Genomic DNA, 144179 nt, shown 5'->3' on the forward strand with positions numbered 1-144179 from the left:
CATTGATAGTTCTACAGAAGGTGACGATCTTATCCTGAATTTATCACCTGCTGAACTGAATGCATATGCAAATGCTCCTGTTACATCTTGCGATGTTGAGCGTTCATTTTCATCATATAACACATATTGAGTGACAAACGCCGTAGTTTTGTTTTTACTAATCTGACACAACATGTCATATTGTTCTGCAATGATCTTTGAGACAAACGGCGCATTTGTTTGTAGCGATTTATAATTGTTCATTGTCATAAAAAGTTAATATGATCGATATAATCGTCTACGTTTATCAATTTTTATACCTATATTTATCCCTTTTTTCGTCTATACTACCTTTATTTATCCATATTTATCCATTTTATTCCATATTTGTCAACTTTTTCGTCCATATTTCTCTGTTTTTTCGTCCATAAATCCATACATATTTTTACGTTTTTAAGAACATAACTCTGTTAGCCCAGGTCATGATACACACATTAGTGTTAATACAGTTCGATTAATTGCAGCTGATCTGTTTAAAATTTTGTAACGGGACTTTTTCGTTTATGCTTTGCATATAACACTGTGCGACAAAAATTTGTTTAAGTTGATTTTTTCTTATTTTTCACTTCTACTACTAGTCAAAATAAGAATATAAGTTTTTGGATTTGTTAATATCAATAGCCAATCAGCTTCTACGCACACTCAAATGTCCCAAAAACGCGTGTTTTTGCATATTTCACAGCCTTATAATCACATATTGGGAAAATATTTTTTCACCGTTATAAGCGTTTTATGCAAGTTCAATATCTATTAATTAAAATGTATTAAGCAAATATACCGTTAGGCTTTTATAACAATGCTTTAAAAATTTTTTCTCCCAGCTCTATACTCTGGGCGACTTCGTATGGAACTTGTTACGCGAGGATACCTCTGAAAAAGCCAAAAAAAATCTGGAAATAAATTCGCTTTAAAAAAAAATAATAGTTTATTGGAAGTAAAAAAAATAATAATATTTTGTGTTAATTATTTTCATAATAATAATTTCATAAAATTTATCATAAAAAAAGAAATCCTATCACTTAGAAGGTGGCATAGATATTTTTGTGCATAATTTATGCATCTTAACCGAAAACAATCAAAAAAGTAACTTAAACAAACATTTCGTTAAATTTTGTCGCACAGTGTAATTCTTTCACTTGTGGTGAAATTCATTTAAAGTCATAGCGTAGTTTAAGTTGTGAAAATGCCTCGAAAGGAGCTTACTTTGGAAGAGCGAAGAATTATTTTGAATTTACACGTTAAAGGACAAAAGTCCTATTCAGAAATTTCAAAAATAGTTTCCAGACCCCGCTCAACAATTCAACATGTCATTGGGCGGCTCAAAAATGAAGGCCGCATTGAAAACAACAGCAGAAATGGCCGTCCACCAAAACTCACCGTTAGAGACAAGCGCCTAATTAAGCATATTATCGACAAGGATCCTTTCCAGAGCGCTGTTAAAATAAGTTCAGCTATTGCTACAACGCTTAAGAAGGAAGTTCACCCAGAAACCATTAGAAGAACCATTAAAGAGCTTGGATTCCTCTCATGTACACCAAGGAAAAAGCCTCATGTCTCAAAAAAAAAATCGACTTAAGCGTCTTGAGTTCGCTAAAGCTTACAGAAATCATTCTGAAGTGTTCTGAAAGCAGGTTATATTTTCAGACGAGTCTAAATATAACATTTTTCGGTCAGACGGGCGTTATAAAGTTTGGCGAAAACCTGGAGATGCCTATCGACCCAAAAACACAATTAAAACTGTGAAGCATAATGGCGGAGGACTCATGGTATGGGGCTGCATGGGCTTTGCTGGTGTCGGGAACCTAGAAATAATTGACGGTATAATGGATCATAAAAAGTATATCGAAATCCTGAAAAGAAATTTAAAACAAAGTGCTGATCATCTTGGTATTGGGTCATCTTTTCACTTTTACCAAGATAATGACCCAAAGCACACGGCCATAAATACACGTTTATAATGTTCCACATTTGCTGAAGCCGCCTCCACAAAGTCCGGATTTGAATCCCATTGAGCATTTGTGGAATAAACTAGAGGAGCATTTGAGGGGTCGAACAATAACGAGTAGGTCTGATCTCAAGGTAGCCTTGCTGGAGGAGTGGGCGAAAATTGACCACGCCTATATAACAACTTTAGTTTCTTCAATGCCTAGACGTTTTCAGGAAGTAATTAAAATGAAGGGATATCCGACGAAGTACTAAAAAGCTTAGAATAGTAAATTAATTTATATTTTTCCGATGTTAATACTAATGTATCATGACTTTTGTGGAAATTAAATGAGGGATAATTTTCGTTTTTTTTTTTTTTTTTTTGTATAGAAACTATTGGAGATTTCATTATTTTTGTTCTTAAATTCTATTCATAAATACATATTTTACTTGAAGTGATTTTTTGTTTTATTTAAATCCGTTGAATAATGAAGGAATTCACACATATAGTAAAAAATAGCTGCTGTATCATCACTTTTGTGACACACTGTATATGCACTGCCATAACGACTGGACAGCACCAATGGCTTTTCTATAACACGGTAGTCCAGCCGTTATGGTGACCTGTATATTTGTGGTAATTATGCATCTATCTCAAGGAAAAAACGTCTATTATTATTCTATTAATTATTATAGATAATTATCTATACTTTCAACAATTGTACTTTGCCAGCTATATGATCTACTCGACCAAAATTCATGTAATTTAAGTTAAAATTGAAAAACTCCATATTCCAAACATCATTCTCGCATAAAACTAAAATATTAAGAATTTTATTTTCAAACTATTAACTTTCTAAAGGTATTCGATCTTTTATAGCTATATGACAAAAAAGATCAGATTTTTATACAATTGCAATTTTGATTCAATTGTCGTTAAAACTCAATAATCCGAAAACGAATTGTGAGATAGAAAATCATCATTTGTATATTCTTGCAAAAATATTATCATTTCAGTCAGAAGTTTGCAGTGAAGCAGACACCTCAGACACCATAAAGTATATAGATTCTTGATCAGCACACGATCTAAATCGAATTACGCCTGTCTGTCTGTCTGTTTCTATGTAAACTAATCAGTTTTAAAGCTATTTTTTTGAAACTTTACCAAAAGTTGTGTAGTTATTGACTATATCGGACAGCTCCCATACGAGAGATTGCAATAAAATCAACACGCCGTTGTTATACCCTTGCAGAGGGTATTATAATTTCAGTCAGAAGTTTGCAACGCAGTGAAGGAGACACCTCAGACCCCATTAAGCCAATATATTCTTGATCACCATCACGATTTGAATCGAAATACATCTGTAAGCCTGTCCCTCTATCCGTTTATCCGTATGTCCTCCTGTCTGTCTCTTGTCCTCTTATCTTACTGAAACTTTACCAAAAGTTGTTTAGTTATTGCACGCAGTAGATAAATCGGAACGTTCCGGATCGGATCGAGAATGAAAAAAAATTCTCACGCTGCTGATTTTTATCATATCGACTTGGTTTCTGCCAGATGGCGTTTTTGACTACTATTGAATCTGAAATCTGCAAGGCTATAAAAGCTTCGGCTTGCCGAAGCTAGCTTCCTTTCTTGTTTGTTTTTAGATTTGCTTTATTTTGTGTTGGTCTAGTTATGTAATTTGGTGTTATCATTTATATTTTTTTGCAACTTTGTGACGTAATTAAAAAACTTTCTGAGTTGTACTAAAAAATACCGTCCGACAGATGCAGTGCCATCCGACCAAAGTTACTGAAACGTAACCGAAACACGTTGTGTGCATATATTGCTGTAACACCGGTCTTTCGGTGTCACGTTAAGCAAACCCAAAAAGCTAGCCCAACGTTCAGTTTGTTTCAGTTAACCCGCGGAGAAACTTCGTTAAGAGACGAGCTTAAGCTTCAAAGAAAAGTGAAAAGCAGTAGTGCTTTTGGTTTCTTTTGTTTTAACGGGCTCAGTGTCAATGTGCTAATAACGGCGTCGCGGCGATACCATTTTTTATCAAACTATGGATTCTCAAAAACTTTTTATTAGACAGTTTTTTTGGTTAGCCCTTTTTGGTTGAACCTGAGTTTTTTTATTGCTATAATATAATCTTATAAAGTAGAATATTAAATAATTTTTTTTGCATTGGAGAAAGTGTGTTAATATACGTCCAAATATTGTCGTGAACAAAAGTAGTTAAAGCGACAACGACAAAAGTCATGTCCATGCATATGCATAGTGTCGTAAAGTGCAGTACAATATAAAACAAAATTTACATGGGACTGTGAAAAGTATAATTTGAATAAATGGTTTATAGTTAAACGAATCTTATATCTGCAAGTTACATAATTGCCCCGTGCATAAGAATTTGGTATGAGTAAGTTTAGTTAAGGAAAAACAAGAAAGGAAGCTAGCTTCGGCAAGCCGAAGCTTATATACCCTTGCAGTCGAACAAAATACATAAAGGCTAAACAGCATCGAAGCTAAAACTTTTTTCTATTAATTTTTTATATTTTCGACTATTGTTTATATGGCAGCTATATGATATAGTCGTCCGATTTTGATGAAATTCAATTTCTTATTCAAGAGTCGTTAGAAAACTCTATATTCAAAAATCATGATTCTCTGATGAAAAACAACGATGTTATCATTTTATTTCCGTCAATTCTATATAGATTTTTTGATCTTTCCTATGGCAGCTATATGATATAGTTGTCCGATTTTTTTTTCTCGGTTCAAGGGTAGTTAAAAAAGTCGTTGTTGTAAAAATTATTCCCGTGGAATAAAAAACAACGACGTCATAATTTTTTTCCATTATTTATATATATAAATTTCGATCTTTCCTTTGGCAGCTATGTATATGATAGATTTATCGGATTTCGACAAAATTTAATCCGAAATTCAATAGTAGTTAGAAAACGCCATGTGGAAGAAATGAAGTCGATTTGATCAAAAACAACGGCGTGAAATTTTTTTATTCTGTCGTATGGGAGCTATCCGATATAGTTAGTCGATCGTGTATAACGTCGTTGTTTTTAATCCCACGAGCATGATTTTTAAAGAATTGAGTTTTTTAATAACCCGTGAATCGAGAAAAAACTTCATTAAAATCGGACAACGTTATTACTATATAAATTTCATCAAAATCGGACGACTTTATCATATAGCTGTCATATAACAAACTTGGAAAATATAGAAAATTAATAGAAAAATCGACAAAGCTCCGATGTTGTTTAGCCTCCAGCTTATCCAAGCTAGCATCTTTTCTTTGTTCGGTCTTATCTTTACCAATTATGTGGCATAGTCTTCATATATTTTATACCCCCACAGAGGATATTGTTATTTCAGTCAAAAGCTTGCAAAGAGATAAAGAACCCCATAAAGTACTTATATTCTTGATCAGCATCACCATCTGAATCTGAATTTATTTTTTATCAAACAAACATAATTTTTTGAATATACAGTTTTCTAACGACTCATGAAGTTTGAAATAAGCTTCATAATGATATCATAAAGCTGTCATAACAACATTCGGAGAAATAACTTGCATTTATAAACAAAACCTCATGGCTCTAATATTATTAGACATTCAAACATTTTACTCGACATTAAGCAAAATTCGTTACGATAGATATCGGACTATTATACTATATGGCACTATATACTAAGTGCCATACAAATTATAAAATCAATAAAAAAGGAAAAATGATAAAAAAAAGCCGAAGCTTATATACCCTTGCAGTCATTAAATATGTCTAAGAAAATACAAAATGGCTAAACAGCATCGAATCTATGACGATGTCCATATTGTTCATATGACAGCTATATGATATAGTCGTCCGATTTTGATGAAATTTAATTTGTAACTCAAGACTCATTGGAAAACTCTATATTCCAAAAATCATGATTTTCTGATGAAAAACAACGAGGTAATAATTTTATTTCCGTTATTTCTATATAGATTTTTCGATCTTTCCTATGGCAGCTATATGATATAGTTCTCCGATTTTTATGAAATTTTTTTCTCGATTTAAGAGTATTTAAAACTTGATGTTCCAAAAATCATGGCAGTGGGATTAAAAACAACGATGTTAGAATTTTTTTTTCATTATTTATATATATATTTTTTTATCTCTCCTATGGCAGCTATATGATGGAGTTATCCGATTTTGATAAAAGTTAATCCGAAATTCAATAGCAGTTAGAAAACGCCATCTGGAAGGAATCAAGTCGATCTGATCAAAAACAACGGAATAAGAATTTTTTATTTCAATTTCTCGTATGGGAGCTATCCTATATAGTCGCCCGATCCGGCCCGTTCCGACTTATATACTGCGTGCAACAACTACACAACTTTTGGGAAAGTTTCAACCAGATAGCTTTAAAACTTAGAGACTAGTTTACATAGAAACCGACAGGAGGACAGACAGACAGACGGACAGACGTACATACGTATTTGGATTCTGATCGTGATGCTGATCAAGAATATATATACTTTATGGGGTCTGAGGTGTCTCCTTCACTGCGTTGCAAACTTCTGACTGAAATTATAATACCTTGGCTCTGCAAGGGTATAAAAATAACGCGTAAACAATGATTTTATAATTTCCATTCATTTTATATACACTTGTCAATATTTCCTAGTGTTTAATTTTTATGAAATTTTTTTCTTAATTGATTAATATATTATATTTTGACTAGTTCGAGCTAAATTGCGAGAGGTTTTTGTCTGAAAAAATACAGATTACAAATGTTTGAGGTCAGGTCAAAAAATAAAAGTGTCAACCTAGCCAAAGGTTAATTGATAGGCTTAAATTTAATTAAAAATGGTTTAATTACGGCCAACCTATTTGTATTACTTAATTGTTTAAAGCCGAATATTAATCTGAATCTGTAAAATACTTCAAACCCGAAAAACGCCTCATGTTAGAAGTAAAATGAATTAATGGAAAGCTATTGCCGTATAAGTGCGGGCTTATACAATCGTGCACACTTGACAAAATATTCGTTATGCTTTGACTTTGGCACCTCTCACTGCGAAGACCTGCTTTCTCTAAGAAAATTTTATTCTCAGCCCAACCACTTTTCTGATTCCAGTCCAGTTTGCTGAGCTGAAACGTATGTATCTTTTGCATTAAAATTTTAGTCACAGGTGGAAAAACATCTCAAGGGGCACTGGAAACTTTTCGTTTGTTTTGGGGAACTTTTGACGTAATGCCTTGATTATGCCATTTTTGGCATGTTGTACTGCTAACCGGTATAGCTTGATAAACTGTGCCTCTACTGAGCCTGAACTTATACATACCTACATATTGACATAAACATTTACATTAGAATTGCAGCATTTTAGTAACTAGTTAACTTTTTTTCTAGCCGTTTTTCTAGTGGACTCGATCCTTTTAATGGTTATGTAAAATTATGTACCTAACAATATTTGAACAGCATATTTAAAGAATACCAGTAGAAAATATTTTAGTACTCACTTCATGACAAACGTTATTAAACTACCATACGCCTTCTGCGTTTTTTAACCGTTTTTCGGATTTGGCTATTGAATAAATATAGGTTCGTATGTAAATACTTAGATACACTGGTAAACGTTACAACATCATATAAAAGGCATGCACGAACTAGCTACATTCAAAAATAGTTAAATACATGTATCTTTACGTTAATACTGCACCATCGCAAATATAAACGCTAGGTTATGCTAGGTTATATACCCTTGCAAACATAAAAGAATTTAACTAAATACTTAAAGGCTAAACAACATCGAAGCTATGACGATTTTTCTATTAATTTTCCATATTTTCGACTATTGTTCATATGACAGCTATATGATTTAGTCGTCAATATTCAAAAATCATGCTTGTCTGATGAAAAACAACGATGTCATAATTTTATTTCCGTTATCTTATACATATGTATATCAAATTTTCGTGTCACATTTTTTGTTACCATACTCCTCCGAAACGGCTATACCGATTCTCAGGAAATTTTGTGAGCGTATTAAGTAGGTCTGAGAATCGGATAACATCTATTTTTCAACCTCTTAAATCCTGTTCGACATAGCAAAAATCGCATATAAAGCGAGTTACTACCACATCACTCTGACAAACACACGGTACCATAGCATTTTAACTCAATTTTTGTGAGTTTGGTGTATTGAAGTGAAGTCAAGTTTTTTGGGGTTTTGGTAATGGCTTCGTTTTATGTAACATTTCGGCAGCGTTCCCGCGTGAATACTGCGTGCAATAGCTACAAAACTTTTGGGAAAGTTTCAGCAAAATAGCTTTAAAACTGAGAGACAAGTTTACATAGTAACCGACAGGATGACAGACGAACAGACGTACATATGTACGTATTTCGATTCAGATCGTGATGCTGATCAAGAATATACATACAGTGGCTCACAGCTTAAAGTATGCAGTGCATACTTTTAACTTTAAACGCCCATAGCGGTAAAACTATAAGGAATATTGGAATAAACAAGGTGCCAAATGAAAGATTAACTTATTTAGAATAACGTAACAAAATCATTTATTTTCAAAAACGGCTTAAACACAAAAAAAAACTTTAAAAATGAAAAATACAGCTTATATTCAGCTCACAGCTTATTTTATGCAGTCTCAAAAATGTTCAAAAAATAAGGAAAAAACTCAAAAATATAACGTTTTTAATATTTGGTATGGTAACTATTGTTGTCAACGACATCTTTCAGCCTTTTCGGCATTGATTCAACCAATTTTTGGGTGACTTCTGACGAGATCTTTCCCCACTCCTTCATTAGGGCATCTTTTAAATCATTTTTGTTAGAAATATGGTAATTTCTAATATTATTATCCAAAATGGCCCATAAATTTTCAACAACGTTGAGGTCCGGTGACTGAGCCGGCGTATCCACAACGTGAGGGCAATTGTACAGCAACCACATCCGCACAATTCCAGCCTTGTGCTTTGGATCATTATCCTGATAAAAGCGGAAATTGTCTTTTATTCCAAGATCCTCGGCACTTTGGACCAAATTGTCCTTTAATATTTGAAGGTATGCTTTTTTATCCATTGTCGATTCAATAAAAGTCAGTTTTCCAGGGCCAGCAGCTGACATACAGGCCCAAACCATCACGCTGCCACCGCCGTGCTTTACCGTTGCCTTCAGGTTCTTTGGTTCAAGCTCTGTATTGGGCTTCCGCCATACATAAGCGTTCTGGAAAAGTGTGATATTTGCAGACGAATCCAAATTTAATATATTTGGATCAGACGGTAACGCTTTCACAACATGGTAAAATTCCTTTTTTTTTTGGTTTTTACCTTTAAAAAAAATTAAATTTGATCTTAAGAACTTTGTTTTGTCACTGAGTTAATTGTGAAATTGTAAGTTTCAGCAAGATATCCTTAAAAATGAGGGATAAGTTTACATAGAAACAGATTCAGATCGTGATGCTGATCAAAAATATATATGTATATACTTTATGGGGTCTGAAGTGTCTCCTTCACTGCGTTGCAAACTTCTGGCTGAAATTATAATACCCTTTTGTTCTGCAAGGGTATAAAAATTGTAAAACCTTAACCCCACCGACACATTTGATGATTGCAACGGTATATTAGCTTCGGCTTGCCGAAGCTAGCTTCCTTTCTTTTCAGATATTTATGTTTTTTATCATACAAACGACTTACTTAAAAATGAAATTGCTTAAAAATTGGTATACTCTATCATATAGGAAAAATCGGAGAAATTATAAAAATAAATACATACCTATATATACGTATACATATGTAAAAGAGTACCATATAGTTGTCCTTTTTAAAGCCATTAGCGCGAAGTAAGAATCTAACTATGTGAACTATACGGGGAGATTTTAGTTTATCCCCAAAATTTGGGGCCATATTGGTAATTGGCCCGAAATAAACACACCGAGATATCGAGCCTTATATGTCGGATTATAGTGCGAGCGGTAAGACTATTTGATTGTTCGACATTTTTGATTACTGCAAGGGTATATAAGCGTCGGCTTTCCGAAGTTAGATACCTTTCTTGTTCCAATCTGTTCTATGCCATTCTGATATATAACACTGTGCGACAAAATTTAACAAAATCTTTGCTTAATGTAATTTTTTGATTGTTTTTGGTTAAGGTGCACTTTTAAGTGATACGATTTCTTTTTTCATGGTAAATTTAATGAAATTATTATTATGAAAATAATTAACACAAAATATTATTATTTTTTTTTACTTTCAATAAACTATTATTTTTTTAAAAGTGAATTTTTTTCCTGATTTTTTTGGCTTTTTCAGACGTATCCTCGCGTAACAAGTTCCATACGTAGTCGCCCAGAGTATAGAGCTGGGAGAAAAAAAATTTAAAGCATTGTGATAAAAGCCTAACGGTATATTTGCTTAATACATTTTAATTAATAGATATTGAACTTGCATGAACGCTTATAACTGTGAAAAAATATTTTCCCAATATGTGATTATAAGGCTGTGAAATATGCAAAAACGCCCGTTTTTGGGACATTTGAGTGTGCGTAGAAGCTGATTGGCTATTGATATTAACAAATCCACAAACTTATATTCTTATTTTGATTAGTAGAAGTGAAAAATAAGAAAAAATCAACTTAAACATTTTTTTGTCGCACAGTGTAATATGTATATAAACCCTGTAATAGGAACAGATCTTTTTGTGATCATTCAGCGGGAAAGCTTTGAGACAGAGAGACTAATTTGCGTAGGAACAGTTCAACTCGATGGCTTTGCAAACTACTTTATAACTATTAAAAAAGCATTTGCACGGGTTAAAAGAGTACTACATGTACAATAGCATGGGTATATGTCACTACATTTTAGTTTATACTATAATGCTATTCCGGATGAATATTTTTTATTTGATTGGAGGTATAGGGGGAGAGTGGGGATAGGTGAACCATGGGGATAGATGAACCACTAGTAATATTTCACCTTCTATCAGGATTTTGTGCACCATCTTCATATGTATTGTTTATCCAGTCGGTATCTTAACATCACACGTACGCGTGATCGCGTCAAACAATTGCTGTCATTTCTATCACTAATCCCCACGGGTGGGGATACTTGGACCATTCGAGACAAAAATTTAAAATGCTCATAAAGTTAAAAAAACGTGACATATTATTTTCACAAAATACTTTAAATGCAAAGGAATGAATGCTCTTTTAGATTTCTATAAACAGCAGACCCTAGCGTCGAATTGTTCAGACATAATAATGTTTAACAAAAAAAGTGGTTCACCTATCCCCACTCTCCCCTAAGTCACATTCTCATGATTTTCTTCTCCTTGAATGAATTTGAAACAATTTTTTTTTTTAATTTATTGAAATCAGTAGAATTTTTGGAAAATTTATACGTGTATATACAAAGCTTGAGATTGTGTAAAAATATTTATAATATAAATTAAAAATATAAATATTTGCAATTTTAAAAGAAATTTTATTTTAGATACTCAATTTTGATGCATTTAAAAAAATGTTTAAAAAAATATGCAACCAATTATTGGGTTTTAAAGTTTTTAAACAGAAATGTTTAAAAAAATTTTTTTTTTTTTGTGTATATGTATACTTTAAAAAGGAAATCAATTTTCTTGCATACTAAATTGGCTGTAATTTCTTAAAAACCTGAGAGTAGAACCAATTGTATTAGTAGAGCACTGAAATGTCGAAAGTGGGGGTATTTAAAGGGTAATCGTCTTTGATCAACCTCTCTTTTGGCAGTAGTACTGCGTTGCCTGTACTTCAGTGGAATTTCATTTTAATGCCTGCTGACTTTTAACTGACACTGTGCGTATTAAAGTTAATTTTAACAGAATCTCAACAATTATATACACATTATATAATTTTGGGTCGAGTACTAAACGCTCGATTAAGAGACTTAAATAGCTCGCGCATAATGGTTAAGTATCCCATCTATAAAGCTAGTCGACATTTTCGGCTGTGGTCCAAATACTGATTTGACGTCGTGGCAAATGGTTCAAAATTGCTGTGCTGGTATAGTCTAGTCAAAAGCTAATTTACTAAAAATTTGTATATTTTTTAGCAACATGGTAAAAACAAAGGCTTTTTTCTTGCTTATTTGGAGTTGCAATGCACTCGCAGCGGACATCCTAATGGCTACCCAAGGTAAGCATTTTTTAAACAAAAAACACAAATAAAGTTGACTTTAAATACTCTCAGGCGGAACCAAATCACACAAGATACCATTCTGGGAGCTGGCTAAAGGGTTAATAACCAGGTATGTATGTACATACATACATACATATGTTGTATTTGTAATATTAAGGAACAGAAAAGAATGCTAGCGCGGGGGCTAGCCGAGTTGAGCAGAAAATTGAAAAAATTGTCCGAGTTGAGCAGAAACGATTTTTGGACATAAAAAATGAACGTCCGAGTTGAGCATAAAACCGATAACGGTAAAAAAAAAAAACATCCGAGTTGGGCAAAACCAATGTCAGAGATGCGTCAAAATCATTACTTATTCATATAATTATTACATATTTATTATTCATTTATTTGCAAATAATTATTACTTAATAATCATATATCATATATGATTATTAAGTAATTTTTCTAAAAAAAACTAAATTAAAAACTGAAAAAATAACCTTTTTTTTGAGAAAAATTACTTAATAATCATATAGCATATGTATCAATGCAGTAATTTTTCAATTAATTATCAATTAAGTAATTTTTCAAAAAAAAAAAAACTAAACTGAAAACTGAAAAAAGAACCATTTTTTTGAAAAATTAAATTATTTAATTAATAATGATTTTGTGGCATCTCTGACATTGGTTTTTTATGTGGAAAAGGCGTTCATGCGCAACTCGGATGTTTTTATTTTTTTTTACCGTAATCGGTTTTCTGCTCAACTCGGACGTTCATTTTTTATGTCCAAAAATCGTTTCTGCTCAACTCGGATTTTTTTTTACCGTAATCGGCTTTCTGCTCAACTCGGTATCGCCCTTTTCGTTTTATGGGCTTAAGTTTTAACTGCGAGAGCGCGCTAGGGGCGATACCGAGTTGAGCAGAAAGCCGATTACGGTAAAAAAAAATTCCGAGTTGAGCAGAAACGATTTTTGGACATAAAAAATGAACGTCCGAGTTGAGCAGAAAACCGATTACGGTAAAAAAAAATAAAAACATCCGAGTTGCGCATGAACGCCTTTTCCACATAAAAAACCAATGTCAGAGATGCCACAAAATCATTATTAATTAAATAATTTAATTTTTCAAAAAAATGGTTCTTTTTTCAGTTTTCAGTTTAGTTTTTTTTTTTTGAAAAATTACTTAATTGATAATTAATTGAAAAATTACTGCATTGATACATATGCTATATGATTATTAAGTAATTTTTCTCAAAAAAAAGGTTATTTTTTCAGTTTTTAATTTAGTTTTTTTAGAAAAATTACTTAATAATCATATATGATATATGATTATTAAGTAATAATTATTTGCAAATAAATGAATAATAAATATGTAATAATTATATGAATAAGTAATGATTTTGACGCATCTCTGACATTGGTTTTGCCCAACTCGGATGTTTTTTTTTTTTTACCGTTATCGGTTTTATGCTCAACTCGGACGTTCATTTTTTATGTCCAAAAATCGTTTCTGCTCAACTCGGACAATTTTTTCAATTTTCTGCTCAACTCGGCTAGCCCCAACGAAAATGTTAGCTACACATAAAAAAGTCAGCTTCTACGTGTACTGCTGATGACGTCTCCTAAAAATAACTTAACAGCATCGAAGCTATGACAGTTTTTCTAATAATTTTCTACAGATTCAACGATTGTTCCTATGACAGATATATGATCTAGTCGATAAACTTGTATGAAATTTAGTTCGTAGTTTACGAGTCGTTAGAATACTCTTTATTATAATCATTATGCAATATTATTATATTAATATAATATATTGAAAATATAACTGCGTTGCACAACACTTTGCAGTGCACTGCAGTGGTTAGTTAAAAGAAAAATCGTTATATCTTCGATGTAGTTATGTACAATCGATGTAGAATTCATGCATAATGCTCGAAAATTATATTTCTTTAAGGATAGAGCTTCAATATCGAATACTTGCCAAAGAAATAAGAAAAATTGATAGAAAATTCGATAAATCCAGTGAAGTAGCCTAGATTAGTCGTTTTCATAATGTATTAACTTTGGCTCGCTGAATATTTGCATTTATATTTAATCGATTGGAATGGTGAAGCTCAAGAATATGTATCCTTTCTGTGGGTTTTAAAATATATTTTATATGAATAAAAAACAAGAAACGAAGCTAGCTTCGGCACGCCGAAGCTTATATACCCTTGCAGTCCGCAAATATTTCGAACAGAATACACAAAGGCTAAACAACATCGAAGCTACTACGACTTTTCTATTAACTTTCCATATTTTTGACTATTGTTTATATGGCAGCTATATGATATAGTCCTCCGATTTTGATGAAATTTTATTTGTTATTCAAGAGTCGTTAGAAAACTCTATATTCCAAAAATCATTATTTCCGTTAATTCTGTATATATTTATACCCTTGCAGAGCAAAAGGTATTATAATTTCAGTCAGTAGTTTGCAACGCAGCGAAGAAGACACCTCAGACCCCATAAAGTATATATATTCTTGATCAGCATCACCATCTGAATCGAAATACGTATGTACGTCTGTCCGTCTGTCTGTTTCTATGTAAACTAGTCTCTCAGTTTTAAATTTATCTTCCTGAAACTATTCCAAAAGTTGTGTAGTTATTGCACGCAGTATATAAGTGGGATCGGGCCGGATCGGGCGACTATATCGGATAGCTCCCATACTAGAGATTTTAATTTTTTTTAAGATGGTGTTTTTTATTTACTATCGAATTTCATATTAAATTTTTTAAAATCGGATAACTCTATCATATAGCTGCTATAGGAAAGATCGAAAATATATAGATAAATAATAAAAAAAATTATAACGTCGTTGTTTTTTATCCCAAGACTGCTAGCTATTATAGGAAAGATCGAAAAATCTTATAGAATTAACGGAATTGGACGGAAAAAAAATGATAACATCGTTGTTTTTCATCTGAAAAGTATAATTTTGGAAATAAAGAAATTTGTAATGATACTAGAATTTTGAAAACAATTTCATAAAAATCGGACGACTTTAGCATATAGCTTTCATGTGAACAATCGTCGAAAATACAGAAACTTCATAGAAAATCGACAAAGCTTCGATGGTTTGGTTCGACATTACTGCAAGGGTATATAAGCTTCGGCTTTCCGAAGCTAGCTTCCTTTCATGTAATATTTAGTTTCTATATTTTCAACGATTTATGAAATTGAATTCGAAATTCAAGAGACATAAAAAACTTTATAAAACTTTATACATCGACGGTAGCATTTGTATACCTTTGCAGAGCAAAAGGGTATTATAATTTTAGTCAGAAGCTTGCTTGTTAGGTTAGACCTCCCTAGTGGGGCTAAGCAAGAAGTGTATCGCGAACAGGTCAGACATAGCCCTTCCTGCAGCTCCACACCCTAGCAGATTCGCACTCTCGTTCTAATTGGCGCCAGGTTGCCTTACACAGAACCTCACGCCAGGACCCCTCAAAATACTTCGTGCCTCAAGCAGGGCTGCCCCAGAGGCAGTAAATGGCAGTCAGTGAGAGTAGTCGTGTTTTTCTTTCCGTTCCGCTAGTGTGTTCGTCTTAGCGAAATGTCGCTGCCAGCAATGCCAAATAGCAAGTGTATTGATACCCTACCAATTTAACATCCAAAACAAATAAAACGAAATCTCAACTAATTCCGGCAACCAAGTCAATAATTGGTGCACCCGGTAAGCCGACATGTCAAAACCCCGAAAGACAACAACAAGACGAGCGCTGACTCCGCGTTGCACAGAATAACGTGTACTTTTTGTATGTCTAACCAGAGCCATAAAGTAATGGAATGCCCTCGACGCCCGAAGAAGTCCGCTTTCTAACGCCCCGAGATCTAAGGCCATACGGCGCTGCCGCTACTCAATCATGGAGCTCACAATGCCCTTCTCCCCTCTCTCCACTCGATACACTGACGTCAGCTTGGGCAATCTCTACTACTTCGGTAGTAGCCTTCGGTAGACGTTACTGCAATAACAACAACAAGCACAGCAACGTCGTGGTCGACACACCATGGTACAATCATGATACAATTATACAAGGTAGTCCACTCGGCAAATTAGGGGACTAATACGCAATACAACTATACAACAACAATACGACAAGCAGGCACGCACTGAAAATAAGGGACCAAACCCGAACGACTTCGGCTGCCGAGTGGACTACCTTGTATAATTGTATCATGGATACATCGTTGTTTTTCATCAGACAAGCATAATTTTTGAAGTATAGTGTTTTCTAATGACTCTTGAATTTCCAATTAAATTTCAAAAGAATCAGACGACTATATCATAAAGCTTTCATATGAACAATCGTCGAAAATATAGAAACTTAATAAAAAAAAATCGATATAGTTCAACATTGAAACTTTTAAGCCTTTATTGATTTTGTTCGACATGTTTGATGACTGCAAGGGATATAAGCTTTGGCTTGCCGAAGCTAGCTTCCTTTCTTGTTAGATAATAAAAGAGTGCTGTGATTTACATACAACAGCACTGCTGTGGGTTAACGGATATTAAATGAACGGATAAAAATTCATAAAATTAAGGGAAACATTTTAAACGAACTGAACAAATCAACATTTGACTTTAAGCCCTGGTCTCTTAAATCACGGCAAATGAATGTTTAATATCATAAATAAAAAAAAAAATGTAAAAAATTTATCACTCCACCCGGGAGCATTGAGCCTCTACAATTTTTGTAGAGGATTCACTCAGCCAGTAGCGACTTATCCTAGCGGTGGGGTTGCCACCTAGCGCCACCTAGGAGCGACGAAAGTTCTATTATTGTGTCCATAATGACGTGGGCGAGAGGATGTGCGAATCCGGGGAGCCAAAATTTGTGACTATTGTTAAGTGAGCGATAGAGCATAGAAATGGTGGAGATTTGGACCGTTTCTTTTTCTCGGCGAGCCTGGGATTTGAACCCGGGCCTTCCGGTTCGAAGACCAGCGCTTTACCTGCTGGTCCACTGACCCCCAATATCATAAATATACAAATATAAATAATCTTTCTCCAACAGTCTATTATATATAATTAAATGTTTGCACCATAAGTTTTCAATAACAAAAAAAAAAAAATTATATTTATTCTTATATTCAACTGGTTACAATTTTTGTGGAAGAACATCGACCTGTCACTTGCAAGTCTCAAACTGAACTCAACTCCTAACTCTGACTTCTTTTACGATCATACCTCGGTTGTGGAGCTTTCGAGCTTTACTTGAGTGTGCTTATTCTAACTGAGTGTGTTTTATTGTTTAGGCTAAGAACTTTCCCGATTGGACTTTGGATTCTTGGTTTTGAATTTGTTTATGACTTTAGTCCCGAAATTTGAGTTTACGATTTTGGTTTGGGGATCTGAATTAAGGGAACGTGCCGAATGCGCGATTCTATCTAATCTGTTTAGCCTGAGGATTAGTTTACAAGTACTTTTCCATCCTCAATTAGGTTTAGGCTTGATTTGGCTAGGGATCATATTCGGTGCATTTGCATATTTGAATCTAAGTCTCAAGGGTAAATTTTAGCAAGTATTGGGTTGGCAAGAAAGTCATGTCGTTTTTTTTAGTAATCGTTTTTAATCTAATTTATTTACGACTAATCGAGCACCAGGGTCACACATTTTAGTAACTTTTTAAAGCTTATTGTCTTAGGTACTATCGACGAAAATTTGGTAATTATTCGATAACATTTGTGGAAGCTATAGCAAATTAAACATGGAGGACCAAAGTGAGCATTTTCGGCATATTTTGCTATTTTACTTCCGAAAAGGAAAAAAAGCGGTCGAAGCTCGCGAAAAATTGTGCGAAGTGTATGGTAAAGATGCCATGAGTGATCGCCAATGTCAGCGCTGGTTTGCCAAATTCAGGCTTGGAGATTTTGGAGTTAAAGAAGCCCCACGTTCTGGTCGACCATCGGCCGTTTTTGACGAACAAATTCAGGCTTTGCTGGATGAAAACCGGCGTTATTCAACGCGGGAGATGTCAAAAAAGCTCAAAGTGTCGCATACAACGGTTGAAAACCATTTGAAGAAACTTGGCTACGTAAGCAAGCTCGATGTTTGGGTTCCGCAAACTTAAAGGAAATTCACCTAACTAAGCGTATCAACATCTGCTATTCTCTGCTGCAACGGATTAAAAACGATCCTTTTTTGAAGTAGACTGGCGACGAAAAGTGGGTTGTTTACAATAATGTCCAACGAAAAAGATCATGGAGCAAGAAAGATGAGCCAGCCCAAGCCACATGAAAGTCTGTCTGTTTGGTGGAATTGGAAGGGTGTAGTGCACTTTGAGCTGCTGGGACGGAATAAAACCATCAATTCAGATGTGTACTGTCGCCAGCTATTCAATTTGGCGGAAAAAACTAAAGAAAAGGAGCCGGCACTAGCTAATCGCAAGGGTATAGTCTTTCACCATGACAACGCTAGGCCCCACACATCTTTGGTCACTCGGCAAAAATTAACGGAGCTGAATTGGGAAGTGCTACCACATCCACCTTATAGTCCGGACTTAGCACCTTCAGATTACCATTTGTTTCGCTCTCTTCAAAACTCTTTGAATGGTAAAAACTTTGATTCAGATGAGGCTGTCGAAAACCACTTGTCTCGATTCTTTGCTGGAAAAGACCAAAAGTTCTTCGAGCGCGGAATTATGCAGCTGCCCGAAAGATGGTCATTAGTGGTCGAACAAAACGGCCAATACATAATTTATTAATTATAAGTCATGTTATAAATAAATCATCTTTGAAAATATTGAAAAAAAAACGACATGACTTTCTTGCCAACCCAATAAGTATGTGTGAGTGTGTGGGTGTGTAGTCATGTACATACCCTGCAGTTCCAAAAGCGGCTTTTCGTCGATGACATGGACGGCGACGCACCGACGACTAGGGAATCAGGCACTGGTGTCGATCCGATGCAATTTCATATAGACATTTGTATGGAGTCTCCGTTTTTTGTATGCGTGACGCTCTGGATGACCATTTTTTCCGTTTCATCGAACGAGTCATCAGTGGCTTATACCAATTTTGTATGGAGAAAATTCTTATAAGCTATTGATGACTTCGTTGGCGACGTGGGAGAGACAACTTCATCGATAGGAGGATACCCTTAGTGAAATCATTAATGTCAGTTTCTAAAAATGTCATCCCCAAATTCATATGAAAAACAATATATATATATTTATTTCTATTTTAATTTTATTAAAATATCTTATTTTATAACATAAAAGATAAGTTGATAAATAATATGAAATTCGAAAGTTTTTGTTTACCATTTATACATACGTGGTTACAACCTAAAATGGCTTCTGACGAATATTCGTAGGGCAGCGTCTGTTTTGCGTTCGTCTCCCTTGAAATGGTATAAAAATGTTTTTATTATTACATATTACACTGTGCGACAAAATTTAACAAAATCTTTTTTTAAGTTACTTTTTTGATTGTTTTCGGTTGAGGTCAGCGTTGCCAGACGTCCCGATTTTGGCGGGACGTCCCGATTTTTAAATTAAAATTAAATGTCCCGCGCGGGACAGGTTCAGTCCCGCTTTTTAATGATAATTCGAACGTGCGGGCTGATGAAGCGCTCAGGAGTAAGAGAGGCGCGTGCGACTGCGACTTCCTTTCTTTCTCTTCGCTCTTTCCTTATTTGCATTTGCTTATAATTTTCTGTGTCACGAAAACGTACGATTATCAACGAAAGAATAACGATTACCATTTGTTTTAGTGCAGTGAAGCAGTAAATATTTTAAAAACTTCTGGTTATATACGTTTTTTATTATGTCCCGCTTTCGACGTAAGAGTCCCGCTTTTTTCACTAAAAAAGTTCCTAAGTCCCGACTTGGCAAAAAAAAAAACTGGCAACGCTGGTTGAGGTGCATAAATTATGCACAAAAATATCTATGCCACCTTTTAAGTGATACGATTTCTTTTTTCATGGTAAATTTTATGAAATTATTATTATGAAAATAATTAACACAAAATATTATTTTTTTTTACTTTCAATAAACTATTATTTTTTTAAAAATGAATTTTTGTCTTGATTTTTTTGGCTTTTTCAGAGGTATCCTCGTGTAACAAGTTCCATACGTAGTCGCCCAGAGTATAGAGCTGGGAGAAAAAAAATTTAAAGCATTGTGATAAAAGCCTAACGGTATATTTGCTTAATACATTTTAATTAATAGATATTAACTTGCATGAACACTTATAACTGTGAAAAAATATTTTCCCAATATGTGATTACAAGGCTGTGAAATATGCAAAAACGCCCGTTTTTGGGACATTTGAGTGTGCGTAAAAGCTGATTGGCTATTGATATTAACAAATCCACAAACTTATATTCTTATTTTGATTAGTAGAAGTGAAAAATAAGAAAAAATCAACTTAAAATTTTTTTTTTTTCGCACAGTGTTATATATGACGTTTGTTGGGTAAGTGCCCAAGTAAATAAAAACGCACAAATTTTAGATTTAAAATGCACTTATTTATTACTGGCACCAAGGCCTTAAATTCAAAGAGTTATTGTTTGTTGTAGGTTTGAATTTGGAATTAGGCAGGCAGACCGATTTGTCTGTGCTTTAGACGAAAGTATATAAGCCGAGAGTTGGCAGGCGATCAGCGATCGTGCCTTGTGCAAGCGAGTACCAAAATCGAACTAGATAAAGTTATGTTGGGCAGGCAGACCGATTTGTCTGTGCCTTAAACGTCGCGAAGTATATAGCCGAAGAGTATATAGGCAGGCGATCAGCGACCGTGCCTTCTATTAGCGTGTACAAATTCGAACTGGGATGAAGCTTGCCGTGGACTAATGCCAGGAAGCGATAAGCGATAGAGTGCAAAGGTAGTTAGAAATGACAATTAGAACAGTGTTGCCGCGCAGGGCAAATAGCATAGCAAAAGGCAAACATCGAGAATTTGAATTACGTTACGATTTGAATTTAGTGATTGCAGTTAGTGATTAAAAGCAAACTTACCTTTCAAACGAATATATCGGACATATGGCTGAATCTTGAAAATATTTAAGTGATTTAAATAGGTTTTTAGTTAAAAAACATACTATTTTTATAATCTTAACGACACTTACATAATTTTTAAACACTCTGCTGCCCGTTGCACAAATTAAGTAATTTCACAACCAATCGTCAACGCATTATGTAAAAGGATGACGCATGTCAGTTTCATTTTTCACCCTTTGCTCCGTTTTTTATACCCTTGCAGAGCAAAGGGTATTATAATTTCAGTCAGAAGTTTGCAACGCAGTGACGGAGATACCTCAGACCCCATAAAGTATATATATTCTTGATCAGCATCACGATCTGAATCGAAATCCGTCTGTCCGTCGGTCCGTCTGTCCGTCTGTCTGTTTCTATGTAAACTAGTCTCTCAGTTTTGAAGCTATCGCGCTGAAACTTTCCGGAAAGTTGTGTAGCTATTGCACGCAGTATATAAGTCGGAACAAGCCGGATCGGCTGACTATATCGGATAGCTCCCATACGAGAAATTGAAAATAAAAATTCTCACTCCGTTGTTTTTGATCAGATCGACTTTATTTCTTCCAAATGGCGTTTTCTAACTACTATTGAATTTCGGTTTAAATTTTATCAAAATCGGATAACTCGATCATATAGCTGCCATAGTAGAGATCAAACAAGAAAGAAAGCTAGCTTCGGCAAGCCGAAGCTTATATACCCTTGCAGTCATCAAATGTGTCGAACAAAATGCATAAAGGCTAAACAACATCGAAGCTTAGACGATTTTTCTATTCATTTTCCATATTTTCGACTATAGATCATATGGGATATATATGATATAGTTGTTCGATTTTGATCAAATTTAATTCGTAATTCAAGAGTTGTTAGAAAACTTTATATTCCAAAAATCATGCTAATCTAATAAAAAACAACGATTTTTTATTATATTGTAGCTATAAGATATAGCAGTACGATTTTTATGAAACTTTTTCTCAATTTAAGGGTTGTTAAAAACACATAAAAACACATATTTAAAAAATCATGCTCTTCGGATAAAAAACAACGATGTTATCAATTTATTTCCATTAATTCTATATATATTTTTCGATCTTTCCTATGGCAGCTGTATGATAGAGTTATCCGATTTCGATAAAATTTAAACCGAAATTCAATAGTAGTTATAAAACGCCACCTGGAAGAAATCAAGTCGATCTGATCAAAAACAACGGAGTGAGATTTTTTTTTTCAATCTCTCGTATGGGAGCTATCCGATATAGTCGCCCGATCCGGCCTGATCCGACTTATATACTGCGTGCAATAGCTACACAACTTTTGGGAAAGTTTCAGCAAGATAGCTTTAAAACTGAGAGACTAGTTTACATAGAAACAGACAGACGGAAAGACGGACCGACGTACACACGGATTTCGATTCGGATCGTGATGCTGATCAAGAATATATATACTTTATAGGATCTAAGGTTTCTCCTTCACTGCGTTGCACACTTCTGACTGAAATTATAATACCCTTTGCTCTGCAAGGGTATAAATATGGAAAATTAATGGAAAAGTCGTCGTAGCTTTGATGTTGTTTAGCCTTTGTGTATTCTGTTCGAAATATTTGATGACTGCAAGGGTATATAAGGGTGATTCCATATCAGATTTACAGTCGATATTGGGAAATTCGATGAGATATTTTTTTTCATGCTCTTTATCGAAAATAAATAGACACGTATTTTTTTATATGGCTCAGAAAATTTTTTTGACAAAGTTATGATTTTTTGAATTTTTGATGAACTGCCCTTTTTTTGATGACAGTCTCGTTTTCCAGCCCCAATAACTCGATAACCGTACGTCGCAGAAAAAAAATGTATATGAAGTAAAAATTTCATCCTTCCTTCTTCTTTGCAAAACTTTCGTGAAATAATTTTTTTTAAACAATTTTTCACCACAAAAAGTTCAAATGTTTATAACAAATTAATTTTTCTCCAACTTGGACAATTTTGATTTTTTTTTTTTTTTATCACAATAAATCCTTCAAATTTCAGAATGGTATCAAAATTAGTTTTTGAGTTATAGAATTAAATAGCATTAAAAATTCATTTCATTGACCCTTACTGTGCGCGCGCGAAGCGAATTGACGCTCGTTAGAGTCGTTGGTCGGCGCACGCCCTGAGACCGAGCGCGCGGACAGTGCATGATGATCTTGAATATTCTAGCTAGCTTCCTTTCTTGTTTGTTTTAGTATACCCTTCTTTTTGGGTTATAGCCGATCATAAATGACACACGTGTTATATTATATCTATCTTTGCAATCAATGTTATGTCACGGTTACCTTGGTTCAATAATTTAAATAATATTGTATATATTAAATATATTTTTATTATTATTAGGGGGAAGGTTACTTCGACCCAACTGGATCTATTGTACCCCCTATCTGAGCTTAGAGCTCACCCATCAACCCGGCTCCTTCGATAAGGTTAAGGAGCTTTATCTGGTCGATGCTTCCAGAGGTCCCAAGTGTAAGGAACCTGGACCCGAGGGTACTGCTCCTCAGGCTACTTAGTGCTGGGCAATCTGATATTATGTGTAGGAAGGTTTCATCCTCGCTATCACAGAATCTGCATGTTTTTCTGTTTGTAATCCCTATATTAAATAGGTGTCTCCTTAGTTTGCAGTGTCCGGTTAGTAAGCCGGTAACTATCCTAAGTGAACTCTTCCTTAGTAGTATAAGTTTCTTAAACCTCTTCATGTCATAATTGACGATGAGGGTTTTGGCTTGTCTTTGGCCTGTGGTGTCTTCCCAACAGGCTTGCCTCATATGTACCTCTTCTGTTCTTAGGTAATCTTTGACTGTGTGTCTGCCTATGCCACAGTAAGGCTCGGGTCCTATAAGGGGTCGTTCCGCCCCTAGTTTTGCTAGCCTGTCGGCTAGTTCATTCCCGGATATGTCTTTGTGTCCTGGAATCCATCTTAATGACAGCCTGTTGTTGCTGCCCAGAAGATTCAGCTTTGTTCTTACTTCTCGAACCAGCTTCGAGATGATTCTATTGCTGCATAGTGCAGTAATTGCCGCTCGACTGTCCGAGAGGATCGCAATGTCCTTGTTTGTGTACCCACGCTTCATATTGAGCTCTGCACACCGTCCTATGGCGCAAACTTCAGCTTGGAATATGCTAGTGTATTGGCCTAACGATTCATGGTATTTGATTCGTGGTCCTACTACTCCAAGGCCAGTGTCTTGGTGTGTTAAAGACCCTTCCGTATACCATGCTATAGTGTGACTCGCCATGGAGTGTACTTCCTTCATGGTTGTCCATTCTTTCTTGTTGCTCAGATGAGCAGAGAAATTCTTTTCAAAGATGAATTCTACTGTCATTTCGTCCCTGGGGTGTGAGCTTAGGGGAAGTTCGACTAGTAGTTTTGCTGCTTCCCTAGAACTGAGGATGCGGTCACTGCCATTACCACAAGAAGTGATTCTTAGTAGGGTGGCCTTCCGCTGTAACTCTACTACGCAGTGTAGCGGAGTAAGTTCCATGAGAACTTCCAGTGCCGCAGTGGGGCAGGTTCTCATTGCTCCTGTCATACATATGCATGCCAGTCTTTGCAGCCTTTGGAGCTGTTTCTGAGCGGTAACGAGCCTAGCTCGTTTACCCCAGGCTACTGACCCATATGTGAGTATTGGCCTCACAATTATAAGGTACAACCCTTTCTGATAATCTGATAATTTGGGGTGAGGTCCCCCAAGATTTCCCTGCAATTTTCCGACAGGTGAAGAGAGCCCTGAGGCACTTATCCACTGTCTTTTGCATATGGGTTGCAAACGTTAGCCTCCTGTCGAAGGTAACTCCGAGGTACTTAACTTCCCGGCTTATTGCTACGGGAGTACCTAGTAGCATGATTTGTCTCACCTTCTTTAGTTTGTACTTCTTTGTAAAAGGAACAATGACTGTTTTTGCGGGGTTGAGGTTAAGCCCAACTTCCCTGCACCAGTCGAGCGTTATCTTGAGTCCGAGTTGGACAATATCGAAAAGCGATTCTTCAAATTTCCCTTTGGCTTCTATTACTATGTCATCGGCATAGCCCTGGCTTTGTATTCCTCTATCGGCGAGTTTCCTTAGTAGTTCATCTACTAGTAGGCTCCACAGTAAAGGAGGCAAGACTCCACCTTGCGGACATCCTCCGCTTGTGGCAACGGTCATTGTGCTGTTGCCAATGGTCGCCATTGCCTGCCTGGAGCTTAACAAAGCTCCAATCCACCTTCTTGTTGTCGCGTCTATATTCCTTCCGGCGAGGGCCGCTAAGACAGCATCATGCGACGCATTGTCTCCAGAAAGGCGCAGATTGCAACTTCTTTGTTGTCTACTACCCCTTCAAGAGTGTGACAAAGTTGGTACAGTGCAGTGTCTGTTGAACGACCTGCCCTGTATGCGTGCTGCGTGGGTTGCAGCGGACAGTCCTTAAGAACTGTGCCCCTAATATGGTAGTCTACCAGCTTTTCCAACGTTTTAAGGCAAAACGAGGTTAAGCTGATAGGTCTGAAGGACTTTGGGTTGGTGATGTCTTTCTTCCCTGCTTTGGGGATGAAGACCACCCTAGCTCTACGCCACGCATTTGGGATGTGTCCAATTGCTAGGCTGCTTAGCATCAGTCTCCTTAAGCGGGTTAGGAGTAAATCCAGTCCCTGCTGCAGGAATGATGGAGAGATACCATCTAGACCAGGTGGCTTAAATGGGTGGAAGGTCCCAATTGCCCATTTAAGTCTCTCCGGAGAGACTAGAGACTTGGCAATTGCCCAGTCCTCTGCGCTTGGTCTGAAGTGTCTTGGAGTGGACGATGCCTCCATTGGGTTGGACGTATCTTCCCGGGGAAGTGTGTTTTAAAGAGTAAAGCTAGTTTATCCCTATCATCAGAAGTGTAAGAGTTGTCACATTTCGTCAGGTTTAGGTTACTTTCTGGTGCAACTTTGGCCATAGCCTTGTGCAATCTTGCCCCTTCATGGGCAGTGCTAATTGCCTCACAGAAGTTTCTGTAGTTCTTCCGTTTGGCCTTTCTGATCTCTTTGTTGTAGAGCGTCAGGCTTTGTTTGTATTGTTTCCAGTTATCCTCGCTCGTTTTTGCTCTGTTGAAGAGCCGGCGGGTGGAGATTCGGAGCCGTTCCAGGTTGTCATTCCACCATGGGGCGTCTCTATCTGCTTTCCGTCTGCAAAGAGGGCAACTGTCCTCAAAAGCATTGGTTATCTTCTTGCAGAGATTATCCACTGCCTGATCCAATTCTGAAGAATGTCTGGGTATACCTGACGGTTCGTTAGAGAGATTGAGGTCAAGAGAGGACTTGAACCAATCCCAGTTTGTTTTCTTGGGATTCCTTTTGGGGGCGTCCCTAGCGGTGTTGAAGTTTAGTTCAAATCTAATGATTTGGTGATCCGACATTGATTCCTCTGGTGACACATGCCAGTTCTTGATAAGTGGTCCTAGAGACCTGCTCATCAGAGTTATGTCTAGGACCTCCTCTCTTACTCTAGTAATGAATGTCGGTGTGGACCCGACATTACCGATTTCTAGGTTACTATTTACAATAAACTCTATTAGCTGCTCACCTCTGTTGTTGACGTCGGTGCTTCCTCATATCACGTGATGTGCATTGGCGTCACATCCTATGATTTGGGGTAACTTCTTTCTCCTGCAGCATTCCACGAGTCCGATGATTTCCGGTGGTGGGCATGCTGCATCCCCAGCGAAATACGCCGATGCTATGGCGATCGCTGGTAACTTTCCTGTGCCGCTCAGCGTTACCGCGACACAATCACTGCTTAGGAACTCTGAAAAGATATTATAATTGATATCTTTCCTTATTAATATGCATGCTCTTGGGTGTGCACCCCGTTGGTCGCATATTACCTTTGATTCCTTGGTGTACAGGCCTTTAATGCCCTGATTGCACCAAGACTCCTGAATGAGAGCTAGCCCGAGATGTTGGGAGGTGAACAACCTGGCCAGGACGGCGGATGCCGCCTTGGCCCGGTGTAAGTTCACCTGGGCTAGCTGCGTGCTGCGGTGTGCAGCCATTACTGGAGCGGGTGCTCCATGTTTTGTGAAGGGGGCGGGCATTCCCTTTCACTGCCTTCCGTCAGGGTGACGTCGGCCTCCTTCTCGTCGATATCTTTTAGGAGGGGCTCTTGTGCCACCTCCTGGGAGGGCGAGGGATGTTCATCCTCACTATCCACGTCCATATCGACGATAGCCTCCTCTTTTGTTTATCCCTATAACGAGGAGTGCCCCGCCTCCGTCGTTCCTTCGGGAGATTACCTTCCAGAAATTGACCTCCATTCTGTTCTGGCGTCCCAGCATCATCAGAAGCTCCTCATTGCTTCTTTCTGCACTTCTAGGGCAGAAGACTGACATTGTATGCCGCAGGAATGTCTTCTCCTACCCTAGTGTCAAGGGGCACGCTCTTCCACGTCCTTAGCTGAGGCGTTACAGCCCTCAGCCAGTCCGCCGAGTCCTGGTCCAAGCACTCTATCAGGAGGTAACCGACCCTAAAGTGGATACCTCTGAAGGCGACTGCTGAGTCCCATTCAGACGTGACTACGTCGTCCATTATGGCCTCCTCCAGCTCGGCAAGCTCTTCGTTGCTCAGGTACACCTGCGGGTAGTCCTCAGGTAGTACCGCAACTCTGACTCTCTTGGCGGCCTCCGCGTAGGAGGTGTGAGTGCCAGTGAGAGGAGCCGTACAAGTGGAGGGTGGCTGCTTCTCACCCTTGTCACCCGTCTTCGGCACGCTGGGTGTGCCAGCAGATGCCTCAGGGGGGTCTCCTCGTCGCCGCCGCCTTCGATGTGCTTGGCTCATCAGGGCTTGGGGGACTGGGGGGAGGTGCCGCTACCTCTTTGATCCCCTTTGACTTGGACCTTTTCGGGGTGTCCATCGGAGGGGTGAGGGTACTATTTGCCCGCTTTCTGGCAGGGGCAACGTTTTGTGCCACTGGTCGTGGCTCCTTCGCCTTCTTCAAAGCTTCATCAGGTGTCATGCCCTGCTGAAGATACCTGAGGTATCATTTGACCTTGGACCCCGGCAGCCCTTTCCTGTTGGGGTCGCCAAGGCCTCCTGGTTGTCCTCTGGCTGGAAGGACCTCTGCCTTATTGGCGGGCTTGGTCTTCTGTACAGCCGCGGGGGTGGGCAAGCCGGCCGGGATGGTCCTGCCGGTAGCCCACGTTCCCGAACTGGAACAGTCGATCGTTGTGGGGGTTGTCCCACATTCTGCGTTCGTGACGCACTCCTGATGGACGCTGCGCTCCTGGGTGGGGCTGGTCCCACCTGGGGTCGCACTCCGTCAAGGATTTTTTCTTAAAAAAGCCTTGCGGCACTTGAGGCAGGGATGTCCTGAGGTATTTTGGATTTCGTGAACTTTTTCATGTTTGAATCCCACGAGTTGCGGAGAAAGTATGGTCCACCCGGGCAGAGATCCGCCATACCCGGGTAAGGCGCAGTTAGGACAGGCGGAGAGACTGGACTATTTGTTAATCCAGGCCCCCAGCCAGGCTGACTATCAGCACGGGTCGGATGACACCTTAGTCCGGCCCGGAGTGAGATTGTGTGGGGAGGGGAGTTGATAGGTAGTCGTGAGGGAAGAGGAGTGTGTGAGGCTATACTTTTGAAGACGGCCAGACAAACGTCTCATCAGTACACCGACTCCGGTGTACCCGCTGTTTGTCCGGGGTTGCTTATTAGCTTGCGCTTATTCGCAACTAACCATATAGAAGGCCGTTCGCTATCCGCAACCTGCGACCCACCTGGTGGCCCCAGCTAAGCCCCCTCTTGAACATCCCACTAGTTCTCGAGGACCAAGATTAAATATATTATATACTAGAGGTCCTGTGCCCGCTTCGCTGGTCAACACAATTTAAAAACATAATAGACAATGTTGCAACATTTTTCAAATATATAGACGTATAGAAAGATGGTGATTTAACACTTTTCCAGTTTGACTTTTCCACTTGCGCAGCACAATCCAGCCGTTTCCCTTTTAAACTTTAACGCACTGCAATATCGGTATATAGTCGCCATTGGTCCAATATCTAAATTTTCATTATCACTGTAGTTCGCAGTGGGGTCATATTGGAATGCCAAGCGATTGAATGATGCCAATGATCTCCATGTGCTCATTTGTCTTTCTTCGCTTAAGTTTTGTGAATATACTTGTTGCTGGCTTGGATGTCTGCGGCCAATGTTTGCACGTCGTCCTCTAAGCATTTTGGACTATGGACAGAGTCGTGAATTTATCCTCAAATGCACGATCCACATTATTTTCACAGTTCAACTTAAATTGAATAAAAATTCTTTTTTTTCACAATTTCACAGTGAACACAATACCCGTTTGTCCATGAAATTAACTGAGCACAGAACACTAAGGTTTACATAATATGTGAAAAAACTTAATTCACTTGGAAATGATAAATGAAAACCACAAAAATTGAGTTAAAATGCTGTGGTAGCGTGTTTGTCAGTGTGATGAGGTAGCAATTCACTTTATATGCGACAATATTGCAATTTTCTTACGGATTCCTAATTTTTTTCAAAATAAATTATAGCCTATTTTATTCCACGATAATATAGCTTTCTATCGGTGAAAGAATTTTTTAAATCGGAACAGTAGTTCCGCAGCCTATTCGTTGCAAACAAACAAACAAATTTTAACTCTTTATAATATTAGTATAAAGGTATATATTAGATTAAACAATTACGACAGTAACACTATTAAACAATATCAGTAAGAATTTATGTGGTTCATTTGGCATTGGCAGCAGTGAACATGTCTATAGGAAATTTGCCATTACCAATGTCAATGAGTTGTTCAGAAAATATGTTTCCAGATTGGTCATTTTGCAACTCGATACGCATATTCTTGCTTAAATGAAGTACTTTGACATGTTTCCACAAATTGGAGGACTTTAGACACGGATTAAGTTCATCAGCTGGCGTTGATCGTGGAATCACTGGCAATGTTTGACGAAAATCTCCTGCTAATAAAATCATTGCACCACCAAATCGGTTATTATTGCTCCGTAGATCTTTTAAGGTTCTGTCTAAGGCCTCTAAAGATATTTTATGTGCCATCGTGCATTCATCCCAAACAATCAATTTACATTGCTGCAAAACCTTTGCCATTGCAGAGTTCTTCGAAACGTTGCAGGTTGGAGTTTCATTGCTTTGCATATTTAATGACAATTTTAGTGCTGAATGGGCTGTTCGACCACCTTCAAGCAAAGTTGCTGCGATTTCCGCTTCGCCACCAGATGGCAACGTACTCTTCTAACATTCACTGTATGTTCCAACAACGTCGTCTGCCAAACATGATTTTATCATTTCTGTACATAATTTACTCAGTTCTAGACTTTTGTATAGTACCTACTAAGTTTGTAATGTATAGGCGAAAAAATAAAATGATTAAAACATTAAACACCTCAAAAATAATAAATATTATTTTAACATATTGTGAATCTAAACCATCCTCAAACCACCTGGAATACACACAAAAAATTTCATCAAAATCGGTCCAGGCGTTATTGAGTTATGCGCTTACCAACACATTTTGCGATTCATTTTTATATATAAGATATAAGTTTATATATATTATATCTAATATATGAAGAACTTTAGCATCAAAAGAGTATACATAAGTCGAGCGCCCCTCAGCCGTATTTTCCATCGAAACCCAAATTATTGTTTCTAACGGAGAATGACAACAGTGCAATAAAAAAACGAAAGAAAAAAGACAAATTTGGAGTCAGGCCGCCGTCGGATGCAAGCAGCCATTTGTATTATAAGAGTGAGAAAGAGAGCGAAACTTAGGAATATCCACCAGTCACCAGTGTACAGCCAGAACTGCAGGGTCAACGTTACTTGAATCTGTGTTCAACTTACTAGAAGAAACATTATACATTTTTGTTATAATTATATAAGGTTGTCAAAAAAGTCTTGTGGTATTTTTATTGAATTTTCAATTGTTCATAAAATAGTTATAATAATGCGATTTAAGTCAAATATGCGCCGTTATGGTCGATGATAAGTTTCCAACGAGATGCCAACTTTACAATGCCCCTCTTATAGAAGCTCGCTTCCAAAACTCGGCAAACTGGCAAAAAACTCGGAGAGCCAATTTTCACATGACTCTCTTGTGGCCAACTTCCGACTACCAAGCTCGTTCGCCATGGACAGAAATAGGTCGTAATCACTGCGAGATCCGGACTATACTGTGGATACAAAAGAACCTCCCATATGAGCTCCCGGAGCTTCTGTCGCGTCACCAAAGATGTGAGTGGCCTGGCGTGGTTCTAATGGAAGACAATTCGGCCTCCGTCTGTCCGTGATAGAAAAAGGAAATTCGTGTTAGTAACACTACTTAAAACTCAAGAACGGCTGAACAGATTCTGAAAATTGATAGGGAGGTAGCTTAGAGCCAGGAAAAGGACATAGGATACTTTTTATCTCGTTTGACATACCAAAAATCGCATATAAAGTGAGTTACTACCTCATCACACTGACAAACACACGCTACCATAGCATTTTAACTCAATTTTTGTGGTTTTGGTGAATTGAAGTGAAGTGAAGTCGTTGTGGTTTTGGTGATGGCTTCGTTTTATGTAACGTTTCGACAGCGTTCCCGTGTGACGGGAAATCTTCTGTAAAAATCTTCTGTAAAAATCTTCTGTACAAGTATTAGTCATTGAACTCCTCCTAAACGGCTGGACCGATTTTGATGATATTTTTTGTGTGTATTCCAGGGGGTTTGAGGATCGTTTAGATTCACAATATGTTAAAAAAATAATTATTATTTTTGAGGGCGACGTACTTATTATGCGCAACTGGTCCGTGACCGTCGATTAAATCAGTAGAGGAACACGTGGCAAGCAATGTCAACGTAATAGAACAAATGGTTTAATTGTTACAGCTAATTTCCAAAAGTTAACAGGACAGAACTTTCGGTAAAAAGACTTTGAATTTGATTGAGGCAACAATTATTAACGGAAAGTACGCAGGTGAAAATGTTTGTATTCCTCAAATACCAATGATTCCAACTGATCTTCCGTTTGACTTCAAACTGTGACAATTTCCAGTTCGCCATGCGTTCGCAATGACAATTAACAAGTCGCTTAGTGTTTTCGGGATAAATTTAGAAAATCATCGTTTTTCACTTGGGCAGTTTTACATTGCGTATTCACAAGTTGGGAACCGCATTGTTTGTGTTAACGTCAGACCAAAAAACAATAATGTGGTTTACCAAGAGCACTTCAATGAAACGATTAATTTGCGGACACGTATGACGCTTCGATTCAGTATTTACTTTGGATTCACTTTCATTTACTTAGAGAAGTACAATTAAAATTGTTTCTTTTCATATATAAAACAAACAAAAATTTTTTAATTATCTTTAAATCACCAAACGAAATTTTACATAAAACTATCGCCATCTGGTCGCGTTATCCAATAACAACTTTTTTTTCCAATAATGCCATTTTATAACATTGTGCAAGTGAATAGATTTTAATCCTCATGGATATGTATTTAAAACTGTCAACAAAAAAGTCAAATAATCATCGGACAGCATAAGCCGCTAAGGCTAAATCGTTAACTTACGCAATACTCTATATGTACACCCTGGGGTCTGAGATGTCTCTTTTACTGTGTTGCAAACTTCTGAATGAAATTATAATACCCTTTTGCTCTGCAAGGGTATGAAAATGATAACATCGTTGTTTTTCATCAGACAGGCATAATTTTTGGAATATGGAGTTTTCTAATGGAAAACTCTCTCGCATTTCGAATTAAATTTTATAAAAGTCGGACGACTATATCATATAGCTGTTATATGAACAATCGTCAACAATATAGACGAATAGTGAGAAATCGTCATTTTTTTTTTTAGGCGCGTAGTCCCACGGCCCACAATCCCGTCCAACCGACCGAGGGGCGACCGCCGTGTATCGTACGGCACGATTCGCGATAAATTTTGACGCGATTTTTAATAGAAAAAAAAAACCAAAGATAAGGAAAGAAAGTTAAATTTTATTTTACTTTTAAATTTAACGATCTAATTTTGTGCCAGAAATGTTAGTATTGATCTTTTTAGAAGTTCCAGAGAGTCAGAAGAAGATACTATAGAATACAGTCTATTATAGTCCGAACAAAGTACCCTGAAAGGCTTGTGCACGTCGTAATTAGATCTACAAAGATTTAAAACTAAAGGAGCATAATTTCTAGTAAATCTACTTGGTACCGAGAAATTTAGTCTACTCAGAAAGTAAGGACAGTCAATTTCACCACGTATAAGGTTATAAATAAATACAGTACCAAGCATAGTTCTACGGTTAGTAAGGGAGGGCAAGTTAATGAGGAGCAATCTATGAGAATATGAGGGTAGGAATAGGTTTGCATTCCAGTTTAGGCGGGCAAATTAATAAAAAAATTAAAAAGTTTTTTTGTACTGATTCTATGCGATCAGCATGTACGCCGTATTGAGGACTCTAAACGGGTGCCCCATACTCAAGGATTGACCGGACCAACGATATAAATAAAGCCTCGAAATATGAGCAGAGAATTTAAGTTTGGGGTTCAATTGGACGCCAAGATCGTCAACAAGCGTTATTCTTCCCAAGGCATTACCACTTAGCGAATAGGTGACATTATGCGGATTAACCCGACAAAACGTCATCAGCTTGCACTTGGAGCTGTTCAAATTCAGTAAATTGTCGTGACTCCAGACACAAGACACAAGTTAGCCTTGCGAAAACAATGAATTCGCTTGGCTGGCTTTATAGCATTATTTTTAACTGTTATACCAGTGTCGATAGTCACCTCGAAAGCAGGGTGATATGGATCTTCAGACAGCGTAAGTGGAGTTGCTCTAGAAAGAACAACACTTTCAGGATTTGAGACGAGGCACAAATCAAGTAAGCGATCTAAAGAATTTTGAACATGGTTTACCTGACACAGAGGTATGTCAAGTAGACCGTCAATGAATTCATTTTGGCCTATGGGTTGTAAAGCATTGAAATTATCATCCGAGGACCACGTAGTTCCAGGTATATTAAAATCACCTAGAACTACTAACTGATCCATATCGGACACTGATAGGTGCCTACAATAGACCTCAAGTTCGGATGAAGGAGGTATGTAAGAGCAGGTAATAAAAATTAACCTGCCAGCGACAGACAGTTTTACGCATAAAAATTCTAGCTCAAAGTTCAAATGATCTTCTGTCAAAACCTCTTCTGACGTGAGGTTAGCGTCCACTGCAATAAGGACGCCCCCTCCCCGTCTAGAGGGACGGTCATGCCTATATATTGTGTACTTACCGGAAAAAACTTCGGAGCTAAAGATCTCCGACTTTAACCAGGTTTCTGTGAACACAATAGCTTGGGATGCAAACGAAAAGCTATCAGTATACAATTTGGTTAGCTTGCTACGCAAACCTCTTGTATTCTGATAGCTTTTTAGGATGGATGTTAGTGGTTAGTTTTTTGTGGAAGGAGCTAAGGACGGCGTAGTTTGTTGGTCCCGGCCGGGGAGTTTAATTCCCGTAGGGCCTTTCTTTTTATTTTCGCTACGAACTCCTTAACCACCATTTTTGCCGGCCAAAAGTCGCTCGAGCATATGGTGTTAAAAAGTTCGTCAGGAACACTTATCTTGAAAGATTAAATGTTCCTAGCGTATGAAAAGTTGAATTTTTCCACCTTCACTTTATCGGCATTAATTTTGTCTTTAATGCAGCGTTTGAAAAACTGCCGTAAGTGTCATTTTATATGATTTTGCTTCTGCTTCTGCTTTTGAAAAAATTAGAAGTCGCAGTCGAAGCATAGCACAAACTTATGAAAGCAACGAAAAGCAAAAATCATCAGCAGGCCTCGCTTTTCGTTTTCTTGCTTCTGATTTTGCTGCTGCTTTCAATCGTAGCCGAAAGTCGTTGCTGTTGCTGCTGTCGGCTTTCGGAAGTCGTCAGCAGTCGAAGCCTCAAAAAACGAGGCATTCGACTTATTGCTGCTTTTGATTTTTGATTTTGCAGCTGCTGCTGAAGCAGCTGAGATAAGAAGTACATACTAATGTACATTTTTCTAAAAAAAATTTAATGATTAAACATGTATGTTCATATATTAAAAATAAAAACATTATAATTTTAAATTATTCATCTTCTAATTAAAAGCAGCAGCGTCGAAATCAAAAATCAAAAGCAGCAATAAGTCGAATGCCTCGTTTTTTGAGGCTTCGACTGCTGACGACTTCCGAAAGCCGACAGCAGCAACAGCAACGACTTTCGGCTACGATTGAAAGCAGCAGCAAAATCAGAAGCAAGAAAACGAAAAGCGAGGCCTGCTGATGATTTTTGCTTTTCGTTGCTTTCATAAGTTTGTGCTATGCTTCGACTGCGACTTCTAATTTTTTCAAAAGCAGAATATTGCAAACAGTCGAAGCACCGAATAGCTTATATTTTGCGACTTCTGCTAATTCGACTGCAGTTTTTTAAACACTGCTTTAATGTAAGACGAGACATCAAATGATGTGAGATCAGGGGCCAGCCGAGAAACAAATATTTGTCTCATTTGTGGAACCACTGTGAGGGGTTTTGCTACTGCAGGCAGTGGGCCTGCGGTGGCAATTTGGGCCGGTAGTCCGGTCTCAGAAGCCTCTTGTGGGGGTATATTTGGTTGGTTAGGTGGAATTACATTTTAAGAACCACCTTCAGACAAATCGGAACTTTTTAGAGGCGTTGGTCTACACTCCACTGTGGATTCACCGGGGTCTGAATCTTTTTTGGCTGCCGATCTCAGCAACATTTGAGGGGTTGCTAAAGACGGCTGCTCATCCGCAGAGGAGTTCTGCCGGTCGCTTCGGAGTTGCGGGACGATTCCCTCAGGCCTACCACCAGCAGCCTTCTTGCGCTTCGGGGACTCCTCTAATAGCTTAAGGCTATTAAACTGCGAGTCCAGCGCTAAGAGTAGATCATTAGCCCTGGCAAAACTCTCTAGCTATGCCAAAACTAGCGATCAGTCCCTTAAGGCCGCCTTTAGTTTGGCTCATGAAGGACTTTATTTCCTTCGCAACTTCGCGACAAGCTTCGCAGCAGAACTGCAAACCAAGGCCTTTACTTAGATCGTCACTTGTCCGCCCTGTGAATCCAGCGCACTTAGTGTGCACCATCCTGTCACAAAGCCAACAACTGAGTTTACACTGCTCAGGCTTTATTACCTGAAGGCAGGTTTTTTTAAAACAGAAATTGTAGGATTCCATGTTTATTAAATTAGGGACCACTGTGCCAAGAGAAAATGAAATCGAAATTTTTAAGCGAGCAACTTAAATGTATCGCAAGAGCGTATAAATTGCACGCTTAGAACTTTCGAGTTTGTTAGTCCAAAAAAGAAGAGCGGGAGAGCGAGAGAGCGGAAGAGCGGGGACAGTTAATGTGCATGCACTTGTAACAACAACACTACTGTTGACGGACGAAGCATAAAAGAAAGTCAGTAAGACAAAAATTAAATCGTTAAATAAACACAATATGCACAAAAATTCACTCGCGAAGCGAACGGTTTCGAACACAAGGGTATTTAAGCAAATAAATATTCTAATTTAAGAAGAGAACCACCGCTGGTTGCACCAAAAAAATGAAAAATTCGGAGCGCACAAGAAAACACGACCGTTCGCTTGAAAAGAGAATCAAGATTTTGTTTGACGTATTTGATTTTCGCGATTTTCGAGAGGGATAAGTTCTTTAGAATATGTGTATATTCCGCCAAGTAGCATTAAAAATGATTTAATACCTTCCAAACTTTTTCTTTATTAATTTTAATAAAGCTATCCGCCTTCCTATCAGGTATCGGAAGCAAAAACATATTTTTGCTTCCCTTCTCAAAAATCCACTGTCCTTTATTAACCCGCGCCAGATTGTATTATCTATTTCCCAAATTTTTCTCCATCATTCCCGACTACTTTTCCCCGTCTTTCCAAGTTACCTTACTGATGGCTATTCAGTGCCAAATCAAAAGAAAACTTTTCGCAAATGAGAAGACCAGTCTTGAACAGAAAGTTATGTAAACCTTTCAACCATAAGCAACTTCATATGTGGCGAAAGATTATGACAAAATAAGCAAAAAAAACTACTTATTTGTATAAGAGTCAGATGTGATCCACAAAATAATTTTGTAATATTGTTGAGAGTTTTTTTTAATTGCATTTTACTGTTTTTTTATTTTGCTCCCAAATTTCTGACAGCGAAGTTCCGTTTTGTCTAAGGAAAAGATTTTTTATTAAATTTTGCTTTTGCAAATTTGGGGTTTTCGAAGCAACATTTAATTTTCTAGCTATTTTGGATCTTCACTCAATACTATAAAATCTGAGTCATTTCACAACATGGTAAAATTCCTTTTTTTTTTGGTTTTTACCTTTAAAAAAAATTAAATTTGATCTTAAGAACTTTGTTTTGTCACTGAGTTAATTGTGAAATTGTAAGTTTCAGCAAGATATCCTTAAAAATGAGGGATAAGTTTACATAGAAACAGATTCAGATCGTGATGCTGATCAAAAATATATATGTATATACTTTATGGGGTCTGAGGTGTCTCCTTCGCTACGTTGCAAACTTCTGACTGAAATTATAATACCCTCTGCAAGGGAGTATATATATGAATATTGCGTAAGTTGACGACTTAGCCTTAGCGGCTTATGCTGTCCGATGATTATTTAACTTTTTTGTTGACAGTTTTAAATACATACACAAGAGGATTAAAATCGATTCACTTGCATAATTTTATAAAATGGGATTATTGGAAAAAAAAAACTTGTTATTGGATATTATTTTGCGGCATGGAAGTAATTATAAGGTATTGTTGGACAAAGATTATTTATATTTGTATATTGAGGGTCGGTGGACCAGCAGGTAAAGCAATGGTCTCCGAACCGAAAGGCCCGGGTTCAAATCCCAGGCTCCCCGAGAAAAGGAGACGGTCCTTTTTCCAAATCTCCACCATTTCTATGCTCTGGCTAATCACCAGTACGATCGAAAACCAAAGATTAATGAATCCTCTACAAAAATTGTAGAGGCCCAATGCTCCCGGGTGGAGTGAAGAAGGTATTTTTTTTTTATTTATGATATTAAACATTCATTTATTTATTTTTAGTGACCAGGGCTAAAAGTCAAATGTTGATTTGTTCAGTTCGTTTAAATTGTTTCCCTTATTTTTATGAATTTTTATCCGTTAATTTAATATCCGTAAAACCAATAGCAGTGCTGTTGTATTTTTCTGTATGTAAATCGAGTGCTGTGATTTTATAATATTACCTAACAAGAAAGGAAGCTAGCTTCGGCAAGCCGAAGCTTATATCCCTTGCAGTCATCAAACATGTCAAACAAAATAAATAAAGGCTAAAAAGTTTCAATGTTGAACTATATCGATATTTTTATTAAGTTTCTATATTTTCGACGATTGTTCATATGAAAACTATACAGTGGCTCACAGCTTAAAGTATGCAGTGCATACTTTTGACTTTAAACGCCCATAGCGGTAAAACTATAAGGAATATTGGAATAAACAAGGGGCCAAATGAAAGATTAACTTATTTAGAATAACGTAACAAAATCATTTATTTTCAAAAACGGCTTAAACACAAAAAAAAACTTTAAAAATGAAAAATACAGCTTATATTCAGCTCACAGCTTATTTTATGCAGTCTCAAAAATGTTCAAAAAATAAGGAAAAAACTCAAAAATATAACGTTTTTAATATTTGGTATGGTAACCATTGTTGTCAACGACATCTTTCAGCCTTTTCGGCATTGATTCAACCAATTTTTGGGTGACTTCTGACGAGATCTTTCCCCACTCCTTCATTAGGGCATCTTTTAAATCATTTTTGTTAGAAATATGGTAATTTCTCAAATTATTATCCAAAATGGCCCATAAATTTTCAATAACGTTGAGGTCCGGTGACTGAGCCGGCGTATCCACAACGTGAGGGCAATTGTACAGCAACCACATCCGCACAATTCCAGCCTTGTGCTTTGGATCATTATCCTGATAAAAGCGGAAATTGTCTTTTATTCCAAGATCCTCGGCACTTTGGACCAAATTGTCCTTTAATATTTGAAGGTATGCTTTTTTATCCATTATCGATTCAATAAAAGTCAGTTTTCCAGGGCCAGCAGCTGACACACAGGCCCAAACCATCACGCTGCCACCGCCGTGCTTAACCGTTGCCTTCAGGTTCTTTGGTTCAAGCTCTGTATTGGGCTTCCGCCATACATAAGCGTTACCATCTGATCCAAATATATTATATTTGGATTCGTCTGCAAATATCACAGTTTTCCAGAAGTCGGGGGTCTTGGAAAGGTGATCTTTTGCATATTTTAGGCGAGCTAACCTATTCTTTGGGCTTATGAATGGCTTTTTACGAGCTACGCGGCCATTATAGTCATTGTTACGTAGGACTCGTCGAATTGTTTCATCGCAACAATTTTTGCCAAGACCAGCCTTAACTTCGGATGCAAGTTTTGGTGCTGATAGTCTCGGATTAGCCTTGATTTTCCGAACTATGTACCGCTCATCTGCATCAGTGAAAATCTTGTTTGGTGCTTGGCGTCCTTTATTTTCCAAACGATTCTCGTGAACGAAGCGCTCGATAATTTTTTGCACTGTTGGAGGCTTTATGTTCACTATTTCAGCAATTTTACGCTGGGAGATATGGTTTTTGAAATGGTATATAACCAATTCCCGTTGTTCTAATGTTGTGCGTGGACTCATTTTAAAAATCGCCTATCCGGAGTCGTTGAGATCAAGAATAAGAGTAAATGACAAGCACACGAAAATAAAGAAGAATTGCAAAGCTAGCAACGCCAAAAAAACGGAAAAATTCCATGGAATTTCCAGCGTAGTTACTGAGAAAACTAACTGCATAAAATAAGCTGTGAGCTGAATATAAGCTGTATTTTTCATTTTTAAAGTTTTTTTTTTGTGTTTAAGCCGTTTTTGAAAATAAATGATTTTGTTACGTTATTCTAAATAAGTTAATCTTTCATTTGGCACCTTGTTTATTCCAATATTCCTTATAGTTTTACCGCTATGGGCGTTTAAAGTTAAAAGTATGCACTGCATACTTTAAGCTGTGAGCCACTGTAGATTATAGTCGTCTGATTCTTATGAAATTTAATTCGAAATTCAAGAGTCATTAGAAAACTCTATTCTTCAAAAATTATGCTTGTCTGACGAAAAAAAAACGATGTTATCATTTTCATACCCTTGCAGAACAATAGGGTATTATAATTTCAGTCAGAAGTTTGCAACGTAGCGAAGGAGACCCCCAGGACCCAATAAAGATTTTTATATATTGATCAGCATGACGATCTGAATCAAAATACGTTTGTACATCTGTCTGTTTCTATGCAAACTAGTCTCTCAGTTTTGAAGCCATCTTGCTGGAACTTTTCCAAAAATTGTGTTATTGCACGCAGAATATAAGTCGGAACAGGACGAATCGGGCGACTATATCGGATAGCTCCCATATGAGAAATTGAAACAAAACATAATCACGTTGTTTTCAATCGTATCGACTAATTTCTTCAGGTGTTTTTTAACTACTATCGTTTTTCAGATAAATTTTATTAAAATCTGATAACTCTATCATACAGTTGCCATAGGAAAGATCGAAAAATTTTATAAATAGGTAATGAAAAACAAGAAAGGAAGCTAGCTTCGGCAAGCCGAAGCTTGCAGTCATCAAATATTTCGAACAGAATACACAAAGGCTAAACAACATCGAAGCTACGACGACTTTTCCATTAATTTTCCATATTTTTGACTATTTTTCATATGGCAGCTATATGATATAGTCGTCCGATTTTGATGAAATTTCAAGAGTCGTTAGAAAACTCTATATTCAAAAAATCATGATTTTCTGATGAGAAATAACGATGTTATCATTTTATTTCCGTTAATTCTATATAGATTTTTCGATCTTTCCTATGGCAGCTATATGATATAGTTGTCCGATTTTTATGAAATTTTTTTTATGAACCAAGGCTAGTTAAAAAACTTGATACTTAAAAAATCATAGTCGTGTTTTGAAAAACAATGACGTTATCAATTAATTTCCATTAATTCGATATATGTATATTTTTTGATCTCTCCTATGGCAGCTATATGATAGAGTTGTCCGATTTCGATAAAATTTTACCCGAAATTCAATAGTAACTAGAAAACGCCATGTGGAAGAAATGAAGTCGATCTGATCAAAAACAACGGCGTTAGAATTTTGTATTTCAATCTCTTGTATGGGAGCTATCCTATATAGTCGCCCGATCCGGCCCGTTCCGACTTATATACTGCGTGCAATAACTACACACCTTTTGGGAAAGTTTCAGCAAGATAGCTTTAAAACTGAGAGACTAGTTTGGGCAGAAACGGACAGGAGGACAGACGGACAGACGGACAGACGTACAGACGTACAGACGTACAGACGTATTTCGATTCAGATGGTGATGCTGATCAAGAATATATATACTTTATGGGGTCTAAGGTGTCTCCTTCACTGCGTTGCAAACTTCTGGCCAAATTTTTGCTCTGCAAGGGTATAAAAATTATAACGTCGGTGTTTTTTTTATCATATTGACATGCTTTTTAGAATTTCCAGTTTTTTAAGGGGTTATATACCTTTTTTTTTTTCAAAAAAACGAAAAAATTTTTTTAGCTGAATCCTAAAGTATATCCCCTAGAGAACATTTTCCCAAATTTTTGAAGAGATCCGAATAATAGTTCGATAGCAAAACAGCGTTTTGAGGCGCGGTTCGTCACTCTTTGTAACGCAACGTAAAACTTTGAATGCGATTATCTCAAAGTCGTTTTTTTCCAAAAGTGCCTTTGCTGTGACCGCGATTGCACAAGAACTATTTGATCGATCTTCTTCAATTTTTTTTAAAATATTCGTAATGATTGTGCCGAGTTCGTCATTGAATCAGTTTTTATGCGGCAATTTCGATTTTGCAGATAAGAAATTTTTAATAAAATTTTTAGAGCTCGAAAATGCAATTTTTTGAAAAAATTGTTACTGTATTCAGAAAAAACCAAATATTCTTGAAGTAATTCAATGACGAACAAGAAATAATACTAAACTAATAAAAAATTTTTGGTTTATTGATTTTAGTTGACCCGCTGGACTTCCATCGTGGTCACCGCAAGCCGCTATAACAAAAAAAGGGTTATTAGAGAATTGTCATAACTTCGAAAGTTATTTATATTTTTTTAAGAACAAACGTTTGTTGTGTCTATAAAAACATGTACTATCAATAAATAATAACCTCAGTATCATAAAATAATTGCTACACACCTGAAAAAAAATCCAAAGTTCCCCCATTTTTTTCGCTCAAAAAGGTATATAACCCCTTAACTACCCTTAAACTAAGAAAATAATTTCATAAAAATCGGAAAACTATATCATATAGCTGCCATTTGAAAGATCGAAAGATTTATACAGAATTAACGAAAATAAAATTAAAACATCATTTTTTTCATCAGACAAGCATGATTTTTGGAATATAGAGATTCTTGAATTTCAAAATACATTTCATCAAAATCGGACGACTATATCATATAGCCGTCATATGAAAAATAGTCGGAAACATAGAAAATTAATAGAAAAATCGTCAAAGCTTCGATGTTGGTCAGCCTTTATGTGTTTTGTTAGACATAATTTATGACTGCAAGGCTAGATATGCTCGGCTAGCCGAAGCTAGCTTTCTTTCTTGTTTTTTGCAAACTGCTGACTGAAATGAATCATTTTAAAATATTACCGACTGCAAGGGTATAAAAATTGCATTAATGTTTTAAGGCAGTGGTCTGCTTTAGGAGCCGAAAAAAGAGCGTTTTTTCAACAATTCAACAAGGGAAGGAAATGATTGCGTTAAACGAAATTTTGAGACGATATAATATTATAATTAAACTTTAAAAAACAATTTTTATTATTGCAAATACAATAATTGAAAATAGTGGAAGTTGTAACAATTTTTCTGGGGCGCCTGGAGTGTGCACTTGTAAATCGGTGCCGGTGATGGAGTTCGTGCGATGCATCTGAAATAGTGGAACCTAATTTTTTTTTAGTTTTTATAAGTTCCTTTTCTATATGAACTAAAAAAATTTCGAAGAAATTACGAAATTCCAAATTTTTTCTAAGTTTAAAAAAAAATTACTTTTTTGGAAAAAAAAGTTGACTTTAAGTTGCAAAATAAGTAATTTAAATAGTACTTTTATCCATTTTTTTAGTTCAAATAGAAGATAATTCAATACTGAAGCTAGATCACTTTGGTTTTTTTCGATCGGACATATATTTTTTTTACTATGGCCGGCACCGTTTTCCATAACTTGCGAAAATAAAAACTCGAGAAAACGGGCTGTAAAGTCTGCCCGAGCATACGCACCTGCTCGACGCTCGGCCACTAAAACTGATCTAGCTTCGAAAATATGTCGAATTGGCCTCTAAAATTTTGAACACATATCCTTGGATAGTTTTGGAATAGATTTAAGACAGAAAAATAGCGATTTTTTGAAGTCTGTAAAGCAGACCACTGCCTTAAACTACAAAAATGAGAAAGTTGCGAAACGTCGCCTTTACTCCCAGTTATACGACCGATGATTGTAATCATTACAATGTTTCAAGAACTTTCTTTAAACCTTTATACACTTTTTATTGAATACATCATCATTCCCATCTTTCCTTTTGAGTTTAAATTTATAGATCAACAAACGCACTTGTAAATTTCAGAGGCCACAACATCACCTTTCTCAGTGGATTTCCTGCTGATTTCAATATTGAAGGTCTACAAGAGGTAACACCAGCTGGCCTAGTCGAATATATTCACAACTACACCAATTGGGATCTATTAGGCTCACGAATGGCTGGAGAAATGCCCATTAAGCCGTGGGACGGACTACGATATGCCTTTGAAGTAAGTTACAAATTTAAATTATTTTTTATTTCTTTAAGTACCAAATAAAATTTGCATTGTGCTTTTGAATATCTAGATTAATTTATAAAATAATACCAATAAACTAAAGAATCTCCTGCAGTTAAAACAGCTTGACATAAAAATCTAACAAAAAAAAAAAACACCGGTAGCACTCCGGGAGTGCCGGCAGAAGTGAAAACTTAAATATTAACGTTGTGTTTAATTATAAGTATAAAAGTACTATCATTTATGAGAGAGGTAGAATACAATGTTTATTTATTGCGCTATCGTACACAAATATGGCAATTTATATGTTGTTATTTATAATATTAAATCGTTATTTATATACATATTACATTAAATTTTATCTCTCAGAAAAGTCAACTTCCATCCATAATTTCGACGACTTTTACACCATCGTTATTGTCAGAATCATCATCGCAAATTTTTACAACTGATACAATTGGTTTATGATAACTGAAGTAAGAAACAAACAGTTTTGATTCGAACCTATTTAAGTGTAAGTACAAGGTAGTCTCGTCGGCTTTTTTCCCCCTATTGGGCACTACAATGAGTGCGAGGGAAATTTGCCCCGGGCCCGGGCTTAGAGGTGGAGAACTATCGATGGCACTATCGGGACTATCGATGGTTTGCCACTATCGATACGCAATCGATAGCTGCGCGCACTCTCGATAGTGGTCAATCGCTATCGTCGATTGTTGTCGATATTTTGGTTTTCCCATGTCTACGTTAAAAGTGTAAAGGAAAGGCAATTGCGCGAAATTGTTACAGAGTTATATAAATTGTTATTAAAAACATAATGGATCGTTTTCTTCAAATAGGTAAGATATTGTTATTTTGTTGTTATATTGTAATTTTGTATTATAAAGTTAAAAGCCAAATTTTGTGTGACAATAACAAAAGTGCTACGTGAGATGCCATTACTGCTATTACGGTTTGTTGTGAAATACATACGCATATATACATACAGTGGTGGCCATAAATATTTTGTCAAAATAAAAGTGAAATATACTCGAAACCTGAACTTGCTTCTTTTAACTTTTGTAATCAATGGAAAGGTAATTCAAATGCCTTTTGAATGATACCATACTTTTCTCAACTCATTCGATATTTATTGAAAAGGGCAATTTTAAAAAAAAAAGTAAAAAAAAAACTTTTTCCCTCGGCTTCAAAACTAAAATTTTTGGATGCAAAAAGTTTCTTTAATCAAAAATAATAGGAACTGCAAAAAGAATTTTTCAAAAATAATTTTTCTTCTATTTTTTATGATTTTTTGAAAATGACTAGAAATACGCATTTCAGCCATATTTTTCTCTTTTCCATACAAACTTTTTCCGACATTGTCACCTTCAAAAAATCATAAAAAATAGAAGAAAAATTATTTTTGAAAAATTCTTTTTGCAGTTCCTATTATTTTTGATTAAAGAAACTTTTTGCATCCAAAAATTTTAGTTTTGAAGCCGAGGGAAAAAGTTTTTTTTACTTTTTTTTTAAAATTGGCCTTTTCAATAAATATCGAATGAGTTGAGAAACGTATGGTATCATTCAAAAGGCATTTGAATTACCTATCCATCGATACCAAAAGTTAAAAGAAGCAAGTTCAGGTTTCGAGTATATTTCACTTTTATTTTGACAAAATACTTATGGCCACCACTGTACATGCGTTTCTTTTTCACAAAGATAAATACATAATAATAAAAGTATACATTTAATTAAAGGAAAACGCCGAACATATATAAATTTATAAAAAGCAGTTAAGGTAAGGCCAAAAAAAAAATCATATAATTCGAAAGATTGGAAAACCAATGTAATACTTTATAAATAAATACTTTATATATAAATAAATATCATTAGAAACACTAATTAAATTATTTTTTTTGAGTATACTCTGCACTATCGACAACTATCGACGATAGATTTTCTTTGCTATCGCCGATAGTCGATAGTTTATGAAAACTATCAAGCGCTATCGATGGTGCAGACTATCGATAGTTCTCCACCTCTACCCGGGCTTATGGGGGCCCCGCGCGATATGATATATGATGATATGTAAGGATTGACAATCTCCCAAAATTGAATTTTTAGCCCGGGCCCCAGACTACCTCTGTGCGCCCCTCCAAGGTAGTCTCGACGGCTACAGAATTGTTCGGGCTTACACCCTATCGACCCGAAAGCTCGGGTTTTCGTAGGAAAAACACTCTTTCTCTCGCTCTAATTGTAGTGTCGATAGGGGAGTGACGAGCCGACGAGACTACCTTGTATAATTGTACCATGACTCAGGCGCGGTAGAAAGAGTGGGAGATACTAGTTCACGATCTTACGCTTTTTCGATCAGCATAACGGGACTCTGACGCGAGTTTGAAAGTTTTTACCCATACAAAAAAGTGCTCAGCGCCGCTAAAGAAGTTTTCACTTCAAAAAAAAAAATACGTCTGTACGTCTGTCCGTCTGTATGTTTCTATTTAAACTAGTCTTTTAAAGCTATCTTGCTGAAACTTTACCAAAAGTTCTGTAGTTATTGCACGCAGTATATAAGTCGGAACGGGCCGGATCTGGCGACTATATCGGAGACCCACACGAAAAAATGAAAAAATTTCTCTTTGAGGCGTCTCCTTCACTGAGTTGCAAACTTCTGACTAAAATTAGGCAAGGGTATAAAAAGTCCGGCTTCCACTTTTCAACACAATGTCATAATGTTGTGAAGGGAAAGCATAACCAAGCGTCTTTTCCTGCGCTTCACTTAGCTTCTCGCATGATACAATTATACAAGGTAGTTCACTCGGCTTGCCGAAGTCGTTCGGGTTTGGTCCCTTATTTTCAGTGCGTGCGTTGTATATGTAGTTGTATTGCGTATTAGTCCCCTAATTTGCCGAGTGGACTACCTTGTATAATTGTATCATGGCTTCTCGCTCTTCTGCTTACATCTTACGACTTACATACATATATCGACTATATTATAGATATAAAAGGTGTTCTTAAATGCTACAAAAATGTGTTGTGAAACGTTTCAAAATTAACAGTTGTTCTCAATATCACAAGAAGTATATAAACGGTGATCACCCAACTATTTTTGTTACCTCCTGACGATACAATAGTTGCTTTCAGATCACTATTTGGGTGTTGAAAAATAATTAATGTTGCTATTATTTGGTTGAAAGCGATTGAGACTTTCTTCAAATATGTTTATTGGTGAGGATAGTGCAGAAGCTGGACTAAAGGTTTTTGAAATAGTTATAGCACTACATTAGTTATGTATGTATGTATATGCATGAGTTTACTTAGATTTATTAACCATACCATACATTAATTTAAAAACTGCTGCCCAAGCAGATGGGGCAATTTGGTATTAGTTAACCAGCGAAAAGAGGGACATTTTTATTAAGGGAATGGATAATTACTCTAAATATAGGGGAAGACTACCATAAAAAAAAGTCTTATTAAATTTTTAAAATAAATATATATACTAGCTGACCCGGCAAACGTTCTTTTGCCACCAGATGACTTTATAATTTCTCTACAAAATTTACTCAGTTCTATACTTATGTATTATAAAGTCATCTAGAGCGCTATAAACCATGAGGGAATATAAAAATAACAAAAAGCAAAAATTATTTTTAATAAGTTATAATAATTTATTACTTATAGTTATATATCATTAATTAATAAATTACGACAGTAACACTATTAAACAATATCAGTCTCTTAATGCTATAGCGTGAACAATATTTTTTGTGAGTCCATCTTTTGCTAATACAAACAAACTGGATGGTTTACCCACTCGAGAGCATGCCACGTATAATTGTCCGTGTGAAAAACATGGTGTTCTTAAATCTAAGCTGCAAATGAATGTACTTTTCCGCGCGCAGCTTTAGTTGATTATATCGTAAGTATCGTAGTCGTGACGATTATTATTTCTTCTACGAATCACAATTTCTCGTGCAGATGTACAATCGCCAACCTTGATTCCAGCAACATCATCAACAAGAAAGGGAAGCTAGCTTCGGCAAGCCGAAGCTTATATACCCTTGCAGTCATCAAATATGTCGAACAAAACGCATAAAGGCTAGACAACATCGAAGCTAAGACGATTTTTCTATTCATTTTCCATATTTTTGACTTTAGATCATATGGGAGCTTACGATATAGTTGTCCGATTTTGATCAAATTTAACTCGTAATTCAAGAGTCGTAGGAACACTCTATATTCCAAAAATCATACTTGTCTGATGAAAAACAACGATGTTATTAATTTATTTCCATTAATTCTATATATAATTTTCGATCCCTCCTATGGCAGCTATATGATAGAGTTATCCGATTTTGATCAAATTTAATCCGAAATTCAATAACAGTTAGAAAACGCCATCTTGAAGAATTCAAGTCGATCTGATGAAAAACAATAGAGTGAGAATTTTTTATTTCATTCTCTTGTATTGGAGCTATCCGATATAGTCGGCCGATCCGGCCCATTCCGACTTATATACTGCGTGCAACAACTACACAACTTTTGGGAAAGTTTCAGCGAGATAGCTTTAAAACTGAGAGACTAGTTTACATAGAAACCGACAGGAGGACAGACGGACAGACGGACAGACGGACAGACAGACAGACAGACAGACGGACAGACGGACAGACGGACAGACGTACATACATATTTCTATTCTGCTCGTGATGCTGATCAAGAATATATATACTTTATGGGGTCTGAGGTGTCTCCTTCACTGCGTTGCAAACTTCTGACTGAAATTATAATACCCTTTTGCTCTGCAAGGGTATAATAACGGGTGCATTGAATCTACGAATATGCTCTCCAGCTTGTGTTTTATCAGGATTAATCACGATAGCGTGATTATCGCTTTGTAATTGGTGCATATGTAATTTGAATATTTTCAACAATTCATTGTGCTCGTTCATTAAAGCATTTAGCTCGCTGACGATGCGTCAGGTGGTGTTTCAATTTCTGGTAGTTGCACTTTACCTGACGCGCAACACATCCCAGCTGGCTCATTTTTAAATTTCAGAGCATGACAATGCGGACATTCCTTGTCCATAGCACCAATTACCACTTTTGAGTGAGCATAATACTCAATATCGGGCTCATACTGGAATGCTAGACGCAGTAATGTATCATATATAAATGCTCGATGTACCTGTTGTCGTTGTTGGTCATTTGTTCTGCCTCTATTGACTGTGACACGGCGTGGTTGTCTTTGTTCTAATCTTCTGACTTCATTGCGTTCAGTTCGTGTTTCTTCAACGTTCTTCTTGATGCAATTGCGCTATTCTGACACGTACAGTGTATCACATTAATATTCGGTTTTTATTTTTTGCAACTTTAAACGCGAATAAAATGTATAATACTAAAAAAAAATCGAAATTTGAAAAATGGTATATTAAAGTTTGTAATATTACCTTTTCATAGATATAGGGGAATGTCGTCAGGGTTGGAGACACTTTCGACCCATGCCCATAATTATCGTTTTAATAAGAATTTAGATCATTTGCGTAAATAGTTTGAATGGTAAAGGCAAAAGGTATGTCTGACAATGAACATTATGTTGTAAATTAAAAACAAAGAAATGGCGAGTATTTAAAAAAAAAAAAATGTAGTCAGGCTTGGCCACTGTAGTCAAGGTTGGACACTTGAATTGTTACTTCAGAAAAGTAGCAATAAAAGAGGACATTATCCATGGATCAGGTATATTTTATGTCTTTTGACTCTTTTTTATTGTGAACAACAAATTTTACAACCAAGTATGAAAAAAAAAATTAATCAGATTCGCCAATTACTCGGACTCCACCAATACCGTCGTTTTTGAGACTCGTAGACGCACCCTACAACTTACCTTGTACCCTCGGGATCTCAGCTTGGCAGTCTCAGCTTATGTAGACGTGACCGTCGTTGGGCTTCTCGACTCGGCGATCTTGATTCCTGGTATCCTAGCACTTGTTGTTCACTTGGGCTTTCACTCGCGTTGGTACGGTCTCTTACACGGCTTTCACTTGACTGTCCAGCTTCCTGCACGCGTCCTCCTTTTATATGCCACCCGGGTCCCGTTATTTCCCTCCTCTTCTGCAAGCCGCGCATCCCGCTGTTGCTATGCGGCTCTCATGCACTCAAATTTGTAAGGCGTTTTACAAACCCTTACAAACAAAATAACTTTTTGTCATTTTGGCACACTTGAGGTGAACGTCTCTTTTACATTCTCTACATGCAACAGAGTTGTTGCGATTCAATTGTCGTGGCATTGTTTGTAAGCATATTATGCAAAAGTCTGTAGAAAACATTGGAAAAATTAAAATATTCTGACAAAAGGGAAAAAACCAAGGGTGTCCAACCTTGACAACAAAAAGTGTCCAACCCTGACAACATGAGTCATAACCCTACCGCACAACATAACCACCAAATCGCTTTATTTAGAACAAATTTTTTTTAGGATTTCGTTAAGGGGGAACCACTTAACGTATTTTTAAACTTACCCTGCGGATGGCATATTTTCCGCTGAATTATGCCACTTTTTTGCGCGTTCTCCGATACTTTTTTCGTCACTATCACGACACTATGTCAACAAAACAGGAAAATTAACAGTTCTGGGATGCGGCTTGGAATGAAAAGTTTCCCACAGTGGAAACAAGTAATACCACATTCGCACACAGATGGCGATACTTGGTTTATTAGAAAAATTGCAAGTGTCCGACCCTGACAACTGTCCAACCTTGAGGACATTCCCCTACATATGTTACGACTTTATTAAAAATTAAAAGAAAAATCACATCTAAACAAAAAAAAACCCTGAAAATTGCATTACTTTAATATTCGGTATTTTTGGTAAGACTGATGTTAAAACAATGCATAACTGCATAACCAAAAGTTCCGCCGAAAATGGGTTTCCCCGAATATCACACATATGTCTAGCACTCATTTCCTACGATCGAACAAAAAAAAAACCAATACGAGCACGGATTTTCGAGATGGGCCGCAAAGGGAAAAATGCATCCTTGGAAAAGCGGAATCTTGTCCTCCAGCTCCACCTAGAGGGCAAAACCTACAAGGAAACGGCCGAAATACTTGAAATGAAGCCAAATACTGTCGGTGACATCGTCCGACGCTTCAAAAATGAAGAACGAGTGGCTTTAATAAAGCAAAAAGGACAGCCAAAAAAAAAAAACTGATCGCGAAGAAGCCGAAATAGTCCGAAAAGTAAAGAAAAATCCTCGACTAAGTGCTCCACAACTGACGGCTGAACTCTTTGCCGATCATGGAAAGGAAGTTTCAGCGCAAACTATTCGGCGTACCTTAAAAAAGCAAGGGTACGTCAGTATTTTGTTGCTGGATGTGTTCTTCGCTTCTTTCGGATCTTCTATTTCGCATGTTTCGAGATCTACTTGTATCACGGCTCAAATCACCCCCTTTGCGTTTTCTTGGCATTGCTCACTGTACAAAACACTCATAAATAGAATTAATGAATTTACTTAATGATGAAAGATTTTTGCCCCAGTTTAAACTAAGTTAAAATGCTATGGTAGCGTGTGCTTGTCAGTGTGATGGGGTAGTAACTCACTTTATATGCGATTTTTGGTATGAGATTTAAGAGGATGAAAAATAGACGTTGGGTAATTGTTAGACTTACTCAATACGCTCACAACATTTCATGAGAATCGGTATCGCCGTGTCGGAGGAGTAAGGTAAAAAAAACTGTGACACGAGAATTTTATATACAGTCGGGTATAATAATTCGAAATGGCAAGGGGATCACTTTTTTTACGAATTAGACGGGAATTCGATTTATCGAGATTTCTATCTAACGGGGCTCAAAAATGAAAAAGTCGAATAAACGGTGTTTTTACATTTCACATCATGTTTACATATGTATTTAACTTTATTAAAATTATACAAACATTATAAGTATGTACATTCATTTGTACGTTTTTCAAATTAAAGGAAAATTAAACAATAACATAAAAACAATAAAAAACAATACAAAAAAAAATAACAAAAAAATTCATAATGCATAGCGACATAAAGGCGGCATAGCTGTCTACAAAATCTAACTGTGCTTTAACTGCAAAAAATTTCGCATCGCATTACGATTTATTAGAGGTTACGAAACAAATATACGATTTATAAGAGGTTCAATATTCTTTGCGTTGCGCCAAATACTACGAATTAACGAGGGGACCAAAATGTATGGAATTTTTACGAATTAGCGAGTTTTTTTCAAGGGGACAGAATGTTTTACGAATTATCGCGATTTTCGATTTAGCGGGGTACGAATTATCGGGATTCGACTGTATTAGATATACAGTAGAATCCTGTTATAACGACTCCGCTTATAGTGTCCGTCCGGGTTGTGCGACGAAAACTCGATGGTTTGGTTGGTCCCCATACAAAGTTATATGAAAGGGCCTCCGCTTAGAGCGTTTTCGCTTTTAGCGACAAACCGCTTATAAGAATGAAATTTTTCAAGAAAATTGAAAAATTTAACCGGATATTGCGTCGTGCCGGAAAAAATACAGTGCCATAGTTCCAAATTTAAGCATCAAAACACGCTGTTAGAAATGTATGTATTTGTCAGTGATCGGCACCCTTGCTTGTGTGCGTAGCAGCGACACGAAGGATCTTGCACTGGCACAACTCTCTGTTAGTTTTAGCTGTCGCCTTAACAACGTTGCTGCGAGAGAGAGAGAGAGGGAGTCGAAGTGCAATGCCGACGTCACACTGCGTGTGCAGTTATAATTCTAGTTTTTTCTGTTTTTTTCCGAGTAAAACTAAAAGCGTAAATTCGGCAAATGCAAAATATGCAATAATAAGTTCACTCAGTTTTTGGTATTATGAGAAACCCATGCTTTTGAATTAAATTTGTTAAATTTTTCGTTTTAATTAAAAAACTAATTTGATTTATTTTAAAAACCTATTACGAGCAGAGCAATCATAAAATAAGAAAAAAAAATTTTTTTTCCTCCTTTTGCTTAGTGCGTCTTCCGGTTATAACGACGAAAAATGGTCGGTCCCTTGAAAGTCGTTATAACCGGATTCTACTGTATTTAAAATATTTTTTTTAATCGTACAACGGTAAAATATTTTTTATTCAGAGGCATACATGTCTTTAACAAAAAAAAATGCTAACTCTTTACCAACTGAACAAAATGCATAAAGCTGCGTCTTTAAAAGTATGATACCAGTATTTCCTCTGAAGGTAAGACATATTTAGTTCACTTTTTTGTTAGCATAATTACTTCACAGCAAAAAGTTAGCATATCATAAGCTCTTGCCTTCGCAGGACTCGCTACTACATTGTTGATTGGATTGATTCGATAAATGTAGAAATAGAAATACCATGCTGCTTGATATGCTGCATCCTGCTAACAATGTAAATTTTTGTTTGGAACGATTGTGAAAGATATTCGTGGTAACGACTTTTAGGTGAAATTTCTGTTTAACTATCTTATATTATTAACCCTCTAGTGCCCAAATTTTCTTTTCTAAGAAAAAAATTCTTTTTGGATTCAGTATGTATCAAAAGTGAATGTTTGTTTAAAAAAGTTTTATATGACTATACCTTGGACCGCCTAAAGGCGGCTTTGGGAAAAAAGGCCAACAAAAAATTAGGTAATCATGCATCGTCCGATGAGGAACTCTTCCTCCTCTCTTTCCTCGCTACTATCTTCGAGGTTCACCTCGGGGTAGAAGGCCTCGGTGGCGTTTGAGTCGTCACTCAACACGATTACCTCGTCGTCCATCTGAAATAATAGTCCTGACTTATTGGAGTAACCCTACCTTCTAGAGTCCCTGACTAACGGTGTAGCTAACAAAGGACTCTTTTAACCTTAACCTATTACAAGTGTGGATCTTAACTTAATTTCATGGTTCTGGTTGCTTACCGCGCCGGGTCGATCGGCCCGGCGATGCTGTCATTAAACGTATCGGGGGTGTCCGCTGCGTAGTACGGCTTAAGCTGCGATATGTTGGCGATCCGCCGCTGTCGATCTCCCGGGCGCTGCAGTCGTACCAGATTCGGAGAGGTGAATTTCACAACGGTATAAGGACCGTCGTACTTCGGAGCGAGTTTGGCAGCGAATCCCTCTGCCGCTTTCGACAAGGGATGAAGGTTCGACCGCACGATATCGAAGATGCCTTGGAGGCGCGAAGCCTTGTCTTCGGGACCTGTATGCACGACCGCCGATCCAGGCGTAAGCTCGTCGTACAACATCGCCGGCAAGCGTAGCTCTCGTCCTTCAGCGAGGAACGCGGGGCTATACCCTGTCGAGTCCGACACGCTACTGTTAATAGCGATGGAGATCTCTGGCAGCATGCTATCCCACGAACTTTGGTCGTCCTCTGACAGCTGAGAGATTACACAGTGCGGTTGGTCCTCTCGGTGGGATTCTCCTGGGGACAGTACGGCGCTGTGTACTGGACTTCCACACCGATCTTGGCGAAATAGTCCTTCAGGGCCCGACTCGTGAATTGAGTCCCGTTGTCGCACACGAACTTCCGGGGAGTACCCACTCGCCCAAGTATGCGTTCCCGAAACGCTTTCTGTACGGCGGCGGCGGTAGCCTTCCGAAGTGGAATCAACTCCACCCATTTGGTGAACACGTCGTGGAAAATCAGCAGCATAGTATTCCCCTGCTTCGACCGGGGCAAAGGACCTGCAAAGTCCGCGCAGAGGAAGTCGAAGGGCTCCCTTACGACCCGGGTTAGCATTTTCCCTGGGGCTTTGCACTGAACGGCCTTGAACTTCTGGCAGGACTTGCAGCGCCGCACATGGTGTTTAGCGTCGCGGTACAGGCCGGGCCAGAAGTATCTTTGCGCCAAGCGGGTGATCGTCTTTCGGACCCCCAAGTGTCCTGCGGTTCACGACTCCGCAGTCGTGGCATTCATATAGGACGCGGGCTCTATGGGAAGTAGGCACGCAGAGCTTCCACGGGAAGTAGTCCTCGTCGTCCGCTCGGTGACCCATGTTCCTATAGAGCTGGCCGTTCTCCAGCGTATAATCGGCGAACTTCTCGAGCTCGACCATCCCTTGGAGTACGTCGCAGGGCTGTCGTGAAAGCGTGTCGGCTACCACGTTCAGCTTCCCTCGTCGGTAGCGCACGTCGAATTGGAACTGTTGAAGTTCCAATGCCCAGCGTGTTGTTCGGCCGGAAGGACTCTCGATAGAATTTAACCGTTTGAGGGCCAAATGGTCAGTAACGACCTCGAATCGGTAGCCCTCCAGGTAACACCGCATCTTTTTGATAGCCCAGATGATGGCCAGACACTCTTTCTCGGTCGTTGTGTAGTTCTGTTCCGTAGGAGTCAGTCGGCGGCTGGCGTACGCGATGACCTTCTCTTGGCCCTCGATATCCTGCGATTACACCGCTCCCAGGCCGACGTCACTCGCGTCAGTCTGCAAAATGAACCTCTGGTCGAAATCCGGACAACCCAACACGGGGGCGGTAGTCAGGCATCTTCTCATTTCTTGCTGTTCCGGTCCCCACGTCCACTTCCGACCTTTCTTCAGCAGCGCACTGACTGGTTGCACGATGGTCGCGAAATTAGGAACGAATCTCCGATACCAAGATGCCATGCCGATTCATTGGCGGAGTTCCTTTAGGTTAGTGTGTGTCTTCAACCCATTAATTGCGGACACCTTCTCTGGATCCGTCTGGACCCCCTCGCCGCTGATCACATGCCCAAGGTAAACTAGTCTTTGTTGGAAAAACGTACATTTCTTGGGATTTATTCTCAAATTGGCCGCCCGTAGTCTATGGAAAACCTCGGCGAGACACATGCGCCAATCGCCTGACTTCTTCTTCACCAGCACGATCGGTGCGCTGTGTGGGCTCCTGGAAGGCTCGATAGCTCCCGCGCGGAGTAGTTCCTCTACCTGCGTGTCGATGACGTGCTGCATCGCCGGATTCCTGGGATAGTACCTCTGCTTCAGCGGTTTATCGTCGCGCATGACGATACGATGTTCGGCGACGTGGGAAACTCCTTGTAGGTTCTCGAACAACGCTACCTCTCGGTCGATAAAGTCAATTTGCCTCGGACTCAAAGGCGTGATCTGTTGTTCCTCGTCGTGTTGCTTTGCCTCCGTCCCGGCAGATACCTTGACCTCAGTTGGTGCGGTCGCGGCCCGTTTCGGCGCAGGGCCGAGAACCTCCGCTTCTCCTTGTCTGGCAGTACCCAACTGGACCCTAGACTTACCCGGGTATCCCGCTTCCCTTCGTTTGTCCCTCCGGGTCATGAGCACCGGGGTTAACAACGGGTCTCCTGCTACTTGGGGTTCCGGCTGCAATTCGAGGGTTGCCTGCCCGCAGTGCACGCGTGTTCCTGCTGTCTTGAGGAAGTCCATCCCAAGTATCACCCGATCCAACATGGTGGGCATCACCAACATGGGCAAGAGCACTGTAGTTCCCCCCAGCGTGACCGGGGTTCGCCATAACTTCGTCACGTCCAGACATGAACGGAACATGACATGAACCTCACCTGCACTGGCGACCAGGTTGGTAAAACTTTCGCTGGCGAAACTCCTTGACGCCCCTGTGTCGACGGTGGCGTCCACCCATTTTCTTCCGACCTTTATTGTAGCCGTGATGAGCCCACCGTGTATTCTTAACGGGGGTTGGGTTGATATCGGGTCGCTGCTTCGCATGTCTCCGCCGTACCCGAGTTCCGGGTGTCTACTCGGGAGGTCCCCTGGCCGATCATTCGGTGAGTCGCGTGTCCCGTCGGTGTGGTAGGTTCCGAGTCCCGGAAGGGGTTGGGCGGCCGTCGAATTCGCGATCCCTCGTCGCTTCCGGTCGTCGCTCCTGGGGCTCCATTTCGGGTCGACTCGAGTTGTTTGACACTCTCGTACTCGGTAGCCATGCAGGTCAACTGTTTCAGCGTTATGAACTCGCTGCGCTTGATATACAGTCGATACTCTGGGGCCATGTTTTCATACGCTCGGTATAACTCCTCCCCTTCCTGCTGCATCTTCGTCCTGAGCTCGATCAAGTATGTTTTGAAAGGCTCTCCTTTCCTCTGCACGCGCGTCCGTATCCCGTCCTCCAATCTTTCGCAGTATCGCGGGGGTAGGAAGAAATCTAGGAATTCCTTCCGGAAAGTTCCCGGCGGACTGTAGATGGCTAGTGCGAAACCACCGTGCCGTCGGGCCCTCAAGGATTTCGGACATAGCCCGAGGAATCTCTTTCGGGTTTATCCTGTACGTCGTCATCTTCTCCTCGAGTGCGGCTATGAGCGCCAACGGGTCTGCTGCCGTCGAACCGCAGGTTCCACTTATGGATCTTCTCGGGAAGCAATTGCTGGGCGGAAGTAGTATTACTTCGGGCCTCCCGTCCCTGTGGATCCGTGACCACGCGGGGATCTGTCGGCGGCTCCCAGAGGCCTTGTGATGTTCCGGGGTGTACCCCTCGGTGACGGCCGGGGATCTCAACCGGCGCAGCGTCGGGGACGATCGGGACCCGGAGAGACTCCGTAAATTGGTCGGTCTCGTCCTTCTTCCATGTTGGGACAGGACTCGGGGCCCGACTGCTATACCGTTCCTGCAACTCGGCTAGTCGATTCCACACCCGTTGTGGAAAGGACCCTGAGCTGACCAGGTTAGCGAACGCTTTCCTGGCCTCTTCGACGGTACCATCAGCTTTGAATCCGAACTCATCGGAAAGGAAGTTGAGCTCGTCTCTTCGGCGGGCGTAAATCCAGCGAACTCCTACACCAGGGTTTTTAATAAAATCTGCTTCTTCGTACTCACCGTCTGATCCCTTAAGAGTACTCATCGTCTTGTCTTCCAGGGCGTACTTCCTTCTTTAATACTCCTAATTCCTCCTGACGCTGTGCTGGGCCAGTCGTCGTATCTCGGTAAATCCCAAGCTAGTCTCGGTGTCCCTGCTCGGGCGCCACTTGTAAGGATGTTTTCTCGGCCGGGGTACAGATCTCAGTCGAGTACCAGAGTCCTTTTAGAGAATATTTCTAAATCACCGAAACGCCGGACTAGGGGGTTCCGTTCCACAAAGAAACTGGTGATTTTGAGGGCCGAGTCTTCACCGGAGGCGAGGGAGGAAGGATCCGCAGACGACTTCTCCAATACGGAATACAATCCGTGGGTTGCGATGTGTGTGTCTGGGTCGAAAAATCTACCGGGCTGGACCTTCGGGCGAGGCCAAGCCGGGAGAATACACAGCGGTCGTAAGAGTCCTTGCCGCTGCGGGGGCGGAAAATTCACTGGGCGAGGCCAAGCCGGGAGAACACACAGCGGGCGTAGGAGCCCTTCACCGGGCTGGACCTTCGGGCGAGGCCAAGCCGGAAAAATATACCGTGGGTGCGAGACGGCTCGGTTGCACGGACTCGGCGGGAAGGGTGTCCTCGCTCGAATCTCTAACTACGGTTAGCTGGGATGTCGGATCCGGCGGGAAGGGTGTTCACGCTCGAATCTCTAACTACGGTTAGCTGGGATGTCAGATCCGGCGGGAAGGGTGTCCACGCTCGAATCTCTAACTACGATTAGCTGGGATGTCGGATTCGGCGGAAAGGGTGTCCACGCTCGAATCTCTAACTACGGTTAGCTGGGAGTCGGATCCATCGCGTCCAAAGTACCGATGGGAACGGGGTTAGGAGAGGTTAAGTTCAGGTTTTGGGTTTTTTATCTCAGTCTACGAAAAAGAACACACGGTTGCGAGGAATAATTTTTAATACGCTCTATCATTTATTTTCAATATGCCACTTTTTGGAGTCCGCTACACCGTTTTTAACACACGTGGGCCTAACCGTACTAACCTTGACTGCTTCGTACCTTGAATGGCCGAAAGCCTTTTCCCTCCACGATCACTCACGGAAACACTGCTTGAGATTCGTTGCTTCAAGCCAATCACAAAATACGCGTCAGCACGTGGTTGCGTGAACACACCTGTTCTCACGGAAAACTCCCGAAGAGCGCACGTCTGCTCTGTCCGCCGATCTCGAGTCAAAAAGCCCGGAAACACCTCCCTGTGAGACCCTCTTCTCTTTCTTCCCCTTTTCTCGCGTTCGGGATTTCTAGTATTTTCCTACTGCCAGGATCCTAACTTCTTAACTTTCCTAATATTTTAGGAGTCTCGGCTAGATATCGGTCGGCGTTGCCATCCCGGGTCTGCGACTTAGATGATCCTTATTTTTAATGGTTGCAACTTAATATTTATTATGCTTCAGACTTCATAATGTTTCTCTTACAACTAATAATGATTAAATACTGCATAGGTGAAGATATAAAGGGCGTGGTGCGATGTGGCGTACACGCCTCCTAGGCGGGTTCGTCACACAATTTGAAATGCGATTCGAGCGAATAGTTCCCAAAGAAAATATTCCCCGGGACTTGAGATATACAAGAAGCGGCAACGAAGTATAATAATTGTTAAAGTAGATAATCCGATTTTTGAAATCCGGAAGATTGCGTGACAATTGAACAACTACATTTGCTGCCGCAACAAGATCTGGTGAGCCGGTTTGAACAACGTTGTCACCTTCTCAGCAATATATCTCGAAATTATAGCAAAAGCCAGAAGAGTCGTACAAATTGAAGAATTTCACTCCCCATTTGTGGTTTGTCTGGTAAATATTGTCTAAGAAAGGTCTTCATCTTAGTTGCACACATTTGATCATCCACAAATAAGCGTTGACGCATCGGAACTAATTGAAACTTGTCATTGAAATGATTTACGAGCGGCCATATTTTGTATAAAGGATCGTGGTCGGAAGAATCCTTGGAGGGCAACTTACTGTTATCATTAAAATGCAAATTTCCTCGTATTTTTTCAAAGCGATTTCTTGACATTGTGTTTTGTATTGTTCCAAATGCGTACTCCCCCCAATATGAACGAACATTTGGGTAGCGAAAAACTGACATCAAAAATAGAATGCCAATAAATTGTCGAATTTCCAAATTTGTTGTGGAAAACGAAGTATTGACATCCTTTTGGGCAGCATACAAATTTTTTTGCTGGGTGATATGTTCAATAATAGTATCATTTAAAAAAAATTTAAAACACTTGAATGGCGTATCCAGATTTTTAAGTTCTCCGAGGTCAGGCTCATTAAAGGATATTGCAGATTTATCCATGACTAGGTTCGTTTGGCGACACAACATCTTTTTGAAATGCAGTGCTTTTGGGTCGATAGTCCAAACAGATCCACATTCAGCTATTGTGCTTTCTTTAACATGAGCAGTATTATTCGCAGCAGGCGCTTTACGTTTGCGTTTCTGTGCTTGAGGTGAATTGGACGCAATCGAACTTGAGGGTGACAACAATTTTGCAAAAGGAGTAGGACTTCCGCTTGAAGTTACACAAATCTCTTTAGCCAACATAGAATCACACATATGTAACAGTGCTGCCTCGCAAACAACATTAGTCAAATCGTCCTCCACTTCTTCTTCGCCATCCGTATCAACGTCAAAATCAATTGAATTTAAAAATTTTTCAATCTCCAGGTTGGAAAATGCTGATAACTTATTAACTTGTTTTTTTTTTATCTGTTTTTTTTTGTGTAAATTAATTAATTTATTTATTTTTACATTTTTTTTTTTTAAATTTTTTGTTTTTAATTATTAATTTTTGTAGATTTTTGAAGTGAAAACTTTTTTAGCGGCGCTGAGCACTTTTTGTATGGGTAAAAACTTTCAAACTCGCGTCAGAGTCCCGTTATGCTGATCGAGAAAGCGTAAGATCGTGGGAAAGGGAGAGGAACTAGTATCTCCCACTCTTTCTACCGCGCCTGAGTCAAGGTACAATTATACAAGGTAGTCTCGTCGGCTCGTCACTCCCCTATCGACACTACAATTAGAGCGAGAGAAAGAGTGTTTTTCCTACGAAAACCCGAGCGTTCGGGTCGATAGGGGAGTAAACCCGAACAATTCTGTAGCCGTCGAGACTACCTTGGAGGGGCGCATAGAGGTAGTCTGGGGCCCGGGCTAAAAATTCAATTTTGGGAGATTGTCAATCCTTACATATCATCATATACACTCGCCCGCATATCTCTGCGTACACCCCCAAAAAAAATTTCAAAATCTAACTTTAAACCCTAGCTGTTCGGCCATTTATGCAGATATTCAACCCATTCTTTTTTTAAACATAATTATAATTTATTGTCTTCATTGACGTATTTTTGTTAAAATTATTCAACGGAGTCTTATATTTTATTTTTAATTTTAAACTTAACTCTACCAAAAAATGTACCCGCAAAAGTCTGCGTACACCTATTTTAAACGTAAATAATATTATTTTTAATAACTGGTAGGGTATCCTTTCCGCTGCAAAACTTCCGTGAGGCGTTTCGCATGGAATCCACTAGGTTTTTGGTTTCATCTGCAGTAATTTTCCCCCACTCCTCCAGAATCACATCCTTGAGCATTTTTGAAGTGAAAACTTCTTTAGCGGCGCTGAGCAGGGTAAAAACATTCAAACTCGCGTCAGGGTCCCGTTATGCTGATCGAAAAAGCGTAAGATCGAGGGAAAGGGAGAGGAACTAGTATCTCCCACTCTTTCTACCGTGCCTGAGTCATGGCACAATTATACAAGGTAGTCTCGTCGGCTGCAAAATTGCTCGGGTTTTTTCCCCCTATGGTTCAGTGCGCTCGGGATTTCGAAGTGAGAGGTTGTCTGCGGACGATTTTTTCTCAAAACGTTAGCCCTTGTGTGCTTGTGAAAAATACTTGTTGCAATTATTGCAGCAAGCACATACAAGGCGTAACATATGTATAATATTGCAGGAAAATATTTTGAAATGTGAACAATATAAGAGCGAGTCCGGAAGGGCAGCTTTGTGTAAAAACCAAAAATTTCGGAAAAATTAATACTCATGGTCATATAACAGTCGTGCACAGCATAAGGGTAAAACGACATCATCTTCTTCTGTTTCTTTCGCACTTACGGGAAATCACCCTCTCACTCGCACTCATTGTAGTGCCCAATAGGGGAAAAAAAAGCCGACGAGACTACCTTGTACTTACACTTAAATAGGTTTGAATCAAAACTGTTTGTTTCTTACTTCAGTTATCATAAACCAATTGTATCAGTTGTAAAAATTTGCGAGGATGATTCTGATAATAACGATGGTGTAAAATTCGTCGAAATTATGGATGGAAGTTGAATTTAATGTAATCCCTATATAAATAACGATATAATATTATAAATAACAACATATAAATTGCCATATTTGTGTACGATAGCGCAATAAATAAACATTGTATTACCTCTCTCATAAATGATAGTACTTTTATACTACTATTTAAACACAACGTTAATATTCAAGTTTTCACTTCTGCCGGAACTCCCGGAGTGCTACCGGTGTTTTTTTTTTTTTTTTTATTGGTGGACAATCTTTAATTTGCATATGCAGCCCAAATGGAATGTTTCCGAAGCAAAATTAATAAAAGGAAATTTAAAATCGCTATTTTATGCTCCCGACATTCACCTTCAAACCAACTTGGGGTTTCCATTTGGCATACTCTTAAAATTTATTTCTTGATGCCAATCGTATGGGGCTTTGACTCAAAGAATTGTCGAACAAAAAGAAAGCTAGCTTCGGCAAGCCGAAGCTTATATACCCTTGCAATCATCAAATATTTCGAACAGAATACAAAGGCTAAACAACATCGAAGCTTAGACGATTTTTCTATTCATTTTCCATATTTTCGACTATAGATCATATGGGAGCTATATGATATAGTTGTCCGATTTTGGTTAAATTTAATTCGTAATTCAAGAGTCGTAAGAAAACTCTATATTCCAAAAAATCATACTTGTATGATGAAAAACAACGATGTTATAATTTTATTTCCGTTATTTCTATATAGATTCTTCGATCTTTTCTATGGCAGCTATAAGATATAGTTGACCGATTTTTATGAAACTTTTTCTCAATATAAACGTTGTTAAAAAACTTGATATTCAAAAAATCATGCTCGTGGGATAAAAAACAACGATGTTATCAATTTATTTCCATTAATTCTATATATAATTTTCGATCTCTCCTATGGCAGCTATACGATAGAGTTATCCGATTTTGATAAAATTTAATCCGAAATTCAATAACAGTTAGAAAACGCCATCTTGAAGAATTCAAGTCGATCTGATCAAAAACAACAGAGTGAGAATTTTTTATTTCATTCTCTTGTATTGGAGCTATCCGATATAGTCGGCCGATCCGGCCCGTTCCGACTTATATACTGCGTGCAACAACTACACAACTTTTGGGAAAGTTTCAGCACGATAGCTTTAAACCTGAGAGACTAGTTTGCGCGGAAACGGACAGACGGACAGACGGACAGAAGGACAGACGGACAGACGGTCATCTATACTTCGATTCTGCTCGTGATGCTGATCAAGAATATATATACTTTATGGGGTCTGAGGTGTCTCCTTCACTGCGTTGCAAACTTCTGACTGAAATTATAATACCCTTTTGCTCTGCAAGGGTATAAAAACATAAATGTGCTTGGTGCTAACCTCCATGAGGGCGTCCGAAGGAGCGAGAAGGTTGCCAAAATCAGTTTTTTTTAAATAGTTTCTATAAAAGATAAACAATTCGCTCGGCGCATTGATGGTTTCTTATTTTTTGCTCATATACATGCTGCAAATTTCACAATTTAGCTTCGGAACTGTTTTTAGGACTATGTAGCCTTGAAATTATCTTATTAATACCAACTCTATGTTTATTTCGCAAGAGGTTTTAAAAGAGTCCTTTTCGAAATAATCCACAAGGTTGGTATCAAAGTCAAATTTTGTAAAAACATCTTCCTCATTTAAATTATGGTTTTCAGCATGATTCGAACTATCCGAGGTATTGTTAATGCACTCTTCACCAAAAGTGTGCTCGTCAAAATCAACTTCACAATTACCCAAATTGGAGGAACGAACTATCTTTGTGTTTAAAATTCTGGCGAAGATGTTATTTATTTCGGCAAGAGAAGGATTCCTATTGTTTCCTCCTTTTTGCCTCACAACTGCAAAAGTATTTTCAAGACGATCTTGATTATAAGATTTTGAAATAATAAAAAACTTTTCAGAATCGGTTAAAATGCCTTCAGCCAGAAGAAGCGTTGCCTTTAAAGTTAATTCTATGCCTTCGAGAAAATAAACACGCTTCTTTAAATTTACAAATTTGACATCCTTTACGTAAGCTAAAAAGGATGCAATGAATTTGTAAGGCTCATTATTTATTTGTAAGGCAGATCTGAACGAATTATCACCATACAGAGAATGGATATTCATGATATCAAAATTTGATCGACTTTTTGAATAAATTGGGCTGTCGATAGAGCCACATCTTTCGATGTCTTTTTGAATTGCACAGTTTCGCAAACAGTTTTCACCGCTGCCTGAACAGTTCTGCTGAAAATCTGTGTTGCCAACTTCACACGCATTTTTTCAAACGAATTTAGAAAAATATGGTGCTTAGTTAGCTTAGGGCACATTTTAGTTACAGCCTGATTTTCCATTTCCCATAATTCTTCAACAACTTTAAAGCTTACTACGCCATCAGGAGTATTAAGGTCGCAGGTAAGCCATCCATTTCTCAAGGACTTAAGGGGGGAAATACAATTAGAAATTTTTTTTTCCAAAAAATTTTTTTTTGGCTTAATGCACTCTAAATATGTTTGGGAATAAGCCTTTAATAGCATAAAGCCGTCCGGTACTTATTTTCCAAGTAATACGTAATTTAGTGAGTGCGTGTCAATGGCTGAAATGGCACAACGTAAACTTTAAACGCTTCTACTGAAAAGTCGTGTTTTCAAAGTCGCCTCGCAATGTACAGGTCAGAGGTTTTATTTAAATCGAATGCGGTTTTTTGCATTATGTTTGAAATTAAATTCTCCACACCATGAATATAACGGTTTTTCACATTTGTTTGTTGTAACATGTTTTTTTTTTACAAACAAAGTCGAAAAAAGCGTTTTTTTTTAATATTTGGTGTTTTGCCGGCTCAAGGTCTGGGTGATATTTAATACACAATTTATGTTTTTTGACCAATATATTTTTTTTTAACTTCAAATTTTTTAATGGAAAAATAATTTTTTTCAAATATGGAATAATTCATGGTGTGCGCTGTACCTTTAAGTTTAAAGCCCAGTTGCTGTTTTTTGTTTAAGTCGTGATTCTGGACCTGGAGACTGCACGGCGCAAAGTCCTTCCCTAAAAACACGACTCCACATTATTGATCATAAATGGGCTTAATTACAATATTTTTCAAAAAACTTGACTGATTTTTATTGCTCAATAATTACCTAATAACATGCAAAAAGAATCGCTAAGATTCATTTAATACCCTACTTGCAATCCACTCCCAAAGATAGCCTTCATTTCAGGCCTTCTAATTGTATTTCCCCCCTTAATGAGATGTGGAAAATCATACATGCAGAATATTTTCCGATTCTCATGGTCAAAAAATGGGCTCTCCTTGCTTACACCGAACGTTGTGAAGTATTTCCTGTTAGATGATCCTTGGTCACACACTAGGACTTTCACGAAATCCCCCCTATTTTGTAAGATGCTTATATTTCTTTTGACAATTTCGCAAAGAATTTCACCGCTCAATCCATTTTGAGAAACAAAGTAGTTCAGCACACAGCTTGTGTTAGAAAAAATGGACTTAAACATAAAAACAGTTACTTGCTTTTCAACATAAGGCAAACGTTCAAAGCCATTATCCGTGAATGTATCAATTAAGTCCAGTTTCTCATTATACCGAAGTTCTTTTCGAATTGTCATCTCGTCCATCATAAGAACGACTTCAGTATTATTTGTATTTTTTAATTGAAAGCAAATTTTTGTGATATGATCAATGGCACTGTTTGTGAAGCCAGGTTGAAGGGTCATAATTGGATCCCATCTATACAGTGTACTGCAATGGGGCAAAGTAAGGTTGAGCCTGTTTCGCATAAAATTATAAGTTGATGGGGAAACATAATAAATATTTTGGGCTAAAAACTTTGCCTCTTCGCAATATTGCCTTGGACGATTTGCAGCCAATAATTTACAAAAAATCTTTGGTTCCTTACTTATCTGTAAGCCATTTATTACATTTAAAGCCTGTCCCGAAATATTAATTTTAGGCTTAAAGATTTACACTTAAAGATTTTTTGGTTTTTATACCCTTGCAGAGCAAAGGGTATTATAATTTTGGCCAGAAGTTTGCAACGCAGTGAAGGAGACACCTTAAACCCCATAAAGTATATATATTCTTGATCAGCATCACCATCTGAATCGAAATACGTCTGTACGTCTGTACGTCTGTCCGTCTGTCCGTCTGTCCTCCTGTCCGTTTCTGCCCAAACTAGTCTCTCAGTTTTAAAGCTATCTTGCTGAAACTTTCCCAAAAGGTGTGTAGTTATTGCACGCAGTATATAAGTCGGAACGGGCCGGATCGGGCGACTATATAGGATAGCTCCCATACAAGAGATTGTAATACAAAATTCTAACGCCGTTGTTTTTGATCAGATCGACTTGATTTCTTCCACATGGCGTTTTCTAGTTACTATTGAATTTCGGGTTAAGTTTTATCGAAATCGGATAACTCTATCATATAGCTGTCATAGGAGAGATCAAAAAATATATAAAGAATTTATGGAAATTAATTGATAACGTCATTGTTTTTCGTCACACGACTATGATTTCTTGAGTATCAAGTTTTTTACCTTGCCTTGCCATAAAATTTCATAAAAATCGGACAACTATATCATATAGCTGCCATAGGAAAGATCGAAAAATCTATATAGAATTAACGAATATAAAATGATAACATCGTTATTTCTCATCAGAAAACCATGATTTTTGGAATATAGAGTTTTCTAATGACTCTTGAATAACAAATAAAATTTCACCAAAATCGGACGACTATATCATATAGCTGCCATATGATCTATAGTCGAAAATATGGAAAATGAATAGAAAAATCGTCTAAGCTTCGATGTTGTTTAGGCTTTATGCATTTTGTTCGACATATTTGATGACTGCAAGGGTATATAAGCTTCGGCTTGCCGAAGCTAGCATCCTTTCTTGTTTGTTTATTTTTTAAAATTTTTATTTTCGCTAATAGCCAATTACATTTTTTTGGTAAAAATTTTTTAATTTTAACATTTTTCTGCAATGTTTACACGAGAATACAGGCTCTGGCTCTGGCTCAACCAGATCATCGGTATCCATTACCTCATCGTCCATCAAATTTAAAGTTGGGATCGCTTTCTTTTTTAATTTATTTTTGCCAATATATGTAGATTCAAAATGGTTTTGACAAATGTTTGTTGTGAGGTAACCCTCACAAGGGCCTCCCCCTACCGTATGTACATATAAGTTAGGAATAGTTTATAAGATAAGAGTTAGGGATTTAGGTTAAGGAGCTAGAAAGACCCATGGAGGGCACTACATCATCGACATCATCATCGGCAACATCGCCGACACCACGCCAGCAACATCATCATCGGCAACATCGCCGACACCACGCCAGCAACATCATCATCGGCAACATCGCCGACACCACGCCGGCAACATCATCATCGGCAACATTGCCGACACCACGCCAGCAACATCATCTCCGGGAACACCACCAACTCTCCAAACTTGCGCTCTCGGCAGCCGACTACCGGCAGAACCGACGGCCGAACCCGGAGAGCCACGCACGAGAGGAGAGGAGCACGATCGCGTAGAGAGACGCGAGTGGAGGGAGCAGCAGAGGAAACAGGACGCCAATAAACTGCACGGAGGCAGCGAAAGGGCCGCTGCCGCGGTCGACGGCAGCAGCGAGGGCTTCGAACAGCTTTCGCTGTTCGCCGATCGAGGAGTCGCGTTTTAGCTCCCAAAGGGAGGAGTTGCGTTTTAGCTCCCAAAGTGAGCAGTCTGGAAAACCACCGAAGCGGATAAAATATTAACACCAAGGACACGTGGACATGGAGTCCCTCAACTAAACGGGTGAGCCGGCCGCGGGCCATCCCTACGGGGTGGCCAGGATGTGCGCATAGGGAAATAGGGACTCTCGGGTATTCGAAAGCTATAATAAAATTGTGAGAAAACACAATCGACTGAAGTATTCTCTCTCCCAAATTCTCCTTCCCCCTCCCCCCTCCATACCTGCGAGCACCGGCCACCGGGTGACGGGGCCGGCATGCTGACTCCCGGGTGACGGGATCAGCCGCTCATATCCCGTATTTAGGAGCACCGGCAACCGGGTGACGGGGCCGGCATGCTGACTCCCGGGTGACGGGATCAGCCGCTCATATCCCGTATTTAGGAGCACCGGCCACCGGGTGACGGGGCCGGCACGCTGACTCCCGGGTGACGGGATCAGCCGCTCATAACCTGTATTTAGGAGCACCGATTCCCGGGTGACGGGATCGGCCGCTCAAATCCCCTTCCCTCGTAGTCCGAGCACCGGCCACCGGATGACGGGGCCGGCACGCCGATTCCCGGGTGACGGGATCGGTCGCTCACTACCTCCTTTTCCTTGGGCACCAGCACCCGGTTGACGGGGCTGGCAAGTCGACTCCCGGGTGACGGGATCGACCGCTCGTAACCCTCCGCCCCCCTAGCAGGGCTCCGGCACCCGGTTGACGGGGCCGGCTAGCCGACTCCCGGTTGACGGGATCGGTCGCCCTTGGCCTGCCCAGGTCCGCCGGTCGCCCGGGTGACGGGCCGACGGCGTGGCCACGGCACGCAAACCCAAACTTTCCCCACTCGAACCCACACCTAATTAGGGAACCCGCCTCCTTGTCCTGTCTGTCTCCGTAAATTATAAATTATTTCTGTAGGGGACCCTGGATAGACTGAGTATTTATCCTGGCCCGCGATTAGCATCCTTACAGATGGCGCCCGAACAGGGACTAGGCAGGATAACGAAAGGACATTTTAATCCTTCGTGGCGTAAAGAACCACCAGAAGAAAAATAGGGTCAAAATTAGGGAAAAATCTGAGGTTAGGGACGAAAGCTAGGGAAACACGTTTTTGGACGGAAAAAATAAGGAATAGGAAAAAAATAACTGCGAGAGAGGAAAAATGTCGTCGCACACGACTTAAAACAAAGGCAAGAAAGTACAGTCATACGGGAGAGAACGGAGAGAAGGAGAGATGGAGAGAAAGAGAGCCGCCAAACTTAAGCCACGTGGACGCCGTAGCCGGCAACCACGCGATTAGGAAAATTTAGTTCCCTTGCGCACAACTGGTCCCCTTACAAAACGGGACGCCCGACGCCGGCAAAGCCGAGAAGTATTTAGGTCGCCAGCCGACACACACGGAGGACAGTCGATCATCAGAGCTACAGGAAGACAGTCGATCATCAGAGCCACAGGAGGAAACATCGATCATCAGGATCACTCAAGGACATCAAGGGTACACATCCCCTCAAGGACCACAAGGATACACACCCCTCCAGGATAACAAGGATACACATCCTTCCCAAGGACTTCAAGGGTACTCAACAACTCAAGAACACACATCGCCGCTCCTGCACCCTAGCCAGGACACTCGAGGATACCCAGGATTACAAGGATACACAGGACGACAAGCACAACCAGGACACACCAAGCAACATGGGAGTCTCTTGGATCTCATACAGGAAGAAGCACGAGCTCGAGGCTATCCTTCTCGATCTCGGCCTAGAGCAGAACGGCACGGTCGAGGAACAACGAGCCCGACTGTACGCGTTCGCCAGGCAACCGGAACACTCCGAGGACACACTGATCCGGCTTGGGGAGTTGGAACGCAAGAACACCCCTTCCGGAGACATCAAACCACTATCGCCGATACCGCCTTACCAGGAGAAGGTACCCAGCAGCAACCACACGCTGGCAGTACCACGCAGCACTTCCCCGTCCCCAGAGACGCGAGGGAAATCAGAGGGCACCGCACGCGCCAGTGCATTCCAGTTCGACGCAGGCATCTGCTCGATGTTGGTCGACAAAGCGACCAAATGGGGACTGTCCTTCGACGGCACCTCAGACCCGCTCAGCTTTGTGGAACACATCGAAGAACTGGCAGATACCTACCGGATTGACCGGAAGTATTTGTCTCACGCTATCATTGTCCTCCTGACTGGCCGAGCGGGGAGCTGGTTCCGAACCAGTGATCTGCAGGGACGGACCTGGGCAGAAGTCCGCCGGGAATTTTTAGAATTTTTCCTGCCGCCCCGGTACTATCAACGCCTCGACGACGAGATCCACTCTCACTTCCAGAAAGTGAATGAGCCGTTCAAGGAATACCTGGTAGATCTTCGCCTCCAGATGCGCCGCGCTGGATTCTTACCCGAGCAAGAATTAGAACGAATCTACGAGAACATGCTGCCCGAGTACCAGATGTTCACCCGCCGCCAGGATTTCAAGACGCTGCCCGAACTCACGCACCTGGTGGCCAACTTTGAGGATGCCCGCAGCCGAGGAGGCCGAACCATCCGTGGATACCCACCAGCAAGCCCAGACGCTGAGTATCCATCCCATAGCAGAGTCGCACGACCCAGGGCGAACCTTGCCTACACACCGCAGGTGCCACGCCCTGGGGACGCGACCGACGAGCCCACCAGCCGAGGCACCGGAGGAAACTCCAACCAAGGGGCCACGCCCATCAGGTCAACCGACCCCAGCACCGCCTGCCGAAACTGCGGCCAGGCCGGCCACTACGCCGCGGAATGCCGGAACCAGAGAATCATATTCTGCTGGGACTGCGGTCGCCAGGGCATACGCACTATCGAGTGCTGCAGGAACCAGACGCCGGGAAACGGGCAAGGGCCTCGAGTATCAGGGAGTCACCCGAGGAACCCACCGAACTCCCGCACCCAGTAAGCAACGCCATCCAGCAGGATCGGAACCGTATCCGCGCACAGGTCACGGTCGAGGGACGCCCGCTCACCTTGGATACGGGGGCCTCGCATAGCTTTATAAGCGAGCGCCTGGCGAGAAAACTCGACGATGGAAGGAATCACCGCGCCGTACGGACACAGGTAAAGCTAGCAGACGGAACCGACAGGGAGCTCACACAGGCCCTACGAGTCACGATCCAGTTGGGGAAAGCTCGGATCAGCGTCTCCGCTCTCATCATGTCGGACGTGCTGGACGACCTTCTGCTCGGCATGGATTTCCTGTGCTACAGCGGGGCCACACTACAGTGTGGGGCATGGCCCTCGAGCTTCAGCCACCCACTCCGGCTCGACTTGCGAGAACCAGCTCGCTAGAACCGACGCGAATCGAACGCGCCGCAGCAACGCCGCCACACAAACGTGCCGCCACGCCGGCGCACACACCCGACACCCAAGCCGGCCCACGGGCGCACACACAGGCCACGCAGGCGCATTCCTCAGCCGCCACCCAGGCGCAAACACGAGCCGCCCCACGGGCGCACACCGAAGCCGCCCCACGGGCGCACACCGAAGCCGCCACCCAGGCGCACTCATCGGCCGCCGCCACGGAGGCGCACACTCAAGCCGCCCCACGGGCGCAAGGACAAGCCGCCACCCAGGCGCACACCCAGGCCGCTCCACGAGCGCAAAGACAAGCCGCTCCACGAGCGCAAAGACAAGCCGCTCCACGAGCGCACACCCAAGCCGCCACACAGGCGCACACCCAGGCTGCTCCACGAGCACACATTGAAGCCGCTACACAGGCGCACACCCAGGCTGCTCCACGAGCACACACCGAGGCCGCTCCACGAGCGCACATCGAAGCCGCCATCCAGGCGCAAACACAAGCCGCCACCCAGGCGCACCCACCAGCCGCCGCAACCCAGGCGCACACCCAGGCCGCTCCACGAGCACAAAGACAAGCCGCCCCACGGGCACACGCATCAGCCGCCACGCAGGCGCATTCACCAGCCGCCCAGACGCACCCATCGCAACGCCCTGACGCGCAACACAGCGCCAGGTACACCAACGCGCGCACGGTCCCAAGCTGGGCCGGAGCACTGGGTTCAGCGAAACCCATTTCGCAAAGGGGACAAGAGAGTCCGCTTCAGCGACCTGGAACCACCGCCTCCATCCTGCGGTATCGCTGACGCTGAGTACGGCACCCAGGAGGAGGCCGACACCGAGGAGGAGGCCGACACCGGGGAGGAGCCCCTCCCAGACGAAGTGCTACTGCAAGGCGCCCAGGTGCGCGCCCGGAACGGGTGGATCACCGCCAACGGCTGGGCCCCCTTGGCCCTGCGGGAACGGGTCGACCAGCACCTGCGCCAGCCGAGGCACCGGGAGGTCCGGTATTTGGAGGAGGCAGCCGGCGTCCGGTACCGGGTACAGATCGCCCGAAACGGGCAAGTAAGGATTCTTCCCCACCCCCGAGGAAGGGATGGGGTGTGAGGTAACCCTCACAAGGGCCTCCCCCCTACCGTATGTACATATAAGTTAGGAATAGTTTATAAGATAAGAGTTAGGGATTTAGGTTAAGGAGCTAGAAAGACCCATGGAGGGCACTACATCATCGACATCATCATCGGCAACATCGCCGACACCACGCCAGCAACATCATCATCGGCAACATCGCCGACACCACGCCAGCAACATCATCATCGGCAACATCGCCGACACCACGCCAGCAACATCATCATCGGCAACATTGCCGACACCACGCCAGCAACATCATCTCCGGGAACACCACCAACTCTCCAAACTTGCGCTCTCGGCAGCCGACTACCGGCAGAACCGACGGCCGAACCCGGAGAGCCACGCACGAGAGGAGAGGAGCACGATCGCGTAGAGAGACGCGAGTGGAGGGGAGCAGCAGAGGAAACAGGACGCCAATAAACTGCACGGAGGCAGCGAAAGGGCCGCTGCCGCGGTCGACGGCAGCAGCGAGGGCTTCGAACAGCTTTCGCTGTTCGCCGATCGAGGAGTCGCGTTTTAGCTCCCAAAGGGAGGAGTTGCGTTTTAGCTCCCAAAGTGAGCAGTCTGGAAAACCACCGAAGCGGATAAAATATTAACACCAAGGACACGTGGACATGGAGTCCCTCAACTAAACGGGTGAGCCGGCCGCGGGCCATCCCTACGGGGTGGCCAGGATGTGCGCATAGGGAAATAGGGACTCTCGGGTATTCGAAAGCTATAATAAAATTGTGAGAAAACACAATCGACTGAAGTATTCTCTCTCCCAAATTCTCCTTCCCCCTCCCCCCCTCCATACCTGCGAGCACCGGCCACCGGGTGACGGGGCCGGCATGCTGACTCCCGGGTGACGGGATCAGCCGCTCATATCCCGTATTTAGGAGCACCGGCCACCGGGTGACGGGGCCGGCACGCTGACTCCCGGGTGACGGGATCAGCCGCTCATAACCTGCATTTAGGAGCACCGATTCCCGGGTGACGGGATCGGCCGCTCAAATCCCCTTCCCTCGTAGTCCGAGCACCGGCCACCGGATGACGGGGCCGGCACGCCGATTCCCGGGTGACGGGATCGGTCGCTCACTACCTCCTTTTCCTTGGGCACCAGCACCCGGTTGACGGGGCTGGCAAGTCGACTCCCGGGTGACGGGATCGACCGCTCGTAACCCTCCGCCCCCCTAGCAGGGCTCCGGCACCCGGTTGACGGGGCCGGCTAGCCGACTCCCGGTTGACGGGATCGGTCGCCCTTGGCCTGCCCAGGTCCGCCGGTCGCCCGGGTGACGGGCCGACGGCGTGGCCACGGCACGCAAACCCAAACTTTCCCCACTCGAACCCACACCTAATTAGGGAACCCGCCTCCTTGTCCTGTCTGTCTCCGTAAATTATAAATTATTTCTGTAGGGGACCCTGGATAGACTGAGTATTTATCCTGGCCCGTGATTAGCATCCTTACAATGTATGTACATAATTTTATCATAATCCTGCAAAGGGATACAGCATTTTTCGCTCCTTATTTGGCCAAAAATTGTGTCAGCAGATGGAAATTTCAAAAATTTCAGATTTCCATCGCGTCGAGAATTTTTGCAATCTTTGACACGGCACAAAATGCCGGACTTCGCATCTCGTTTGCTTATGATAAATAAAAAGGAAAATAAAATTATCAGGCAGGCTCCGGTTTTCACTTTCACAAGATTCTCTCGTTTTCGTTTTCGAAAACGAGAATTGGTGCTCCCGTTTTCAATTTCACAAGACTTTTTCGTTTTCAAAAACGGGCAAGTTTTTTTTTTGTCGAAATGAAAAGTAAATGGCTTTTTCTACATTAAATCGGTTCTTAATTGCAAAAGGAAAAAAATAGTTGACTCCTTGGTCTATTGATGTTCATTTCAGATCATCAGTAGGTCAATCTAATTCGTATTTATTTTTTAAATAATTATTTTCTGACCCCACCTTGATTTCATACATAAAATATTTGCCGTCGGCAACAACAAATTTCGTTTTGCTAAGGGGCCGATAAATCTATTGCCAAAAGTTATCGTCAATGTACTTGTAGTGGAACAAAAAAACCACTTAAAAATACTTATAAAATGAAAACGAAGAAAAAAATATTTGTAAAGAAAAATTAAATAAGCTTTTTATAAATAAATATGATTAATTTAGTTTCTTAAATGGCAAAAGTGCAGTAAAAAAGTGGTTGAGAATAGTGGAATGAAAGCTGCAAAAAAAGTGGCAGCCCCTTATTGTGGGAAACAGCTGATTTCTGATGGAGGCTTATTTGAACTTTTAAAAATGTAAGTAAGACAACTTAATTTGCCGATCGTCAGACATATTAAAAACACATGTGCTGCATCTAAAATGTCTCGATTTAATTTCTGTTTTCTTTTGGCTTCAAAACACGCAATTGAAAATTTTTCGCGTTGTTTACTTTTGACCAAAAAAACAAGTCAGCTGTTTGAACAGTGGAGTGCATTCCGATAATGAAACGATGACAAAAAGTTTGTGAAAACCGGAGCACCTAAAACGAAAACGTACGTTTTCGACCAAAAACGAAAACGAGAAAAAAGTGAAAACCGGAGCCTGCCTGTATTAAACGTCTTGATACACCGACTGTTCAATAGCAAGTAAAAGTAAAACGCGTACACCAGCGTTTATATACGACGAATATTAAAAACGAAGACGAAAGCCGAAAGCCGAAATCAGCACAGTTCGTCGAGTTTCTATTTTTCCCTTTTTACCCCGACCAACTTAATTTTCGGACTTCCCCGAATTAGAAAAAACGTAAAACGGAGTCAAAAGGAATGAAAAGAATAAAATATCGGTATTTTTAACGTAACCCGTCTAGAGGCGGTCTTGGGCACTAGAGGGTTAATAAAATCCTGTTTAAAATAATTCTTTAATTGGCCTTCCACTGAAAAAAAATAATTTGATGGTGGTGAAATTTCTGTCATTCTGATTCTGAAGTTAAAAATTAACCCAACCAGGTGTTCTCCTAAACATCCTTTCACTTAAAATAGGTGAACCAATTATTTAAAAATTAAGTTTAATTGAGCCTGTGCTGTGGAATAGTCTTATTTGGAAAAAAAAAAAAAAAAAAAAAAAAGCGCCAAGTGCGCGGTATCTAAAAACGAATTCGAACGCTTAAGCGAACGGTTGTGTTTCTTACCAAGCAAACGAAAAAGAAAACATTATTCAAAACAACAGAAAAAACTTCAAAACCAGAGAAATCGAAATAGAAAAACAACGCCGTAGCCAATGAAACAACTTAAAGGGGAATTACTAAGAATCCAAAGCTAAGTGGAATTTATGGAAAAACACAACAATTGAAGTGTTAAACACAAAAGCAGATATACAACCTAAAAATATCAAGATTAATCAAATAAAAAAAAAAAATTCTTTTTAAATAAATAAAAAAAAAAAAAATTTTTATAAACCTGTGCGATGACCAGCACCGGTGCCGCCTGAGTCAAAAAGGCCAATAATAATAATAATAAAAAAATATATATATATATATATATATACAATCATCAGCCATAAACCTGTGCGAGGACCGGCACCGGTACCGCTGACCGTTTCTAGGCAGCTATATAGAGAAAAGCGCGGGAGGCATTGGACTGCCCCCTGTGCCACCGCTGGAAGTTATAACAAAAGTGTGGGAGGCATGGCAAAGCCCCCTGCACCTACACTGGAAGTTAACCAAAAGTGTGGGTGGCATGGCAAAGCCCCCTACACCAACGATGGAAGAAGAAAGCTGTATTAAAAGCGCGGGAGGCTTTGGACCGCCCTTCTCCACCGGGAGAAAAAGAAGCGGACTAAGTAATTAGTTCACCGCTTGATTTTTTTTAGCACATGCAACGCGTTTACGCGGGGTGCGCTAATTAAGTTCATTAACAACCTATTTTTTTCACATAAACTCATGCACTAACACACAACTTTTGGTGTAAACTTATAATAAGTAAAACTTTTGTAACTTGAATATTAATAATATGTAAACCAAAAGTTGTGCATTCATTTAACCACATAATTCCAAATGTTCACCAAATGCGATTATTATGAAAGTATGTGAATTCCATTATATACTTTCATGAGTCATGTTTATATTTCGTTTGATATCTTCTTTTTTTATTATTGATCCAAACTCCTTAGAGTTCAGGACAACTTATAAATTGGTTATTGCTTTCCTGGATATTACAATTTTTTTATTTCATTGGCTCTATCGAGCCGATATCAATTAATCCAGTTACTTCTCTCCAGAAAATTTTTTTTTGCAATTGTTATTTTTATTTATTTTTTGCAACCTTTTGTTTTGCACCTCTATTTTAGCTTATCCCGAAAAAACGCTTTTCGACGATTTTCCATTTATTTTGTTTTTGGAAAAAGGAGACGTCCGCCTCCTTAAAAGTTCTTTAATAGATTCGCCCGCTTAACAATTGTGTAAATCACCGAAATTTAACCAAGAAAAGTTTTTAGATCCGCATACAATCCCACTTGAAAGTCTTCCAAGAGTGGCAGATGACTCCTGGTCAACTAGGATATGCTCGAAAATCGGAAGTAGGTAGTGATGCAGCGTTTTTAGAAACTTGTATGCTATAACAACCCCGAGTTCCGATAAAAATTATAATGTTTGAGTAATACTGTTGACCAAGACATTACAACTGATATTACTTTTAAAACAAGGGATTCAAGATTTCCTTTTGTTAATATATGTAGTACCGCTTATTACAGATTAAAAAAAAAAAGTCACTACAAAATATTAAAGTAGACAATAATCCTGCAGGAATTTAGGACAAGTTCATAGATAATTATTAATTAATGGGCAATAAAATATATATATGAGAGTAGCTACTCACCCGGTGACCCAAATAAAATGAAGAAGCTATATTGTCTACGATACCTGATTTACAATACAAGGAGGTCACGCAGTTATTATAAAAACCTTGGCCAAGGACAAAAGACACAAAAAAGTATGACTTAGTACATACAAAAATGTCGAAACTGCTAAAAAGTGACAACATAAATGAAACTCCTTAAAGAAAAAAAAAAAAGATAACAATAATACTACGAGAACAAAAATATATTTGAATTTTTTTTTCTAAGTACGGTCTAATGAAGACGTTCATTGCGAATTAGGAAAGGAACATAATTTCAAGTATAACATACTTCTGCGTATTATTAAGCAACAACAACACCAATAACTTCTCTAAATAATTAACTCATTAAAAAAATATATATATTAAAAAAAAAATAATAATAATCGCATAATAATCGCATACTTTCCCTAAATTTTTTCCATTTGTCCATTTCATTTTACATAATAATATAATTAATATGAAAATAACTACATTATATTACGTTATTTTTCAAAAGGAGGGAGATGTAGTATGCTCACATATTGGGTACCCTCTGTACCAGCCTACATATATTCAATTACAATGTTGCGAGTTATACATAAGCCAAATGTGCGGAGTAGCATAAACAAAACGTTCCCAGCAACTCAAGTGCGAGCTTATCCAACTCACACAAGAATGCCACGGGAACCCAATGTGCTTACTCTGCAGGTTTGACATGCGCAACCCAAGTGCCAAGTCCGCATGCCTAACATGCGCGACCGAGCTGATCATATGTAAGCATAATACTCTCTCACGATATATAATAATATATAAGCGATGGCTGCTCCACTGCCGGCGTCTCCGACAGCGCAGCTGCGCAGCCGAGGGCATGTCTGTACTCTAGACATACATATGCCCAAGAGTTAGAGTTAAATCGGATGTTCCTGGAGCAGGACCTAGCCTGCTCCAGCTCTTAATAAATATATTAAACCTGAATAACTGCAGTGCGTTTTAATTCAAAGACATTATGTTATTACATTATATACCCTTGCAGTCATTAAATGTGTCCAACAAAATACATAAAGGCTAATCAACATCGATGCTATGTCAATTTTTCTATTAAGTTTCCATATTTTCGACGATTGTTTATATGACAGCTATATGATATAGTCGTCCGATGTTAATGAAATTTTATTCCTAATTTGAGAGTCATTATTCGACATATTTGATGTCTGCAAGGGTTTATAAGTTTCGGTTTGCCGAACCTAGCTTCCTTTCTTGTTAATATTGTAATTTATTTGTTAAAGTTTTTGTTATTTCAAAATGGCTTGTTATTTAGTTTTGGCTTGTGTAAAGCATAGTCTGAGAGGCAAGTCCATCGATCAAAATACTTCTAAAAACTCTTTCCATCGACTTCGACATCTTACTCTTTTTTTAATGTTTTTCCCAAAAATGAGTAACGTGAGCCTATTGAAAATTTACTTACTTTTTTCTCTCTTGACCTAAAGTTCCAAGCGTGCAGGCTGCGCTCTTGCGGTACTTTTAACTGCTCGCTTGAAAGTTTTTGTTTTGTTTTCTTCATACAATGGTAAGAAGTTAATTAATTATGGAACTAAATGTGGTATGTTGTCATCAAAAATGTTGTCAGGTAATAAAGTCTGATCAACCAATAATGACTTGTTGGCTGTGTGATAAAATAGTGCACACTAAGTGCGCTGGTTTTAATGGCCGAACAAGTGATGACCTAGCTAAGGGTTCAAACCTGAAGTACTTGTGTGATACATGTCTTGGGGTTGCGAACGAAATGAAATCGTTCATGCGCCAAACCAAAGGTGGCTCAAAGGGGCTGATCAGCTGTTTTGGCGTAGCTAGAGTTAGTTTTCGCCGAGCAGATGATTTCCTCTCAGCGCTGGACTCTCAATTCAATGGCTATAAGCTATTTGATGAGCAACCCGCAGCCCCACGCAGTTGACCAGAAGGTCCCCACTGAGGAGCAGCCGAAAACCGCAACAAATCCTCAAATGTTGCTTAGATCGGCAGCAAAAAAGATTCGGATCATTCCGATCAATCCTCAGTGGAGAGCGTTCACACCGGCACCCCTAGCTTATCCGATTTGTCCGCACTGGTCATACAACCAGTGATTGCCCCAAATTGTTTACCGCCAAAAGGGAACTCTGAGGCCGGTTTACCGGCTCAAGTTGGTGTTGCAGAAATACAAACTGTAGTGCCAAAACCCCTTTCAGTGGTTCCACTTAAGAAACAGATTTTCGTTTCTCGGCTTTCCCCTGATCAATCATCATCCGATGTACTGTCTTATATACAAGGCAAAGGCCGATAACATTAAAGTGGAAAAATTTAACTTTTCTTACGCTCGGGATATTTCATCTTTCAGGATCACTGTCCCGGAAGAGCTTTTTTCAACCATATGTTCGGGCAATTTTTGGCCGGATAGTATGGTGGTAAAAGAGTTCGAAGCTAGGATTAAAAATAAAAAAAAAGGCCCGTGCGAATAAAACTTCCTTCGAGTGGCCAAACCACTAAACCTTCATCTACATCTTCCTCTTCCTCAAAAAAACTAACATCAAGCCTTCTTCTTTCCTATCAAAATGCAAGGGGCTTGCGTAACAAGCTAACTAAATTACATTCTGATAGCTTTTCTTTTGCATGCCATATTATTGTGTTTACAGAAACGTGGTTAAAGTCGGAGATTCTTAACTCCGAAGTTTTTCGAGGTATGTACACAATATACAGGCATGACCGGCCTTCAAAGCGGGGTGGTGGAGTCTTAATTGCGGTTGAGTCCACCCTCACTTCGGAAGAGGTGCTTTTTGATGAGCTCAATAGCATAGAATTTATATGCGTAAAGCTGTCGCTTCCCGATAGTCGTATTTATATAACTTGCTCCTATATTCCGCCATCCTCTGAAACTTCAGTTTATTTTAATCATTTGTCTGTCATACAGTCTGTTTCGGATAAGCTTTCTGATAGGGATCAATTGGTAGTTCTAGGAGATTTTAATATTCCTGGAACTATTTGGTCCCCAGATGAAAGATCAAATGTCCTACTGCCTACAGCACAAAATGACTTTATTGACGGCTTGCTTGACACTTCATTATCGCAAGTCAATCATATACGAAATTGTCTAGGTCGTTTACTGGACCTCTGTTTTGTATCTAATCCTGAAAATGTGTTTCTCTCCAGGGTAGCACCAATAACTCAACCTGAAGATCCGTATCATCCTACTCTTGAGGTGACAATCGACACAGGTACCATAATAAAAGAGCAATCTGTCAAGTCTGCTAAACGAATTTACTGTTTTCGCAAGGCAGACTTTTTGAGGCTAAGAAATTTAATATCTTGCTATAATTGGTCCGATCTTTACACTTGCAATAATATGGCGGATGCCATAAATATATTTTATACAGTAATCCAGACTTTTTTTATTCTTGTGTTCCGAAATACTATCCGTCTATATCTAGCAAACCTCCTTGGTTCAATAAAGAGTTGACACACTTAAGAAATGTAAAATCCAGACTTTATAGGAAATTTAAAGATACCGGTTCTCACTCTATCTTTTCAAAATATTTAAAAGCTCGGTCAAATTTTTCCGTGCTTAATGCTCAGTATTACAAAAACTATTTAAACCGTTGCAAGGTCCAGTTTGCGCAGGATCCGAAACAGTTTTATAATTTCGTTAATACTAAGCGTAAAACATCTTCTTTCCCTTCCTCGTTATCATTTGAAAATACTACGGCAACATCGGATCAGACAATAGCCGATTTATTTGCCCAGTTTTTTCAAACAACATACTCACCTCACTTACCTCACTATGATCAGCCCTATTCTTATGCTGTATCCAAGTCGAATTTAGTATTCTGTCCCACGTTAGGCGAGAGCTCCCTACTTTGCGATCTTCAGCGTGTTAAGCCTGTATATTCGCCAGGCCCCGATGGAATTCCTGGCTGTGTGCTTAAAAATTGCGCGAAAGCCTTGTGCAAGCCGCTTCTCAAATTGTTTACCCTCTCTTTGGAAACGTCACAGTTTCCCCATATGTGGAAGGAGTCTTTTGTCATTCCTCTTCACAAAAAAGGCAACAAATCGGATGCAAGCAATTATAGAGGTATCTCTAAATTGTCTGCCATTCCTAAGCTTTTTGAAAAAGTTATCACCCCTCACTTGCAGCACCTGTGTAGATCAATAATTTCACCATGTCAACACGGTTTTATAAAACAAAGATCAACAACCACTAATCTCTTGGAGTTTACTTCATTCGTGATAAGGGGTTTTAAACACAATTTTCAAACAGATGTCATTTACACTGACTTTAGTAAAGCATTTGACTCTGTAAATCATTCACTTCTTATAAGGAAACTTGACTTATTAGGTTTCCCAGTTGATCTTCTAGAATGGATCTTAAGTTATCTGAATGGCAGGACACAAAGGGTCCTTTTTAAGAATTCACTTTCTTGTGTTCTCCGAGTCACTTCCGGCGTCCCTCAAAGGAGCCACCTTGGCCCGCTACTATTTACCTTATTTATTAATGACCTTCCATTAGTAATAACACACTCTCGTGTACTTATGTACGCAGATGATGTTAAATTGTGCTTGCAGTATAAGGACATTTCTTGCCGTTCGAATTTACAATCCGATCTAGATAGCTTTCAAAAAATGGTGCAGTGATAACTTACTCAACTTAAACGGCTCAAAGTGTAAGCTTATGACCTTTTGTCGAACTGACCCGATACGGGGGGCTTACACTTTAAGTGGATGCTCTTTGGATGCTCTTCTGGACCAAAATTAAAATTTTCTATCCATATTTCGTCTATGGTGAATAAAGCCAGGAGTGTGCTGGGATTTATAAAAAGGTGGTCAAAGGAATTTGACGACCCTTACATAACTAAAAATTTATTTATTTCGCTTGTCCGTCCAATTCTTGAATATGGATCACCGGTCTGGAGTCCCCAATATGGAGTTCATTCGGATCGTATTGAATCGGTCCCTAAAACTTTTTTCCCTACGGCGCCTAAGTTGGGATGCAAACCTTTTATTACCCTCCTACTCTAGTAGACTACTTATAATTAATTTACCCTCCCTAGCCAACCGTAGAACGATGCTTGGAACAGTTTTTATGTTTAATCTTATTTGTGGTAAAATTGATAGCCCCGACTTACTTAGCAGGCTAAACTTCTCCGTTCCAAGTAGATTAACCAGAAATTACATCCCCCTAATTTTAAATCAATGTAGATCTAACTATGAACTGCATGATACCTACAGAGTATTGTGTTCTGACTATAATAGACTTTATCCTATTATATCTATTTCTGACTCTCTGCCGCTCTTAAAGCGATCTCTTCTGACTTTTTTGGCTCATAATTAGATCTTATTGTCTTCCTCCTCATTTTCCTCGGCCTTTTTCTTATTTTTCTAAGTCGCGACTTTTCTCTCGTGAACCTCGTTTTAATAATCGGGTCAAAATTATCGCGAATCGTGCCGTACGATACACGGCGGTCGCCCCTCGGTCGGTTGGGCGGGTAAGTGGGCCGTGGGACTACGCGCGAAAAAAAAAAAATCACAGCAAATAGATCACAGATCTAGCGATTTTTAAAAAGCTTCGTCTTCAAAAGTATTATCCCAGTATTTTCATATTCTTGAAAGCTTAAATGTAGTCTTAGGTAATATCATTGTGTATTTTTGGATTTATGGTATACCGCTACTAACTAAAGAAAGGTTGTCGGTATAATGTTTGATTGACCGTTTTATTGCTTAAGTAATTCATTTCGATTATTAGAATCAAAATATACAAATTAATATACAGTAGAATCCTGTTATAACGACTCCGCTTATAGTGTCCGTCCGGGTTGTGCGTCGAAAACTCGATGGTTTGGTTGGTCCCCATACAAAGTTATATGAAAGGGCCTCCGCTTAGAGCGTTTCCGCTTTTAGCGACAAACCGCTTATAAGAATGAAATTTTTCAAGAAAATTGAAAAATTTAACCGGATATTGCGTCGTGCCGGAAAAAATACAGTGCCATAGTTCCAAATTTAAGCATCAAAACACGCTGTTAGAAATGTATGTATTTGTCAGTGATCGGCACCCTTGCTTGTGTGCGTAGCAGCGACACGAAGGATCTTGCACTGGCACAACTCTCTGTTAGTTTTAGCTGTCGCCTTAACAACGCTGCTGCGAGAGAGAGAGAGTCGAAGTCACACTGTGTGTGCAGACCTCATAGTCTATTCCATTAGATGTCCCCTTATATTTCTAGTTTTTTCTTCTTTTTTCCGAGTAAAACTGAATGTTTTAATTTGCCAAATGCAATATGTGCAATAATAAGTTTTCAGTATTTAGAAAAACCTATGTTTTTGAATTTAATTTATTAAATTTTTCGTTTTAATTAAAAAATTAATTTGATTTATTTTTAAAACCTATAACAAACACAGCAACCATAAAATAATAAAAACAAAATTTTTTTTCCTCCTTTTGCTTAGTGCGTCTTCCGGTTATAACGACGAAAAATGGTCGGTCCCTTGGAAGTCGTTATAACCGGATTCTACTGTAAATGGATATCCCAACTGTGAATTGCCGTCGGCATATGATGTTCCCTCGGGTGGTCCCTCGCAGTTGCAGATAATCAAAAGGGAGCGGGTGACAAGGTCCGCCGTTGTAGTTGTTGGCCGGCTGGCCAAGTCTTCTCCAGGGTGAACTATAGGGTGCGGGGGACAAGATCCGCAGCTATGTTTGCAGGCCGGCTGGCCGTAGAATTTTCCCAGATGAGTTATGAAGATTATGATGGAAGGGTGACTGCCTTTCTTTAACTGCTGGCCTAGAGACTCAGACAGTTTTCCAATAATAAGAATTTAACGACAACAGTCGGAGTAGAATTGTATAAGCAGCAGCTCTTTATTCATATAAAGTCTTATCTAAACTGAAACATAAAAAAAAATTACATTCTTTAACTCCACCCGGGAGCATAGAGCCTCTGCATTTTTGAAGAGAATTCATTTATCTTTGGTTTTCGATCGCACTGGTGATAAGCCAGTAGCGACGAAAAGTTCTATTGTTGCGTCCATAGTAACGTGGACGAGGGGGTGTGCGGGTCCGGGGAGCCGAAATTGGTTACTAATGTTAAGTGAGCGATAGAGCATAGACGTGGTGGAGATTTGGAAAAAGAGACCGTTTCTTTTTCTCGGGGAGCCTGGGACTCGAACCCGGGCCTTCCGGACCGGAGGTCAGCTCTACCTGCTGCTAGTATTTACACAGTAATTCACGATGATTATATAAAATCATAGGAAAATACGATACAGTTTTAAATATATCTATCAGTGTTGTTCAGTCTGGATATAATTTTGTTTCTCTCTACAGTCGTGCGACGCAATGCTAAGTGACGCCGAGACTAAGGAACTATCAATCCGAAGCTTTGACTTGGCTATATTGGACGGAGCTTTTCCAGAGTGCTTTCTGGGATTAATATACCAGTTTAAAATTCCGTTTATGTACATAAACACAGTGGGCTTCTACACTGGCAGTATCTCGACTGCGGGAAACCCTGTAAGCTACGCTATAACCCCGAACTTTTATTCTCGATTTACGGACACAATGAGCCTTTATGAACGGGCAGTCAACACGGCCATGCAGATCGGGCAAAACATGATGCACATGGTAAGTTTCTTTCATGGTTTTAGTCTGACTTTTATCAGAACCGTTTTAATTTGACATTTATAAAGAAAATTTTTATTTCAATCATAGTATGTTATGCGCCGAACACATCTTGTACTTCGAGAACATTTGGGTGCCCACATACCCCATCCTTACGAAATAGCGCGCAATGTGAGCTTTATTTTGCAAAACGGTCACGCAGTCCTATCTTATCCGAGAGCCTTTTATCCAAATGTGGCAGAGGTAGCTTGTATTCACTGCAAGTCAGCTAAACAACTTCCTAGGAACCTCGAAGACTTTATCGGCGGCTCTGGCGTGTCGGGGTTCATTTATGTTTCTATGGGTTCTTCGGTTAAGGCAGCAAACATGCCAGAGGCCCTGCGAAACATGCTTGTTAAAACCTTTGCACGTCTGCCTTATCACGTATTGTGGAAGTATGAAGGTAGTTCTGCTGACATAAAAGACCTCACTTCCAACGTAAAGCTTTCCCGATGGCTACCTCAGCAGGACATTTTGGGACATCCCAAACTACGAGCATTTGTAACTCACGGAGGCTTGCTAAGCATGTATGAAACGGTTTTTCATGGAGTTCCAGTCGTCACAATGCCGGTGTTCTGCGATCACGATGTCAATTCAGCTAAGGCCGAGATCGACGGTTATGCCGTTAAACTAGATCTTCAGACTTTATCGACCAATCAACTATACAAGGCAATAATGAAAGTGATTCACGATCCCCGCTTCAGAAGCGCAGCTCGCTACCGCCAAAAACTTTTTCTCGACCAGCGCTCTTCGCCCCTGGAAACCGCTATATACTGGACAGAATATGTGCTGCGTCATAAGGGCGCTTATCACCTACAGTCTCCCTCACGGAATATGACGTAAGTTTATGCAGATCTCTTGGGTCATTTCTTAGGTTCACCACTAATACTCACTTTTTTCCACGTAGTTGGTGGCAATACTATATTCTCGACGTAATTGCCGTTTATTTAATATTAGTTTGCGGCCTGGTTTTAGTACTTAAGCGCTTCGAGTTCCGGTCCGAGAAGCTACGTAGTCTTCACTTGCTGACGCCGGCCTCACATTCATTAGCAAAAACGAAGTCAAAGAAGCTGTAACTACAACGGCAGTCAAATGTCTTTCCATTGGGCTGTTACAACATTAAAAAGGCTTAGTTATTATGTTGTCCAATTATTGTTTGAAGTTCTGTAAATAAAATTTAATATTATAATTATAAAAAGTAAATTAAAGCTAAATACTTAATGTATACCTTTTTAAATACCTGAAAGTCGTTGCTTTTGAAGTCTTAAGTTATACATGACCATCCTTAAGAGCTGATCATACAGTCGTCAGTCGTGTATCGTACGGCACGTCTAGCGAGAAGTAAGACGCAATATAAAAGAAAAAGTTACTAAATAATAGTTTAATAAAACTAAAAACAAGAAAGGAAGCTAGCTTTGGCAAGCTGAAGCTTAAAAACCCTTGCAGTGATCAATTATGTCGAACAAAATACATAAAGACTAAACAACATCGAAGCTATGACAATTTTTATAATAATTTTCCATATTTTCGACTATTCGACTATGACATAGTTGTAAGATTTTGATGAAATTAAATTCGTTATTCAAGGGTCGTAAGAAAACTCTATATTCCAAAAATCATGATTGTCTGATGAAAAACAACGATATCATAACTTTATTTCCTTTATTTCTGTATAGATTTTTCTGTCTTTCCTATGGCAGCTATAAGATAAGGTTGTCGGATTTTAATGACATTTTTTCCTCGATTTAAGGATTATTAAAAAGCTCCATATTTTGGAAATGTTGCTGGTGGGATTAAAAACCAACGACGTTATAATTTTTTCCCATAATATATATATATATATATTTCGATCTTTCCTGTGGCAGCTGTATGAAAGAGTTATCCGATTTTGATAAAATTTAATAGTAGTTAGAAAACGCCACCTGGAAGAAATAAAGTCGATCTGATCAAAAACAACGGCGTGAGAGTTTTTGATTTCATTCTCTCGTAAGGCAGCTATCGGCCAATCCGGCCCGTTCCGATTTATATACTGCGTGCAATAACCACACAACTTTTGGTAAAGTTTCAGCAAGATAGCTTTAAAACTGAGAGACTAGTTTGAAGAGAAACGGACAGACGGACAGACGGACAGACGGACAGACGGACAGACGGACAGACGGACAGACGTACAGACGTACAGACGTATAGACGTACAGACGTATTAGGATTCAGATCGTGATGCTGATCAAGAATATATATACTTTATGGGGTCTGAGGTGTCTCTTTCACTGCGTTGAAAACTTCTGACTGAAATTATAATACTCTTTTGCTCTGCAGCCCACCTTGTGTCATGAAGACAAAAAAAGCAGCTTGCTGCGGCTGTATTTACACGTTTATTCTCTTATTAGTTCACCACCGTACCACCGTCAAGCCTATTGACGTTCACTGCTGGACTTGAGCCTTTTCTAAATCTCGCCCACACCCATTACGATAAAGAAAGTGGTAATGCGCTAAGTGGTGTAAGGATGTCTCTGGCTATGCCGGGGTGAAGCCTCAGCGGTGCCAGGGGAGTCCTTCACAGAAAATTTATAAGAAATCTATGAAAGGACACTGGAGGTTCGTGGGCGGTGGGTGACGCATGGTACTTGAGGGGGGGAAGGGCACTGGTGGCGACAGTAAGGGTGGTCATTGCCTAATCGGAGTAGCCGACCCCAATCGCAGCCGACCCAGTGCGTGGTAAAAATTCCAGGCACACTGGGTGGCAGACGACGGGGCTAGCTTCCACCGAGATAGCTGCTAGCGTGGTAAAAATTCCAGGCCCCATAGCTACCAGGGCAGGGCGGAAAGGGGGGGGACCTGTGCCGATGTCGCTGCCGGGTGCGATCGGCGAGCCTGATCTCTGGATGCGGCGGTCGAGAGGACCCAGTCGCCTCCACCGTAGCCAGTCCCGTGCGTGGTAAAAATTCCAGGCACACGGGATGGCTGACGATGGAGGGCGGAATCGGAGACAGAGAGGGAGAGGGCGGGAGACCGATCGAAGGAAGGCTGATCGCTGGGAATCGGAGTAGCCCCTGCCGCCGCCGACCCAGCGCGTGGTAAAAATTCCAGGCACGCTGGGGGACGGGCGACAGGGACCCAGATAGCACCCGCCGAGGTAGGTGATGGCGTGGTAAAAATTCCAGGCGCCATACCTACCAGGACAGGGCGGAAAGGGTGAACTATGCCATGTTTGGGTACCTGCAGGGTCACTTGCCACGGAGAGGGGGGGGGGGAAGCTATTGACGGTGCCGATGCTGGTGTTTCGCTGTGTAAACGTGAGTGTATGAGCATGTGTGTGTGTGTATTTTTTTTTTTTTTTTTTTTTATAGTAGGTGGTAAAGCTTGAAGAGCCGAAGTCTGGGTCTTTCACCCAGTAAAACCCTGAACCTACTCTCCGTTTCCCTTCTCACGGTACAACCGCAGGGGTTAACCTTGGGTATTACTTCGCGAGGGGGGAGATGGCCTGAAAAGCCGCAACTAGTAATTAAACTAGGTTAGACGACGGTTGCGCTGACGTTCAGCGCGACGCATGGATTTCATGACAAAGACTGTCATTTTGCTGACGGCATCCCAATTGTTTTGTGAGCCCAGTAGCGTATCCATCAGGTCAGAGACCGTGAACGGCTTCCCAATTGCTAGGCTGAGCTCATGCCTTATAGCTTCAAATTTCGGACATAAAAAGAAAACATGTTCTGCGTCTTCGATTGCCCCAGTACACTGTGTGCAGAACGGGTCCGTCTCGTGCCCAAACCTATGAAGATAGGATTTAAGGGGTTATATACCTTTTTCACCAGAGAAATACAGGGTTTTTATTTATTTTTTTTTAGCATGTTACCATTGTTTTATTTAAATTCAATAAAAACTTTATCAAAGTACGTGTCCTTAACTTAATTCGTATAAAATTTCGAGTGAAAATTTTGAGAATTGTGGAAGTTATAGTCCTTGCCGCAGAAGTCCTTTTTATAGTAGTGGCTAACGGTGAGCATGAAAACAAGAAAACGGCTCAACGAAAAAAAAAAAAACAAAAAAACTACGTTAGTATATAGTGTTACCTAGTTCGTGAACGAAGGATTTTACGAAAAAAAATTTTTTACAGTTACAGTGATTATTTTTTCAAAAAAACCGATTTTTCGAGGTCTAATAATTTAGTTTTTCGCCCCAAAAAAATAGAAAAATTTATCGAAAATAAAATTCCTTCGTTCACGAACTAGCTATTGTATCTACAAACAATCCCCCAAAATTTCAAATCGATCGATGTAGTGGTTACCGAGATATCGTGCTCACCGCAACGACCTTTTCTCAAAAATGCGATTCCGAGATAATCGCGGTTAAAGTTTTAGGTGGACATTAGGTAGTCATGCACACCGTGCGCTATGAACGGCTGTATCTTAGGTTCTAGTGCCCCGATCTCTAAAAAATTTTGAAGAAAAATTGTTGAAAGTATGTACATCAAAAAAAAATCATAAAATTTTTTTCGATTTTTTGATTCTGAAAAAGGTATATAACCCCTTAAAGCACCCATGTCCTGTCAACAGTTGCGTCATGTAGAAGTCAACCTGTCCGTGATTTCTTTCAACCCAACGCTTCACATCTGGCAGTAGCTTGTACGTCCACCTACCCTTTGTGCTTCCACTCCACCGGTTTTGCCACGCTGAGACCACGCGGGCTCTACTCTCCTTGATCGATGCAAATTCGCCGGCCAGCTCCTGCGCCTGCTTTGCGAGCAGGTCTAGGGGCGTCGTGGCGGCTAGCAATAACGCGCTTTCCTCGGAAATGGTCCGAAAGCCACATATAACTCGGAGTGCGGCGCGTCTGTATGCCGCCCTGCATGAGCGACTATATGTGGGCGAGGTCATGGCCGGAGCCCAGATCGGTGCCGCATACATGATTGTGGATTTCACCACATTTGCCAGAAGGCGCCTGCTCTGCTGTTTTGGCCCGTTAACATTCCCTAACATTCTAGCTAAAGACGTGGCAACTTTAGCAGCTTTGTTGCCCGTCACCTCTAGATGGAATTTGAACGTAAGCCGGTGATCCAGCATTACGCCAAGGTACCTAATGAAGGGCTTGGACCGTATCGTAGTCCTACCCACTATTATTTTGGCGGTTTCTTCCGCCTTCCTGCTGCTAATCAAGACGGATTCCGTCTTGTGCTCGGCTAGCTTCAAGCCATTGGCACATAGCCAATGGGAAGCTTGCTCGATGGACGCATTTGTTACAGCTTCGACTTCATTTAAATGCTTCGCTACTGCGACGACAGCAATATCGTCTGCGAAGCCAATGATCGTAGCTCCTTCAGGGAGCTGTAGGTTAAGTATTCCGTCGTACATGCAGTTCCAGAGGGTAGGGCCCAGCACAGAGCCCTGAGGAACTCCTGCTGAAACTGCATAGCTACGACGGCCCTCCTCAGTGTCATAAAGAAGCTGTCTATTGCTAAGATACTCTGAGACTATGTCCACCAGGTAGCTGGGAACCTGTAGACGTCTCAGGGCCGAAAGTATCCGCTCCCAGTTTGCTGTGTTAAATGCGTTTTTAATATCCAGAGTAGTCACCAGGCAGTATTTTTTGCTACCACCTCGCCAACGTGCTCCCTGGATTGCCTCAGAGGCCAGTTTGTGTACCAGCCCGATCGCGTCCACTGTGGATCGCTTCTTCCTAAAACCAAATTGATTGTGGGATAAGCCCAGACTCTCGGACAGTGCAACTTCGATGCGGTTGCAGATTAGCCTCTCGTATACCTTTGCCACAGTGTCGAGCATGCAGAGTGGCCTATAGGCCGCAAGGTTGTCATTTTGACTGCCCTTGGGTAATAGTACCAATCTCTGCATTTTCCAGGCTTCAGGGAACGTTCTCTGTGCGAAACAGGCATTGAAGAGCTTTACGAAGATCTCCAATCTCTCCGTCATTATTATCTTTAATGCCTTGTTAGGGATCATATCTGGGCCAGGGGCCTTTTCGACTTTGATTCTCCTAACTTCAGCCAAGACTTCCGCAGCATTTGTGAACGTGGGAAAAATCTCACTTTGAAGCGGGGAGGGCTCTTGCTGTGGCTGCAGTACTACACTCGGCGGGAAGAGGTGCGCCACTATGTTGCTGAGCTGCTCAGGACATGTTGGGGTGGGCTGGCTGAAGGCCGCCAACTTCCCCATTACCAGCTTGTACGCTGTGCCCCAGGGACGTGTGTCTGCGTCATCGCATAGTTTAGCGAAGCATTGTTTCTTGCTCGCGGAGATCTCCTTTTTAAGAGCCGTCCGCAAGGATTTGTAGAGGCGTTGGAGTGAGGCGAAGTTCGGCCTACCTCGAGAGCGCATATATTGCCTTCGTGCCTGGTGGCACTTCCTGCGCGCCTCCGCTATGGCATCGGTCCACCAATACACCGGGGGACACCCATTTCCGCCAGCACGTCTCCTTTCCATGGAAGCTGCGCATGCTGACCAGGTTGCTTTTTTAATGCATACAGCATTTTCGTTGGCGTTCTTACGCTCGTCATACACGAGATCTTCCGCCATTAAGATCAGGGCTTGCGGGTCGAGGGTAGAATCTCGGAACCCAGTGGACGCATTGATGTTTTTGCGTTTATATCGCCCGTCTCTTATTTCCATGGTGATGGCCCGGTGGTCGCTTCCGGTATATATCTCTGAGACTTGCCATGCTGACGTCCTGGTTAAGGTTGGGCTCATAAACGTGATGTCGATCACTGAACCCATTCCCGCCTTCTCGAATGTGTTGGCTGACCCTGTGTTAGCCAGAGTGAGGCCTGACCGGGCAATAGCGTCCAACAATATGTGGCCTCTATGGTTTGTGAGGCGACTGCCCCACTCCGTTGCCCAGGCGTTGAAATCGCCGGCAATGATGATGGGGTGTCGTCCTCTGGCGTCCTCCAGAATGTCGTCAACAATGCTGCCAAATGTCTGCGAGTCGACACTGGGTGCAATGTAGCACGAATAGATGGTAAGGCTACCCACCTTCGCCCTGACAAAACCTCTGCCTGAATGCCGGCATTGGATCTGCAGTGGTCTCGGGCTGCAGCTCCAAATTGCTGCACCACCTTGGGTGTTTTGAAACCAAATCCCATCGTGCTTACTTGCGTATGGCTCGCTCAAAATGGCCAGGTCTATTTTTAGGGCTCGCACTGTTTGTGCAAGCAAGTCCTGAGCCGCTCTGCAATGGTTCAAATTCAATTGGAGAATCTTCATTTTCCCTTTGCTTTGAGAGCCTGCTGGTAAGCTGGGCAGCTTCTGCTAAGCGTGTGGTGCTTGCAGTTTGCGCCATGGGTTTTTGCGCAGCGTAGGCAGCGTGCCTCTTTGCTGCAGCTTTTGGACTCGTGATCGAGCCCACCGCAGTTAAAGCACGCTTTGGACAAATCGACCTTGCTACGGCAGTGCAAGGCCATGTGACCAAATGCGAGGCATTTATAGCATCGCTTTGGCTCAACGGACTTACGGACCCTACAGTGCGCCCAGTCGATGCGGATTTTTCCTTCTGCTAGGATCTTCTCCGCAAGAACGGGCGGGATGCTCATCTTGGCTGTTAACGTGCCCCCGTATGCCTTCCTTAGGGAAGGAATGGCCGCTGGTGGAATATCGCCTTCGTGATTGGCGAAAACTGCCTGTATTATGTCGTCCTTCGACGAAAATTCAGCAATGTCCCTGATCTCTACCTGGACTAGCTCCTTCAACTCCTTAACCTCTGCCTTATCAGACAGGGTCTCCTGCAAAGCCTTCTGTAGCCTGGATGTGGCTGGGTCGGCCGTTTTCATCATTTTGATGAGAAGCTCGCCCCTACCAGTCATCCGTATGCCTTTGACGCAATCTTTGTGTTGCTGTAAAGTTGGGTTATTTTTCACCAACTTTAACACGTCGGCATACTGCATGCCCTCGCCACACTTGACGACTAGTGCGTCTGTGCGTGGAGGGAGTTTTCTATGCTGCTGCTGCTTGTTTGGCTGCTGCTTATTTGGCTGCTGCTTCTTCGGTTTTTTGGTAACCGTCGACCATTCCGCACCCTCCTTCCTGCCATTGGCCACATGGCTCTGCGGGAGAGGGCCGGAAATCTCCTTCGCAGCACTAGCGTAGGTGATGGATTTCACCACCTTATTGCTTGTGCCGCAAGGTTGCGGCACCTTCTGCCTCTTTGGCGCTGAGAGTTTACCGGCTCTAGGGCTCTCTCTTTGCCTCTTGGGTGTGCGATTTTGCTCTCTGGGATTACTAGGGGCCGTCTCCAGTATCTTTACAGCAGACTTCTGCAGGGCGATGATCTGCTGGACGAGTTCCTTCATCGGAATCGTCACCATCACCCTCGTCTTGCCTACCATCATGCTGTTAAGCTGGGACAACTTCGCACCGATCGTGCCAATGACTCCGTCTATGTCGCCATTGGCGATAAGCGGAGCCAGTCCCTGCTCTGTAACTGCGCTAAAATGGAAGATCCCAGCTTCTGTGGGACCTCCCGCCTGAGCCGTTTCCGGCTGTTCCTGCTCTAATGCAGGCGAGAAGATGGGTGGAGATTTCGGCACCTTCGTCGGTGATCTCCCCATCTTGTTACTCCTCTTAAAAGGGTCAGCTTCCGGCGCAACAATACTCTTGGCTGTTGCGCTTTCAGCCTTGCCCTGAGGCGCCTCCTTGTTCATGCTAACCGGGCCACAGCCACGGCTCGCCATCCTTTACTATTTTGTTTACTTTGTTTACTTTTATTTTTGTAATCTTAATTGCCGCCTATAGGTATGCAACGCTTTAAGTCAGCTTAGGTAAAAGCTTACTTTGGAGCTTTCCCCGCGGGTTGACAGCTCAGCTTACGCTCGCGAAGAGTTGGTAGCTCTGCAGCGCAGCTGATCAGTCAACTGACCACGAAGATGGCAGACCTATCCCAATTTGTGAAAAATTGAGTGAAAACGGCTTTCCACTCACCCGCAGGGGGGTATCACCCCTGCGTCCAGATTCCGGGCCGACGCGTTGGAGCCAGGGAATTCTGGAATCCAATGCAGTCCTCTGCACGCCGGTATGTTGTATCCTCCAACACTTCGGGACTCTACAACCTCACTTCTTTACTTTCAGGTAGCACTCGCGCGATTTACTTCGGTAGGAACTTGTTTTCGCGAACTCGGATTTAAAAACACGTCCGGCTCGCAGCAACTTTACTTCCGATGATCTGTGTGTGTGTATGTGTAGGCGTGTAAGTGTGTGAGTGTATCAGAGTGAGTGTAGGTGTGCGTGTGTGGGTGCGTGGGTGTGTGCGAAAATGTGTAGCTTACCCCATAAAACAAACGGGTATGTAGGGTGGGTTTGGTGTATTTATGTGTGTATTTATTTGTGTATTTATTTCTTAAACAATTGCCGGGTTATTGGGAGTGTTGTGTTTCTATGGTTTTTTCTGTTTCAATGTTAGAATTGTTGCTCTTTAATGTTAATCGTGCACTACGTTGCGGCCGGCGCCGTTGCTCTGGGAATTTTCCACTTGTCACTCAGGTTCACTCGCGTTGTTGGTATTTTGGGTTTGCGACCTGATCGCCTCGGAAGTTCGAAGATAACTCCCCGATTCGTTTTCGCTGACCTCTTTGCCAGCCTCGGGCGAGCTTCGCTGCTCTGCTTGCGCCGACCCTTCGGTTGATGTCGCGTGCCGATCGTTGTCTTAGCGTCCCCAGATCGATTCGCAAGGGTGGTCGTTTGCAATGTAGGTCATATTTTCGTCAGGGTGGCAGGGCTATTGTTATATGCGCCTGGAAGCGCTAACCCTCCTGCGTCACCACAAAATTTCGTGTGAAACGCCTCGGTGGAGCGGCGGCCTGCTCGATCCGCTCAATTACGCCCATGGGCAGAAGGCGGCGAGGATTCTCAAGCCTCCAGTCAGGCGGGGCGTCTCGCCATCCTGCAGCAGTGTCTACCGCCTCGTCCAGCGGTGCCTCTGCGACCTCCACTGATGCTGGTGGAGTCAGGGCGCCTGTGGCTTGGTCTGCTGCGGTGCCGGGGTTGGTCTGGTTGCTGGCTGGCTACCACGTCGAGTGTTTCGGTTGGCCTGGCCAACGCGTTGGGCGCTGCTTCGGCGGATGGCCTGTTTTCTTCTGCGGGGGGCGTTGGTGGGAAGCCTCGCTGGAGGTTCCGTGCCTCGGGTTCCGTGATCGGAGGGAGCGACCTCATGTCCTCTCCCTCGACGATCGGACGCGACGCCAGCGGTCTGTTGGGTGCCTCATCCGCGGTGCGACGGACCTCCTCCTCGGTGGCTTTCCATCCTTCGATGGCCTCTGGCCAGGGCCACTCCGGCTCCTCCAGTGCTGGCGACAAGCCAAGGCGCGGGCTTATGCCAGGCGATTCCGCTGTGACGGCAACGTCCACCTTGGGGGCCTCCCAACCGCACAAGACGGGGTCAAAATTGTTCCGGCCTGAGGCTAGCAACTCCCAGTTCGGCTCGGCAAGGGGAATGGCTACCGGTCGCTCTAACCCGAGCTCGGCGTCGCACAGCAGTAGTGCCAGCTCCTCCTCGCCACCGTCGTACAACCCCGGGATGGGGAGATCGTCCTCTCCAGGGCTGGCAGCTCTGTCGCCTGGGACCTCGTCCACTGGTCCTTCTTGTACCGCGGCTTCAGGGAAGTTGTAACATTCGTATAACATTCATATATAAAACATTTGTATAACATTCATATATAAACATCAAATATAACAACCTTTGTATAACAGACATAAACCACGCTCAAAAGCTTCAAAGCTCTCCTTTGACCGATCAATGTAACTAAAAAGCTCCTTTAATTACCATATGTTTCATATCAACTAATGTAAGATTACGATAAGAACCGTTAGGATTAAGCTTACGCATAAGAACCAATGTAATCCGAAACGTATAAAAGACGGGCCTTGAGCTCGAATAAAGTCATTCAAACTTTACGCCTATTACATGGCGATCCTGCCTAATATCGGCAAAATATTAAGAGCCCAAGCCAATCCACAATAAGGCATGCTCAGCATAAACAATAATAAAAATATAGCCAGTATACCGGCTAAAAAAGAACCGCATACAAAAGAGGATAAGTTGGAAAACACTATCCAGTGGGCCCAACAGCGGTATATAAATCTAAAAGGAGAAAAGAGTGCCCACCTGGAGGCCATCCGGCAAGCACTAAAGAGAGAACCAGCAGACGGCCCGAAACCACGGGTCATAAGAGAGAACCCGATCCCAGCAACACCGGCGAAGAGACAACGAGGAGGGAGAATCGTCAAATTACGACGACTACGAGCAGCGCTGCTATCGCTCATCAACCGAGATCCACCACCACCTTGGGACGAAGCCTGCGCAATCTGGAAGCGAATTGACGACATAGAACAACAACAAGAAGCAGACGCACAAAGACGACATCAACAACAACAACAATAACAAAAACAAAATAAAAACAACCTGGCGAAAACGCCGTTGTTATAAAACAAAACAAAACAAAACACAAAAAAACAAAAATATATTATGAATTGAAAAAAACAACACAAAAAAAAAAAAAAAATATATTATGTAAACTAAATGAATTAAAATGAATTGAATTGAACAGAATTGAAACAAAACAAATTAAAATTATTACCTATGTATATATAAGATTAAATTAAAATTATTACCTATTTATATATAAGACTTAAATATAAACAAATGAATTTAAAATTAAAATTGTTATTAATAAGGCTAAAATGAAAAATAAAATAAATAAATAAATAAATAAAATATTTAAATGTAAAATTAACAAATTAATGTACACTTAGAAAAAAAAAAAGGGAATTTAAATAATTTAATTTCGAGAAGTTATATTGAATTAAAATTTTTGCCAACATTATAATTAAATTATAAATGTCAATGGAGTGGGAAGACATAAAGGACAAAATAGAATCACATAAAGAAAATTTTGATAAAGCCTACAAGTGTCTCAACAAAAACATATATATTCAACCATCTACAATTAAAAAACATTTAGATACCCTATTCGATAGCTTTAATAACATAAAGGAAATAATAAGAGAGAACTCAGAATTAGGAACACCCGATGAAAACCCTCAAGTCACTGAAATAATAGAAACACTCAAAAATTTTTTAGTTAATATCTGCAGTAAACATCAAATAACAGCTTCAATCCCAATTGCTCTAGAAAAACAAGCTGAATTTAGATTCGAAATAATAACAGACGTTAAGAAAACTCTCATAGCAAAGGACAAAATGGCACAAACAAATATAGAATTCCTTAATTCAGCATCAAAATTGATCCAAGAGTTTGATGGAAAGGCTGAAAACCTTCAAAGTTTTATAGACTCACTCGAACTTTTGGACGACATTAAGGGTACACACGAGTCAACAGCAATCCGAATAATCAAAACAAAGCTAAAAGGTGATGTACGATTACTTGTTACAGAAGAAAAAACTATTGTAGAAATTATAGAGACTCTAAAAAGAAATATAAAGGGAGAATCAGTACAGGTACTAGAAGCCCGATTAATGAATCTGCAACAACACGGGAAAACAGCTAACGCATACACATCCGAAATTGAAACAATTACAAAGGCACTAAAACGTGCATATATCATAGATAAGTTAAAGCCTGAAACAGCAAATGAATACGCGACTAGGGTAGCTGTCAGAGCCATTGTACTAAATTGTACAAACGAAAAATTAAAAACAATAATGGAGGCTGGTCAATTTACCAACATGAACGAAGTAATAGCTAAGTTTGTTAGTAGCTCTACTAATATAACAGATAACACAATACTCTTTTCAAAACGAAGTCCTACAAACCAAAATGACAGATCAAAAAATTTTAATAGAAATTATAGAAATTACAACAGCTACAATAATAATGGTAGCTATCGCAACAATAACTATAGTAGTAATAGATATAACAACACAGGTAGCTATCGCAACAATAACTATAGTAGTAATAGATATAACAACAATAGTAGAAGCCATGAGAACAATAATAACATTAGATTTATAAATGAAGAAAATGAAAACACTAACAATAATAATAGATTCATAAACGAAGAAGAGCAGCAGGAAAACTCTGTACGTCCCCTGAGTTCAAATTAAGTACCCATAAGATTTATACACTAAGTCAAAACCTCAATAGCTGTATTAGATTAAGAATAAACAGAATAAACATTACATTATTACTAGATACCGGTGCTGACATCTCTTTAATAAAACAAAAAATCATACTACCAAACTCAAGCCAAATTAACAGAAACAAACGCACAAGTTTACATGGAATAGGGGAAAGCACGGTAAACACATTAGGAGAAATTCAACTAAAACTGACTACCCATAACACAACATTACCACATACCTTTCATATAGTAAAAGATGACTTCCCAATCCCGTACGATGGATTAATAGGCCTAGATTTTATAAAAAATTATAACTGCCTTCTTGACTACAAAAACAACATACTTATCCTTAACCAACTTTATGAAAATCAAGAATTATTAATCCCAATACTAATAAAACCTCAAAATAATATTTTAGTAATCCCAGCCAGAACAGAAATAATAGAAAAAATTACAATAAACAACAAAGAAAACGAAATATTAATCCCAAACCAAGAAATCCATCCAGGTGTATTCATAGCTAATACAATAATTTCAAAAAATAGCCCTTTCGTCCGCATTATTAACACTAACTCTAAAGAAGCCCAAATACAGAAGATAAAACTTAAGAATGAAAAACTATCTGACTACGAACTATACAATCTTACACACACACAAACAAAACAACATCAAAAGGACATTATGTCAACTTTAGAAAAGAACTTTCCATTATTCGTGAAAACAGAAATATACAATTTGTGCAATGAATATACAGACATATTTCCTAAACAAGACGATAAAATTACATGTAATAACTTTTACAAACAAAGACTAACCTTGAAAGACAATACACCAGTATACACAAAGAACTACAGAATTCCACATAATCAAAAAGGAGAAATAAATAAACACATAGACAAACTTATAAATGACAAAATAATAGAACCATCAATGTCTGAATTCAACAGCCCAATTTTATTAGTTCCAAAAAAATCGTTACCTGGCAGCACTGAAAAAAGGTGGCGCCTAGTAATAGACTACAGAAAAATAAATAAACAATTAATAGCCGACAAATTCCCACTACCTAGAATGGACGACATTTTAGACCAATTAGGACGAGCAAAATATTTTTCCTGTTTAGATCTAATGTCAGGATTCCACCAAATAGAACTAGAAGAAACATCTCGTGACATCACGTCATTCTCCACAGACAGAGGATTCTACAGATTTAAAAGGCTACCATACGGATTAAAAATAGCCCCAAACTCTTTCCAAAGAATGATGACGTTAGCATTTGCAGGGCTAAAACCCTCTCAAGCGTTTCTTTATATGGACGATCTAATAGTTATAGGGTGTTCAGAAAAACACATGCTTGATAATCTAGAAGACGTTTTTAAAACATGCCGACGGTATAACTTAAAGCTACATCCAGAAAAATGCATATTTTTTAAACATGAAGTAGCATTCTTAGGACATAAATGTACAAATAAAGGGATATTGCCAGATGATAGTAAATTTGAAACAATAAAAAACTACCCAATTCCTAAAAACGGGGAAGAAGCGAAACGATTCATAGCCTTCTGCAATTACTATCGTCGATTTATACCAAATTTCGCAAAGTCAGCACGCCATATCACAAAATTGTCTAGAAAAAACATTACTTTTGAATGGTCTACAGAATGTCAAACAGCATTTAATTATCTAAAAAATTGTTTACAACACCCCACAATATTACAATATCCTGACTTTAATAAACAATTCTGTATAACAACAGACGCAAGCAAGTATGCTTGTGGTGCAGTTTTAAGCCAGGAATATAACGGAAAGCAGTTACCCATATCCTTCGCATCAAAATCATTCACAAAAGGAGAAAGTAACAAGGCAGTTATTGAACAGGAATTGGTAGCAATCCATTGGGCTGTTCAATTTTTTAAGCCGTACATTTATGGAGTCAAATTTTTAATAAAAACAGACCACAAACCATTAACCTATTTATTTTCATTAAAAAACCCATCATCAAAACTAATAAGAATGAGGTTAGACTTAGAAGAATATGATTTTACTATAGAATATATCAGGGGACGTGAAAATTATATAGCAGATGCTCTCTCAAGAATTAATTTTGAGGATATTAAGAATATTAAAAATAATACAAATAATGTCAGAAAAATGACAACTAGGTTAGAAACGAAAAAACAAACGGAAAGTAGTAATAAGAAAGAAATCAACCAAAAATTAGAACAAACCACAGAATTACAAGTATTTGAATCAATAAATCACAGCCATAAGAAGGGAGCAATTAAATTAACAATACACAAGCACAGCTGCAAAATATTTCAGGGAAAAACAAAAATTGTATCATTCAATATAAAGGATTTTGTCATTAAAGGAAAAATCAACTTAGAAAGATTCTTTCCAAGGCTTGAAAAAGAAGCCAATGATTCAAAAATTCATATTTTACTCATTGAAATAAATAATGAACTTTTCCACTTAACGAGCATAAACGAATTTAAAGAAATTGGTAATAAACTTTTGAAAAAAAATAAAAATAATAATATTACCACCCATAAAAAAGATAAATAGAAAAGAAAAAGATCAACTAACCACTATATTAGAACAATTTCATGATAACCCAATAACGGGAGGTCACAGTGGGGTCACAAGAACATTAAACAAAATAAAAAGAGAATATAAGTGGAAAAATATGACAAAAGATATCACAAACTACATTAAACAATGTGAAAAATGCAAGTTGGCAAAAACAACAACTCATATCAAAACACCAATGGTATTAACACCCACACCAGTTAAAGCCTTCGAAAGAGTCCTAATAGATACAATAGGACCATTGCCAAAAACTGAAAACAGGAACGAATATGCAGTAACCATAATATGCGATCTAACAAAATACCTAGTTACTATACCGGTCCCAAATAAAAGCGCTGACACAATCGCAAAAGCAATTTTCGAAAAATGTATCCTAATATATGGGCCGATGAAGACTCTTATAACTGATATGGGAACAGAATACATGAATTCTGTTTTATTAGAACTTTGTAAAAATTTTAGAATCAACAAATTAAACTCTACAGCACATCACCATCAAACTCTTGGTACAATAGAAAAAAGCCATAGAACCTTTAATGAATACATAAGATCATATATTTCAATTAATAAAACTAATTGGGACGAATACCTACAATACTTTACTTATTGCTTTAATATAACACCCTCAATAGTACACGGCTATTGCCCATTTGAACTAGTTTTTGGTAAAATAGCTCCAAACATACCCTTTTCTTCAAACTCCATTGACCCAGTTTACAATATAGAAGACTACAATAAAGAACTCAAATATAAACTACAATTAGCCCAAAACAAAGCAAACCAAATGATAGAAAAATACAAATTAAAACAAAAAATGAACTATGATAAACACACAAATATTGTTAAAATAAAAATAGGCCAAAAAATTTTGCTAAGAAACGAAATAGGACATAAGCTAGATAACCAATACATAGGAAAATACACAATTGTAAACATAGGCGAAAATAACAATGTCGTAATAGAACATGAAAAAACAAAGAAAAAAACAAACTGTACACTTAAATAGAATTAAGTTAATAGGTTAAAAATGAAAAAAAAAAAACATAATAATAACTTTAACAATTTATATATTATATTTTTTTTCAAAAAAAAAGGGAGGTGTAACATTCGTATAACATTCATATATAAAACATTTGTATAACATTCATATATAAACATCAAATATAACAACCTTTGTATAACAGACATAAACCACGCTCAAAAGCTTCAAAGCTCTCCTTTGACCGATCAATGTAACTAAAAAGCTCCTTTAATTACCATATGTTTCATATCAACTAATGTAAGATTACGATAAGAACCGTTAGGATTAAGCTTACGCATAAGAACCAATGTAATCCGAAACGTATAAAAGACGGGCCTTGAGCTCGAATAAAGTCATTCAAACTTTACGCCTATTACAAAGTGGTGGACGTTCTGGAGGGGGTCCTGGTAGAGGTCGAACTCGCCGGATCGTTCTGGCCCGTCCACTTCGGCGCCAGAGTCGCGGCTGATGGGGGACCGGTGATGGCCCGGCCATGCTTCGGTGCTGTTGGTGGTATAGCCATCGTCCGTCGACACCTCCCCGAAGACCCTCCGGCCGTCTCCGCCGCCAAAGCGTTTGCCTTCCGTGCTCCTAGCGATCGGCTCATTGTCTCCCTCGCTCGCCTCGCTGCTGGACTCGCCGTTTGCCTCGTTGTTCGTTCCGCTGCTGGTTTCGCCGCTCGCCTCGTCGTTTGACATGGATGACTCCGGATCGATGGACATTGGTGGCCACCCGTCGATGGAGTCGTTGTCTTCGGTGCCCTGTAGGCTAGCTACATTCTCGACGACGGCCATCATCATCGCGAACTCCGATCGGGGTCTCCTGGGCATATGGTGTAGGTCGGCTAGGCTTGGCGGCTCGTCCTCGTCGGACACGTCGTCCACCTCGGGTCGGTAGGTGTCCGGATACGACGAATCCATCCGCTGCCTTCGAAAGATGGTGTTGTATTACTAAGACTATCGCTCCCAGCTGGGGTCTCCATTCTCTTCTTCGGAGGTCGTAGTGTCGCCGTTGCCCTTCGGTTGCTTGCTGCATGTTTTCCTTGGCTGCTTGGATGACCGCGTGGCGGTGCTGTGCCTGATCTTCGGGTTTTCTTGTCTCGCTTCCTATCCCAGGCGTGACTTCGTCGTAGAGATTTCCTGGCAGATGTGGTTCACGACCCAGCACTAGATAGCTGGGGCTGAACCCGGTCGAATCGGAGACACTGCTGTTGATGGCAAGGGATATTTCTGGGAGTAGCTCATCCCAGGCGCGTTGCGATTCCTGCAGGTACTGGGCTATCATTGTTTTTACCGTGCGATTGGCCCTTTCGGTAGGGTTCTGGTGAGGACTGTACGGTGCCGTGTGTTGCAACTTGCATCCCAGCTTCTCCAAGAATTGTCTAAAGCCGCGGCTGGTGAACTGTGTGCCATTATCGCAAGTGAACTGTCTTGGCACGCCGAATCTGGAGAGGATTCTCTCCCGAAACGCTCGAATCAGTTGTGCTGTGGTGGCCTTGCGGAGTGGAACCAGTTCAACCCATTTCGAAAATTGGTGGAAGAACACCAACAGGCTTGTGTTCCCATGCTGTGATCGGGGCAGGGGTCCGACGAAATCTCCACAGAGGATGCCGAATGGCTCCTCAGCTTGTCGGGTGAGCATGTGTCCTGCGGGCTTTTGTTGACTTACTTTAAACCGTTGGCAACTGTCGCAACGGCGAACGTAGCGGGCCGCGTCTCTAAACAGGCCAGGCCAATAATATCGCTGGTTGATTCGTTGGATTGTTTTGCGGATTCCTAAATGTCCTGCCGTGGGGTGATCATGGCACTCCTGTAGTACACGAGGACGGTGTTCCTTCGGGACGCAGAGCTTCCACGGGATGTAGTCTTCTTCCTCCGGACGCAGGCCTCCGTGACGATAGATTTGGCCATTTTCGCACGCGTAGAGGGGATTCTTGCCAGGCTCCTCTTCCAACCGTCTCCTGAGTCGGACAATCCACGGGCACTGCGGCACCTCGACTTGGACGGTTTGCAGTGTGTCCTCCGGTTGGCGTGATAAGGCGTCGGCCACGACGTTGAGTTTTCGTCTCCGATACTGGCCATCAAACTGGTACTGCTGGAGTTCTAAGGCCCAGCGGGCGATCCGGCCTGAAGGGCTTTCAATCGAATTGAGCCACTTCAGCGCTAAATGGTCCGTAATTACATCAAAACGATATCCTTCCAGATAACATCGTAGTTTTCGTATAGCCCAGACTATAGCGAGGCACTCTTTCTTGGTGGGGGTGTAGTTTTCCTCAGTTCGGGTTAATCTTCTACTTACGTAGGCTATGACTCTCTCGTTTTCATCAGTCCCCTGAGTTAGTACGCCTCCGAGGCCGTAATCGCTGGCGTCTGTCTGTAGTGTGAACTTGGTAAGAAAATCTGGGCAAGCCAAGATAGGAGCTTCGGTGAGAAGTGTTTTCAGAGTCTCGAAGGCATCGTTTTGGGCCTCTCCCCATGTCCAAGTACGGCCTTTCCTGAGCAACGAAGTCATCGGTTGCACCACCATGGCGAAATTGGGGACGAATCGGCGGTACCATGATGCCATGCCCAGGCATCTCCGAAGTTCCTTGAGTGTAGTTGGTGCCGGCAAGTTTCGCACTGCTGATACCTTGTCTGGGTCCGTATGTATCCCCTCATTGCTGATTACGTGGCCCCGATAAACTAGACGTCGTCGGAAGAAAGAACATTTTTCTTGGTTTACCCGTAAGTTGGCCTTCTTGAGTCGTCGGAAGACTTCGCGCAGATGGCCCATGTGTTCCTGTAGAGATGCGCTCACCACGATGATATCGTATAAATACGCGAAGGCGAACGGCTCGAGTTCCGGCCCGATGACGCTATCGAGGGCACGTTGGAAGGTGGCGGGAGCTGAATGTACCCCAAATGGCATCACCTTCCACTGGAACAATCCACGGCCTGGCACGGTGAACGCCGTACATGCACGGCTGTCTTGGGCGACTGGGATTTGCCAATAGCCGTTTTTAAGGTCCAGCGTAGACATAAATCTGGCATTCCTGAGGCGCTCCAGAATGTGGTTGATGCGAGGTAAAGGGTACGCGTCGGGTACTGACCGGGCATTGAGTTGCCGGTAGTCGACACACATCCTCCACTGGCCTGTCTTCTTGCGTACTAGAACGATGGGTGCGCTGTGTGGGCTCCGCGATGGTTCGATACGATTGCCGCAAGAGTTCGTCCACCTGTGTGTTGATGATTTGCTGCATCGCCGGGTTTTTTGGGTAATAGCGCTGTTTAATGTGGTTGTTGTCTTTCATGATAATCCTGTGCTCTGTGATCGTTGAGGTACCCGTCATAGCCTCGAATGGGCGAAGTTCCTACTCCAGGAATTTGGTCACCTTTGCCTGGTCGTTTGGGTTTACTCCAACCATCTCGTTGTCCAGTTCCACTGTGGCCAAGGCGTCGCTCACCTGGGTAGGTAGGGCCTTGAGTCGCTGCTCTGTGTCTGAGAATCCTGTGCGTCGATGGTGTCGGATCAGCCGGGCGTCGCTCGAAGAAGTCGAAGAAGTTTCCTGCTCCGTTTGCTCGTCGTTGTTACTTAATTCTATTCCTGTTGCTCCTGCGTTGCGTTGCTCGTCGTTGTTACTTAATCCTATCTTTGTTGTTCCTGTGTTGCGTTGCTTAAATTCTAACGTTGGTCTTCGGTCTTCCTTCTGTGAAGCTGCCGGGGTCTCGGTTGCTGGTATCCTTTGACTGGGCTTCTGGTTGTGTTCTCCTGGTGGCTGCGTCTCCGTTCCTGGTACTGCGACTGAAGCTTTGAGGGTTGACCTCGAGGGTTCTCTGCTACTGGGTTTGGCGTCCTGCGTGGCCAGATCTGGTCTCTCTGGGATGGGTATCTCTGTGTTGTGTCGCTGAGAAGGCCCCAGGGGCTGTATTCCTGTTAAACTCTGGTCTTGGGTCACGGGGTTTGGTTTAAAACTTGTTTCGCGGTGATCAACTGGGTCAGTGGAGTGGGCGGTGTCCGGCCAAGTGTGGTGGGCGTCGAATTCGGAGTCGTAGTTGGCGCTAGGCGAGTTGTTGCGAGTGTTTCGGGTTGCAGCAGAGGCGTAGGCGGGGGCGGGTACTCGAGTTTCAGTTGTACTGGGCCACAGATAATTCTTGCTTGAGCAGCGCAAAGGAAGTCGATGCCCAATATGATGTCCTTTAGCACTGTCGGGAGGATGAGCAACGGCATTCGGATCCATAGCGTCCCCAGTTTTACCCTCACCATCAGGGCTCGCGTTACCTCCTTTGCTGTGCCGTCTGCTAACCTCACCCTGGCGCATACGTCTCTATAGTGTCCACCGTCGCTTCGAATGGCTGCCCTTCGACTAGCACGGCTGCCACGATTCGGCCGCTCACCAACCTCATCGTGTCTATTGTGTCCATGCTGTTGTCTGTCCTGGCCCCGACTGCTCCCTGTTCAGGCGGGGCCGCGATGCGTTTCCCGGCTTCGACTTGCAGCATTCGATCGTTCGAACACCACGGCGGCCGCATTCCCAGCAGAACAAGACTGTGGCGTTCTTGCACTCACGGGACATGTGGTCGTGGGCGCTGCAGTTCCTGCAGGCTCGCCTGACATCGACGGGCTGCTCCTGCTCGTGGGTGATCATGCCATTTGTGATCTCCCCGGGGATGGGGACCACTGCATGAAACATATTCGCTCCATTGCCAATCGGTGCGTGGGTCAGGTTCGGGTTCACGAATGGCGGTCCTGGGTAGGCTGTGCCGTATGATCCTCCGTTGTCCAGGCCAACGGGCATCCAACCCATGGGGTGCGTTGCTGCTGGTGACATCGGTCCTGGTGGCATGTTGATCGTCGTCGGTAAAAAGGAGGCAGCGCCTCGATAGGGGCCAATTCCTGCCATCGGTTGCCGTCGAAATTTGTCTCTTACCACTTCGTAGTTGACTGCCAGTTCCGTCAGATGAGCAAGCGACATGACCTCCTGTCTACAGATGTACAACTGGTATTCGGGTAAGAGGTTGTCGTAGACTCGCTCCAGCTCCTTCCGTTCGCTGTAGTGTGCTCTATGGAGAAGCAACTAAATCGCCACCAGGTAATCCTTGAAATTTTCCCCTTCCATTTGGACTCGTCTACGGATTTCATCTTCGAGGGTCTCAAAATACCGTGGTGGAAGGAAGAAGGTGAGGAAGGCTTCGCGAAACGCTGGCCAGGACGCGTTCTGAAGTCGGCTGACTCGAAACCAATTTTCAGCTCGCCCAACTAGCAGCTCTGGGATGGCTTGAGGAATGTGGTTGGTGTCGATGTTGTGGGCCATAGCCCGCTGCTCCAGGCGTTCGACGAACAACACAGGGTCAGACAGACCATCAAACTGTAGTCCCCATCGGCGGAACTTGTCTGCAATTGAAGGGTCTGCCCCGTCTCCGGTCTTGGTGAATGGTTGACTAGGTCGGTGGTGGCCCAGTCGCGTTGGCGATGTCGCCAGATGTCTAGCGATACTACCGGTGGGAACGGGTATACTAAGTTGTGGATCCATGCTTGTTCCGTTGGTGCCCGATAGCGGTGGGAACGAGGTTGGCCCCCAGTTGGGATTGGGTTCGCCACGTGGGGACGAGGGTCGAGACGGCTGCGAAAATTCGATGGCCGAGTCATTGAGTTTGTCGTAAGTCTCTGGGGGGTGGTCAGTTTGACCGACGAAGGCTGAGAATCAGCTGCGAAGTTCCTCGACTGTACCCACGGCGTCTAGGCCGAACTCCAAACTCATGGCCTCCAGCTCGAACTTCTTCCTGTAGCCTATCCACGAGCGCGGGATAGGCGGTTGGGCTACGCTGGGCTTTTTGGACATGTTTGCTGGGTACTTTCTCTTCCTTGAAGTCACTTGTGTTATTTAGTTTTATTCAAAAATTATTTTTATTCAGTTTATTTTATTTTATTCGGTGTTATCTAGGTTAATTTTATTTTAATTTACTTCAGTTATCTGTCGATGTTTTATTTTATTATTCCCTGGTTTCCTTTTATTTTACTTTTTTTATTTCCTTAAGTTTATGGTCCTTAAATTTTTCTCGTTAGCTTTCCTGTAATTTAAATTTAGTTGCGTTTTATTTTCCTTGAATTTTCTTTGATTTATTTTATTTTTAGTATCCTGGATTTAAATTTACTTGAATTATTTTATTTTAATTTTTATTATCCTTCGGTTTAATTTTGTTTTATTTTCTTTGATAAATTTTAGTTTAATTGTCCTTGAGTTTAATTTTTACTGGGTTTATTTTATTTTTAATTTGTATTTTAATTCCTTTGTCCTTGAATTTGAGTTTGGTTTATGTTACTTTAATTTTTTATTTCAGTTTTATTATCCCTTCAGTTTAATTTTTATTTATTTTATTTTGTTTTATTTTAATTTTATTATCCTGGATGGTTTCCTTGTTTCACTTGTACGGCGTCCTGCGTTCTAGTATCTCTTTTCACTCCGGTGTCCTTTTTCCACTTCCTTGACTATATTGATCCTCCTCGAAAGGATGCTCTGGTTATCCTTGGAATCCTTCGCGACGATGTTGACTCTGCTCCTGGTTTCCTGAGGATCGCCTGTCCTGTTGGTCCTGAAGATTAACTGTCCTGCTTGTTCACTGAAGATTCACTGCTCCTGCACTGAGGATTTTACTGCCCGGTTTGATCGATGAAGATTGACTATCCCTGCTCGGGCGCCACTGTAAGGATGTCTCTGGCTATGCCGGGGTGAAGCCTCAGCGGTGCCAGGGGAGTCCTTCACAGAAAATTTATAAGAAATCTATGAAAGAACACTGGAGGTTCGTGGGCGGTGGGTGACGCATGGTACTTGAGGGGGGGGAAGGGCACTGGTGGCGACAGTAAGGGTGGTCATTGCCTAATCGGAGTAGCCGACCCCAATCGCAGCCGACCCAGTGCGTGGTAAAAATTCCAGGCACACTGGGTGGCAGACGACGGGGCTAGCTTCCACCGAGATAGCTGCTAGCGTGGTAAAAATTCCAGGCGCCATAGCTACCAGGGCAGGGCGGAAAGGGGGGGACCTGTGCCGATGTCGCTGCCGGGTGCGATCGGCGAGCCTGATCTCTGGATGCGGCGGTCGAGAGGACCCAGTCGCCTCCACCGTAGCCAGTCCCGTGCGTGGTAAAAATTCCAGGCACACGGGATGGCTGACGATGGAGGGCGGAATCGGAGACAGAGAGGGAGAGGGCGGGAGACCGATCGAAGGAAGGCTGATCGCTGGGAATCGGAGTAGCCCCTGCCGCCGCCGACCCAGCGCGTGGTAAAAATTGCAGGCACGCTGGGGGACGGGCGACAGGGACCCAGATAGCACCCGCCGAGGTAGGTGATGGCGTGGTAAAAATTCCAGGCGCCATACCTACCAGGACAGGGCGGAAAGGGTGAACTATGCCATGTTTGGGTACCTGCAGGGTCACTTGCCACGGAGAGGGGGGGAAGCTATTGACGGTGCCGATGCTGGTGTTTCGCTGTGTAAACGTGAGTATATGAGCATGTTTTTTTTTTTTTTTTTATTTGTAGCTATAGAAGAGAGAATATAGTATATTTACATACTAGAATAAAGTAAACTAAGTAAAGTAAAGAAAAAGAATCCGCTCCCGCGGGATTGGGCTTTGCAGTTCTACTTCACGGGGCGGATAAGGCTAGGGGAGCTCATCGGGTAGTGCGAGAAGAGCGAGATCTTTCTCGCCGTCGCAATTGCTTCATAATGGTCGCTGCCATGTGCGCTACTGCATTCCATTGATCCTCATTTGACAGCATATAGTCTACAACGCTATCAGCCGTTAATAGACTTCCGTTTCCATTCAGCAAGCTGTCCCGTTCGCGTTGGAAGATTGGGCACTCAAAGAAGCAATGCTCGACGTCTTCAATAACACCGGCTCCACAGTGGTCACAGATGGGATCATCAGCGTGCTTGTATTTGAACAGGTAGGCTTTAAAGCATCCATGGCCTGTCAAAAATTGTGACAGGTAGAAGTTCACCTGCCCATGGCGACGCTTGAGCCAGGGCCGAATGTTCTTTACTAGTCGCCTAGTCCAATGAGCGTTTGGTGCGGACTCCCATCGTGCTTGCCAATGCACAATTGTAGCATCTCTTTGGTCCTGATTAACTATTGTGCCGCGACTCCTTTCAGCTGCCAACAGATCTAAGGGAATCATCCCAGCAACCAGGAGGGCTGCTGTCTCGGATACAGTTCGGAAACAGCAGGCAACCCTAAGGGCACATCTCCTGTACACTCCTTTGCACTCCCGGCTGTAAGAAGGAGTGTTCAACGCCGAAGCCCAGACCACCGAGCCATATAATATGGTGGAGGTGACTACTCCAGCTAGGAGTTGGCGGCTTTGCTGCTTGGGGCCTCTGGTGTTTGCCATGATCCTGCTTATGGCGGTGGTTACTGTAGCCGCCTTACGGCTAATGTAGTGCAAGTGTTGGCTGAACTTAAGCCTGTGGTCAATCATTATCCCCAGGTACTTGATTGCCGGTTGAGAATCGATAGTGGTAGACCCAATTCGGATGGATGTGTTCTCTACCTTCTTTTTGCTGCTTATCACTACTGCTTCTGATTTTTGTTCAGCAAGGCAGAGTCCATTCGTTGTTACCCAGTTAATGATTTGGTCGACCGCAGCACTGCATCTAACATTTACCTCCTCTAGTTTTTTTCCAACTGTTGCCAGGGCGATATCGCCGGCGAACCCAATGAGGGTGCACCCGGCTGGCAGTACGAGCTGCAGAACTCCATCGTACATAATATTCCAGAGGAGGGGGCCAAGTACAGAACCTTGGGGGACTCCACCGGTTATCTGCTGTTGTTTCTCACCCGTGTCCGTGTCGTACAACAGAGTGCGCTCTTCAAAGTAGCTTTCGATAAGCTTTATCAGATACGGCGAGATTTCTTTTTGTATCAGGGCCTCAATGATTTTGCTCCAGTTTGCTGTATTGAAGGCATTTTTTACATCCAACGTGCATACTACACAGTACTCCTTTTTGTTTCGTTCACTTTCGATGGCGCTGCTAGCAATTCTCACAAGCTCCCCAATGGCATCGGTTGTACTCCGATGCTTACGGAAGCCGTATTGATGATTTGAGAGTCCTTGCCGGCTTTCAAGCTCGTCCTCTATGCGGTTGCAGATCAGTCTTTCCAGGATCTTGCCAATCGAGTCCAGCATACACAAGGGACGATAGGCTGACGGGTCCTCGTGCTGTTTCCCCGGCTTGGGAATGAGTACCAGCCGCTGGGTCTTCCATCTTCGTGGAATTGTGCCTTCACCAATGCATTTGTTGAATAACTCAAAGAATGTATCTGGACGTGCGGCAATTATTGTCTTAAGGGCCGTGTTAGGTATGCCGTCAGGCCCAGGTGCCTTCTTCGCCTTAAGCTTCGCCGCTATTTCCAGCTCTTCGTTTGTGTTAGTAAGCGCCGCGTCTTCTACCTCGGGGGTTGGGCCCATAAGAGGAATAAGTGGTGGCTGCCGGGGGAACAGTGTGGAAACGATGTGTTCCAGCTGCGTTGGGCATGTTGGCATTGGCTGTCTACTAAGTTTACCCATAACCAATTTGTATGCTCCACCAAATGGTTCCGCGTTTGCAGCTTCGCAGAGCTCCTGGAAGCATGCCGATTTGCTTCGCTTGATCAGGTGACTGAGCAGCCTTCGTTTCCCTCTGAGGATACCTAGGTTTTGGTCAAAATGGGGTCCTCCTCTTGATCTCTGCAGTCGTCGCTTTGCTGAGTGGCATTCGTTTCGAGCACGCGATATTTCCTCATTCCACCAAGGGACGGGGCAGCGCCTGTTACCTCCAGTATAGGCCTTTTTCATTGATGCATCGCAGGCTGACTTTATGACGTCTGCCATGTTAGCTGCACAAGTGTTAGAGTCACCTGCCATACTGATATCCTGGAAGCTGCTGAGGAACACGTTCCTATTGAACGTGCTGTCTTTGTACCCCACCTGGCGCATGGGCATTTGTCTGTTTTGGGCAGCCGTGGAGTCGAACTCAGCGATGATGGCATTATGGTCGCTATGTGTATATCTTCCTGAGACCGTCCATCGAGATATCCGTGAAAGCGCAGGACTCGCAAAGGTTATGTCTATGATGGATTCGCGTCCTGCACTGCAGTAGGTGCTCGCATTTCCAAAGTTCAGTAGGCAGACATCCAGGTGTGCCAGGGTGTCTACGAGAATCCGACCTCTTGGATTGGTTGCTCTGCTTCCCCACTCTGTGGCCCATGCGTTAAAATCTCCAGCGATGATGACAGGAGATTTCTCATTTGCATCTTGAGCTATTTCTTCTATTATTCTTTGGAAGTCTGGCAACGGAATTCTCGGGGGTATGTAGCAGCTATAGATATAGGTGCTCTTATACCGGGCTCTTGCAAAGCAATGGTATGCTTTCCGATGGGTGAGCTGTGCTGGCGGCTGACTACAGCTCCAGATGGCTGCTCCGCCTTCGCTACTTTGATGCCAGACACCTTCCTGCTTTCGTGAGTAGGGGTCGCTTAATATGGCAATGTCTATCTTTTCTTCCCGGACCGTTTGTGTTAAGAGGTCCTGGGCCGCTCGACAATGGTTTAGGTTCAGTTGATAAAACCTAATTTTGGAGCGTTTTCAGCGCCTTCTGATACATCGGGCACATCCTACTCAGAGTGTGGTGAGTCTTATTTGGTTCGGCAGTCCTACTACATAGGATGCAGGCAGGTTTTTCCTTGCACTCTTTAGATGCATGGGAGCTGGCGCCGCAGTTAAAGCACTGCTTGCTCGCATCATGTTTGCTTCTGCATCTTGCCGCGATATGGCCAAAGTTTAGACACTTAAAGCATCTTCTGGGCTCGATTTTCGCACGAACTCGGCAGATGGACCAACCAATGCGCAGGTTCTTCTGACCAAGTAGTTGGTCTGCTACACTTTTTTGGAGTGTCATCGAGGCAATTTGGGTGCCGCTGTAGCCCTTTCTTAATTTGGGCGCTGCATCTGCGTTCAGATCGCAATCCAATTGCGCGAACACTGCCTCTAAAACTTCATCCGCTGTGGTCCACTCAGCGATGTTGCAGATCTCAACCACCACCTTGTCTGAGACTGACTGAACCTCAGCCTTTTCTCCAAGAGCATTTTGGACTGCCTTTTGGAGGCCTGAGGTGTTTTCATCCGCAGCCTTGGTCATCCGTAGCAAGATTTCGCCTGCCGCAGTGCGCCTAATAGCCGTGACACTTGGTTTAAACGACTGCAGTGAGCTTTCGCTCTGTACCGCTTTTAGGACGTCAGCATATGCAGCTTTGTCCTTGCATTTCACCAGAATTGCATCTGGCCGACTTTTGCGCCTGGGTGGCTGCCTTGCTCGTGACTCCACCTTCTTCCAGTCACCTTCTTTGGCACCTGCTGACGGTGTTTTTCTTGCCTCGCCCTTTTGGCCATTGCCTGGTTTAGCACTTGGCTTGCCAGGTTTGGTGGCCCTGTCATCTTCAGGAAGGGGTAGCGGTGATGTTTGCACACCATTCGATACCCGTCGTGGCGGGCTGCGTCCTTCCACAGTTTTTTTGCAGCAGCTGTGATGCTCAGCATCCTTCGGGGAGCTCTGCAAGTAGGAGCTAACCGACTCTTGAAGCTCGCGAATTCGGGCCATGGAGTTTTTCATCTCCTGGTTTATATGCCTTACTGGCTTTTTGGCGTTGACCATGGTCAAGAGCTCATCCAGGATGCGGCCGATCTCACTTATCGCTTCAAGCGGTATGGGAGAGCACTTCGACTTCTTGGGGGGAGTTTGCCTTTGGCCAGCTGTAGGACTCACAGAGTCCCTGCCTCTTTTCGGGGTCTCGGCTTCTTTGGGTGCGCAGAAGGCGAATACCCTGCCCACTGCGACTCTCGGCGGCGCAGACGCCGGAGCGCCTGCCATAGCCGGTGGTGTCCTCATCAACTTGCTCGATTTGGCAAAAACCAAGTCGGCAGCGCCTGCTTCCATACGGAAACCAACTTAGTCTCTCGTTTGCCTGCGTAGTGGGCTCCCTCGGTGACCAAAGGTTTCCCTCTGGTGTTTGACCGGTGGAGGTTTTACCGCCTCGGCTCGGTCGCCAGAGCCTCGTTTTTGTAGCACCAAAATTTAATAATGGGGAGGTTGGCAGTCGGTCAGATCCGCGACCTTTGCTACTTTATGCCCACGCAGGAGACGAGAGAGGTTGATCCCGCTCCAAGCAGAATTTAAAATTAAATTTTAAATTAGGGCGCCAAAATAGTCAAAACGAGCCCAAAGAAGACAGTGGCGATAAAAGGCTAGATAAGTCGATAACCGATAAACGCCCAGGTTGGCAGCACCCGAAAGCTTCCAGTTGGTAATCAGCTGATCACCTCTGAAAAGCAGGTCGGAACTGAGAAAACTCAAGGGAGAAAAACTCAGCCAATGGCAAGATGGTGCCGAGTGAAAAATTGGGAGAAGCTCTCCTGAAGCCCCTCCGTCCCCTCGCCGTCAACTGGAGGGCGCCTGCTGGACAAAACTTACTCGGATTCCGCAAATTGGATCGGGCTTGTTGTAGCCGCGATCAGGTGAGCAGCGCAGGTCCGATTGGCCCCACAATAATCACCTTCTATCTTATTTTCGCGCAGGAAAACTTCGGAAAAACTCGTAAGTAGAGCGACGCATGAAAAACACGACCGGCGGTTTTCAATTTCAGTATATGAGCATGTTTTTTTTGTTTTTTTTTTTTTTTTATTTGTAGCTATAGAAGAAAGAATATAATATATTTACATACTAGAATAAAGTAAACTAAGTAGAGTGAAGAAAAGAATCCGCTCCCGCGGGATTGGGCTTTGCAGTTCTACTTCACGGGGCGGATAAGGCTGGGGGAGCTCATCGGGTAGTGCGAGAAGAGCGAGATCTTTCTCGCCGTCGCAATTCCTTCATAATGGTCGCTGCCATGTGCGCTACTGCATTCCATTGATCCTCATTTGACAGCATATAGTCTACAACGCTATCAGCCGTTAATAGACTTCCGTTTCCATTCAGCAAGCTGTCCCGTTCGCGTTGGAAGATTGGGCACTCAAAGAAGCAATGCTCGACGTCTTCAATAACACCGGCTCCACAGTGGTCACAGATGGGATCATCAGCGTGCTTGTATTTGAACAGGTAGGCTTTAAAGCATCCATGGCCTGTCAAAAATTGTGACAGATAGAAGTTCACCTGCCCATGGCGACGCTTGAGCCAGGGCCGAATGTTCTTCACCAGTCGCCTAGTCCAATGAGCGTTTGGTGCGGACTCCCATCGTGCTTGCCAATGCACAATTGTAGCATCTCTTTGGTTATGGTTAACTATTGTGCCGCGACTCCTTTCAGCTGCCAACAGATCTAAGGGAATCATACCAGCAACCAGGAGGGCTGCTGTCTCGGATACAGTTCGGAAACAGCAGGCAACCCTAAGGGCACATCTCCTGTACACTCCTTTGCACTCCCGGCTGTAAGAAGGGGTGTTCAACGCCGAAGCCCAGACCACCGAGCCATATAGTATGGTGGAGGTGACTACTCCAGCTAGGAGTTGGCGGCTTTGCTGCTTGGGGCCTCTGGTGTTTGCCATGATCCTGCTTATGGCGGTGGTTACTGTAGCCGCCTTACGGCTAATGTAGTGCAAGTGTTGACTGAACTTGAGCCTGTGGTCAATCATTATCCCCAGGTACTTGATTGCCGGTTGAGAATCGATAGTGGTAGACCCAATTCGGATGGATGTGTTCTCTACCTTCTTTTTGCTGCTTATCACTACTGCTTCTGATTTTTGTTCAGCAAGGCAGAGTCCATTCGTTGTTACCCAGTTAATGATTTGGTCGACCGCAGCACTGCATCTAGCATTTACCTCCTCTAGTTTTTTGCCAACTGTTGCCAGGGCGATATCGTCGGCGAACCCAATGAGGGTGTATATGAGCATGTGTGTGTGTGTATGTGTAGGCGTGTAAGTGTGTGAGTGTATGAGAGTGAGTGTAGGTGTGCGTGTGTGGGTGCGTGGGTGTGTGCGAAAATGTGTAGCTTACCCCATAAAACAAACGGGTATGTAGGGTGGGTTTGGTGTATTTATGTGTGTATTTATTTGTGTATTTATTTCTTAAACAATTGCCGGGTTATTGGGAGTGTTGTGTCTCTATGGTTTTTTCTGTTTCAATGTTAGAATTGTTGCTCTTTAATGTTAATCGTGCACTACGTTGCGGCCGGCGCCGTTGCTCTGGGAATTTTCCACTTGTCACTCAGGTTCACTCGCGTTGTTGGTCTTTTGGGTTTGCGACCTGATCGCCTCGGAAGTTCGAAGATAACTCCCCGATTCGTTTTCGCTGACCTCTTTGCCAGCCTCGGGCGAGCTTCGCTGCTCTGCTTGCGCCGACCCTTCGGTTGATGTCGCGTGCCGATCGTTGTCTTAGCGTCCCCAGATCGATTCGCAAGGGTGGTCGTTTGCAATGTAGGTCATATTTTCGTCAGGGTGGCAGGGCTATTGTTATTTCTGGCTATTGATGTTGAAGGTGGCAACCTGTTTTTAAGGTGGGGTAGGTTGTGGATTTGTGACTTCGTCACAGTGGTAAAGCCTTGGAAAGAATAATGCTTGTTGACGACCTTGGCGTCCTCTTGTACCCTAAACTTAAATTCTCTCTTCATATTTCGAACATGGTTTATAATTTGAGGATCCTTACGTTACTAAGACTTTATTTATATCGTTACCTTGTCCTCAGCCTTCAATTTTTCGAGGGCATCCGCCAGTTGGATAGAGGCACGAGTGAAAACACAAAAAAAAAACACCGGTAGCACTCCGGGAGTGCCGGCAAAAGTGAAAACTTCAATATTAACGTTGTGTTTAATTATAAGTATAAAAGTACTATCATTTATGAGAGAGGTAGAATACAATGTTTATTTATTGCGCTATCGTACACAAATATGGCCATTTATATGTTGTTATTTATAATATTATATCGTCTATACTAATATTATAAAGAGGTAAAATTTGTTTGTTTGTTTGTTTGTTTGTTTGTTTGTTTGTTTGTTTGCAGGGAATAGGCTCCTGAACTACTGGTCCGATCTAAAAAATTCTTTCACCGATAGAAAGCTATATTATCGTGGAGTTAAATAGGCTATAATTTATTTTGAAAAAAATTAGGGATCCGTAAGAAAATTGCAATATTGTCGCATATAAAGTGAATTGCTACCTCATCACACTGACAATCACGCTCCCATAGCATTTTAACTCAATTTTTGTGTTCACTGTGAAATTGTAAAAAAAAAAAGAATTTTTATTCAATTTAAGTTGATCTATGAAAATTATGTGGATCGTGCATTTGAGGATAAATTCACCACTCTGTCCATAGTCCAAAATGCTTAGAGGACGACGTGCAAACATTGACCGCAGACATCCAAGCCAGCAACAAGTATATTCACAAAACTTATGCGAAGAAAGACAAATGAGCACATGGAGATTATTGGCATCATTCAATCGCTTGGCATTCCAATATGACCCCACTGCGAACTTCAGTGATAATGAAAATTTAGATATTGGACCAATGGCGACTATATACCGATATTGCAGTGCGTTAAAGTTTAAAAGAGAAACGGCTGGATTTTGCTGCGCAAGTGGAGAAGTCAAACTGGAAAAGTGTTAAATAACCATCTTTCTATACTTCCATATATTTGAAAAATGTTGCAACATTGACTTTTATGTTGTTAAATTGTGTTGACCAGCGAAGCGGACACAGGCCCTCTAGTTATTTATATATTACATTAAATTTTATCTCAGAAAAATCAACTTCCATCCATAATTTCGACGACTTTTACACCATCGTTATTATCAGAATCGTCATCGCAGATTTTCACAATTGATACAATTGGTTTATGATAACTAAAGTAAGAAACAAACAGTTTTGATTCGAACCTATTTAAGTGTAATTGTGTAAATGTGCTTGCTGCAATAATTGCAACCAGTATTTTTCACAAGCACACAAGGGTTAACGTTTTGAGAAAAAATCGTCCGCGGACAACCTCTCACTTCGAAATCCCGAGCGCACTGAACCATAGAGGGAAAAAACCCGAGCGATTTTGCAGCCGACGAGACTACCTTGTATAATTCTACCAAGACTCAGGCACGGTAGAAAGAGTGGAAGATACTAGTTCCTCTCCCTTTCCCACGATCTTACGCTTTTTCGATCAGCATAACGGGACCCTGACGCGAGTTTGAATGTTTTTACCCTGCTCAGCGCCGCTAAAGAAGTTTTCACTTCAAAAAAGAAAAAACGTGTTTTCAATCGTGTTTATACGAGCAAATTTGGTTGCAGCAATCAACTTGCTGCAAATTGTTTGCATCGTGTGTTTCTAGCTTAAAAATACAGTCTGCAGGAATCTATATCCAGGTAGAGATAACGTTTTAAAGATTTTCTTATGTTCCCATTTTTTACGTCAACCATTTGTTTGTCTATTATTTTTTGTGGGTTTTCACCTACCGTGGTAGCTCAAACGTTTAACGACTTCTAGGTATTTTTATTAGACGTAATGACGAAGAATGGGAGAACTAAGAGAAATGGGAGAACCCATGTTGGGTAAGACCAAATATGAGTTTTGGATTTGCTTACAGCCCAAAATTGGACGATCTAAGGGTGGTGGATTAGCTGACCTAGATCTGCCATTGGCATTGGAACTAGATAAAGTCGTGATCAATCTCTGAGTGGTCTCAACTACTAAAGTTGGTATTAATTACCTTATTTGCTTTGACAGAATTATAGCGGCCTTCGCTCTATTGGGAGCAGTGTAATTGCATTTGCAAAATTTTCTTTGTTGATGAAATTTATATTTGACGACTTAAAGATATAGATCGCGCTTGTTAACATTGTGAACATTTTAAGTATATTTTAAAATATTTATCAACGTTCAATAGAACTCAATTAATCGAAAAAAATATAAAATATATATATTTATATATATTTATTATATACATTTTAAATATATATATGCATAAACATAACAAATATACATATATGGGTGATTCCATATCAGATTTACAGTCGATATTGGGAAATTCGATGAGATATTTTTTTTCATGCTCTTTATCGAAAATAAATCGACACGTATTTTTTTATATGGCTCAGAAAATTTTTTTGACAAAGTTATGATTTTTTTAATTTTTGATGAACTGCCCTTTTTTTGATGACAGTCGCGTTTTCCAGCCCCAATAACTCGATAGCCGTACGTCGCAGAAAAAAATGTATAGGAAGTAAAAATTTCATCCTTCCTTCTTCTTTGCAAAACTTTCGTGAAATAATTTTTTTAAACAATTTTTCACCACAAAAAGTTCAAATACTTACAACAAATTAATTTTTCTCCAATTTGAAAAAAAAATTTTGATTTTTTTTTTTATAACAATAAATCCTTCAAATTCTTCTGATGAACATACTAAAATTTCAGAATGGTATCAAAATTAGTTTTTTATCGATTAGTAATTATCGAGAAACGCGACTGTCATCAAAAAAAGGGCAGTTCATCAAAAATTCAAAAAATCATAACTTTGTCAAAAAAATTTTCTGAGCCATATAAAAAAATACGTGTCGATTTATTTTCGATAAAGAGCATGAAAAAAATATCTCATCGAATTTCCCAATATCGACTGTAAATCTGATATGGAATCACCCATATATTTAACACCTATCGGTACATTGTGTGGTACTAACCAAAGAAGGTTAAGACTTTTATTCACGCTTGATATTCACAAAAAATTCCACAAGAAAGGTGAAAAGAATACAGATCAGAATATCTAGCTTTTTCTTATTGCAAGCAAACTCAAGAACACTGGCAAATATACTATTATAAACGGACATGGTCTATCCTGTACCTATAAAAATCTAAGCCCTCTGAGATAAAATACATTTGAAAAGTCATTCGCGATTATAGAAATTAAGCGAATCGGATCGCAATTCGTTCGAGAAGAAGTTTTATTTGTAACTTACATTAGTTCGCCAAAGCTCGCATCCGGACTCCGGACTCACGAAACTTTGAAAAGCCTAACAAGGTCATAAAATGCTTGTACGCGGGCTTACCACAGACACAGTACTTTGTGCTTATTGGTCGCAAAAAATCTACGCTACAGATATTATAAGGACGGAAAGCTCGAAAAGCCAAAAGTCTTAGCTTGCAGCGAATGAACATTCTGCAACAACGTGAATTTTGTTTTTGGACGGGATAATGCATTGATTAACAGCTAAGAATCAACCGAAAAAAACAGAATAATAGACTTAAGCCAACCGATTAATGTTTCCGAATTTCGTCATCACCGAATCCCTGAGAAATAACTTGTCGTAATAATAATTTCTAAGGATTGCGACACTGTTGGTTGGTGTAATAACAAAAGTTTTAAAGCTACTTCGAAGTGTGGACTTAAAGGCCAATTAATTACATAGTCAAACGTAAACGATGGCCCAACAAAGCAAATAGACGATAAAAGCCTCTCAAATTCCCATCCTCGGGAAACTATTTCCGCAGGACTGGCTTTCGTGGGATCTATTTGTTAATATTTTTTTTTCGACCACTCTAAAATTTTTGTGCCTGTTCCTTGAGAACCAGTGAGATGTTCAAAAGGGGGCTTAGCTGGGGCCACCAGGCGGGTCGCAGGTTGCGGATAGCAAACGGCCTTATTCATAAGGTTAGTTGTGAATAAGCGCAAGCTAATAAGCAACCCCGGACAAACAGCGGGTACACCGAAGTCGGTGTACTGACAAGACGGTTGTCTGGCCGTCTTCAAATTGTAGCCTCACACACCCCCTTCCCTCACTATTACCTACCAACTTCCCTTCCCACAATCTCACTCCGGTGCCGGACTAAGGTGTCATCCGACCCGTGCCGATAGTCAGCCTGGCTGGGGGCCCGGATTAACAACTAGCCCAGTCTCTCACGGAGGGTTCAGGCAAGTGACGACCGCCTGTCCTAACTATGCCTTACCCGGGTATGGCGGATCTCTGCCCGGGCGGATCTTATATTCCCCGCAACTCGTGGGATTAGATCATGAAGAAGATTATCATCCATAAATTACCACAGGTAATTATTAAAATGGTACCTCAGATACCTCCAGCAGGGCATGAGGAAGGGCGTGCCCCTAGGTACCAGGGTGGGAGAAGACATCCCCGCGGTATTCAATGTCACGGTCTTTTGCCCCAGAAGCGCGGAAAGAGACAATGAGGAACTCCTCATGATGCTCGGGCGCCAGATCAGGCTGGAGACAGATGCCTGGAAGGTGGTCTCCCGGAAGAACGACGGAGGCGGGGCACTCCTAGTCATCGGGATCGACCAGATCACCCGAGACGAGATCTTAGCTAGAGGGCACCAGCTCAACTTTAGGTTCGGTACCGTCTCGGTGAGTGGGCTGAGAAAGGCGGCAAAGATGGCCGCAGCAGAAGGCGCTTCTTCTCCTCTGGTCCCACAGGTAGCAAAGTGAAGGTCGAGGAATCCCTCGACGAGCCACAAGAGCCCATGGGTACAGAGGAGGACCCTAGCGCCGTTATGGATGTGAGGAGTGAGGATGAGGAGCATCCTACGCTCTCCCAGGAGTTGGCACATGCGCTTCTCCTGGACGATAACGACGAGATGGAAGCCGACGTCACTCTAACGGATGGCAGTGAAGGGGAACACCCGCCCCCTTCACTAAAGATGGAGCATCCGCTCCAATGATGGCTGCATACAGCAGCACGAAGCTAGCCCAGGTGAACCTACACCGGGTCAGGGCGGCATCAGCCGTCCTGGCCAGGCTGTTCACCAACCAACATCTCGGGCTAGCTCTCATACAGGAGCCTTGGTACAATCAGGGCATTAAAGGCCTGTAAGCCAAGGAATCAAAGGTAATATGCGACCAACGGGGTGCACACCCAAGAGCATGCATATTAATAAGGAAAGATATCAATTATAATATCTTTTCAGAGTTCCTAAGCAGTGACTGTGTCGCGGTAACGGTGAGCGGCACAGGAAAGTTACCAGCGATCGCCATAGCATCGGCGTATTTTGCTGGGGATGCAGCATGCCCACCACCGGAAATCATCGGACTCGTGGAATGCTGCAGGAGGAAGAAGATGCCCCTAATCATAGGATGTGAAAGAACGTCCAAATAAATACGTCTTTCTTTGTTGAGTTGATATTTCAAACTGATTTTATTTAAGAATATGTTCTACTTAAATAGCTAACATGAGATTTACAACTATTCTTATCTTTAAGGGCGATAGAGGAGATATCAATTACTCCGGTCGCACTTATCCCTGAACATGTGGTGACCACTCGCAGGAGGTCATTTTACAACCTTTTTATCTCGTTGTTTTAGGTATGCACACATGTGATACATTTGATGCGGCTACAATTCCGCTACCTAAATATACATTTGTATATATGCGTGTTCATGTTTGAACATACTGCCAAAGGCCGGCAAGAATGATATATTTTTAATATATGAATAGTTATGATTTAACGATTTAGTGGACTGTAATTATTTATTCAATTTTATTTTTTAAACTCAAATCTTGCTCTTTTTGTGCATATATATTTTTCAGCTTAGACATGTAATTCTCTTATAGCTTAACTCTAACATTGGTTTGATTTATTCTTTCTTGATAAATAAAATACTTCGTGTTCTGATGAACATTCTGCCAAAGGCCCGGTAAGCTTTACAATTATTTTTGACAATTGTGCAAACAACGCACAGTGGGCGATTTGGTCTCGCTAGCGGCATTTAATTCAAATTTCAACATTTAAAAAGCGATGATTTTTTTTCACAATTCGATAATAGATACTTTGATTAGATTTATCCAAGCATTTTAAAAGCTCTACGATGAGCTGATCATCAGCTGTGAACGGACAAACACAGAAAATGATTATGCAAAGAACTTTACAAAATTTTACCTGTTTGCGCGCATCGAATTCAAGTTCCTCGGAAATTTACAATTTTTAGTGAATTTATTAAGAGTTTGGTTTTTTATTAATTTCAAGGAATTCATTACAAAAAAATTAATGTTTGTGACCGGTCTATAAATGTGTGGCTCATAAAACGTAGTTGCAATTCAGTGTATTAACAACGAGCCCGGATTAGCGTACACCTGTCTTTCGTGGAGAAGAACTTACCTGATTCAAGTGGATTCAGTCTAACTCTTTTATTAGCCGAAAATGTGAATCAGTGGCGTCCAATGTGTGTAATATGAACTGCTAGTACCTGCTAGCCTTCAAACTATGGTACTTTTAAGGCACAATGTCAGTAGCAAAAAGGGTTCTTTTTTAGTATATTTTAGTATTTTTACTATGCCGCCGTCTGATTCCGATGATTCTGAATAAAATTCTAGCCATTTTTAAATTATGTTTGCTTATGGAATATATTAATTGAAGTTTAAAAAAAATAAAAATAAATCAAAATTTAAAATTAAAAAATATTTTTTTTTTAAATTAAAAAAAAAAAAATAAAAAGTATTAAAAAAAACTTTTTTTAACTTAAAAAATTGTATGATTTTTCTTTGATCGGTGAAAAAAAACCGACTGAAGATATCTATTTTAGCTTAGAAGTTATTAATTAAATGCCGCTAGCGAGACCAAATCGCCCACTGTGCAACGGTTTAGTGGACTGTAAATTTATTATTTTTCAATACATTTTTTTTTTTTAACTTAACTATTTTACTTTAAATTCCTTGCAACGGGCCTGCGAAAGTTATGGCTTGTAATCTTTGCCTAACAAAACATTTTTTCACAAGGTATATTATAAAAATTCCCAAAACTATTAATGACAATATAAGACCAGCATGTCCGGAAATATGATGGAAATGTAAATCCTTTAATTGTGGATGGTTTTCTCTCTCTCTTCCTTTAATTTATCAATTTCAATTGTATGATTTAATGGCGTTAACTTTAACGGATCCCACATTATTTTCGGAACTTCATAACCTCTCCTATGTATGGTGTTGACAGTGTCTCTTCACTTTCCGATTGATACCATGCTACTAAGCTTAGATAACCTAGGGAAACTCTTTTTATGGTCGGAGTTGCAGTTGCATCCTCTGCTTGCTGTACACCAATTAAAGGACAAATCTTGGTAATCGGTCTTGTAAATGATGCTTCTGAGGTTTTTACTTTGACAACCCTAACTTTGTCGTCTCTACCTTTATGAACTTCCTCTACTTTTGCCATTGGCCATCTAGCTGGGTGACAATTTTCATCTTTTAAGAGCACTACCTGCCCCTTTTCTATATTTTGACTACCTTTTTTCCATTTATACCTCTGCTGCAACGTATATAAGTAATCCTCCTTCCATTTGACCCAGAAATCTCTTCTCATTTTGCGAATTAACCTCCACCTATCCAGGCTAGGAACCTTTTCATCATCATCTATTGACTCCACTATGTCCAACGTTGGTCGACCTATTAAGAAATGTCCGGGCGTTAGCACCTCATTATCATCGACATCTTCTCCCGTCGTATATAGCGGTCTAGAGTTTAGTACTGCTTCGATTTGGCATAATAAGGTTGACATTTCTTCGTATGTCAATATACTATCTCCAATGACTCTTTTTTAATGATATTTAACCGACTTAACACCTGCTTCCCAAATACCTCCAAAGTGAGGTCCTGCCGGCGGGATAAAATGCCACTGAATTTTTTCGGTTTCCTTTTCTGCAGCTACTCTGGAATTATATTGTATGGCTTTTAGTAATTCTCCATCTAATTTTCGTGCAGCTCCTACAAAATTTGTAGGGGAGGGTGGTCCCATACCGACCCCCTAAAAGGCAAAGGCGATAAAGGTGAGAAAAATCAATTTTTCAGTTCAGTTCAAAAATTTACTATGTAGAGGGATCAGTTTACTATACATCTAAATGATTAGTAAGTGCGTAGGTGCTTTGAAGCGTTAGATATTCAGGCAAATATAAAACTCTACTTTTTGGTCGTACTCAAAAGTAGTGGTCCGAAACCGACCCCCTATTTCTTAACAGAAAAATTTAATAACATAAAATAGAATTTAATGATTTTGACGTTTATTAAGAAATATATTGAAGGTTCTTTCCAGAAAATAAAAATTATTGTATGAAATAAAGGGCACTGTAGTCAATTGATGAAGTCTGAGTTGTCCTCTTTCTCATAGTAAGTTTTCGCATTGTTTTCGCGTTGTTTTTCGAAAGCCGCTCGTTGATGACTGTCTCTTCGCTTGCTGTCTGATGTTTTTGCTGTTTCTGTTACTTTTCTTTACTGAATCTTGTTTACTTTTTCATATTTTCCCTCAAAAATACGCTATGACATATTAAGCTGCCAATAAATGGGGGTCGGTTTCGGACCATCACTTCGCGGTCGGTTTCGGACCACCACAACCTTTTCTAATTAACTGCTCGCCATTATCTAATGACGCAAAGAGCGATGTAATTCTAATAGCGTGAATGACAGCTAGGACTATCAACTATCAGAAAACCTTACCCACCGATTTTTATGCGGAGAAAAAAAACTTTAAAAATATTTAAGCTCAAGTTCAGTAAAGAAAAAAAACTGAATGTCACAGGCGTTGAAACAAATCAAACGGAAAAATTGCAGTTAAAAAAAATAAGTCAAATTGGCAATCTATCTCCAAAATGTCTGTGTTATAACAGCTTTTCACTGAAGTTACCGACAATTCGGCTAGCATCGCCATCTCTGAGAAACATGGGGGGGGTCGGTATGGTACGACCGGTCGGTATGGGACCACTCTCCCCTACCATTATCCGAATATATATTGGCACATTTTCCTCTTCTAGCTATAAATCTTTGTAATGCTGCTAGAAATGCATCAGAAGTTAAATCACTCACAACTTCTAAATGAATTGCCTTAGTTGCCATGCAAACAAACACTGAAATATAACCTTTAAAAGTTTTTTGACCTCGATTTTTCGAACATTTTAGGTGATACGGCCCTGCATAGTCTATACCTGTATTTAAAAATGGGTATGCTACATTCACTCTGCACTTCGGCAGGTTACCCATTATTTGTTTACCTGTACATTGCCTATATCTCGCACAAGTGACACATTCTCTCAATACTTTCTTCAGAGAATCCCTTAACCTAAATATCCAATACTTCCTTTGGATTTGGTTTCTCATTAAATTGATTCCACCATGCATTGTCTCCTTATGAGCCTTTTCAATTAAAAGTCGTGACACGTGGCATTTATCTAATATTATCGGGTGCTTCACATCAAATCGTAACTTGCTATTTTGCAACCTACCACCTACCCTTAGAATACCATCTTTGTCTAAGAACGGATTCAGCCCTATAACCTTACTTTTCTGCTCTATTTCCTTATCGGCTCGTAAGCATAATATCTCTGCAATAAAATGTCGTTCCTGCTGTTTTTTAATAATTAATAATCGGGCCTTTTTTAATTCATTTACAGTCAACCAATGTGGGTATGACATCTTCTTGACTTTCATGGCGATAAATCGTAATATCCAAGCTACGACCCGTTCCAACTTTTGAAAACTTGAATATTTATCCAGCAACTTAGAAATGGTGTCTTCGAATTTTACTATCACCGTATTTACTCTTACTTTATCATCTATTTGTAACTTGGGCCAGTTGTCCTCCGGTGTTGAGAGCCATTTGGGCCCATTCCACCACAGCGAACAATCTTTTAATTTTGTAGCACAGATGCCTCTTGAGGCAATATCTGCTGGGTTATCCTCAGATCTTACATGATTCCATGCTGTATCTTTTACTTTTAAAATTTCGTCAGTTCTACGTCTAATAAATTTATCTTTGCAGTTCTTATTTTGTATCCGTAACCTTTCCAAATCCGTACACTTGATCACAGTTGCCACTATTGAGTTACTGCCTTTTGACTTTGTGCAGCCCGACACTATCCACCCGAACTCAGTATTTTGACCTAGGAGTCCGTCTATTTTCTTAACTCCTCTTTTAAAAATGTGCGCGTTTAGATCCGCACCTATTATTAGGTCTACTCTACTTGGCTTATGAAATTCGGGATCAGCAAGTCGGTATTTGTCCCACTTTGTCGTGTCAATCTTAACCGCTTGTACTGGTAGTGCCTTCATTAATTTTGGAAGAATAATTGCATCTACTTTCAAATTATTTTTATTCTCTTGATTTGTTTTTATTTGCAAGCTAACTTTGTGCCTTGAACTGCATGTTTTTACTGAGGAAACTCCACTAATCTCCGTATAATTTTTAATTTTCGGTAATTGGAGAATTTGTGAAGCTTCCTCTGAAATTATAGTACTTTGAGACCCACTGTCAATCAAAGCCCTTAATTTTTCATAGCCTCCATTTCTTGATTTGACCTCAATTATGGCTGTGTCTAATAATACGTGCTCCGTTGTCCTGCATGTGTTCACTTTTTCTGGAACTTTAACATGAAGTAACGTATGGTGAGGTTTGTTGCAAGTCAAGCAAAGCTGCTCGCTTGTGCATTTCTTAAAACTCTTATGTTTTAGACATTTTGTACAAATTTGATTTTTTCTTGCCCAGTCATTTCTCTCTGCTGGATTCCTTTTTTTTAAATTTGTAGCACTGGACTAAATAATGTCCCGGTAATTTACAACACGCACAATTTTCGCTATAATTATTCTGCGTTGTATTTACCACTTTCTTTACAGGTTTCTCTCCCTGTGACAATGATGATATGGAATTGAGCCTTTGCTCTAAAAAATTCCATCACATCCGAAAGCGCTTGGATTTCTTTTGTCTTTTTGACATGACTTTCATATAAATTTAACGATTCTTTATTAAATTTCCGAAGGATTATGTGGGCGAAAATGGCATCCACCTCTTCGGACAATTGTGCCTTCAATTTCATAATATATATTGACTCATTAATTGAGTCAATGAACTTTTTAATTTGCCTATCCGAATCTAAATTTAAATTGGGCATATCCAAAAGCCTATTCATATGTTCCGAGAATATCTTTCTTTTATTCTCGAAACGCTTGGTTAAAAATTCCCAAGTGGCTTCATAATTTTCGCCCCCGCCTAACAATAAATGAGTGACAACACTCCTGGCTTCACCTTTTAATGCTGTCTTTAAATAATTAAATTTAAGAGATGGACTTAAATCCTCTCTTGAGTGGATTAGCTCTGTGAAAAGTTCGTAAAACAGATCCCACTCTTTGGAATCACCAAAAAATGTGGGAATCTGTATTTTAGGCAGGGTTGGTAATTCCTCTGCCTTCACCACCATCGACAGCATGCCTATTGACTACGCTGGATCGATTTTTAATGGCCGTTAGTATGTTTTGCGTATCAAACTCGATATCGCTTATTATGTCGTCAAACACAGAACTCTCGAAATAGGTATTACCCTGTTCAATTAGGTTCTGTATCTTACTCCATAGAAACTCAATTTTGTTTTTCCTTATCGTAAGGAAATCTGGACTATTGTCTATGAGAGTAGACGTCTCATCTAAGTATGTTTTCAAAATGCCTACCTGACTTCGAAATGTCTGCTCTATCCTGGACGCGTTTGAAGTGCCTGGCAACTCAATCTCTATTTCCATATTTTTGGTCTTTGAAACGTTTGCCGTGGGAATAACCTGTCCCTCTGGCTTATTAGTCTGAGACTCTTTTTCAACCCTTAACTTTATCTGAGCCAACACCATCATAATGATATCATACTGCTTGGTATTAAAATACTCATGATCGACAACGCCGATCTTTAAAAGGGCAGTATGGTTAGTAATAAAGAGTTTTTGAAGCTCTTCTAATCGTCCTACGTCTAGCTCTGTTAGTCCTATTTTTGCTTCTAAACGTCTTATTTCCAAAATAATCCCGGACTGCTTTTTTAGCAAATCTATCATTTTTTCCGAAATCATTATTATTATTTTTTTCTTAGGGATATATGTATATGTAAAAAAAAAAAAAAAAAAAAAATTTTATTGTGACTTAGCTGCTTCCGTTGCCGTCGCCAGAGTAGTCGTTTTTTGCTGTTGCTGCTAAGGTCGCCGCCGCTTGTCCAGTCGCCGTTCTTCGTTGCAGCGGTATTTTGTGTTGCTGTTGTTGCTGCTGAAGTCGCCGCCGCTTGTCCTGTCGCCGCTCTGTCGTTGCAGTGGTATTTTTAGTTGCCGTTGTTGCTGCTGAAGTCGCCGCTGCTTGTCCTGTTACCGCTCTGTCGTTGCAGCTGAAGGTGCTGCGTCGCTGGTTTTTTTTTTCACTTTTCGTTAAATGCTTATTTGCATTTATTTCCCGCACAATATCGCTGATGTTTAAGGGCCTCAAGCACGCCTTACACGACACTGTTAATTTTTAAGCTACCTTTAGTCATTTATTACTAGAAGTTGCTTTTTTTTATATCTCTGTTCCTTACCTCGGGTGGGGGGTAACAAGAGATTTTTTTATTTTCGCTACCTTAAGCTGCGTGTGTCTAGCACTACATACAGTCTTTCAGGTGCTGGTTGATCACTCTGAACCTCTTACCACAGGGGGGAAAGTTGCAGAGTTTCGAAGGATCAAAATGATCGGCTCGATTGACCAAAATGAAAGAACGTCCAAATAAATACGTCTTTCTTTGTTGAGTTGATATTTCAAACTGATTTTATTTAAGAATATGTTCTACTTAAATAGCTAACATGAGACTTACAACTATTCTTATCTTAAAGGGCGATAGAGGAGATATCAATTACTCCGGTCGCACTTATCCCTGAACATGTGGTGACCACTCGCAGGAGGTCATTTTACAACCTTTTTATCTCGTTGTTTTAGGTATGCACACATGTGATACATTTGGTGCGGCTACAATTCCGCTACCTAAATATACATTTGTATATATGCGTGTTCATGTTTGAACAGGATGTGACGCCAATGCACATCACGTGATATGGGGAAGCACCGACGTCGACAACTGAGGTGAGCAGCTCATAGAATTCATTATGAATAGTAACCTAGAAATCGGTAATGTCGGGTCCACACCGACATTCATTACTAGAGTAAGAGAGGAGGTCCTAGACATAAATCTGATGAGCAGGTCTTTAGGACCACTTATTAAGAACTGGCATGTGTCGCCAGAGGAATCAATGTCGGATCACCGAATCATTAGATTTGAACTAAACTTCAACACCGCTAGGGACGCCCCCAAAAGGAATCCCAAGAAAACAAACTGGGATCGGTTCAAGTCCTCTCTTGAGTTCGCTCTCTTTAACGAACCGTCAGGTATACCCAGACATTCTTTAGAATTGGATCAGGCAGTGGATAACCTCTGCAAGAAGATAACCAATGCTTTTGAGGACAGTTGCCCTCTTGGCAGACGGAAAGCAGATAGAGACGCCCCATGGTGGAATGACAACCTGGAACGGCTCAGAATCTCCACCCGCCGGCTCTTCAACAGAGCAAAAACGAGCGAGGATAACTGGAGACAATATAAACAAAGCCTGACGCTCTACAACAAAGAGATCAGAAAGGCCAAACGGAAGAACTAGAGAGACTTGTGTAAGGCAATCAGCACAGCCCATGAAGGGGCAAGATTGCACAAGGCTATGGCCAAAGTTGCACCAGAAAGTAACCTAGCCCTGAAGAAATGTAATAACACCTACACTTCTGATGATAGGGATAAACTAGCTTTACTCTTTGAAACACACTTCCCTGGGAGCTCACCCCTGGCGGAAGATACGTCCAACCCAATGGAGGCATCGTGTACTCCGAGACACCTCAGACCAAGCGCAGAAGACCGGGCAATTGCCAAGTCTCTAGTCTCTCCGGAGAGACTTAAATGGGCAATTGGGACCTTCCAACCATTTAAGTCACCTTGTCTGGATGGTATCTCTCCATCATTCCTGCAGCAGGGACTGGATAACTCCTAACCCGCTTAAGGAGACTGATGCTGAGCAGCCTAGCAATTGGACACATCCCAAATGCGTGGCGTAGAGCTAGGGTGGTCTTCATCCCCAAAGCAGGGAAGAAAGCATCACCAACCCCAAGTCCTTCAGACCTATCAGTTTAACTTCGTTTTGTCTTAAAACGTTGGAAAAGCTGGTAGACTACCATATTAAAAGCACAATTCGTAAGTACTGTCCGCTGCAATCCACGCAGCACGCATACAGGGCAGGTCGTTCAACTGACACTGCTCTGTACCAACTTTGTCACACCCTTGAAGGGGCAGTGGACAACAAAGAAGTTGCTATCTGTGCCTTTCTGGATATAGAGGGAGCCTTTGACAATGCGTCGCATGATGCCGTCTTAGCGGCCCTCGCCAGAAGGAATATAGACGCGACAACGAGAAGGTGGATTGGAGCTTTGTTAAGCTCCAGACAGGCAATGGCGACCATTGGCAATGGCACAATGACCGTTGCCACGAGCAGAGGATGTCCGCAAGGTGGAGTTTTATCTCCTCTACTGTGGAGCCTACTAGTAGATGAACTACTAAGGAAACTCGCCGATAGAGGAATACAAAGCCAGGGCTATGCCGATGACATAGTAATAGTATCCAAAGGGAAATTTGAAGAATCGCTTTTCGATATTGTCCAACTCGGACTCAAGATAACGCTCGACTGGTGCAGGAAAGTTGGACTTAACCTCAACCCCGCAAAAACAGTCATTCTTCCTTTTACAAAGAAGTACAAACTAAAGAAGGTGAGACAAATCATGCTACTAGGTACTCCCGTAGCAATAAGCCGGGAAGTTAAGTACCTCGGAGTTACCTTCGACAGGAGGCTAACGTTTGCAACCCATATGCAAAAGACAGTGGATAAGTGCCTCAGGGCTCTCTTCACCTGTCGGAAAATTGCAGGGAAATCTTGGGGGACCTCACCCCAAATTATCAGATGGCTGTACCTTATAATTGTGAGGCCAATAGTCACATATGGGGCAGTAGCCTGGGGTAAAAGAGCTAGGCTCGTTACCGCACAGAAACAGCTCTAAAGGCTGCAGAGACTGGCATGCATATGTATGACAGGAGCAATGAGAACCTGCCCCACTGCGGCACTGGAAGTTCTCATGGAACTCACTCCGCTACACTGCGTAGTAGAGTTACAGCGGAAGGCCACCCTACTAAGAATCACTTCTTGTGGTAATGGCAGTGACCGCATCCTCAGTTCTAGGGATGCAGCAAAACTACTAGTCGAACTTCCCCTGAGCTCACACCCCAGGGACGAAATGACAGCAGAATTCATCTTTGAAAAGAATTTCTCTGCTCATCTGAGCAACAAAAAAGAATGGACCACCATGAAGGAAGTACACTCCATGACGAGTCACACTATAGCATGGTATACGGACGGGTCTTTAACACACCAAGGCACTGGCCTTGGAGTAGTAGGACCACGAATCAAGTACCATGAATCGTTAGGCCAATACACCAGCATATTCCAAGCTGAAGTTTGCGCCATAGGACGGTGTGCAGAGCTCAATATGAAGCGTGGGTACACAAACAAGGACATTGCGATCCTCTCGGACAGTCGAGCGGCAATTACTGCACTATGCAGCAATAGAATCACCTCGAAGCTGGTTCGAGAAGTAAGAACAAAGCTGGACCTTCTGGGCAGCAACAACAGGCTGTCACTAAGATGGATCCCAGGACACAAAGACATAGCCGACAGGCTAGCAAAACTAGGGGCGGAACGACCCCTTATAGGACCTGAGCCTTACTGTGGCATAGGCAGACACACAGTAAAAGATTACCTAAGAAAAGAAGAGGCAATGAGGCAAGCCTGCTGGGTAGACACCAAAGACAAGCCAAAACCCTGATCGTCAATTATGACATGAAGAGGTTTAAGAAACATATACTACTAGGGAAGAGATCACTTAGGATAGTTACCGGCTTACTAACCGGACACTGCAAACTAAGGAGACACCTATTTAACATAGGGATTACAATAGAGCTGGGATAAAATCGATTCTCGGTGCATCGATTCTTTTCGATTTTTAAGAAAAAAACATCGATTTAAATTAATTAAATCGAAAAAAAACAAATATTTATTTTATTTTCAGTGATTTCTTATAAGTTATGGAACAATGAACATAAAAAGCTAAAAAAAACAAATATTTATATTTTTTCAGTGAGATCTTATAAATTATGGAACAATGAACTTAAAAAGCTAAAAAAACAAATATTTACATTTTTTTCTGTGAGATCTTATAAATTATGGAATATGAACTTAAAAAGCTGAAAAAAAAAACAAATATTTACATTTTTTTCAGTGAGATCTTATAAATTATGGAATATGAACTTAAAAAGCTAAAAAAAAACAAATATTTACATTTTTTTTTCAGTGAGATCTTATAAATTATGGAATATGAACTTAAAAAGCTAAAAAAAACAAATATTTACATTTTTTTCGGTGAGATCTTATAAATTATGGAATATGAACTTAAAAAGCTAAAAAAAAACAAATATTTACAGTTTTTTCGGTGAGATCTTATAAATTATGGAATATAAACTTAAAAAACTAAAAAAAAAAAACAAAATTAGGAAAAAGTAAATAAAAATAAAATTTTTGAAAATAAACAAAACATTTAGGTTTCTGTTAGCCATTGGTTTTTGCTAGCAAAAATAAGTTTATCCACCGCTTTTGGTTTCAAAGAGGCGCGTCTGTCAGTGATTATGCATCCAGCCCTACTAAATATGCGCCCGGACTCTGTTGAGCACGCAGGTACGCATAAGTAGCGCTGAGCACATCCTGTAAGGGTCTCCCTTTCAATGGCGTTAATCTGACAAAAAAGTAAATGTTATAACAATTTCTTAAATTATAAAAAATGTGCAAACCTTCCAATAGTCCAGCGGATTTATATCTGGAGTTGCGTGTGGCTTATCCAAATATTGTCGTAGTACTATAACAGCATCCGCTTTCGGTGTCCTCACTTTGTTTTCTAGTTTGGTTTTCATGAATGAAAATATTGCAGCTTTTTCCTGGGAGTCGTGTGTTGGTGGATCGTTTTTGGAATCGAAGCATGGGTTCGAATTTGTTGGCTGGTTGGATATTTCATTCCTCAGCGCTTCAACTGCGAGATCAGCAGAGCCGGTGCTTCGAAAGCCATCCTTTTTAAACCGGGGATCCAAAATTGTTGCCTTTCTGGAAACAGTCCTGTTTTCGTACGGAAACAGCCGAGTGTTTATCTGTTGCAATATGTAATTGCACGTTTCAACACCATCCAATGTCTTAAAAGATGAAATCATGTTGCTAAGACGATGGTGGAGATCAGCCGATAACGGTATTATTAATGATATTGTCACATAACTGCTTCCTGAGACCCTGTTGGTAGCAGCATCAAACGGCTCAAACAATAGCTCAAGGTCGTATAGAACTGAAACTTCTTCTGCTGTTAGCGGTGGAGGAGCTTTTTTTGTATCCAATAATACACGAAAAATTGAGTCTTTTATTTTAATAATCCTGCTCACCATTTTGTAGCAGCTATTCCACCTAGTCGGGACTTCTTGTGTAAGACTGTAAGACGTATGACTTCCCTGGACAGACTTTAATTTCGCGTATGCATTTAGCTGCTCTTAAAAAAAGCGACGATACGCTTACATTTGGCAATAATCGGCTTTATCTTTTCCAGCTGTAAGGTGTCCTGCATGATGAGATTCAAGGTATGGGCGAAGCAAGGCATGTGACGTTTTCCTAAAATTGAGCAGGCCTTGATCATGGAGGATGCATTATCTGTCACAATGACAGATACGTTGCTGGCCACACCCCACTCTGAGAGAACCTCGTGAAGAGAGCTAGCAATACTTTCGCTCGTTTGATCCAAATCGTTTAGCAGTTTGCTTGTGGACAAGACTGCGCTTTTGATGTCAAAATCATCCATAAAAAAATGGCATGTGACCATCAAATAATGCTCATTGACCCTTGATGTCCATCCATCGGTGGTCACAGCGCAGTGGCTTACCTTGCTAAGAATGCCCTTGAGTTTTTTGTTCATATCTTCATACATATTTGACAATAAGACATCATTTAATGTCCTCCTGCAGGGTAAAGTATATTGCGGGTCCAGACAGTAGACAAAATTGCGGAATCCTGCGTCCTCCACAATCCTGAAAGGCTGTAGGTCTGTAGCGATCATCGAAATAAGAGCCTTGTCCAGCAAAGATTTCCGGGATGAGCCATTTTTGTACGTTTTCTTCGAATTAGTGTCGAAAAGGTCCGCAATCCTTGCTACGGCTTTTGGAACGCTGAGCACAGTCGGATGAGCCCGCTTCAAATGATTGCATAGGTTTGTGGTGTTTCCACAGGATTTGTAGACATGCCCACAGATAAGGCATTTGGCTGATCCACTTTGTAGTCGTTTGAAATGATTCCAAACATTGGACTTACCACATCTGCGCTTGGGCTCATTCCGCTCCGGCTAAACTTACTCCGATTCCTTATCAATTTCTAAAAAATCAATAATGTATCAATGTATAATGCATAATAATGTATAAGATATATACATAATAAGTAAATGAAAATCCGGTAAAGTTTTTCGCTTGAAAAACATGGCAATAATCTAAAAACAGGTTGTCTCGCGGCAGTGATAATTGCTATTTTAACACATAAATTATTAAAATTTGCGCTTTCCGCCACTTTTTTTATTAATTTTTAGGTCCCAATTTAGCTTTTTTAAAAAAGAATAAATTTCCTAGCCCATTTTCAGCAAAAGCCGTTAAAGCGCAACCTTACCGAAATTCCAAGTACTCGCATCGCTTTAAATTGAATTTATGAATATTTACCTGAGACTCCTAAAAACTTGTCCATTACTGCGATTCTCCGATCCACCAACACACAACAATCCTAAAGATCTGTAAAAACTATTATTTAGATATATTTAATCATTTTAAATAACAATTTTAATTAACTTACCCTTATTTGCTAGTTTTTCCTCTTTTCTTATTCACAGTGATGGCATTTTTTTTTTAGGCTTCCGATACATCGATTCCCTAAAAACCAAATCGATGCATCGGCCTAAAAAAAAGAATCGATGTAATCGATGTTGACATCGATTTTATCCCAGCTTTAGATTACAAACAGGAAAACATGCAGATTCTGTGATAGCGAGGATGAAACCTCCCTACACATAATATCAGATTGCCCAGAACTAAGTAGCCTGAGGAGCAGAACCCTCGGGTCCAGGTTCCTTACACTTGGGACCTCCGGAAGCATCGACCCGATAAAGCTCCTTAATCTTATCGAAGGAGCCGGGTTGATGGGTGAGCTCTAAGCTCAGATAGGGGGTACAATAGATCCAGTTGGGTCGAGGAATAATAATAATAATACTTCGTTTGCTTGTGGGAGTTGGGTGTTGTTTAATGTAATCCAAAATATGAAGGGCTAGCAAAGTTGCCATCCAGAAAGGCATGAATTTGGCTGTGGCTTCGTTGTTGGCGACAGACTGCGGCGCCGAGTCTCTCACTTTCTTTCATATCATTAAAATCCTCTCTGGGGACTTTAAAGCCAACATAGGGTGAGAAGACATCTTTGGTGCCACCGTCGGGGGATTTAGTCTACATGAGATCACCTCGAGCAATGGTCTCAGATTAATAGGCTTTGCTGCAGCGCATAATATGGTAGTTCGTAGTACTGGGTTCCGTCATTTGGACATACATAAGGCATCGTGGCTCTCTCCCGATCGACTGACCAGAAATCAGATCGATCATGTTGTGATCGATGCAAGGCATGCATCTAGTGTACTCGACGTGCGATCCTGTCGGGTTCCCAACATCGACTCCGACCATTATCTTGTTGCAGCTAAGATTCGAACACGGTTATGTGTTGCGAAGGTGGCACGTCGGAGACTGTTGAGAAAGCTGGACATCGGAAAGCTGCAATCACAAAAGACAAGGGATACATTCTCAACTCAAGTCTCTGGCCTATTGAGCTTAACAACTCGAACACCTGAAGACATCAGCGATCAGTGGGCACTCATCTCCCACTCCCTGCGAACTTCCGCAGAAGAAGTCATTGGATTCCAGCGCCCCCCAACAAGGAATCCATGGTATGACCAGGAGTGTCGTGACGCAACAGCTGCAAAATACGCCGCCTACCGAAGAACACTGCAAGCTGGAGCTACACGGGCTGTAGTTGAGGGGTAGAGGTTAAGGAGAAGAGATGAGAAACGCCTTTTCAGACGCAAGAAAAGAGAACAGAAAAGGCGAGAGTGAGAAAGCATAGAGAGCAGCAGATGCCGAAATGAAGCTCGTAACGTCTATCAGACGGTTAAGCGTCTGTCCCAAGGTTGTAAGACTGTAAGGAGTTGCATGCAAGGACAATGACGGAAACCTAGTCACATATACAGAGATTGTGCTGAGGTTATGGAGGGAACATTTCTCAAGCCTGTTAGCTGGCGCTGGCACGAGCTATGAAGAATATGATCCACAAACCCCAAGATATGGTACTGATATAGGTGTACCGAGCCATGCTTTGCAGGATTACATTGAGCAACACCATCAGCTCTGTCAAGGTAGGAAACGACCAATCCGAAACCTTTCGTACCAAGTGTGGTCTCAGAGAGTCGGATACAGTAGGACTAGAAGTGAACATGGACAAGACAAAGTTTATGGTGTGCCCAAGCAGAGAATCGCGGCGTCTTGATTCTCAGCTGACTGCAGACAGCTATAGCTTTGAGTCCGTCAAGGAATTCATCTACCTTGGCACTGCTATAACTAGCACAAATTATGTCAGCCTAGAGATTAAGCGGAGAGTCACACTTGCAAACAGGTGTTACTTTTGGCTCAGTAGGCATTTCAAAAGTAGAGCTCTCTCTCTTTTTTTTTATAGCTTTGCTTTTATTTATTGAATCTACTCTTAATTTTGAGACTAACAATAAGTTGGCGAATCCAAATATTAAAATTTAACTAACAGTATACTAAGTCTGCATTCTGGTTGCGCGTCCCTCAAGTCGTTCGCTGGGTGGGTAAGTCATTGCGACGAAGGCGTGATTGGTTGCTCAACCTTGTTAGACCTCTCGCCAGGTGGTTGGGTGCACCGATAGCTTGGTTAAGTACTTTACCTTCTGTTCAGCGATCACTTCTTTGACTGGTAGAATGTTTAAGTCGCGGTGTATGTTTTCGTTGCGAACGTGCCCCGGTGATTGTTCTCAAGATCTTCGACTGAACTCTTTGAATTATGTCAATGTTGCTATTGCTGGCGTTCCCCCATAACTGGGAGCCGTACATCCATATTGGTTTTAGGACCGAGTTGTACAGCAGGACTTTATGTTCAAGGCTAAGAGATGACCGAGCGTTGATAAGCCAATGAAGACTGCTGGCTTTTAGCTTTAGGTGTGTTCTTTTGGCTTCAATGTGCCGGCGCCATGTCTTCTATCGAGATGTACTCCCAGGTATGTTACTTCGTTTGCTTGTGGGAGTAGAGTGTTGTTTAATGTAATCGGCGGGCAGTTTTGCCTGTTCAGAGTGAACGTTAGTTCGTTCACTTTAATTCGCCAATCTGACAGCCATTTTTCAACATCGACCATATGAAGAGCTAGCAGCGCAGTTGCTTGAATCGGGCAGTTTGAGCGGCTAAGAATAGCTGTGTCATCGCCAAACGTGGATGTTGTTAGACGTGTGCTTGTCGGGATGTCTGCTGTATAGAGGGCATATAATATTGACCCTAGCACGCTACCTTGAGAAACTCCAGCTCCAACAGTGTAATCATCAGATATAGCTGTGTTGCACCTCACGACAAATTTTCTGTCGTAAAGGTAAGACTCTAAAATCTTGTGGGTGCTGTAGGGGATCTTGTCTTGATCTTGTACATTAGACCTTCTAGCCAGACTCTATTAAATGCTTGAGAGACATCTAAAAATATGGCAGTACAGTACTCTCGTTTTTCAAACGCGTTCCAAATTTCGGATGTTATCCGGTTGACCTGCTCAATTGTTCCATGCTTTTCACGAAACCCAAATTGGTGTGACGGGATTTCTTTCCTGGATTCTCAGGTATGTGTTTATCCGAGTCATTAGGTATTTAATATATATAAAGAGATAGATAGGCAAGAGAGTAGGCTTATATGTCTATACGACGTGGGGAGAGTGTGGTCTTTCCCCGGCTTTGCTATCATTATTATAATTGACTTTTTCCATCTCACTGGAAAGTGGCCAAGTTTTGCGATGGCATTAAATAGCTGGGTGAGAGTGCAAACGGCGCAGTATGGGAGCTCAATGATCATTTTGGGAGGTATGAGGTCGCAGCGCGGGGATTTTTTCGGATTCAGTTGTCTTTTGATGATGTTAACGATTTCGTTTGGGCGAAACTCAATTGGCTCGTGTTGAGGCTGGGGCTCATAAGATCGGAAAAGTAAACGCATTGGTGGCAGGATTTGGTTGGAAGACATTTTTAAGGTGTTTGGCAAACGTGCTGGCTCTGTCTGCGTCGCTGCGCGCCCACCCGCATGTGGAATTTCTAATAGGCATCACGGTTTCTTTCGGTGAGCTCAGAGTTGGATGAGCTTTCCATAGTGAGTGTTTTGTACTGTTAGTTGACAATTGCTCTATGTAACGCCGGTGGACATACGTTTCTTTTTGCTGTAGAGCTTGATCAAGTTGACGTGAGGCATGTTTTAAGCGTTGCTTAGCAGATGGCGATCTGTGACATTGCCATTCTCGACGTAAGCGTCGCTTTTCGAGGACGAGCTGTTCGATTTGTAGATTTGTCTTCTTTTGAATGCATTTTGTGTTTATAGTTTGAGGTGTTGAAACTCGAGCTGCAGAGACGAGTACAGATTCCAGTGAATTAACAAAACTGTCTACGTTGTTTTCGTCGCTGAGGTGAGGACTCAGCTCAATGTGTCAGCTGATATACTTCCTGTACTTAACCGAATTGGTTTTATGTGAGGTCAGTTTTGTTGAGTGATCCCATGTTTCTGGGTGTCGGAGTAGAGTAAAGAGGACAGGCGAGTGGTCAGATGAAAGATCCGAAAGGCATTCGGCGCTTATCAGATTTTTAGGAAGGTTTTTGGTAATCGCAAAGTCTATTAAATCGGGAAGTTTCTTTGGGTCTGCCGGCCAGTATGTTGGGGTGAGAGAAGAAACATAGTCTAGCTTGTTCTTAGTTTTGATAATTGCATTATAGAGCTGCTTTCCTTTTGGGGTCACGAGACGAGATCCCCAGTGTGTGTGCTTGGCATTGTAGTCTCCTGCTGCTATGAAGTGGCCTCCGAGTGAGTTGAAAAACTGCATAAACTCATCTTCGGCTATGGTGAAGCGTGGGGGGCAGTATACGGCGGCTAGAGTTAATTGCTTGCCAGTATTTAGGTGTATATTTATTAATGTGGCCTGTAGGTAGTTTTTAGCAAATTTCGTATGATAACACTGTGCGACAAAATTTAACGAAATGTTTGTTTGAGTTACTTTTTTGATTGTTTTGGTTAAGGGGCATAAGTTATGCACAAAAATATTTATGCCACCTTCTAAGTGATAGGATTTCTTTTTTTATGATAAATTTTATGAAATTATTATTATGAAAATATTTAACACAAAATATTATTTTTTTTTTTTACTTCCAATAAACTATTATTTTTTTTGAAAGTGAAATTTTTTTCTGATTTTTTTTGGCTTTTTCAGAGGTATCCTCGCGTAATAAGTTCCATACGAAGTCGCCCAGAGTATAGAGCTGGGAGAAAAAAATTTTAAAGCATTGTTATAAAAGCCTAACGGTATATTTGCTTAATATATTTTAATTAATAGATATTGAACTTGCATAAAACGCTTATAACGGTGAACAAATATTTTCCCAATATGGTATTATAAGGCTGTGAAATATGCAAAAACACGCGTTTTTGGGACCTTTGAGTGTGCGTAGAAGCTGATTGGCTATTGATATTAACAAATCCAAAAATTTGTATTCTTATTTTGACTAGTAGAAGTGAAAAATAAGAAAAAATCAACTCAAACATTTTTTTGTCGCACAGTGTAATTGTGCTTAATACGGCTTCTGATTAAAATTCCAGTCCTGCCGTGTGCTTTACCATCTGGATGATTTGTTCCATAGAATGAATATCCTCGTAGTTGGAAATTGTATCTGTTTGTAAGACGTGTTTCTGAAAGCAGCACTACGTCGATTTGATTGTCTAGTAGGAGTTGAGCTAACTCAAGTTTATGCTGCGAAACGCCGTTAGCGTTCCACGTAGATATTCGTAGAGAAGTCATTATTTGGATTGTTGTAAGACCAGCATTTGTATTAGTAGATTTTGGTTTCGCATTAGATCTTGCATAGTTGTACGCATAAACGACATAAACTCCGTAAGGCTTTGTTGTAGACTGCATATCATAGCTTCAACGTTACTCTTTGGCTGCTCCGGCGGTTGATGCTGCTGAGCCGTGTTCGGTTCTTGGTGTGCTGATTGCGGCAGTGAGCTTTTTGAGGCTGGGGTAGCCAGTCCTGATTTTAAAGCGCTTGCGTATGTGACATTTTTGGCAGAGTTTATGGGTCCTAGTGAGGATCTGGCTGCAGTCGAAAGAAGACTTCAGGGTTTGACCTGGAGGCTATGAACTGATTATTTTGGGTGCGGGCAGTAAATCCCCTCTGGTGGATGCGACTTTTCAGCTCCTTATAAACTGGGCAACCTCTATAGATAGCAGTGTGATTTCCACCGCAGTTGCCGCACTTTTTCGAGTTCTGGTCATCTTTGCTCGCTGGGCAGTGTGCGGAGTCATGAAGCTCACCACAAACTACACACACCGGGCGCAGTTTACAGTAAGACCTTGTATGGTCATATTCTTGGCAATTCGCAGTTCTGCGGTGCAGCAGGAACTGAAGATTGTATATAGGGTGCACTTCGTATTTCTTTAGGGGCTTAATTTGTGGTTGTTGATGGGATATATAGCGGAACACACGAGCTAAAAAACGATTTGATTGCCGAATAAAAAATTGTAATAGGGATCTTCTCATGTAAACAAACTATATGTCATTTTAAAGGTGATGCCAATACCTTTCAAACGATAAACCCGGCATATCATTACCAAACAACCTAATACATATAATAAGTTACTTAAAATTAAGTTTTCTTTGGAATAACGGCCCTAGCTATTGTTGCTGGGTGTGGAGATCTCTTCGTCGGAGTCGTGTGTGGCTAGTGTTCCAGGTTAAAGACCGCGCAAGTCTATTTGGATGAGCCTGGAGCTTGATCGTATATTTTGCTTTTACGTTATCGATTTCCTCTTTAACAGATCCTACGTTGAAATCTCTATGAATATTTTCATTCCGTATGTACCACGGTGCACCAGTTATAGTTTTCCGTATTTTTGATTGGGCTCTCTGGATTACATCTACACGTAGGTTACTAACGCATGCGTTTCCCCATAGCTCGGAGCCGTATTTCCAAATTGGTTTGAGAACTGAATTGTACAGAAGTACATTGTACTCGAGGTGGACTCCAAGATACGTTACTTCCGTTGTGTGTGGAATATGGATGTTGTTCAGAGATGCTCGTTAACTTTTATGCGCCAATCTGCTAGCTATTTCTCCAAAAGCCCGAGATGAGCTGATAGATATTGCGTTGCTCTCTTGGGGCACTTAGATCGACTTAGAATGGCAGTATCATCCGCAAATTTTTAAGCTATTATAAGACCGGTTGTCGGAAGCTCTGATGTGTAGATTATATACAGCGTTGGTCCAAGCACGCTTCCTTGAGGTACTCCAGCTTAAATTGAATGGTATTCAGAGAGGAAATCTTTGAATCGTACTGCGAAACTTCTATGCTCAAGATATGACTCCAGTATTTTATGGGTGTCCTGTGGTAGCAAATTTTTAATTTTATAAATCAAGCCGTCCAACCAAACGCGGTCGAAGGCCTGGGCTACATCCAGAAAGACTGCGAAACAATACTCTCGACTTTCAAATGTATTTCGTATCTCTGCGGTTATTCGGTTTACTTGTTCAATGGTTTCGTGTTTCTCGCGGAAACCAAATTGGTGGCGCCCACGGGCGCTCAATAGCGTAAGAAGCGCCGCAGGCAAAAATTGTTTTACATAAAAATCGCGCGATTTTTATGTAAAACAATTTTTGCTTGCGCTTTTAATAAAGTAAATTTAAATACAAAATTGTGTTAACATGCCATTTATTTCATTTAAACATTAATGATAAACTTTGATTTGGCTGTCTACTATTTGCCTGCAACATGGGCAGAGCAATAGAGACTTCGCCGCTTTCATTTTCATCACTTTGTAGCACTCAAAACATATTTTGAAGTGGCTACAAGGTAATATTACGACATCACGCGGAGTGTCAAGGCAAATTATACATTTAAGAACTTCAACCATTTGACTGAAGTGTAAAGTATTGTCCTAATCTTCATCTTCAGTATTATCTGAGCATGACTGCTCTTCAACTGTGGTGTCCCACCTAATCAAATCATTTTTTTGATTAATTAAGGTTATGACATGCACCCGCCAAAAACATGTAAAGCGCGATTGCAAACGAGATAACACATTAAACTGTATTATTAAAAACGGTACTTGATAAACTTTGCAAGTTTTAAGAAATTGAGGGCGTTATGACACAGGTTGAAAATGTCATAAGGCCCACGGGCGCTGTGACATTTTCGGTGCGGGCGATATGACACTTTTAAAAGTTTCAGAACGCCCGCGGGCGCTATGACACAATTGTTTGCTATTGCTATTGCCCGTGGGCGCTATGACACTGGGCGTTATGACATGCACCCCATTTCATCATGCTGTTGAATATCGTGGTGAGAAGATTTACTGCAAAGCTCGGCAATTCCCTAATCATTTTAGGGGAGATTAGATCGTGTCCTGGCGCTTTCTTCTTTTCCTGAGCCTCTATCACTCTTATCACTTCTCTTGATTCGAATGCGATAGGCAGGGTAGCCTCTGGAGTGCTGATTGTTGGGAGCACAAACCTATTTGTTGATGGAAGCGGTTTGAAGACGTTTTGATGCACAGAAGCACAGCAACATTAGCTTTACATAAGTTTTACATAAAAATCGCGCGATTTTTATGTAAAACAATTTTTGCTTGCGCTTTTAATAAAGTAAATTTAAATACAAAATTGTGTTAACATGCCATTTATTTCATTTAAACATTAATGATAAACTTTGATTTGGCTGTCTACTATTTGCCTGCAACATGGGCAGAGCAATAGAGACTTCGCCGCTTTCATTTTCATCACTTTGTAGCACTCAAAACATATTTTGAAGTGGCTACAAGGTAATATTACGACATCACGCGGAGTGTCAAGGCAAATTATACATTTAAGAACTTCAACCATTTGACTGAAGTGTAAAGTATTGTCCTAATCTTCATCTTCAGTATTATCTGAGCATGACTGCTCTTCAACTGTGGTGTCCCACCTAATCAAATCATTTTTTTGATTAATTAAGGTTATGACATGCACCCGCCAAAAACATGTAAAGCGCGATTGCAAACGAGATAACACATTAAACTGTATTATTAAAAACGGTACTTGATAAACTTTGCAAGTTTTAAGAAATTGAGGGCGTTATGACACAGGTTGAAAATGTCATAAGGCCCACGGGCGCTGTGACATTTTCGGTGCGGGCGATATGACACTTTTAAAAGTTTCAGAACGCCCGCGGGCGCTATGACACAATTGTTTGCTATTGCTATTGCCCGTGGGCGCTATGACACTGGGCGTTATGACATGCACCCCATTTCATCATGCTGTTGAATATCGTGGTGAGAAGATTTACTGCAAA

At 41.2% G+C, this 144179-nt stretch overlaps 2 protein-coding genes across 5 annotated transcripts; one reads left to right on the plus strand and one right to left on the minus strand.

The window, feature by feature from the left end:
• The first annotated feature begins 4060 nt into the window (after positions 1 to 4060).
• LOC108101523 (UDP-glucuronosyltransferase 2C1) lies at positions 4061 to 86170 on the plus strand. Of its 4 annotated transcripts, none has more exons than XM_043208272.1 (7): positions 4061 to 4364; positions 12062 to 12144; positions 12199 to 12256; positions 43920 to 44103; positions 84613 to 84909; positions 84997 to 85784; positions 85853 to 86170. In XM_043208272.1, exons 2-7 carry the CDS (start codon positions 12066 to 12068, stop codon positions 86019 to 86021), a joined length of 1575 nt encoding a protein of 524 aa, XP_043064207.1. In that variant the 5' UTR covers positions 4061 to 4364; positions 12062 to 12065; the 3' UTR covers positions 86022 to 86170. The 4 variants fall into 4 exon arrangements, with proteins under 4 accessions (XP_043064207.1, XP_043064208.1, XP_043064206.1 ...); XM_043208273.1 differs by lacking the exon at positions 4061 to 4364 and adding an exon at positions 9732 to 9948; XM_043208271.1 differs by lacking the exon at positions 4061 to 4364 and adding an exon at positions 11677 to 11805.
• Positions 86171 to 86254: 84 nt separating this feature from the next.
• On the minus strand, positions 86255 to 96330 carry LOC122320114. The gene is made up of 2 exons (XM_043208275.1): positions 94214 to 96330; positions 86255 to 86276 (listed from the first exon to the last, which is right to left on the minus strand). Exon 1 carries the CDS (start codon positions 95565 to 95567, stop codon positions 94806 to 94808), a length of 762 nt encoding a protein of 253 aa, XP_043064210.1. The 5' UTR covers positions 95568 to 96330; the 3' UTR covers positions 86255 to 86276; positions 94214 to 94805.
• Between the last annotated feature and the right edge of the window lie 47849 nt (positions 96331 to 144179).

This window comes from Drosophila ficusphila, unplaced genomic scaffold (assembly GCF_018152265.1).
Source record: "Drosophila ficusphila isolate 14025-0441.05 unplaced genomic scaffold, ASM1815226v1 contig_414, whole genome shotgun sequence".
Classification (NCBI taxonomy): domain Eukaryota; kingdom Metazoa; phylum Arthropoda; class Insecta; order Diptera; family Drosophilidae; genus Drosophila; species Drosophila ficusphila.

Bases quoted from the DNA above. Each gene is read 5' to 3' on its own strand.
- LOC108101523 (XM_043208272.1), top strand. From the start codon at position 12,066: ATGGTAAAAACAAAGGCTTTTTTCTTGCTTATTTGGAGTTGCAATGCA. The intron at 12,145-12,198 runs GTAAGCATTTTT...AAATACTCTCAG, and splicing joins CATCCTAATGGCTACCCAAG to GCGGAACCAAATCACACAAG. The intron at 85,785-85,852 runs GTAAGTTTATGC...TTTTCCACGTAG, and splicing joins TCTCCCTCACGGAATATGAC to TTGGTGGCAATACTATATTC.
- LOC122320114 (XM_043208275.1), bottom strand. From the start codon at position 95,567: ATGTTATACGAATGTTACAACTTCCCTGAAGCCGCGGTACAAGAAGGA.